This window comes from Rissa tridactyla, chromosome W (assembly GCF_028500815.1).
Source record: "Rissa tridactyla isolate bRisTri1 chromosome W, bRisTri1.patW.cur.20221130, whole genome shotgun sequence".
Taxonomy (NCBI): domain Eukaryota; kingdom Metazoa; phylum Chordata; class Aves; order Charadriiformes; family Laridae; genus Rissa; species Rissa tridactyla.
This window is the reverse complement of record NC_071496.1, coordinates 20220827-20365005: the sequence shown is the minus strand read 5'-3', so window position 1 is coordinate 20365005 and position 144179 is coordinate 20220827. Positions and strand designations below refer to the sequence as shown.

The 144179-nt window shown below is 45.3% G+C and overlaps 1 protein-coding gene across 1 annotated transcript; it reads left to right on the top strand.

The window, feature by feature from the left end:
* Window positions 1-61377: 61377 nt before the first annotated feature.
* On the top strand, window positions 61378-123481 carry LOC128901986 (macrophage immunometabolism regulator-like). The gene is made up of 2 exons (XM_054184230.1): window positions 61378-61576; window positions 121148-123481. The coding sequence occupies exons 1-2, from the start codon at window positions 61388-61390 to the stop codon at window positions 121784-121786; spliced, it is 828 nt and encodes a 275-aa protein (XP_054040205.1). The 5' UTR covers window positions 61378-61387; the 3' UTR covers window positions 121787-123481.
* Window positions 123482-144179: the final 20698 nt, after the last annotated feature.

The window sequence follows — 144179 nt, the reverse complement described above, 5'->3', positions numbered from 1 at the left end:
ATACCATCATTTTAATTGGACCCCTATAATCAGCATCTATTACCCCAGGTAACACAAACAAACCCCGTCTGGTAATGGAAGATCGTCCTAATAATAGTGCATTCAGTCCATACCCCAGTGGCCCTTTCACATGAGTAGGAATGCACTGCACTTGGGAGTCTGTAAGGGTAACCTCCTTTATTGTTGCCACGTCGACTCCGGCACTCCCTGTGGTGGCAGAGGCTGCACTACCCAAGCACCCTGACCCTGAGGCCTGTTTTGTGTCATTGCGCTCGGGCCCCCCCGCGCTCATCAGCCCGTTTCCCAATGGCGTGCCATTCTTACGAAATTTTGAGCAGCATTCAGATGCTCTATGTCCAAATTTCTGACACCGATTACATATGCCCGTAAATCCTCCCGTTCCTCCGCTCCTAACAGGCGTCATATCTGTCTCTCCCCTCTGCTTTCCTGCTCTACACTGTATCTTCAGATGACCAACCTTCCCACACTTAAAGCATTTCGGTCCCAAATTACAATTATTAATCAAGGGCTTGACAGCTGCGGCAAAAGCGGAGGCCAAAAATCCTGCCTGTTCTTCAGGTGTTCCTACCCTAGAGCATGCCTCTATCATGTCAGTAATGGTGGCGTGTCAAGGCAAAGCTTGCAAGATACGCTTACAGGCTGAATTTGCGTTCTCTACGGCCAATGATTGAAAAACCGCCTCTTTGGCTGCCACTGGCAGTTTTCCCCGGTCTAACGCATTCCTTAGTCTATCAAGAAACTGCATATATCCCTCGCTGGGGCCCTGTTTTATCGTCGTATATGGGGGATTGACCTTGCCATCCTCTGGCAAGGTCCTCAGTGCTTCGCGCGCCAACTCTGCGGACTGCTGTAAGATAGCGACGTCTAGCCGTGCTTGTAGCTGAGCATCAGCGAAAGGACCTGTTCCTAACAACATCTCCATGGTTGCCAACCGCAACAGATACCCCTCTGCTCTACTCAAATTCGCTACAACTGCACATTGTACACCATCTTCCCACCTTGATCTCCACATTAGTTCTTGCATTGGTGTGAGGATAAGGGACATCAGTGTCCGGCTATCAAAAGGAGTCATAATATTAGTAGTGAAAATATTGTTAAGAAACGACTGAGTGTAGGGAGAATTAAGACCAAATTCATGCACCGATTTTCTTGCTTCTTTTACGATCGGCCAAGGAAGATCCTCCCATCTACTGGGATTCTTTCGACCTCCCGTAGTTCCCCCCAGTATCACCGGAAATGCTGTTGGTAACATTATACCCTCTACCAAGGCATTTTGAATAATTCCTTTCCAATGCACTCGTGGATCCAGCGGCTCCCCTGAGCCCGCGGTCACACCCCCCAACTCTCCTCCCACGTTCCCGTTACCGCCACCCCAAGCCCCCCCACCTTCACCCCTCAGTTGCCTCTCCATATTTTGTATCACTTGCTCCTCCTCTAGTTTCCATCGATTCTGGTGTTCTCTCTCTAGCTGTTCCAATTTCTGTTGCAGTATTTTTGCTGCCACGCACGCGCCTTGCGGCAGTTCTTGTTCAGCAGGAGAGGGAGGTGACGGTGGAAGCGGTGGGTACAATGATGGATCAAAAGGTGGTCTGGGGCACACATCAACATGTTGCCGTGGAGACTTAGGTGGACCTTCATAAAACCCAGTTCTAGGGTTGTACCACTCTGGTGGAGGTGCCGTTGGTCTCACTTCCGAGGGTGGTGGTGCTGGCCAGGGAACGTCCTCCTCCATCGGTTCTTCTTTCTCTGGAACTTCCTCAGGTGGAGCAGAGGGGATCGTCAGGGGATCGTCCCAAACCTTCGGACCTGGTCTGTTCGATCCCCCTCCCGTGGGTTGTAATGCTGCAAAAGCCCCGGCTGCCGTGGCTCGCTCCGCCTTCATATCTTGTAAGGTCGATAACACCAACCACCATGTCGTCGCCAACAGTGATGCCTCTTTGTCTCCTTTACTTATCACTTCCCACAGTTTTTTCCCAACAGCCTCCCATATTTCTGGTTTAAAAGCTGTCTGGGGCTCTGGTGCAAATCCGTTCTCTCTGCACCAGGTTAACAGCCTTCGGAGCATACGCTCATCGTATTTCACCCCTCTCGTAGAGAGGATATGCAGGAGAAGTCTTAATATAGCCCCTTCTTCTTTTGTTACTTGTTGCCCCATCTCCTGCTCCGGCTGCTCACCTCTCTCTGGGTGTCCGTGGCCACGTCGTCTGTTTCCTCTATTCCGGATTGCTGCCCAATCCGCCTGGTCTCAGTCCAGCTGAGCCGTCCTCCAGCCGGTGGATCTCCTTCTGGGTCTTCCGCCCCTCACGTTCCGTTGCTCAAGCCAAGCACCGATCGGTATCACGTTGGGGTCACCATCTGAGGAGAAATAACTGGACTCCAGACGATCCAATGTGAATCAACAGAAGCCGTTTATTAAGCACAGATCATCATCTTTTATACCCTGTGTTGTAGCCGTACACGTGACTCGCTTATTTCTGATTAGCTAGTTACACTGTCCACGCGCTGTCCATGCAGTTCATTCACAGATCAGATTGGTTACAAGAATTCGCATAGTAAATTGCTTAGTCATTAGCACAACGTGTTTTCTACCTTCTCAGTTCCCGTTTTTCCCATGTACTAATTCCATCTTCTACCACCTGTTTTGCCCTTAATTTAATCTCTCACAGTAGGGAGGCTGGCTCACATGGCCATTTTCTCTCAGATGCATTCCTACAACAGGGTAGTCTTGGGGAGCCAGGACAGCCCTGCTTTTCGTTAGCAGAGACAGTAAAATCAAGATAACAGAGACCTTGTGTAGCTCTCTGTTTCCTTGAGAGGCTACCATGTCCGGTAATTGACCCTTGCCTCATTACCTGTGAAATGCATATTCAAGTTGACACCCCTGTATATGCTAATGAAGATTTTAGAGATCATGCTAAACATATATGACTATAGCACTCGTCTCTCCACCCAAATCATACTACACGTCACCTAGGGGAGGGAAACCTCGTAATTTTGGGGATAAAAGGATGGAGAAAATGACAAATTGGGAGAGAAGAAACTTGATACCTGATGGACCAGTCCATGGGCTGTGTTCTCTTCCTCCACCCCAGGCAGGCACGCCTTTCTGGGTAAGCGCTGCGCCTTTCACCCTCTGGCGAATGTTACCCCGGGTTGTTGTACTATCATTATTTTTGCTAGCAATATTAACCTTAAGTAATTAGCGCTATTGTAGTTAGCGAATTTATCAATGGCAATCTCGAATCTGTTCTGTCGCTCTCAATAAAGTAACTAATTTCGATTATTTGTGAATCTGATTCAGTGAAAGTCCTTTGGTGGGACTCTGATAGTAAATCAGTGAAAGTCCTGGGACTCTGACAGACAAATATCGAAACTACAGTCCTTTTAACGTGACACCAACAAGTAAAAGCATCTGAAAAATTACCTAGTGCATGGTCTGCTCAAATATGTGAGATGTATACCTTAAACCAGGCACTTAAATTAATTGGAGAAAGGGGAAGGAACAATATATACAGACTCTTGTAATGCCCTTGGGGTAGTGCATACCTTTGGTAAAATTTGGGAAGAACGAGGACTAGTAAATAGCAAAGGGAAAGAACTTTTACACTAAGAACGTACAAAGCAGGTGTTAGCTAATATATTAATACCAAGTGAAATAGCAGCTTTACATGTTAAAGGTCACCAGAGAGGCAATTCAATTACCGCAAGGGGAAACAGATTAGCGGACAAGGTGGCAAAAGAGGCAGCCTTGGGACAGGAGAAGCAATGACAGAAGCAGGGGCAGTGGAGAAATGTGGTAAATGGATTCTGCCTGACGGAAGGGAAATGGTCAACAAACAATGAGAGAAATAGTGACAGAGTTACAACAGGGAAGCCATTGGGGAATGCATGCAATGTGCGAATAGTTTTGTGGAAGTACAGATGCTTTGGCATATACACAATAGCAATAAAAATTTGTGAGGGATGTATTATTTGTAAGAAAGTAAACAAGAAAGCCTTGAGAAAGCAATCTTCAGGAGGAGGAGAGCCCGGCTTGAGACCATTCCAAAGTATACAGGTAGACTTCACTGAACTACCACCAACAGGCAGGCTAAAAGATCTTTTAGTCCTAGTGGACCGTCTTACTGGATGGGTGGAAGCCTACCCCTTGGTGTCAGCTACTGCAGCAGGGGTAATTAAGATAATACTAGAACAAATTATTCCCAGATACAGGTTAGTGGAGAATATAAACTCAGATCAGGGCAGTCATTTTACTTCTAAAATCCTTCAAGGAACTGTGGAAAGTTTAGGGATAGTGTGGGAATTTCATGTCCCCTAGCATCCCCCATCATCAGGAAAAGTTGAGGATGAACCAGACCATTAAGAGACCATTGTTGAAACTGATTTTAGAAACCAAATTACCATGGACTAAATGTTTACCAATAGCATTGTTGAGGATCCAGACTTCTAGAAAAGATACAGGTCTCTCGCCCTATGAGATGCTTTTTGAACTACCTTATATGGGTAACAGAGAAGACTTGCCCACTTTTGAAACTAAAGATGTGTTTCTTAAGAACTATATACTGGGGTTGTCGTCTTCTTTCTCTCTCCTCAGAAATAAAGGACTTCTTGCCCAAACTCCACCCACTGGAATTTGCAGTCCATGCCTTCTGACCAGGAGATTGGGTCTTGATCAAATCCTGGAAGGAAACCAAGCTCCAACCAGAATGGGAAGGCCCGTTCCAACTGTTACTGACCACTGAGACTGCAGTGAGGATGGCCGACAGGGGTTGGACTCACTACACTCAGCTAAAAGGACCAGCTGAACCCCCGCCAACAGATCTGGTAGAACAGCGGACTGTACATTCTACTGACAGCCCGCTGCAAGTAACCCTAAAGAGACAATAAGCCATAGGTTGGGGCGGGATGATCCAGTCGGGAGATATAAATCTGTGTACGGCATGAATTTTAAGAAGCATTTTGTGATGATACTAGTCATAGGGGTGGTGTTGTACGCCTAGATCACATACGAAGTGCACACCCATAGACTTATCATAAATATCACTAAAGGAAATACCCCACAGACTGTACGCTTTGATGCCTGTCAAGTACTGAAGTGTGGGAATCTAGAGGCCCAAAGATGGTTGAGTGGTGAAAACAAGTACCTGTGCCCAGAAACTTGGAGGGTCGCAGAGGGATATCACGAGGCTGCACCTTGTGACCAATGGAGTGAAGTGTGGTGGACCACCCAAATTGGAGGGTGGGCCATTGATAAGTGGATCAAGTCTTCTTATTATTACCCTCTCAAAAAGAAAATACATTTTTACAAAGGATCACCTTCCCCAGAGTGTGGCCTTTTAGAATGTAATCCTCTGTTGATAACTATAACCCAGGCGGATGATACGGCTAACCTAATGTATGGAATAGGAGCAGATGTGTCTGGAAGAGATCCAAGGGGAAGATTTAGAATAGACACACTGGAAAATAGCAGTTAAGCAGAAGGGACAACTATGACTACTAAAACTCCCAGTAATACAACAGTGGGAACCACCGAATGATCCAGCTTTGGTAACGGTTACTGAGATTAAAGATCTTAGACAAACATTTGGGATTGAGACAGGGTACGGTGAGACGAATGCTTGGGTAGAATGGGTAAAATATACTGTTAGTAGTTTGAACCAAAGCAATTGCTATGCTTTTGCCTCAGGAAGGCCCACAGCACAGATCGTCCCTTTTCCCTTAGGGTGGACGAAAGATTCCGTAGGGATGTCGTGTGTGATAGCATTATACCAAGAAAGGACCGCCTGGGGAAATGAGACCTGTCATTCACTTTCCTTACTGTTTCCTGCCTTGGAGTCTAGAGATGTTAAAGTGCCACCAGTATTTTCCACAGCAATTGGTAACCATCCAGCGTGCCTCTCACAGCAGGGTGTGAAGGCTACCAAACCTGTGGGGGGATTTACCCCATGCACTGAAACTCTGAATGTGACCAAGGATGTAAAAGGAAACTACTCAGCGATACGAGTGCCTTGGGTGGATCTCTGGTGGTATTGTGGAGGGAAGACCTTGCGATCTGTGTTGCTGGCTAACTGGAAAGGTACGTGTGGAATGGTACAATTGGCAATACCATTCACCCTAGCATTTGAAAAAGGAACAGGATCCCTGAGCTCAGGCAATAGAGTAAAAAGAAGTTTGGGTGTATCCTTTGATGAACGGATATATATAGATTCCATTGGAGTCCCTAGAGGAGTCCCAGATGAACTCAAAGCAAGGAATCAGATAGGAGCAGGATTCAAATCTGTCCTTTTCTGGTAGGTAACTGTAAACAGAAATGTAGATTGGATAAATTATATTTACTATAACCAGCAGAGGTTTATTAATTATACCAGAGATGCATTGAAAGGAATAGCTGAACAATTGGATGCAACCAGCCAAATGGCATGGGAGAATAGGATCGCCCTGGACATGATCTTAGCAGAGAAGGGAGGTGTGTGTGTAATGTTAGGGAATCGGTGCTGTACCTTCATGCCAAACAATACAGCTCCAGATGGTACTATAACTAAAGCCCTTCAAGGGCTCACCACTCTAGCTGATGAGTTAGCTGAGAACTCTGGAATAGACACCTCACTGACAGGTTGGCTGGATTCCTGGTTTGGAAAATGGAAAGGTATGGTGGTATCAATACTGACTTCTCTTATAATGGTAGCGGGAATGTTAGTGGCTGTAGGATGCTGTATCATTCCCTGTGTGCGAGGATTAGTCCAACGATTAATTAAAACTGCCCTAATGAAACGAATGGAAGTAGACCCTCCCCCATACCCTGGGAAAATGCTTCATCTAGAAGAAAATAAAAACTCTCGAGAAGAAGAAGAAGAATGTAACATCATGCTGTCGGCTCTAGAGGCCTCATATGGAACCATGCCCTAGAAATGCAAAAGACAATAAGATTATGAAAAAGGAAAGGGGGAAGTTGTAAGAAAGGCAGGTATTGCTTTTGCAGAGGAGAAAAGTCGTTTCCATCAGAGGTGACATGATAAGGGAATGACTAAGACAAAGAGGCTCCAGCAAAGGCTTGTAGAACATCTCTTATCACACAGACAAAAGGACAAACTGATTCCTACTGGATTAGTGTCTAGAAGGGTAGTCAAACATTTAACCAGGGCTAATGACATTGAGCAATCTTTTACCAAAAAGGAAAGAAATAAACTAGTCAGGTAATCCCTTTAGGTGTAGCATAAGGAGAAGTAAACAGAGGCAGGACATGCGGGAAGAATTTTAGGTGCCTCAGACAGACTGTGAACCCTGGAGTACCTAACCAATGGGAAACAGGGGAGGGAAAAATTCGGCCGGGATTAGGGAATAAAAAGGTGTGTTTCAAGAACTGGAAGTGCGCCTACTTGCTAGGTCACCTGCTCTTGCAAGAACGTGAATAAAAACGTGCTTCACAGAGGATTCTGCCTGAGTCTATTTCATTCGGACCGGAACTTATTTCGCACAGGGAGAGATGGGATCCACCAATCTAGAAGAGGCAGGGGAATCTTTGCTAGCAGATTGACTGATTTAGTGAATCGCATTTTAAACTAAGGAACTTGGGGGGTGGAGTCCGCAGCTGTGACACACGTATATCCATAAGCAACAGGGTGGATGAGCACACCTACCAGAGTAATGAGGAATGCTCCCCAACCCTCTCCAAAGGTGAGAACCCTGTCCATCCACCTCAAGTGCATGTATACCAATGTACATACTCCAGGCAACAAACAGGAGGGACTGGAGCTCTGTGCCCAGTCTGAGAGTTATGATGTCATAGGAATCACAAAAATTGGTGGGAAAACTCACATGACTGGAAGACCACAATGGATGGCTGTACAAGCTCTTTTGGAAAGATAGGAAGGAAAGAAGAGGAAAAGGAGTTGCACTTTAAAAAGAGAAATTTGAATGTATGGAAGTAAGCAATGGAACCTTTGGATCAAGATTGGAGGGATCGTCACCAAGGCGAATTTTATGGTAGGTCTGTTACTAACCTCTTAATCAGAGTGATGAGGCCAACTCAAAGAAATCTCGGGCCAACAGAACCTGGTCCTCTTGAATGATTTCAGTTACCTGGACATTTGTTGAGAAAATAACACAGCAGTGCACAACTCATCCATCAGGTTCCTGGAATGCATTGAGGACTGCTTCCTGCTACAGATGCTGGACATGACGACTAGAAACAGTGCATTGCTACATTTACTGCTCGCAAACTGAGAAGACTTACTTGACAACATAACTACCAATGGTAGCCTTGGATACAGCGATCACAACATTGTGGAGTTTAAGATTGTGCTGAGCATGCTGAAGACCAGCAGTAGGACAAAGATCCTGGATTTTAGAAGAGCCAACTTCAATACGCTCAGAGCCCAGCTGTGAGGGATTCCATGGGAAGCATCCACGGAGGGCAAAGGAGCTTGCAAGTTCTGGAAATTATTCAAGAACAGCCTCCTGGAAGAACAAGAACAGTCCATTCCCTACAAAGGGAAAGGAAGAAGGCAGAACAAGAGACCACTCTGTCTTAACAATGAAATTTTGTGTGTGCTTAAAAGCAAAAAAAGGAGCATACTAGCTATGGAAAGGCAGTCAAATAGCCATCAAGGACTACAAGAACCTTTCTAGTGCATGCAGAGATGCAGCCAGGAAGGCTAAGGCTCAGATAGAACTGAAATTGTCCAGAGATGTCAAGAACAACAAGAAAGGGTTCTTCAGTTATGTGAGCATTAAGCAGGAGCACAGGGAAGACATAGGCCCGTTGCTAAACAGGGCAGGGAAACTAGTCACTAATAATGCTGACAAGGCAGAGGTTCTCAATACCTTCTTTGCCTCTGTCTTTACCTGTGTTTAACAAAGATAAGTGCAAAGTCCTGCACCTGGGATGACATAACCAAAGAGCCCAGTACCAGCTATGAGCAGCTTTGTTGAAAGGGACCTGGGTGTCCTGGTGGACAACAAGCTGAACATGAGTCAGCAGTGCACCGTTGCAGCAACAAAGGCAAATCAGATCCTGGGCTGCATCCACAGGGGCATTACTAGCAGAGATAGAGACATGATCATCCCATTCTACTCAGTGCTTGTCAGGCTGTACCTGGAGTACTGTGTCCATTTCTGGTCCCCACAATTCAAGAAAGCCGTGGAGAGACTGGAGAGCGTCCAAAGGAGGGCCACAAAGATGAGGGCTGGAGAACCTGCCCTATGAGGAAAGACTGAAGGAGTTAGGTCTTTTCTCCCTGGAGAAGAGAAGGCTCGTGGGAGACCTCCTCACAGTATTCCAGTACTTAAAGGGCAGCTACAAAGAGGACAGAGGCTCTCTCTTCACAAGAAGCCCCATGGACAAGACAAGGTGCAACAGGTACAAGTTGCACCAGGAGAGGTTTCATCTTGACATTAGAAAGAAATTTTTCATGGTGAGAACAATCAATCACTGGAACAACCTCACCAGGGACATGACAGATTCCCCATCGCTGGAGGTTTTCAAGATACAGTTGGACAGGCTGCTAGATATTCTCATTTAGGCTCTCTTTCCCATGAAAGGTTGGACCAGATGATCTTTTGAAGTCCCTTCTCTGTTCTATGATTCTTTGATTCTATGATTCTATGTTTCTATGATTCTATACTTCAGTCCCCTCAAAACTGAAATTAAGGGATTAGTCAGTCCTACGTCTTCCTTCTTTAGTTGGAAGGACGTTCTGTGATTCCTAATGCAGCTATCCTATGTAACAATTAGATTGGGAACAATCATTTATACATGTTAAAGCATACCCTTAACTCTTGCAGCAGCAGCAGATGGATTAAATATAACTCAATTTTGAGATATGTGGAAGGATATAGCACTTTCTACCAATTGGGTGACAGGCTCAATATTCTTGTACATAACTTAGGCAATTATTTACATCAGCTGTTCTTCAAGTCAGACCAGATCCCAAGCATACAATTAACTTTTAAGGCTGTACATAGTGTAGAAAACAATAGGATATTTGTGCAACAGGCATCTGTTTAATTTTAAATGGAAACAGAAACTGTTCAGACTGTGATGGCTACTAATGATATTTCTCGAGCCAATTAAAAACTATCATCATGTACCTTTCCTTTGCATAAACTGTCTATAACTTCTGATGGTCTGTGCTACTCTGATGCAAAAGTATTCAATATTGATAAACTAAGACAGTCATCTTATCTAAGGTGAACACTGAATCAGTGCCATTTTGTTGGCTTGCCAGTAGTCCTTAGATACTGGAAAGCAAAAAGAAAAAATTTGAAAGGGAGGGATAAAAATATTTATTGTAAATGAATTTCAGAAGAGCTTCTGCAAAGTGGAGGAAATTGAAAACTAATGCTGTTGAGTCATATTTTCCAACCTCTCATCTCTAGAGATTTAATTTTCCTCTCAATTACAGCATTTTACACCAGGTGTACACGCTCGCTTTTATATAATCAGATCTATGTGAACAGCAGCAAGAGCACAGAAAAGTCTAAAGATTTTACCATCGTGTCATGTTTTTTCCTAGAGGATCTGGCTGGCTTCACCAGTCTACAAATTGCAATTTTGTACTTTCCTGTCTTCCCATATAACATAAAACGAGCAAAAATTGAACTCCCACTTAGTTTCATTCTATGGAAATAGAGATACCAACTGTTTTTAAAGGATGATGTCATCACCTCTGTGAAATCAATAAACTTCCTTTTTATTTTTAGAAAACAGAAAAACCCCACTTTTTAAAGGAAATATAAGGTATATAACTGTTTTCCTATTACATGGAAGATTCATAGCCAAAAAGTATGAGAACACTAGTTTAAGGTGGAAAATTAACTTAATTGGAAACAGAGAATAACATGCGCCCTCAACAACAGCCTGTGTGATTTGAAAGTTGCTTCACTGGAAAAGATCAGGTTTACAACATTTTACAAAAAGGTTCAGAAAATGAAGATACAAAAAAGTATTTTATCCAGCAGCTCACAAGATGATTAATAATTGCTTGAAACATTAAATTGTATTCCCCAGGGCAATGATTTCAAGGGTTTTAAAACACTACTGTTACCAGAATTTGACTGAGAGGCTAATGAAGCAGTGGGCTACAAATGAAAATAAGATGGCTGATGCATCCACATTGCTAATGGTACTTGCAAGAAACAGTATATCAGTGTCTGAATAAAACTACTGAAAAAGAAGTCCATCCCAGAATGTGCTCCTTTAAGAACAGCAAGTCCTCCAAGTGACTTTGTGCAGTTTTCATGGGGATGGCTTTATTCATTGAAATGGAAAATCAAGTTGTTAGGAAAGATTGTCATTTAGATTGATACAGTAAAATCTAAACGTTCTAATTCCTCCAGAAGTCTCTGTGGAGGTATAAACATTGTCTTTTGGGATCAGTATGCTGTGTCCAATATTCTTCAATGACATACCTCTATAAAGAGACATTATTATATCCAAGAGACAAAAAACTGTTAAATAAATAACTTTGAGGGTGTACTTTTATAATCTCTGAAAAAAACCAAACCAACAAAAAAACCTGCTACGACAACATGATTTTCAAATACTATGGCAGAAATATTTTTCTCAACAGGGTACTGCAAATATATACTTAACATCCACATTAGCAATCCTGCCTTGGGGAGAAAGTTCCTAAGAAGAGATGAATCACCATACCCACTTATGCAGTCGAATATCAGGTTTATGATCTGAAAAAGAAAATATCTGTGAGCACCCAACCACAAGATCTCTAAATAATATACTTTAGAGTACATAACATATTTAATTAGATATAATGTATATCTACATCTGTATATGTACATCTGTATATCTAGTTTCTCATCACCCTCAGAGTAAAGAATTTCTTCCTAATATCTAATCTAAATCTACCCTCTTTCAGTTTAAAACCATCCCCCCTCATCCTATCACTACACTCCCTGATAAAGAGTCCCTCCCCATCCTTCCTGTAGGCCCCCTTTAAGCGCTGGAAGGCCACTATAAGGTCTCCCTGGAGCCTTCTCTTCTCCAGGCTGAACAACCCCAACTCTCTCAGCCTATCTTCACAGGAGAGGTGCTCCAGCCCTCTGATCATCTTCGTGGCCCTCCGCTGGACTCTCTCCAACAAGTCCATGTCCTTCTTGTGCTGGGAGCACCAGAGCTGGACACAATACTCCAGGTGGGGTCTCAAAAGAGCAGAGTAGAGGGGCAGAATCACCTCCCTCGACCTGCTGGCCGCACTTCTTTTGATGCATCCCAGGATGTGACTGGATTTTTTATAGAATTGTGTATGGAAACGAGACCTTGGATTTCAGGTTGGCTTTGCACTCTTTCAATTTAAAAGTCATTTGAAGCCAGACATTTTGAACCCAGAGGACAAAAACTGGAACTGAGGTATCTTTGACATTTTATAGAGAAACCTCTATAAAATTCTCTTTGGCTCCATCCAACAGCAAGATCTTGGTAGGCAATGGATAGTTGTTGGCTGGCCAAAACTACACGACTTTGAAAGCCCTTTGGGTTTTTTTGGAAATTACAGAGAAAAACAAAGATAAACATGCCTGAACATGGATATTAGGCAAGTCTCAGTTCAACATATCTGTGTAAAGGACCTGTCCTCCCTCTCTTTGCTATGTTTCTACCCCCCTGCATATGTAGGTGGGAGAGTGGGAGCTTGGGAATGTGAACTTGATCCAGCATTGATCAGACAGGCAGCAAACCCTTATTGTTCTTCAGGTACCAAACATAACTCCTTTCCAGTAGGGATAAGCTCAGTCATTCTGCACATAACACAGCTTTTGTGTTCAGCAACGCAATTAACAAGAGAAGGGAACCAGAAGGACTGTTGCAGATTTATTAAATGTAGAACAGATTATAATGAAGAAACCTTAGGATCCTATCTACATTTACTTTAGAAATGGAACATTCATTTAAAATGCACTTCAACTTTTTGAACAAGCTATTAGTCATTCAAATTTACTATACTACTATTACTGTACCTCAGAACTCAATATATATAATGCCACACCTGGAGCCCTGTGTCCAGTTCTGGGCTCCCCATGGACATACTGGGGAAGGTCCAACAAAGGCCTATGAAGATGATATGGAGCACCTCTCCTATGAGGAAAGGCTGAGAGTTGAGACTGTTTAGCCTGGAGAAGAGAAGGCTCGGGGGGGGATCTCATCAATGCTTATAAATATCTAAAGGGCAGGTGTCAGGAGGATGGGGCCAGGCTCTTTTCAGTGGTGCTCAGTGACAGGACAAGAGGCAGTGGGCACAAAGTGAAACACAGCAGATTCTGTCTGAACATCATGAAGCACATTTTTTCCTGTGAGGGTGGCTGAGAACTGGAACAGGTTGCCCAGGGAGGTTTTGGAGTCTCCCTCCTTGGAGATATTCAAAAGCTGTCTTGACACACAGGGCAGCCTCCTCTAGGTGGCCCTGCTTGAACAGGGTGGTTGGACCAGATGATCTCCCGAGGTACTTTCCAACCTCAACCATTCTATGATTCTGTGATTTTATATATGTGGTGTTTTTTTAGTTTTTAAACTATTCAGCAAAGAAAAAATATACCAGTATTTGGCCTCATTTAAGAGTATCTTAAATACAATCTATAGGAACAGTTAAATAAATTACAAGTCCATTTTATGTGAATGACCCTCTTTAGATCAACATAAGACATATTTTTATAATAACTTACCTTACAACTTATTTGATAATTTGCCACAAAAAAATACTTCCTGCACCAAATTCTTCATATAGTTCCCTAATTTTAGTCTTGGCCCTCATATCTGTCTATCTAGAAAGACTTTTAGAAGGATAGTCTTTATCTAAAAGTATTTCAAAGAATTAGCAGTGTAAAGAGAAAGTCTGTTTGTGCAATCTATCTTGGTTTGCGTGGAATCATGAATCTTCATTAATCACGGAATCACCGAATCGCAGAATGGCAGGGGTTGGAAGGGACCTTTGGAGATCATCTAGCCCAACCCCCTTGCCAAAGCAGGTTCACCTAGAGCAGGTTAGACAGGAACGCTTCCAGGCGGGTTTTGAATATCTCCAGAGAAGGAGACTCCACCACCTCTCTGGGCAGCCTGTTCCAGTGCTCTGTCACCCTCAAAGTAAAGAAGTTTTCCTCATGTTCAGATGGAATTCCCTGTGTTCCAGTTTGTGCCCATTGCCCCTTGTCCTGTTGCTGGGCACCACTAAAAAGAGTCTGGCCCCATCCTCTTGACACTTACCCTTTAGATATTTATAAGCATCGATGAGATTCCCCCCTCCACCCGAGCCTTCTCTTCTCCAGGCTAAACAGACCCAGGTCTCTCAGCTTTTCCTCACAAGAGAGGTGCTCCAGTCCCCTAATCATCTTCGTAGCCCTCTGCTGGCCTCTCTCCAGTAGTTCCTTGTCTTTCTTGAACTGGGGGGCCCAGAACTGGACACAGTACTCCAGATGTGGCCTCTGACATCTGCCATCTGACATTATGCACCTTACATTACTATATAGTTTCATTGAATTTTTATACTTTCAAAATCCCATCTTTTCTTCTAAGAAAATAGGAAGCAATTTTGACAGTACAACTGCTAATTTCTGAAGAATCACAGCATCAATGATTCATACTCATAAATATTTGTCTTATTGTGCTTGTTATCATTAGAGATTCCATTAATCAATTTATATTGTTGACCTATGTTAATTAAAATTTAAGAACTTTGGGAGGATATATTAATCTTCCAATCTGCAAGCAGTTTAGTATTCAAAGGAAAACATTTTTCTTGAGGGGAAGTGTCTACTTTTCAAAGTATGCTTTCCAAGTACAGGAATAAGTACTTCTCTCGAAGTAGCAATTAGGCTTTCTTCAGATTGCTTATGAAATATCAATTAATTAGAATTTAAATATTGGCCATATTTTCTGCAATGATGTGAGAATGCAAAAAGTCAAAAGAAAAGTCTCCATTGTCAGATAAAAAAAAAATCAGAAGTGAGCTGAGTAGCAAACATCAGTATTTAAGCAGCAACACATTATTCTTGTGACTAATACTTAATACCAATTTTGAAATTAATCGAAAAAGCCACTGTTAAACCTTATTAAATGAATAAATAAAATTATACCTCTTCATACCCCCATCCCAATTATTTCCCCAAATTACAAGTTTGAATGAGATTTTCCTACTTCAGAGATCATTCTCACTTCCAACATCTACAAATTGGTGTGTTTCTTCTAGTGCCTGAAGCTATGTGATCACATTAGACTTGCAGATTATATTGAAGTATCCAATGGAAACTATGTGTCGTGAAGGAGTAAGGCAACTACATTTTCATTTCCACTTGACAGTGAATCTGGAGAAGATCATTTTCATAACGTGAGGTAGCAAATCATCGACACACCCATGGAGCACTCAGGATAGCAAGTTTATCAGTAAATAATAGTATGCTCTGAAACAATGCAGTTTCAGAAACGCAAAAGAAAAAGTGGAGAAACTTGAATGACTTCAAAAAGTACATGTGGGAATTTATAAGATTCAGAGACTAATGTTTATTTGTTTATTGCTCAAGTAAAAAATGCACAATGCAGTTGAAAATAGAGAAAGATTTTAAAGTATATTTTAAGAAGGTTAATTGTCTATGATTGAATAAGAAATTCAAGTAAGAGTAACTGAACAGTATATGAACAGTCTGTGCAAAACAGAAGAAAATCTTCCTCAACAAACATGTGGTCTTTTAGTCTTAAGCTCTAGGGCAACCCCACCACATAGACTGAAAGATACAATAGAAACTGTAATTTAGAGAACAAATCATCAGTGGCAGGTATAAAGTGGATTTAAGTGATTTCATAGGCATTTTCCAGGTCTAAATGCTGTTTTGTCCTTCTGATTCTATTCCTTTACAGCTTAACTCATTGATCAAAGTTAGTGGTGTTAAGTCATTACTAGCCTTGCACAGGATAAAAAGTTGCTATAATTCCCTGGTTAGTCACCTGAGGGTGCAGTACATGTTGAAGGTTGCTGATACTTGATTTTATAAACTGCATTTTCAACAACACAACATGCTTCACGTTATTTAACCCAGCCACAATATGTTCCCAGAAAAAAAATAATCTTTCTGAAAGCCTGTATTTCAGAAATGCTCGCTTTTCCTCTTTTATGTTCCTTATGGTTTTGTGTGTGAGAAAACCTTATTGCACAGCATGCTAGAAGAGAACTGCTATGCTGTGGCATTCTTCCATGTTGGACAGTAGTGGCCAGGCATTACCAAACACCCTCTTTTATAAGATTAACTTTTAATGCAATTTTTTTAATGCAAATACAGAATTTGGAAGTGTAACTTGGCACACAGAATTACTTTTTTTCAAGGCAATAGGCCAATTTTTTTTGTTTATCAGTATAACTCCCGTAACTTACATGGAGTTATTCTTTATTAGTACTGCTATATATGTGCCTGGAAACTGGACTAATATTTAGAAAAGACAAAATGCCTTTTCCAAGAGCATACTGCTAATAGAAATTGACTAATATTAAAGTTTTTCTGGTTATAAATTAAAAGTATAAAGGGCTATATTTATGCAGTTCCCTGCACAGAGTGTGGAGACAAGATTTGAGATGGGAAATGGAACAGGACACAGGTAGAAGAGGTGAGGATCTGCTATTACACAGATGTTGTGACATATGACTGTAGGCAATATAAAATGCTAATTCCTCCACTGAAATGAAGATGTTAAGTAATAGTGCTTCAGCAGCCTGGGGAGTGGAAAGTATTTACCCTCATCCATCATTTGCACAAGTACCCTGCCAATGTCCTTAAGCTAGACACTGTCATGAGGATAACGAACTTGGGAGTGGGCTAACAACTCTGTTTTTACATGACTGTGTTGTTAGCAAATTTTACAGAGTACCAGTTGTGCACAGGTCATAGATTTGGATATAACCATAGAAGAAAACTCTTAAAAACACTTCAGTAGTTAATGCTGTAAATGAGCTGGGAGTGGTGAATTCAATAGCTGACATGAATTTCCTGAGTAGACACTACCAAAACATAAAAATAAAATATGTCACGGAAACAACCAGATCCATTGTAAAACAAAACCTCACATATAGGAGAGATATAAAGGAACTATTTCCTGATCGAATTTTCAGAATGGACAGCATAATGCATATTTCCCTATCCCATTACATAGGATAGTCTCTTCAGTAGGGAAGAGTAGCTATAGAGTCTTAGGTACTATTTATAAATTTAGCATTTAAAAAATGTGGACATTTTCAATCCAATTTTCTCTCATAGATAGCTACTGATACACTAACAAATACATTTTTTTCCTGAATGACAACAAACCCTCTAAGAGTACATGCTGCGAGATTAAGAGCGACTACCATGCTACAGGGTTCTGTAGTGCTATTGGCAAAATAAGGGTCATAAGCAGATAGTTGCCAAATCCTGGCTAGGGCACAGGACACTGTTACTCTGTCATTGGGACATCTTGGGAGCAGAGATTCACCAACCGCTTCTCAGTTGCTCCACTACTCAAGAAAAAGGGTGTCAATTACAATGGATACTCTGTACCCTATAAAGCTCACGTTGCCTCGCTGGCTGGCTCAGTTGCATTGTGTAGCCCAAAGGAGCAGACAGAAGCCTTCCTTTACTCCCATCCTAGTCCACTCACCTGGAAACCCATATGAGAGCGGATATATCAGTTTTGTGACATTTCCGGACTGCTACTTATGATGCAGGTAGGTCACCTGGCTATAAGAAAGTGATTTATATGCCTTTGCCAACCCCTATCCATCATGTTAGCAGAGTTAATAGTTGGCTGAAAAGATGTTCAGCCAAACACCTGAAAAGGATGTTTCTATATCAGTTCCTGTACAGCACACCAGTAGATTTATAGTTCTGTAGTCAGTAAATACAGACATATTTAGATCACAAAAAGAAATTAATGTCTGGAGAGCTACTTAAACAAACTCTATAGTCTTGATTTCAGGAATAAGGGCTAACAATATCACTAAGCGAACAAGATTTCCTATTTGCAGAATGACAACTCCATTTCTTTCAATAAAGTGGAAAGCAGTTTCCGCAAGGGCATGAGAAGTGCTGAAGGCAACAAGGATAAGTCCGGTGTATCCGGACTTTCCCCTATCTTTGATATATATATATGTGCATATATATATTCATACAGATATAACGCCCTTAGTCTATGGGCCATCCCTCTAAAACGTCTATTGAGTTCATCTAATCCATGACTTTCGGCTCTATCTGTTAGAACAGTCTCTCAGGGCAGGTGAGATGGTGTGTGGTGCTGGACTGCTGCATGCTGTATTTTTGGAGCTTGCGGCTGGTCTATCCAGTGCAGCTCATATCCACAGTCCATGAGTTGAAGATGTCGATCTTGATGAAGTTGCTGGGCACCAGCTGCTGAGGTCAGTTCTGATCCCATTACCTCTGCACTTTACTGGGTTTTTCATCAAAGTCCATCTGTCATTAATTTGGGTGATTCTTACTGTAGTACAACTGATAGCAATTATAGTAATGAGGACATACAGTGACAGGGTTACTTAGCAATTCACATAATTCAGTTTGATTCACTGGCTATTCTCACCTAAAATCAGATCCCCATGAGGTACACATTGGACCTCCCCATCCTTCCGCATCACCCACCAAGTGCACCCAGGTCCTTGGGCAAAAGCAATCATAGAATCATAGGGTTGGAAGGGACCTCTGGAGATCATCTAGTCCAACCCCCCTGCCAGAGCAGGGTTGTCTTAGAGCAGATTGCACAGGAATGCGTCCAGGCGGGTTTTGAATGTCTCCAGAGATGGAGACTCCACCACCTCTCTGGGCAGCCTGTTCCAGTGCTCTGCCGCCCTCAAAGGAAAGAAGGTCCTCCTCATGTTTAGGTGGAACTTCCTATGCTCAAGTTTGTGCCCATTACCTCTTGTCCTGTCACCTGGCACCACTAAAAAGAGCGTGGCCCCATCCTCCTGACACCCACCCTTTAAGTAATTATAAGCATTAATAAGATACCCCCTCAGTCATCTTTTTTCCAGACTGAAGAGTCCCAAACCCCTCAGCCTTTCTTCATAAGAGAGGTGTTCCAGTCCCCTAATCATCTTGGTAGCTCTCTGCTGTACCCTCTCCAGCAGTTCCCTGTCCCTCTTGAACCGGGGAGCCCAGAACTGGACACAGTACTCCAGATGCAGCCTCACCAGGGCAGAGTAGAGGGGGAGGATTACCTCCCTCGACCTGCTGGCCACACTCTCCAGCAGGTCAGCCCCCAACCTGTACTGGTGCATGGGGTTATTCCTCCCCAGGTGCAGCACCCTACACTTGCCCTTATTGAATTTCATGAGGTTCCTCTCCACCCAACTCTCCAGCCTGTCCAGGTCTCTCTGTATGGCAGCACAGCCTTCTGGTGTGTCGGCCACCCCTCCCAGCTTTGTGTCATCAGCAAACTTGATGAGGGTGCACTCTCTGTCCCTTCATCCAGGTCATTGATGAATATATTGAACAGGACTGGACCCAGTACTGACCCCTGGGGAACACCACTTGTCACTGACCTCCAACTAGACTCTGTGCCCCTAATCACGACCCTCTGAGCTCTATCTTTCAACCAGTTTTCAATCCACCCCACTGTCCATTCATCTAACCCACTCTTCCTAAGCTTCCCTATGAGGATGCTGTGGGAGACCGTGTCGAAAGCCTTGCTGAAATCAAGGTAGACAACGCCCACTGCCCTCCCCTCATCTACCCAAACAGTCATTCCATCATAGAAGGCTATCGGATTAGTCAGACATGATTTCCCCTTGGTGAATCCATGTTGAGTACTTCTGATAGCTTTCTTTTCCTCCACATGCCTTGAGATGACGCCCAGAACGAGCTGTTCCATCATCTTTCCAGGGATGGAGGTGAGGCTGACCGGCCTGTAGTTCCCCGGCTCCTCCTTCTTGCCCTTTTCGAAGACCGGAGTGACATTGGCTTTCCTCCAGTCCTCAGGCACCTCGCCTGTTCTCCAGGACCTTTCAAAGATGACGGAGACCGGCCCAGCAATGACTACCGCCAGCTCCCTCAGCACTCTCGAGTGCATCCCATTGGGACCCATGGACTTGTGGATATCCGGTTGACTTAATTGATCTCTCACTCAACCAAGGGGAAGTCTTCCTTTGTCCAGACTTTCCCTGTTACTTTCTCCAAAGCCTGGGACTCCTGAGGGCTGGGCCGAGCAGTAAAGACCAAAGCAAAGAAGGCATTCAGTAACTCCGCCTTCTCTGCATCCTCCGTCACCATGGCTCCTGTTTCATTAAACAGGGGGCCCACAACTTCTCTAGTTTTCCTTTTGCCTCCGATATACTTGAAGAAGCTCTTCCTGTTGAGCTTGACATCCCTTGCCAGGTTTAATTCCAAGGAGGCCTTGGCTTTCCTCCTTTCATCCCTGCACGCTCTGGCAGCATTCTTGTAATCCTCCCAAGGGGTCAGTCCCTTCTTCCACGTGCTGTAAACTTCCTTCTTCCACTTGAGCTTTTTCAGAAGCTCCCTGCTCAACCATGCAGGTCTCCTGCGTCCCTTGCCCGATTTCTTGCTCTTAGGGATGCACCGATCCTGAGCTTGGAGGAAGTGGTCTTTGAATACCAACCAGCTCTCTTGAGCCCCTTTGCCTTCCAGAGCCCTAGCCCACGGGATCTCTCCAAGCAGTTTCTTGAAGAGGTCAAAGTTAGCCCTCCTGAAATCCAAGGTTGTAATTTTACTTCTTGTGCCTGACTAATATGGTCACCTTCTATGAAGGAGTCACTGCATCAGTGGACAAGGGAAGAGCAAAGGATGTCATCTACATGGATTTCTGTATGGCCTTTGATATGGTTTCTGTATTGGGTTTACGAGGCAAGGTTTTGGTAGTGGGGCCACTGCAGGGATGGCTTCTGTGAAAAGACACTGCCCCAATGTTGGAAAGAGCCAGTACTAGCCAGCTCAAAGACAGACCCACCACTGGCCAAAGGTGAGCCAATCAGAAGAGCTAGTGGCACCTCTGTGATAACATATTTAAGAAAGGCAGGTGTGAGAAAGAGGAGTGAGAAAATTGGAGAGAAACAAATATGCAGACACCAAGACTGGTGGAGAAGGTGCTGGAGGAGATGCTCCAGGCGCTGGAGCAGAGATTCCCCTGCATCCTGTGGTAAAGAGCATGGTGAAGCAGGTTGTCCCCCTGCAGCCCATGGAGGTCCACAGTGGAGCAGATATCCACACTGCAGCCTGTGGAGGACCCCATGCCAGAGCAGGTGGATGTGCCCTGTAGGAAGCTGAAGCCTGTGGTGAGCCCTTGCTAGAGCAGGTTCCTGGCAGGACTTGTGGTCAATGGAGAGGAGACCATGCCAGAGTAGATTTTCTGGCAGGACCTGTGGTGGTGTGGGGGTCCCATGCTGGAGCAGTCATTGTTGAAGGACTGTACTGTGTGGAGGGGACCCATGTTCTAGAAGTTCATGAAGGACTGTCTCCCATAGGAGGGAACCCATGGTGGAAAAGGGGAAGAGTGTGAGGAGGAAGGAGCAGCAGAGATGAACTGTTTTGAACTGACCACAACCCCCGTTCCCAATCCCCCCTGCACCGCTCAGAGAGGAGGAGGTAGAAGAGTCGGGAGTGAAGTTGAGTTGGGGAAGAAGGGAGGTGTGGGAGGAAGGTGTTTTTAGATTTGTTCTTATTTCTCATTATCCTACTCCATTTAATTGGTAATAAATTAAATTGTTTTCCCCAAGTCAAGTCTGTTTTGCTCATGATGCTAATTGGTGAGTGATCTCCCTGAGTTACAACTGCCTTTCTCTTTTCATCATAACCAGAAACAGTGATTTAATCAGTCAAACCAAAAAATTAGGTCATGTGTTTTTTCAAAAAGTGATGGACAACCTCAAGCAGAGTACCTGAGAAAGGACGAGCTGATCATGGGACGTAAGGACAAATTTTTTTAAAGATGCAAAGTATGAAGCCTCTACTATTGTTCTTGCCAGAGATCACAAAACAAAATAAGCTTGAAACAAAGAGGAGGTTCTGAATTAGCTTATGTCTAAAAGAAAGAATTCTTTATAATGTTGGTGAATTGCATTGAGCGTAACTTTCGGGGCAGGGGGGACACAATAGAAGGCAGGAGAAAGTCTGAAAGAAAAGCGCAGCCCTAGCAGGGACAGAGAGGGGACATACAGTGAGGGGACTGGAGACCAGGAAGCAGGGAGGGGAGGTGTCCAGAGGGGTTCCGTTGTGTGTTTCTCTATGTGCGTGTATGTTTACTTGGGTTTATTTTCAGTACCACAAACCTCAATGATTAGAGGTTTATGATAATGTTTGATAAAGTAAATTGATTGAAATTCCCCAAATTGAAAGGTTTTTTTAGCCTTGGTTTCAATTTCAATAAAAATCAGCCTACAATACTTACCTTCAAATAGTGAACCTGCATGAAGATTTTTTCTGCTTTAAGACCATGTTTGATAATAGATGCTCCAGATTCACTCACTTCTCCTGTGCTCTCTTTGTTGGGCCTAAAATGACAGTAGACTAATTAGGTCTTGGATAAGTAAGTAAAGAAATAACTTATGTGTGAAAGCACTATCAGCGGCATAGTATCTTTAGACACTTGCCAGTAGTTCTGTCTTTTTCTTTGCTCCAAGTAAAACAACTTGCCTTAAACAAAAAGAATTGAGGTGTTGATCGCTTTTAATGCAATTCTGTATGTAGCTGACCAGACAGCTTGGGTAAAACTGAAAGCCATTACTAAGTTGGTGTACTCACGTCACTGCCAGCATGACATTATGTTGCATGCCATTCCACAGTGCACAGACACATTATGAACAGAGAAAAACAAAACAAAGACATTTTAGACAGAAGGGAAAGGGAAGTCATTACGTTCAACTAGAGATTTCCCTTCTTATACCTGAACGCTGGCTTAACAAATCACACAAGTATACTTGCAAATATAACCTCTTTCATTTGCATGTAATACACTGGAGAAGAAATAATTTTCTGTTTTTCATTTTGCCATTTGGGGTTGGAAGAAAAGTGGTTTAAATTTTAAAATAGTGAGCCTTTCACACACACACAGATTTGGGGATTTTAGACAGGTAATAATGTCTAGAACAAATTTACTTCTTCACTGTGTCCTGGTTCCGGCAGGGATAGGGTTAATTCTCCCCAGACTCCGGCAGGGACACAGGCATTCCATGCTATGTGAGCCATACCCACTCTGAGCTGCCAGGGGAGGGGGCAGGAAGTCGCTGCTTGGAGCGGGCTAGGACGTCCAGGTCCGGTTGGGGAGTGTCGGTTCCATAATCGTGTTTGTATATTCCTCTATCCCTGTTATTGTTGTTGTTTTCTTGTTCCCTTTGCTGTTGTGTTAAATTGCCTTTGTCTCAACCCATGAGTTTTGCCTTTTTCTTCCGATTCTTTCCCGTATTTGGAAGGCCCGAGAGAGTGGCACGTGGTTCTTTGTTGCCGTCTGAGGCCAAACCACGACAACTGCCTGATTTTAAAGTGTAACACAACATCTGGTATGCCAGAAATCTACAGCAGTAAAGTCTGGAGGACTCCTAGGCTCTTATAAGCACAAAGCAAAACTAAAGAGAAGCTATGCAAATGTGTGGTTTTCATTTGTAAGCAATGTCTTCACAGACACAGTACTGAAGAGCCCTCTAATTTTTTTTCTTCCATACAGAAAATATCCTAGCTAACAGTGGTCTGAGGAGAACAGAAGTCTGTCTTAGGAGCCTATTCCTGTGACTGAAACAACCCCTTCTATTCTAAGCGTGGATTTCTAATGGTGTGGTGGGTTGATCCCAGCTGGCAGCTAAGTTCCCACCTAGTCATTTGCTCACTCCCTCTCAGTGGGATGGGGGAGAGAATCAGAAGGGCAAAAGCATGAAAAACTCATGGGCTCAGATAAAGACAGTTTAATAAGTGAAGGGGAAAAAAAAAGAGGAAACCCAACTGATCTCCAAGCAATGGCTCCTTTGGAAAAACTCCCCCCCCCCATTTTATTGATGAGCATCAGCTGTCCTGACTGTGTTCCTTCCACACCTCTTGCCCATCCTCAGCCTACTTCCTGGGGGAGCAGAGTGAGAAAGAGAGAAGGCCTTGACACTGTGCAAGCACTATTCAGCGATATCTCAAACATTGGTGTGTTATCAACATTGTTTTGGTCACAAATCTAAAACACACCATCACACGAGCTGCTATGAAGAAAATTAATGCCATCCCAACTAGACTCAGTACAAATTGCCAGTCTCGGAAACCAAAAGTCTTTTCTCCCAAATCTATAGAATTTGGGAACACAGGCCACAGCACTGCAGGAATTCTTCAATCCACATCATCCACACACTTCTTATGAACTAATTCCAGTGATCAAATTTCTTTTATATCTTGTTCTGCTTTGTAGGAAGCATTCTTCTTTTTTTATATCTGTGTAATGGCTTCTTATTACAGTTTTGCCAAGAGTGCTGAGCCATTTTTTCCCTTTTAAGCACTATATTTAGGACCTGGGGGTGGGCAAGAGTCTGGTAGGAGACACAGTTGAGACAGCTGACCCGAATTGACCGAAGGGATGTTCTGTGCCGTATAACTTTATGCTCAGCAATTAAAACTGAGGGGAAGGGGAAGGTTGCCTTTCCAAAGTAGCCATTGCTTGGAGGCTGGCTGGGCATTGGTCTGCTTCTGGGAGACAATGGTGAGTGACTGCCTTTATATCACTTGGGTTCTTTTCCTTCTGTTTTTCTTTCACTTATTAAACTGTCTTTATCTTGACCCATGAGTTTTTCTTGCTTTTACTCTTCTGATTCTCTCCCCCATCCTGCTGGTGAGGGTGTGAGCAAGTGGCTGGTGAGTGCTTAGTTGCTGGACAGGGTCAACTCACCACAGTCCTTTGTAGTGTCTAACCTGGGTCTCAGAGGAGCTTGAAGGGATTTGAGATAATGATAGATTTGATCAGAATGTACTAGACTGAATTTATAGTTGTTATACCCGATTAGCTGTTACTTGACAGGTTGTTACTTCCTGTTGCTCGTTACAACGTTGACTTCTTTGTTCTCGACACTGTTTTATTTGTTTCCACACCTGTTCCATGGCATGCTCTCTCTCTGCTGCCGTCCCGGTACTCTGAGAACCATCCTGTGGAGACAATTAACAATTACACCTTTTTTCTCTTCTCCTGGAACCACTTTGTGGGGAGATGTTTCCTGCCTTGTTGCAATGACCTTTCAGTTTCTTGAACATCCCTGTGTAACCAGAATGCTCATATTGGTGTGTGCTGTGAATCTGATTTTTACTTTTCCTGAGGTTAACCAACTGTCTGGGAATGCCATACAGCCCTGAGGCAGTCAAGTCATGGATGGCAAAGTGAGTGGGAGAATTTGGGCAGGTACCTAGAGTAATTTTCACTTCTGATGGTCTGAGACTTCATACCCGAACAGGTGCAGAATCCTATTGAGTTGTCAGTCCACTTGAAGAAAGGATGCCTTGCCTATACCAGAGAGACACAACTTCCAGCATGGTGTTGAGGCCTGACCTACACCTACTGAGCCTCTATACATCACTTTCAAAGAGGTGTGAGGATCTCTGGATGTGTGAATGTACAAATGGACACTGTGGCCATGCCAGAGACCCAAATCTTGACTATAATATTTGCTCCTATAGTCAAGAAGAAACAACGGAAGCAGAGGTCAACACAGTTAGTAAGAGAGGAAGAAGCTCCTCCGGAGCTGCTGCAAGAACAGGAGAGGGAAAAGACAGAAATAATAAAAGAGTTGGAAATCACTCAGTCCCTATCCCTGAGTGAGCTGAGAGATATGCAGAGAGATTACAGCCATCATCCAGGTAAGCAAATTATCACTTGGTTGCTCTGATGCTGGGATATTGGGGCCCACAGTCAGGAATTAGAAGGTAAGGAGACCCAGCAGCTGGATTCCCTAGCAAGGGACCAGGGAATCAACAAAGGAAGTGGAAGAGAGGCAGCAATTCACAACTTCTGGAGGCTGTTCCTGTTGAGTGTGAAGGCAAGGTATCCCCTCAAGGAAGATCTTGTAAGCTACTGATGTGAGCAGCCATAAACACGACCTGGTTAGAAAGGGAAAATTACTGAAAAGAAGAAATTGCCCACCAGCCTGGGAACTGTGAGCCTTGGAACTAGGCCTGTGAACCAGAAGCATCCTTGAAAAGTGCAGACAACATCTTTGATGTATGAGAAGCTCAACATGAGCAGGCAATGCGCACTTGCAGCCCAGAAAGCCAACCGCATCCTGGGCTGCATCAAGAGAAGTGTGGCCAGCAGATCAAGGGAGGTGATTCTACCCCTCTACTCCGCTCTGGTGAGACCCCACCTGGAGTACTGCGTCCAGCTCTGGAGTCCTCAGCACAGGAAGGACATGGATCTGTTGGAACGGGTCCAGCGGAGGGCCACGAAGATGATCAGAGGGCTGGAGGACCTCTCCTATGAGGACAGTCTGAGAGAGTTGGGGCTGTTCAGCCTGGAGAAGAGAAGGCTCCGAGGAGACCTTATTGTGTCCTTCCAGTGCCTAAAGGGGGCCTACAGGAAGGATGGGGAGGGACTCTTTATCAGGGAGTGTAATGATAGGACACGGAGTAACGGCCTCAAACTGAAAGAGGGTAGATTTAGATTAGATATTAGGAAAAAGTTCTTTACTGTAAGGGTGGTGAGACACTGGAACAGGTTGCCCAGGGAAGTTGTCAATGCCCCATCCCTGGAAGTGTTCAAGGCCAGGCTGGATGAGGCTTTGAGCAGCCTGGTCTAGTGGGAGGTGTCCCTGCCCATGGCAGGGGGGTTGGAACTAGATGATCTTTAAGGTTCCTTCCAACCCGAACCATTCTGTGATTCTGTGATTCTGTACACCTGGGTACACAGAAACCATAGCCATCCTGAGATACCATTGATAAGTGCTAAAACAAGGAACTGTAATGGCAACTTATCATCTGAACAGGTGGAAAACAGCCTGGAAAAATAAAAATTAGTCTGACAGAACATAAAACATCATCATCTATTGGCTGTTACAAGTGAGATGGAGCACTTGGCTGGAGCACCTCTCTCTCCTATGAAGACAGGCTGAGAGAGTTGGGGCTGTTCAGCCTGGAGAAGGGAAGGCTCCAGGGGGGACCTTACAGAAGCCTTCCAGTACTTAAAGGGGGCCTGTAGGAAAGATGGGGAGGACTCTATCAGGGAGTGTAGCAATAGGATGAGGGGTAACGGTTTTAAAGTGAAAGAGGGTAGATTTAGATATTAGGAAGAAATTCTTTACTGTGAGGGTGGTGAGACACTGGAACAGGTTGCCCAGAGAAGTTGTGGATGCCCCTTCCCTGAAAGCATTCAAGGCCAGGCTGGATGGGGCTTTGAGCAACCTGGTCTAGTGGGAGGTGTCCCTGCCCATGGCAGGGGCGTTGGAACAAGATGATCTTTAAGGCGCCTTCCAACTCTAACCATTCTATTCTATGATTCTATGAAAAATAGAAATTAGCAACATCTATTGGCTACTCAAAGTGGTGGTGTCCTATGCCCTCTTATGTCTCTATGGCATAAAAAGGACTTAATTTTAATCCAAAATGGAGCCTCTCTCTCAAGAACTTCCCATGCTGCTTTCCTAAAAAGGCTGAATTCCACACGAACTTTCTACGAGATCTTCACCTCTCACCAGGAGCATCTGGCTGACTCTAAACTCCATGATGCGGATCATCTTTGAAGTGAAACTCCGCCTGTTATCTTATTGGTCCCCCTTTGGGCCTACTTTTGGGATTGGTTCAGTTTGTCCTCCCACCTTTGGAATGGTTGGGTCTGCCTCTGGGGTCAGTTTGTCCTCCCCTCTGGGATGGTTTGGCCCCTTCTGAAATCGAATTCACTTGATACAGGTATCATATATCCATATAAGTAATCTATCATAACTATATCTGCTGTTATATTGTTGATAAGCTGCTTCACTAATAAGTTTGTAGTAACCTGTAATAGTATATACCTACTTGGTTGATGCTGCTATTGGTTGTTGCTATACAATTGGTTGCTGCTATTATTAACTGCTGCAATACTATTGATTGATACTATATTGTTGATTGCTGATAGTAATATGTAATAGCTTGATATATATATATATTTTCACTTTATTAATCATAGGTATACTTGCTAGTGGTGATTTGTGTGGTATTTGTGGTAATGTGTAATAAAGTAGAGAAATTTAGAGGATAAAAGCCTCCATGTCCTTGCATATTACAGAATCCTACAAACTGACAGTTATGGTTGTGATCTCTATCCTCCCACAGGCCGAGTAACCCTTTAGGTTGTGACAACTGCCAAGGCAAGTGGACCACCATTGAGGAAGGTATCCAGTATCTGAGGGACTTAGCAGTGGTGGAGGTGGTCTACAGCAACCTGGACAACAACCAGGCCTCCAAAGATCTAGATGACATCCAGTGCACATGGTCCATGTGGTGGAAGTTTGTATGGAACACATCAATGTCGTACACCAACACCCCGGCGATAATGGACTGGACAGACATTTAGGCACCAACTGTGGATAAACCGTCCAAAAAGCTTCAATGATTTGAAGAGAATCTCTCTTCTTCTTTGACCCTATGGGCCTGCATGTTGGTTGTGGAGAAACTGTCCCAACAGGTCCAGCAACTTGAAGAAAATCTCTTCCTTCTCACCCCTACTGGACAGCATCTCAGCTATCAAGAGTGCCGTACCAAGTCAACCTTTCTCTGTTCAAGGGACTGTGGGTGCGCATCACATACTACCCTGTGGTTCTATCTGTGCGACCATAAGGATGTGAGGAAGTGAGACAGTACACTTACGTCAAACCTAGAAGTTCACGTACATGAATTGCAAGGAAAAACAGCAGCCAAAAAGGGTCGGTCCATCTGGGAAGATTACTGCTCCAGTTGCTGTTGAGCAATTCCCCAGACACAGTAGAAGGACTGATCTTCCTTCTGATCCTGGTGAAGTGAAACATACCCTGTAACTGATAGCATTGCCTGAAACACTGTTCCAGGTCTTGAAAAACAAGTTATATGGTGACACAGCACCCCAGAAAGAATTGAATCAGATAACAGGACTCATTTCTGAAAAACCTCATAGACACCTGGGCCAAGGAACATGGCACTGATTGGCTGTATCAAATCTCCTATCACACACCAGCCTCCAGGAAGACTGGACAATATAGTGGACTGTTAAAGACTATACTGAGTGATGGGTGCTGGGACATTCAAGCATTGGGATGCAGATTTAGCAGAAGCTAATTGACTGGTTAATACTAGAGGATCTTCTAACTGACCTGGTCCTGCCTAAACAAACCCCATATGTACTGTGGAAGGAGGTCCCCATAGTGCACGTAGGGAACTGGCTGGGAAAGGCAGTGTCGATTACTCCGCCCTCGGGAAAAGGAAACCCATTTGTGGGATTACTTTCTCACAAGGACGTGGGTACACTTGGTGGGTAATGCAGAAGGATGGGGAAATCCGATGTGTACCTCAAGGGGATTTAACCTTGGGGGAAAATAATCCATGATTTGAGGTGTATGATGCCGTAGTCGTATAATGTCATAGTTCTAAGCCAAAAGTACCACAGCAAGAGCCACCTGAACTAATGGAACCAGGCAAGTGCAGCAGAAATCCAACTGAGCTGGTTTTGGTGCCCAGTATTCCAACATAACATGTCATCTCTCTTATCCCAAATAACCCCTGTAACAGATGGAGCCCAACTCATGGACAAAATGAACTGAATGGACATTCAAATGGGGATGGCCCATAGACTAAGGGAATGATATCTGTGTATATATCAAAGGAAAGGCAAAGGGGTGATGGTCGATGAGGATGGATTGAATACTGTAGGACTTGACCATGATGCAAATGGTATGGAATAAGGGGTGGAGATGGTACTGGGTCTGTCCAGGATGAAGTTAATTTTCTTTATAGCAGCATGTATGGTGCCATGTTTTAGACCGATGATCAAAACAGTATTGATAACACACCAATGTTTTAACTATTGCAGCTAGTGCTTGCAAGGTGTCAGGGCCTTCTCTGTTTCTCACTCTGCTGCCCCAGGGAGTAGACTAGGGGTGGGCAACGGTTTGAGAGGGGGCACAGCCAGTACAGCTGACCTGAACTGACCACAGGTATATTCTATGCTGTGGTAGGTTAACCTTGGCCAGCATCCAGATGCCCACCTAGCTGCTCACTTACTGCCCTTGTTCAGCAGGACAGGGTGAGAAAATAAGATGGAAAAGCTTGTGAGTTGAGATAAAGATGGGGAGATCACTTACCATTTACCATCACAGACAAAATAGACTCAACTTGGGAAAAATTAATTTAATTTATTGCCAATTAAAATAGAGTAGGATGTTGAGAAACAAAGATAAAATTAAAACACCTTTCCCCCACCCCTTTTCCCCAGGCTTGACTTCACTCCTTCATTCCCAACTCCTCTACCTCTTCCCTCAGAGCAGCACAGGGGGGATGGGGAATGGGGGGGGTTAAAGACAGTTCATAACAGTTCCTCTCTGACACTCCTTCTTCCTCACACTTTTCCCCTGCTCCAGAGTGGGTGCTGTCCACGGGCTGCAGTCCTTCAGGAAAAAAATCTACTCCAGCATGGTCTCTTCCACACACTGCAGTTCCTTCAGGAAATAGCTGCTGCAGCGTGGGATCTCCACAGGCTGCAGTTCCTTCAGGAAATATCCAACTGCTCCACCATGATCTCTTCCATGGGCTGCAGTGTGCATATCTGCTCCTGCACCATTAATTACCTCCTCTTCCTAAAAGACTTAGCTTCATAACACAGGAGGTTTGATTTATATCTAATTGACAGCAAGGTGTAGAATTTTGATTTCCAAATGATTCAATTGAGACTTGATGTATCATCATCTTACCCATCATGCCCTGGCCCAAAATATATCTTCTAAAAAAGTGGCAAACCCTTCACTTATCCACTCTTCAGTCCAATCACGAGCACCAGTGACCAATCCAAACCAAGCATAAGCAATTTCATGGCACAGACATGTTCCAAAGAGATGGCTCCCTCTAGGTAATACACTACATGACAGGAAGATTGTGTGGGCTGCACAATATGAATGAAGGACAAAATACATTATAGACCTCTTATAATATGCATTGCATGGTTATAAAAATATATAGGCTTTGTCAGCCTGTTATTACTGTATACATGCTAGGTCATGACAGATAGATCATCGCTCAGGCTTTTTTAGGAATTAGGTTGCACTTTATTATTGGTTGGCAGAGATTCAAACTAAAGTTCTGCCAAGCAGATCTTTCATATTCAACTATCAAGCAGCTATTGCCTGTAAGAAGTAACTTAAAACAAAGTTTTAGATTTTTCAAATTACAGGACTGATTTATTTCAATAGAAGCATTTATATTTTATCAACAATAATAAAAGATGAGGTCTTAATATATGCAGCATGTATTTATCAGTTAAATGATCAAAGCTGAAAATAAATGCAGCAGAAATATTTTATAAAGAAAACAAATCACTATCCAAAAGCATCAAAAGAGTTATCGGGACTCATTGAGAGAGCTTTAAACTAGATTTGAAGGGGGGTGGGGATGCTACTGGGCTTGCCAGTGAGGTGCCTGGGTGTAGTAGCTCAGCACTTGTGGGCCAGTGTGCCAGTATTTCTGAAAGCCAGAAGGCACACCACATCTCAAGGGTGAAAACTACTCACACAACTCCCTCTCTGAAATGCTTATACACCAATGCACGCAGCATGGGGAAAAAACAGGAAGAGCTGGAGATCTGTGTGTGGTCGCAGGGCCACGATCTCATTGCAATTACTGAGACATGGTGGGACAGCTCACATGACTGGAACACTGTCATGGACGGCTATGTCCTTTTCAGGAAAGACAGGCCAGCAAGGTGAGGTGGTGGATTTGCTCTTTATGTGAGAGAGCATCTGGAACGTATTGAGCTTTCCCTGGGGGCAGATGAAGAGAGAGTTGAGAGCTTATGGGTAAGGATTAAGGGGCAGGCAAATATGAGGGACACTGTTGTGGGTGTTTATTACAGGCCACCTGATCAGGATGGGGAAGCTGATGAGGCTTTCTACAGACAGCTGAAGGTAGCCTTGCAATCACAGGCCTTGGTTCTCATGGGGGACTGCAATCACCCCGATATCTGCTGGGAAGGCCACACAGCCAGGCATGCACAGTCCAGGAGGCTCCTCCAGTGCATTGATGATAACTTCTTGACACAGGTGGTGCAGGAGCCAACAAGGAGAGGAGCACTCCTGGACCTGGTACTGACAAACACAGAGGGACTGTTGGAGGACATTAAGGTTGGGGGCACCCTAGATTGTAGCAATCATGAAATGATAGAGTTCAGGATCATGGGTAGTATTCACAAAACAACAAGAAGTAAAATCACAACCTTGGATTTCAGGAGGGCTAACTTTGACCTCTTCAAGAAACTGCTTGGAGAGATCCCGTGGGCTAGGGCTCTGGAAGGCAAAGGGGCTCAAGAGAGCTGGTTGGTATTCAAAGACCACTTCCTCCAAGCTCAGGATCGGTGCATCCCTAAGAGCAAGAAATCGGGCAAGGGATGCAGGAGACCTGCATGGTTGAGCAGGGAGCTTCTGAAAAAGCCCAAGTGGAAGAAGGAAGTTTACAGCACGTGGAAGAAGGGACTGACCCCTTGGGAGGATTACAAGAATGCTGCCAGAGCGTGCAGGGATGAAAGGAGGAAAGCCAAGGCCTCCTTGGAGACAAACCTCGCAAGGGATGTCAAGCTCAACAGGAAGGGCTTCTTCAAGTATATCGGAGGCAAAAGGAAAACTAGAGAAGTTGTGGGCCCGCTGTTGAATGAAACAGGAGCCATGGTGACGGAGGATGCAGAGAAGGCGGAGTTACTGAATGCCTTCTTTGCTTTGGTCTTTACTGCTCGGCCCAGCCCTCAGGAGTCCCAGGCTTTGGAGAAAGTAACAGGGAAAGTCTGGACAAAGGAAGACTTCCCCTTGGTTGAGTGAGAGATCAATTAAGTCAACCGGATATCCACAAGTCCATGGGTCCCAATGGGATGCAACCGAGAGTGCTGAGGGAGCTGGCGGTAGTCATTGCTGGGCCGGTCTCCGTCATCTTTGAAAGGTCCTGGAGAACAGGCGAGGTGCCTGAGGACTGGAGGAAAGCCAATGTCACTCCAGCCTTCGAAAAGGGCAAGAAGGAGGAGCCGGGGAACTACAGGCCGGTCAGCCTCACCTCCATCCTTGGAAAGATGATGGAACAGCTCGTTCTGGGCGTCATCTCAAGGCATGTGGAGGAAAAGAAAGCTATCAGAAGTACTCAACATGGATTCACCAAGGGGAAATCATGTCTGACTAATCTGATAGCCTTCTATGATGGCATGACTGGATGGATAGATGAGGGGAGGGCAGTGGATGTGGTCTACCTTGACTTAAGCAAGGCTTTTGACAAGGTCTCCCACAGCCATCCTCGTAGCTAAGCTTAGGAAGTGTGGGTTAGATGAATGGACAGTGGGGTGGATTGAAAACTGGTTGAAAGACAGAGCTCAGAGGGTCATGATTAGGGGCACAGAGTCTAGTTGGAGGTCTGTGACGAGTGGTGTTCCCCAGGGGTCAGTACTGGGTCCAGTCCTGTTCAATATATGAATGACCTGGATGAGGGGATAGAGCACACCCTCAGCAAGTTTGATGATGACACAAAGCTGGGAGGGGTGGCTGACACACCAGAAGGCTGTGCCACCATACAGAGAGACCTGGACAGGCTGGAGAGTTGGGCGGAGAGAAGCCTTATGAAATTCAACAAGGGCAAGTGTAGGGTGCTGCACCTGGGGAGGAATAACCCCATGCACCAGTACAGGTTGGGGGCTGACCTGCTGGAGAGCAGCTCTGTGGAAAGAGACCTGGGAGTCCTGGTGGACAACAGGATGGCCATGAGCCAGCAATGTGCCCTTGTGGCCAAGAAGGCCAATGGCATCCTGGGGTGCATCAAGAAGAGTGTGGCCAGCAGGTCGAGGGAGGTCATCCTCCCCCTCTACTCTGCCCTGGTGAGGCCGCACCTGGAGTACTGTGTCCAGTTCTGGGCTCCCCGGTTCAAGAAGGACAGGAAACTTCTGGAGAGGGTGCAGCAAATGGCTACCAAGATGATTAGGGGACTGGAACACCTCTCTCATGAAGAAAGGCTGAGGGATTTGGGTCTCTTCAGTCTGGAAAAAAGACGGCTGAGGGGGGATCTTATTAATGCTTATAAAAAGACGGCTGAGGGGGGATCTTATCAACACTTATAAATACTTAAAGGGTGGGTGTCAGGAGGATGGGGCCAGGCTCTTTTCAGTGGTGCCCGGGGACAGGACAAGAGGTAATGGGCACAAACTTGAGCATAGGAAGTTCCACCTAAACATGAGGAGGACCTTCTTTCCTTTGAGGGTGGCAGAGCACTGGAAGAGGCTGCCCAGAGAGGTGGTGGAGTCTCCTTCTCTGGAGACATTCAAAACCTGCCTGGACGCGTTCCTGTGCAACCTGCTCTAGGTGACCCTGCTTTGGCAGGGGGGTTGGACTAGATGATCTCCAGAGGTCCCTTCCAACCCCTGTGATTCTTTGGAAGGGGAATCGGGGAAAGCAAGGAAACACAAGGGTTGAAATATAAATCGATGTAATAGGATAAGACTAAATAATTAACAATAATACTAAAGAACCAGTATCAATCCCAATACTAATATGAGATATACAGGAATTGTACTCAGCCAATTATATCAGTAGGAAGTTGTGCACGCCCAGCAGTGGACAGTAAATGTCGGACACTGTGAGTGCAACGGCTTCGGGAGGAAGGGAAAGCCTCAGGGGTCCGGCACCGGGGCAAGGAGTTATCTGGACCGCTGCCATCAAGGGAGAGAGAAACTATGCAGCAAACTTTCTAATTTATATCGAATGTGACATTCATGGTATGAAATAATCCTGTTGACCAGCCTGGGTCAAATGCCCAGGCCTCGCTCCTCCTCATCCCTGCACCTGGCACGGCTCAAAAACACTGAGACCTTGAATCCCACATAGCCTGGCTAGCTATAAAGTAAATATTTTCACGAATTCAGACACTAGAGTCTTCTAAAGGTGGAGTTTTCCCCACCATTAGAAGAGAAATTTGTCCTGTGTCGCTCAACCGAGGACATTCCACCCCTTATTTTATACCATATATATGTCACACTCAAGTTACTATTATGTTTGTCTTCTGATATATATATATATACACACACACTGAATATAGTCCTCTAAAGCTACGTGTTGTGCTCATGGCTAGCATGTTCCCTGTTGCTGGACACCATTCAACGAAACTGGCTCTGGTCCCTTTCAACCGAAACCATTATAGAATTATAGAATCATAGAATAGGGACCTTTACAGGTCATCTAGTACAACCTCCCCTACAATGAGCAGAAATGATTCTATGACTTGCCCTTGGTGAAGCCATGCTGGCTGTCTCAAATCACCTGCCTGTCCTCCATGTGCCTTAGCATAGCTTCCAGGAGGATCTGTTCCATGATCTTCCTAGGCACAGAGGTGAGGATGACAGGGTGGTAGTTCCCGGGGTCCTCCTTTCTACCCTTTTTAAAAATGGGTGCAATGTTTCCCTTTTTCCAGTCACCGGGGACTTCATCTGACTGCCATGATTTTTCAAATATCATGGAGACTGGCTAGGCAACCACATCAGCTAATTCCCTCAGGATGCTGGGATGCATCTCCTCATGTAGTTCCTTATGGGACTTAATTGGGCCTTATCAGGAGCTCATTGCCACAATCCCCATTGATATCCCTTTTCCGTGAGTCCTTTATGTAGGCTAAAGGGGCCCCCTGGTACTATTTGGCCCATAGCCTGATATTCTAAAACATTGTGTATTAATAAACAAAGTGCCTCTCCGTGAGTATCTGTCCATTCCCAGGTAGCATGCTTCTTCAACAGATTGTGTAAGGGTCGAGAAATTATACTAAGCCCTGCACTATGAGCTCGCCAGAATCCTAAAGTTCCTCAGACTTGTCAGAGCTCCTTCTTATTGCAGAGAGAGCTCAACTTGCATATTTTCTGCAAGGTATCAGAGGGAACACGCTGCCTGCCACTTTGCCAATTTATGCCTAAAAATCGAACCGTTTGGCTAGTTCCCTGTTGTTTAGCTTCAGGGATAGTAATTCCCTTATTTTCCAGATGGACTAGGATGGGATCACACATTATTTGGACCTTATTGGGGGAATCTCCTCCAATTAAAATGTCATCTATATATTGATATACTATTAGCCCTGTTTCTTGTGAGACTTGTTCTAATTCCCTGGCTAAAGCCTGATGTGACTATGTAGGGCTGTGTTTGAATCCTTGAGGTAGTCAGGTAAAAGTGTATTGTATTCCACCTCAAGTGAAAGTGAATGTCTCTGAATCCTCAGGTTGTAATGGGACCGTGAAAAGCATATCCTTTACATCCAGGACCAACATCTAAGGATGGGCTGCTTGCTCTATTGTTGTCGTGGTTTAGCCTCAGACGGCAACAAAGAACCACGTGCCGCTCGCTCGGGCCTTCCCGATACAGGAAGAATCAGAAGAAAAGGCAAGACTCTTGGGGGGTTGAGACAAAGGCAGTTTAACGGAACAGCAAAGGGAACAGGCAAACAACAACAATAACACGGATAGAGGCATATACAAACACGATCACGGAACCGCCGCTCCCCGCCGCTCACCGACCAGACCCGGGACGCCCCAGCCCGCTCCAAGCAGCGACTTCCTGCCCCCTCCCCCGGCAGCTCAGGGTGGGCATGGCTCACATGGCATGGAATACCAGGAAAAATTAACCCTATCCCTGCCGGAACCAGGACAATTGTGAAAACGAGATGCGTGATAGATGGGACGGCAACGTGTAAGGGTCCAGTATTTTCATTCAGTTTACAATAATCTACCGTCAAACACCGGGTGCCATTAGGCTTACAGACAGGCCACACTGGGGAGTTAGACGGGTGTACTGGTTTGGGCTGGGATAGAGTTAATTTTCTTCATAGTAGCTCGTATAGTGCTATGTTTTGGATTTTTGATGAAAACAGTGTTGCTAATACAGGGATGTTTTAGTTATTGCTGAGCAGTGCTTACACAGCATCAAGGCCTTTTCTGTTTCTCACACTGCCCCGCCAGTGAGTAGGAGAAAATAAGGTGAAAAAACTCATGAGTCGAGATAAGGACAGGGAGATCACTCACCAATTACTGTCACAGTCAGAACAGACTCGACTTGGGGAAATTAATTTAATTTATTGCCAGTCAAAGTCAGAGTAGGATAATGAGAAATAAGAACAAATCTAAGAACACCTTTCCCACCCTCCCCTTCTTCCTGGGCTCAACTTCACTCCCAACTCTTGTACCTTCTCCCCCCGAGGGGCACAGGGGGATAGGGAATGGGGGTTGCAGTCAGTTCACAACACTTTGTCTCTTTGCTTCACCTCCAAAAATGCGCTTGAAGCATAAGTTCTCCCAAAGAAATCCATAAACATCACAAGCAAGGAGGTAGAATCATTCAAAACCCCATCTCCTTGAGCACGCAAAGACTCAAAAAAAAAAAACTTGCAAAAAGAGCACACAAAAAAAAGCTGCGCAACAGCAGCTGTGAAAGAGGAATGAGAATATGTGAGAGAAACAACTATGCAGACACCAAGGTCAGTGAAGGAGGGGGAGAAGGTACTCCAGGCGCTAAAGCAGAGATTCCCCTGCAGTCCATGGTGAAGACCATGGTGACACTGATGCAGGTTGTCTCCCTGCAGCCCATGCAGGTCCACGGTGGAGCTTGTGGAGGATCCCATGACAGAGCAGGTGGATATGTGCTCTGAAGGAAGCTGCAGCCTGTGGCGAGAGCCCATGCTGGAGCAGGCCCCTGGCAGGAACTGTGGCCCATGGAGAGGAGCCCACGCCAGAGCAGGTTTTCTGGTAGGACCCACGCTGGCGCATTCCATTCCTGAAGGACTTCGCCCCATGGAAAGGACCCATGCTGGAGCAGTTCTTGAAGAACTGCAGCCTGTGGGAAGAGCAGTGTGAACCAGCAGTGTGCCCAGGTGGCCAAGAAGGCCAACAGCATCCTGGCCTGTATCAGGAATAGTGTGGTGAGTAGGACTAGGGAAGTGATCGTCCCCCTGTACTCAGCACTGGTGAGGCCCCACCTCAAATACTGTGTCCACTTTTGGGCCCCTCACCACAAAGAAGACATTGAGGTGCTGGAGTGGGTCCAGAGAAGGGCAACAAAGCTGGTGAGGGGTCTGGAGAATAAGTCTTATGAGGAGCGGCTGAGGGAGCTGGGGTTGTTTAGCCTAGAGAAAAGGAGGCTGAGGGGAGACCTTATAGCTCTCTACAACTACCTGAAAGGAGGTTGTAGAGAGGTGGGGATTGGTCTCTTCTCCCAAGTAATAGACGATAGGACAAGAGGCAATGGCCTCAAGTTGCTCCAGGGGAGGTTTAGAATGGATATTAGGAACAATTTTTACACTGAAAGGGTTATTAAGCATTGGGACAGGCTGCCCAGGGAAGTTATTACCCAAGCGCAGGACCTGGCACTTGGCCTTGTTGAACCTCATACCATTGGCCTCGGCCCATTGATCCAGCCTCTCCAGATTCCTCTGTAGAGCCTTCCTATCCTCAAGCAGATCAACATTCCCCCCGCAACTTGGTGTCATCTGCAAACTTACTGAGGATGGACTTGATCCTCTCATCCAGATCATTCATAAAGCCAGATGAAGTTAGGGTAGCTGGGTTTGGCCCTTCTAATTTTCTCCCTGCATAACCTCATGACATCCTTGCAGTCCTCCTGAGTGGCCTGCTCCTTCTTCCAAAGATCATAAACCCTAAACCCTCTTTTTTCTCTTGTGTACTAGCCAAAGCTCTCTGTTCAGCCAGGCCAGTCTTCTTCCCCGCCGGCTCTCCTTTCAGATCATGGAGAGAGCCTTCTCCTGCACCTTTAAGATTTCCTTCTTGAAGAATGTTCAGCCTTCCTGGACTCCTTTGCCCTTCAGTACTGCCTCCCAAAGGACTATGTCAACCAGGCCCCTAAACAGGCCAAAGTCTGCCCTCTAGTATCCTGAACACCATCACCACAGCACATGTCCCCAAACTGAACAGATATCTCCTTTAAGGAAACAATTCTTTCATTCCAAGAATCCAAATAGTGATTTGACACAACTATATTAGGAAAAAAACCAACAAAACAAAACAAACAGCTAACCATAACGCACAGAGAGTTTTCGCCACTCCTATGGGATATGGTAGAACTTTCAAGTCTCATGCTACCTGTGTGGGATACTGATTAAAGCTGACCTACTAAGAACGCACCGAGACTGAAAAAAGAAAAAGATCTTTAGTAAATATTTTGGGATTCAAATTAATTTTGTACTCTGAAAAAAATCTTCTGGAAGTTATGAAAGTATGCCACAGAGGCCAATGGTGGAATTTGAAATAATGAACACACATTGCAGAATATCACCATCACAAAAAAAGGGACTTTTCTAAACTGATTTTACAGTGAACACACTTGAAGCAGAAAAAGCATTTTTTGCCTGTTCAAGCCAATGAATCCAAATAGATTAAAACCTGCTTTGGGAAAGTAATGGAAGATTGGCGAGGAGGATTGTAAACATGCTCAAGTGACTTGCAGCTGAAGGTGTTGAAAACACGTATATCACACTAATTCTTGTTTATCCTTGTGTGCTTGACAAGTAGAACATCTGCACTTAGATAACGTACTCATGGACTCTGAGGCACCTTATCGAACATGCTTGATATTCCTGCCCTGCTGTCAGACAAGATCAAAGCACAGTGGAAAACTACACCTGCTTGCATCCCCGATATACAGGCGAGAACAGCAGGTTCGAACTCTCTCTCTCACTAGCAAGGAATCTCTTGCTAACAAGGACTCTCTCTAGCAAGGACTGAGCTCTGCGGTGCCTGCATTCCTGCTTGTGTGTCTCTGCCTGGGTGCTGCTTCGGACATCCCCCGGTTTGTGAGGTATTGAGATTAAATTTACTCTTTGCATTTCATCCATGGTTTTGTCGTCGTTCCTGCGTCCTGCCTATGGTGGCTCACACACCTGCCAACGGTAAAGCTTACTTGTGAAGGTGACTGTAGCATCTCTGTGCACAAATGTGATATCATCATGAAAAAAAACCCCAACCCACGACTTGTATTTGTGTACAGCTTAGAGACAGACCAGAGCTAATATTAGGCCTATACACAATCCAAGCACCTTTTTTTTTTTTTAATTTGACATGCTGATAACCAAAACAAATGACATGCTTGCTGATACATGTGTAAATGGATTATTTAAAATAAAGCAGTTCATGATTGTGTGCACTGTTCCAGGTTATGAAAAGAGGTAGTAAAAGATACAAGAAAAAAATTCTCAAACTCATAGTATTTTCAGACAGAGGCTATATAAGATGGCAGGTCTTCCCGGTACTCTGGGGCAGTTGTTAGAAAGAATCTCTGTATTTCAGAAGTACCACTGAGTGGCCTACAAAATTTTGACTGGATTCAGCAGTCATCTATTCATATAAAAATGTGTGTATAAACATCAAAGCATCAAGAAATGAAAAATGTGTAAAATCATCCACTAAACTTAAGACAGAGAAGAAAAAAATGTTCGGATTAAAACTTTTATGTGCTTTTCCAAACACAGAAAAATATTTTAATGCAGTTTTAGAGAGATGCTATAAACTGTGATGTAGTACGCTTCTAAAAACCTAATGTAGGAAATGCAAGATTAAACTATATAAAAATAAAGCATTATTCTGTTATCTTTCCTTTAGCATTTTTTCCCCTACTTAAGCCCATAATGTTATGGCAAATAGGATTACCCCCTCCCCCCAAGTATGTTAGCTAGTATAATATATGCACAATTTATGAGGTTAAAGTTTCTACAGTTCCCATTAGCTTAGACATAATAAAAATATTAGAGGAAGTTCCTAGACATGACAGGTACTTATTTCCACATCATCTTCCATTCCCTTGCCCCCCTATGCAAGAACTTCACATTAAAGGCACAATAACTTTGGGTAGCCTGGTGGATGGAGCATTTCTTGCCCAAGCATACAAAATATTAGGTTTGTCTTTGTTCCTTCATCACAGTCCCTAAAAATATGAGGAAAAAACCACAAAAAGGAATATGACTTTTTTTTCCATTTTGAAATCTGAAAATGGCAGGTGAACTACATGCAAAAAATGTTTAGTTTAAGATTTATGAACACATTTTTGAATGTATTTTGATGAATGAAAGCTTTAGGTCAAAACTGATATTTAAAATTAATAAAAAAAAAAAACAAATGCAAAAAAAAGTCTGTCACAGAAGGCCATCCATGAAACAACAGGTAGGAGGCACTCATGCTCTTTCCTGTATTTGATCCAAGCTCACTGCTTCAAATTAAGTTTTCATTTCACTGCACTATTTCTTGGTTTTGTGATGTTGCTATTTATGAAAAACAGACTTTTAAAAGACTAAAAAAAATACCTGGAAAAAACTTCAGGCACAAGATAAATTAAATTTGCCCTTGCCTTCTGAATGCTCCTAAGGGATTATTTTTCCATAATATCGCTAGTCCAAATCAACATAGTATGAAAAATAGCTCTTGTTTTAATGTTCTTACAACTGTCTACAAAGCATCTGACTATTATTGTCAAGAATTTTGATGAAGAAACTAAAATAATGCAAAAATGAATGTGGTATGTCTCAAATGAATAAAAACTAGCTAAATTATAAGTTGTCCATGTAAACAGACTTCCTAAACAAGTAATTTAGTTGTGTCCTCAGATGTCAGTTTTTAGACAACCATTCTTTTCTTTAGTAGAGAGAGCAGCAAGTGAACTCATCACCATTAGTCTACAGGTGTCCTGGTTTTGGCCAAATTGGCCAATGGCCAGCAACAGATGCTCTCCCCCCACCTCTCGTACATGGAGAGGAGGAGGAGAGATAAAGAGATTTACGAGTTTAGAAGGAACTAAACTACTTTAATGAAATATTAACAATAAGATAAAAAGGAAAATAATGAAATAGATACAGTATATACAAAACTGTATTAAGCTCCCAGGATGACATCACCGGCAGGCACTGGGGAAGTCCCAGACTGGACACAGCGATGTCTGGGAACTGGATTCTACAGCTGGAGTCAGGAACCCACAGATCGGGATCAAAGGCAGATGAACACACAGGGTCCTCCTTGGATGTCAGCCATTGAAGAAAAAGAGGGCTGACACTTTGATCCCTCAGCTTTTATACTGAGCATGGGGCAGATAGGATGGAATACCCGTCTTGGTCAATTTTGGGTCACCTGTCCTGTCCGCTCCTCCCTGCAGGTGGGACCCCTCTATGCTTTTCCATTTCCAACCCTCCAACGGGGTAAATAACAAAGTTAGCTGACCTTGGTTGTTATAGTAATAAGTATAAGCATGAGCCTCTCTGCATACCATTCCTTGGCACTAACTAAAACCATTGGTCTTATCACTCTGAGAACGAACCGTTTTCTGCACAACGTGCTGTTAATTTCAGAGAGTTAGAAGAGGCCTAGCTAAGAAGTAAAATTACTGAACAGAAAGTTGGTTCTGTTTTCCTCAAATCAGGACATTCCACCCCTTATTCCATACCATTTGCATCATGCTCAGATCACTAATACTTTTATCTATCAAATCTATACATACATATATAGAGAGACAGATATATCTAGGTCACTCAGTTATGATTTATCTTTATACACAAAAGTTGACTAAGTCCATTTAGTTCATAACTGTAGGATGTCATCTATCATAGCAGATTCTCAGGGTAGGAAAGATGAATGAAATTCATTGTGGTCCATGACCAGGAGTAGTATGTCCATCTCAAAGAGTTTTCCTGGATGCCACTTGATGAAGCTGGATCCGGTATCATCACCACTGTGTTATCCTGAAAAACACTTATAAAACACTGTTAGTATTATATAACAATTAACATCATACAATTCAGAATTAAGTATTCTCACCCAGGGTCAAATTTCCTTGAGGTACACATTGAACTTCTCCATTCTCCAGCATCCCCCACCAAGTACATCCAGGTCCTTGAGCAAAAACAGTCCCACAAATGGGTTTGCCTTTGCCTGAAGTAGGAAAAACCCAAACAGTTTTCCCCAACATATTCCTCTCATGCACCACAGGGACTTTATCCCCTTCTACTGTATGTAAAAGGTCTGACTGAGCAGGACCAGCTCGATTGATGGATCCCCTGGTGTTAACTAACCAGGTAGCTTGTGCTTGTCCCGATTTTTAAGTGATTCACCACCCATTGCTTTCAGGGTAGTTTTTAACAATCCACTGTATCGCTCAAAGTTCCCTGAAGCTGGTGCATGGTAGAGGATATGATATACCCACTCAATGCCACGTTCTTTTCCCAATTACTTATAACACTGTTTTTGAAATGAGTCCCGTCGTCTGACTCAATTCTTTCTGGAGTACCATGTCACCACAAGACTTGCCTTTCAAGGCCCAGGATGGTATTCCAGGCAGTAGCATGGGGTATGGCATAGGTTTCCAACCATCCGGTGCTTCCTTCCACCATTGTAAGCACATAATGCTTACCCTGGCAGGTTTGAGGGAGTGTGATATAGTCAGTTTGCCAGGCCTCCCCAAATTTATATTTTAACCATCATCCCCCATACCACACAGGTTTTAACCTTTTAGCTTGCTTGATTTTGGCACATGTTTCACAGTCGCGGATAGCCTGCGCAATAGCATCCATGGTTAAATCCACCCCTCAGTCACGGGCCCATTTATATGTTGCATCCCTTCCTTGATGACCTGAAGGGTCATGGGCCCACCGAGCTAAAAATACTTCACCTTTATGTTCCCAGTCCAAATCTGTCTGGAAAATCTTAGCAGCCTGGTCCGCTTTCTGATTGTTTCAATGTTCCTCAGTGGCCCGACTCATGGGTACGTGGGCATCTACATGGCGTACCTTCACAATTAGTTTCCCTAGCCGGTCAGCAATATCTTGCCACAATTCAGCAGCCCAGATGGGTTTACCTTTGCGCTGCCAGTTGCTCTGCTTCCACTGCTTTAACCACCCCCACAGAGCATTGGCCACCACCCGTGAGTCAGTGTAGAGACAGAGTATTGGCCACTTTTCTCGTTCAGCAATGCCTAGGGCCAGCTGGATGGCTTTTACCTCTGCAAATTGACTCGATTCACCTTGTCCCTCAGCAGCTTCTGCGACCTGTCAGGTAGGACTCCATACAGCAGCTTTCCACCTTTGATGTTTTCCTACAATACGACAAGACCCATCAGTGAACAAGGCATACTGTTTCTCATTATCTGACAGTTCGTTATATGGTGGGGCTTCCTCAGCACAGGTCACCACCTCCTCAGGTGGCATTCTGGAGTCTTTGCCTTCAGGCCAGTTTATGATCACTTCTACGATTCCTGGACTACTGGGGTTTCCTATTCGAGCTCGCTGTGTGATTAAGGCAACCCGCTTACTCCAGGTAGCATCGGTGGCATGATGCCTAGAAGGACCTTTACCCTTGAACATCCAGCCCAGCACTGGTAATCGGGGCGCCAGGAGGAGCTGTGCTTCAGTACCAATTACCTCTGAAGCAGCTCTAACTCCTTCATATGCTGCCAAGATTTCTTTCTCTGTTGGCCTCGGTGCCTTTATAGTCTCGACTCCAGAATCCTAGGGGTCGACCTCAGGTCTCCCCTGGTGCTTTCTGCCAGAGGCTCCAGGTAGGGCCATTGTCTCCGGCTGTGGTGTAGAGCACATTTTTAATGTCCTGTCCTGTTCGGACTGGTCCAAGTGCTGCTGCATGCACAATCTCTTGTTTAATTTGCCTGTTGTTGCTCAGGGCCCCATGTAAACTCATTTTTCTTTCGAGTCACTTCATAGAGAGAATTCACAATCTGCTATAACCTGGAATATGCATTTTCCAGAAACCCACAACACCTAAGAAGGCTTGTGTTTCCTTTTTGTTAGTAGGTGGGGACATACATAGCTGTTATTTTGTTAATCACATCCATTGGGTTCTGGCGATGACCATCTTGACATTTAATTCCCAAGAACTGGATTTCTTGTTGTCCTGGTTTGAGGTAAAACAGAACCAATTTTCTGTTTTGTAATTTTACTTTTTAGTTGGGCCTCTTCTAACTGACTAAAGTCTGAAATTAACCGCATGTTGTGCAGAAACTGTTCGCTCTCAGAGTGATAAGATCTGATTATGCCAAGGAATGGTATGCAGAGAGGCTCCTGCTTATACTTATTGCTATAACAACTAAGGTTAGCTAACTTCGTTATTTGCCCTGTTGGAGGGTCGGAAGCGGAAAAGCATAGAGGGGTCCCACCTGTAGGGAGGAGCAGACAGGACAGGTAACCCCAAACTGACCAACAGGGTATTCCATCCCATCTGCATCATGCCCAGTATAAAAACTAAGGGATCAAAGGGTCAACTCTCTTCCTTCAATGGCCGACATCCAAGGAGGACCCTGTCTGTTCATCTGCTTTTGATCCCTATCTGTGCATTCCTGACTCCAGATCCAGAATCCAGCTCCTGTCCATAGCTGACTCCAGTCTGGGACTTTCCCTGTCCCTGCTGGTGGTGCGATTGTGCGATTGTCATCCTGGGAGCTGGATATGGTTTTGTATATATTGTATACTTTATTATCATTATTATTATTATTTTATTTGTATTTATTATTTCCTTATTTATTAATATTTTCATTAAAGTAGTTTAGCTCTTTTTCTAAAGTCGCAAATCTATTTATCTCTTCCTCTCCTCTCTTTGGAGAGGGGGGGTCATCTGTCATTCTGATTGGCCAATCCGTCCAAAACCAGGACACTTGTGCAGGTCCCTTGACCTTATCTCTTTTTACAGCAAAACCTGCTTTCAGAATAATCTTGATTATTTCCTTACCTTTCTATCCTGGTTTAGCCTCAGACGGCAACAAAGAACCACGCGGCTGTTATATCAAACCACCATCCCAGGGAAGAATCAGAAGAAAAAGGCAAAACTCGTGGGTTGAGACAAAGGCAGTTTAACAGTACAACAAAAGGGAACAAAAAAACAACACCACTGACAGAGGAATATACAAACATGATTAAGGTACAAACGCTCAGCTCACCGACCTGACCCAGACACCCCAGCCTGCTCCCAACTGCTACTTCCAGCCCCGTCCCCCAGCCAGCTCCCAGCTACAGACTGGGCATGGCTCCCATGAGATGGAATACCTGTGTCCCTGCACCAGGGCCTGGGAAAATTAACCCTATCGCTGCCGGAACCAGGACATTATCCACCCCTTGTACCATACAATCTACATCATGCCCAGATCTTACAGTTTCCAATTAATTGCCACCACTTTCCGCTATCTTTGATATATATATGTGCATATATATATTCATACAGATATAACGCCCTTAGTCTATGGGCCATCCCTCTAAAACATCTATTGAGTTCATCTAATCCATGACTTTCGGCTCTATCTGTTAGAACAGTCTCTCAGGGCAGGTGAGATGGTGTGTGGTGCTGGACTGCTGCATGCTGTATTTTTGGAGCTTGCGGCTGGTCTATCCAGTGCAGCTCATATCCACGGTCCATGAGTTGAAGATGTCGATCTTGATGAAGTTGCTGGGCACCAGCTGCTGAGGTCAGTTCTGATCCCATTACCTCTGCACTTTACTGGGTTTTTCATCAAAGTCCATCTGTCATTAATTTGGGTGATTCTTACTGTAGTACAACTGATAGCAATTATAGTAACGAGGACATATAGTGACAGGGTTACTTAGCAATTCACATAATTCAGTTTGATTCACTGGCTATTCTCACCTAAAATCAGATCCCCATGAGGTACACATTGGACTTCCCCATCCTTCCGCATCACCCACCAAGTGCACCCAGGTCCTTAAGCAAAAGCAATCCCACGGATGGGTTGGCCTTTGCCTGAGGCAGGACTAACCCAGACTGTCTTCCTTAACATATTCTTCATGTGCACTACGGGGACTTTATCCCCTCCTACGGTACGTGGAAGTTTTGATTGGGCAGGGCCAGCTCGATTGGTAGATCCCCTGGTGTTAACTAGCCAGGTAGCCTTTGCTAAATGTGCATCCCGATGTTTTAAAGTCCCACCACCCATTGCTCTCAGTGTAGTTTTTAACAGTCCATTGTATCGTTCTATCTTCCCAGAGGCCGGTGCGTGACAGGGGATGTGATACACCCACTCGATACCATGCTCTTTGGCCCAGGTGTCTATGAGGCTGTTTCGGAAATGAGTCCCGTTGTCTGATTCAATTCTCTCTGGAGTGCCATGTCGCCACAGGACTTGCTTTTCAAGGCCCAGGATAGTGTTCCGGGCAGTGGCATGGGGCACAGGGTACGTTTCCAGCCATCCAGTGGTTGCTTCCACCATTGTGAGCACATGGCGCTTGCCTTGACGGGTTTGTGGCAGTGTGATATAATCAATCTGCCAGGCCTCCCCATGTTGATACTTCAGCCATCATCCTCCATACCAAAGAGGCTTTAACTGCTTGGCTTGCTTCATTGCAGCGCATGTCTCACATTCATGGATGACCTGTGCAATAGAGTCCATGGTCAAGTCCACCCCTCGGTCATGAGCCCATCTATATGTCGCATCTCTCTCTTGATGGCCTGAGGTGTCCTGGGCCCACCGAGCTATGAAGAGTTCACCCTTATGTTGCCAGTCCAGATCCACCTGACCCACTTCAATCCTAGCAGCCCGATCCACCTGCTGGTTGTTCTGATGTTCCTCAGTGGCCTGACTCTTGGGTACATGGGCATCTACATGATGTACTTTCACAACCACATTCTCTATCCGGGCAGCAATATTTTGCCACAGTTAGGCAGCCCAGATGGGTTTCCCTATGTGCTGTCATTTCCTCTGCTTCCACTTCTGTAGCCATCCCCACAGAGCATTTGCCACCATCCATGAATCAGTATAGAGATAAAGCACTCGCCATAGGGTACCGTTAAAGGGTGAGCACGTCTTGCTGATCACTCCTTGAATCTTATGGCTCTTATGATTGGAGCATTGGAATGGAGGGATACCAACTCTTCAGGAAGGACAGGCTGGGGAGACAAGAAGGGGGTGTTGCCCTCTATGTCAATGAACAGCTGGAGTCCATGGAGCTCTGCCTGGGGATGGATGAAGACCCAACAGAGATGGGTCTTATGGGTCAAGATTAAAGGGAACACAGGGGCAGGTGACGTTACAGTAGGGATCTGCTACAGGCCACCTGACCAGGACGACGGAGCGGATGAGGCCCTCCATAGACAGATAGGAGCAGCATCACATTCACAGACCCTGGTCCTCATGGGGGACTTCAAGCACCCCGATATCTGTTGGAAGGACAACACAGCAGGGCACAAGAAATCCAGGAAGTTCTTGGAATGCATCGATGACAACTTTCTTCTTCAAACGGTAGAGGAGCCATGCTGGACCTTGTCATTACCAACAAGGAGGGGCTGGTGGCGAGTGTCAAGCTCAAGGGTAGCCTTGGCTGCAGTGATCATGAAATGGTAGAATTCAAGATCCTTAGGGCAGTGAGGAGGGCAGCAGCAAGCTCACTACCCTGGACTTCAGGAGAGCAGACTTTGGCCTCTTGAGGGACCTGCTTGGCAGGGTAACATGGGAAAAAGTACTGGAGGGGAGAGGGGCCCAAGAGAGCTGGTTAGTATTCAAGGATCACCTCCTCCAAGCTCAGGAGCAGTGCATCCCAAGAAAGAAGAAGTCAGGCAAAAAAGCCAGGAAGCCTGCATGGATTAACAAAGAGCTCCTGGAGAAGCTCAAAAGCAAAAAGGAGGCCTACAGAGGGTGGAAGCAAGGAGGGGTAGACTGGATGGAATACAGAGAAACTGTCCGAGTGGCCAGGAACCAGATTAGGCAAGCTAAAGCTCAGACAGAATTAAATCTGACCAGGGACATCAAGGAAAACAAGAAAAACTTCTATAAGTACGTCAGGGATAAAGGGAAGACTAGGGAGGATGTGGGCCCTCTCTGGAAGGAAACAGGAGACCTGGTCACCCAGGATATAGAATCATAGAATAGAATCATAGAATCATTCAGGTTGGAAAAGACCCTTGGGATCATCGAGTCCAACCATCAACCCCACTCTACAAAGTTCTCCCCTACACCATATCACCCAACACCACATCTAAATGACTCTTAAACACATCCAGGGATGGTGACTCCACCACCTCCCTGGGCAGCCTATTCCAGTGTCTGACCACTCTTTCTGTGAAGAATTTTTTCCTAATGTCCAGCCTAAACCTACCCTGTTGCAGCTTGAACCCATTCCCTCTTGTTCTATCGCTAATTACCTGTGAGAAGAGACCAGCACCAACCTCTCTACAACGTCCTTTCAAGTACTTGTAGAGAGCGATGAGGTCTCCCCTCAGCCTCCTCTTCCTCAAACTAAACAGTCCCCCCAGCTCCTTCAATCGCTCCTCATAAGATTTATTCTCCAGGCCCTTCACCAGCTTCGTTGCCCTCCTCTGCACTCGCTCCAGCACCTCGAGATCTCTCTCGTATTGAGGTGCCCAGAACTGGACACAATACTCAAGGCGTGGCCTCACCAGTACTGAGTACAGGGGGACAATCACCTCCCTCCTTCTGCTGGTCACACTATTTCTAATACAAGCCAGGATGCCATTGGCCCTCTTGGCCACCTGGGCACACTGCTGGCTCATGTTCAGCCGCTTGTCAATTAGAACCCCCAGGTCCTTTTCTGCCAGGCAGCTCTCCAGCCACACTTCCCCAGGCCTGTAGCGATGCATGGGGTTGTTGTGGCCCAAGTGCAGGACCCGGCACTTGGCCTTGTTGAAGCTCATACCATTAGCATTGGCCCATCGGTCCAATCTATCCAAGTCTCTCTGTAGAGCCTCCCTATCCTCATGTAGATCAACACTCCCGCTTAGCTTCGTGTCATCTGCAAACTTGCTGATGATACACTCTATGTCCTTATCAAGGTCATCAATAAAGATGTTAAACAGAAATGGTCCCAACACCGAGCCCTGAGGGACACCACTTGTGACCGGCCGCCAGCTGGATTTAACTCCCTTGACCACCACTCTTTGGGACCGCCCATCCAGCCAGTGCTTGATCCAGCAGATCGTATGCTCATCCAGGCCATGAGCCGCCCGTTTTTCCATGAGAATTCTATGGGGGACAGCGTCAAATGCTTTTCGAAAGTCTAGGTAGACAATGTCCACAGCCTTTCCCTCGTCCAATAATCGGGTCATCTTGTCATAGAAGGAGATCAGGTTCGTCAGGTAGGACCTGCCTTTCCTAAACCCATGCTGACTAGGCCTGATCCCCTGCTTGTCCATTATATGACTTGTAATGGCACTCAAGATGATCTGCTCCATGACCTTCCCTGCTACCGAGGTCAGACTGACAGGCCTATAGTTTCCTGGATCCTCCTTTCTGCCTTTCTTGTAGATGGGTGCTACATTTGCTACCCTCCAGTCCATTGGAGTCCTCAGCACAAGAAGGACATGGACCTGTTGGAACGGGTCCAGTGGAGGGCCACAAAGATGATCCGAGGGCTGGAGCACCTATGCTATGAGGACAGGGTGAGGGAGTTGGGGTTGTTCAGCCTGGAGAAGAGCAGGCTCTGAGGAGACCTTATAGCAGCCTTCCAGAACCTAAAGAGGGCCTACAGGAAGGATGGGGAGGGACTCTTTATCAGGGAATGTAATGATAGGACACAGGGCAATGGTTTCAAACTGAAGGAAGGTAGATTTAGATTGGATAATAGGAAGAAATTCTTTACTGTGAGGGTAGTGAGGCACTGGAACAGGCTGGCCAGAGAAGTTGTGGATGCGCCATCCCTGGAAGTGTTCAAGACCAGGCTGGATGAGGCTTTGAGCAGCCTGGTCTAGTGGGAGGTGTCCCTTCCCGTGGCAGGGGGATTGGAACTAGATGATCTTTAAGGTCCCTTCCAACCTGAACCATTCTATGATTCTATGTTTCTATGAATCTCTAGTTTATGAATCAGCTTATGGATGGGAATCAGAGAGTCTCGGTTATTGTGATATTGACACCGATGCACCGTTGTGGCAGCAATCGGCACCTGTTGTTCTTCGACCGTCAGCAATCCCACAACAGAAGAATCCTCCGAGAGACCAGGCACGGTAGACAACTGTTTAACTTCCTCCATCTCCAAGGCAGCTATGACAAAGGGCCACCAGTACCCTTTCGGGTCCTTAAAATACTCTCTCCTGAGGTAATCTATACCAAGGATGCATGGAGCCTCTGGGCCAGTCACAATGGGATGCTTTTGCCACTCATTCCCAGTTAGGCTCATTTCCGCCTCCAGTACAGTCGACTCTTGGGAATCCCCCTGTCACCCCAGAAATACGAATGGATTCTGCCCCTCTATAGCTTGACGGTATTAGGGTGCACTGTGCACCCGTGTCCACTAGAGCCTTATACTCCTGTGGGTCTGATGTGCCAGGCCATCAAATCCACAGAGTCCAATAAATCCAGTTGTCTCTTTCCCCCACCTGGCTGAAGGCAGGGCCCCTCTAATCCTGGTCATAGTATCCGGTACTCACTTCTTGCATAAATGACTTGGAAGTTCCCTCAAGAGGATCAGAAGCAAGATCAGGCCTTCTGCTCTGTCTGGGGAACTGCCCGCTGGAAACCGGGGTAGCACTTTTCCTGGAGGGATCCCCTTTTGTGGTTGTCCTTCCTTGCAACTCCTGTACCCATTACCGCAGGGTCCAAGTAGGTTGTCCATCCCACTTCCTCCATGGTCATGCAGGTAGAACCGCAGGGTGCCTCGTGGTGTGTACCCTCTGTACTCTCTCTCTTGAATGGAGAAACGCCTGCTCTCAACAGCTGAGATACTGGCCCGTACAGGTGGGGAGCAGGACATATTCTCTTCAAGTTGCTGGGCCTCCCAGGACAGTTTCTCCACAGCTGAGACAAGGCGGGAAGAGAGACTTTCTTCATATTGCCAGAGCCGGCCAGCCACCTCATCCACCGTTGGTCCCTCTTCACCTTTCCATTCCATTACTGCCAGGGAGTTGGCATATGACGATGGTGCGCTTCGTACAAACTTCCACCACAGGGGCCTTGTGCATTGGACCTCATCAGGGTCTGTGGGTAACTGTGCATTGTCCAGGTCATAAGAAATCATGTCTTGCACGGCTAATTCTCTCAGGTACTGGCTACCTCTTTCCATGGTAGTCCACTTGCTTGGCTGACATACAACATCCTCACTGAAGGGGTACCTCTCCCTCACGCCTGACAGGAGTCGCCTCCAGAGGCTGAGGGCTTGTGTATTTTTCCCAATTGCCTTGTCAATGCCGCCTTCTCTAAACAGGGATCCCAGCTTCCTGGCCTCCCTATCGTCTAATTCCAGGCTACTGTCCCCATTATCCCAGCACCAGAGCAGCCAGGTGACAGTGGGCTCGACTGGAAGGCAGCTAAAATCTTTTTGCATATCCCGCAGCTCACTCAGGGATAGGGATCAGGTGATTATCTCTGGTTCTGCCTCTTCCTCCTGGTTCATCGTCATCTCTTACTAAGCGAACTGATTTCTTTGTGTATTTCTTCTTCTGTATAGGGGCGACTGATACTGGCACGAGTTGGTTTTCTGGTTCAACTGCAGTGCCTGCCACCGGGGCTGGAGTAGCCGCGGTGTCTGCCAGTATGGTTTCCATCTCTTTCCCCTGAGGGTGCTGCATAATATTGAGCAGTGCCTGGTAGATACTGGCCAGGGCCCAGCACAGCGCGGTGAGTTGTGCCTCTCTGGAATAGCCACAGCATTTTCCCTTCAGATATTCTACTACTCTGTCAGGGTCCTGTAATTGTTCAGGGGTGAAGTCCCAGACCATGGGAGGTGAGAAGTTCTCTGGGTACCTGCCCATGTTCTCCCACATGCCATGCCACCCCTGACTATCCAGCCTCGGAGCAGATCTCTGGGTGGTAGTCTTAAATAGTCGTTTAACCCTAAACAGGACCTGGAACACATTCAGGAGACATAACACTAGGACCAGGCTGGTTTGAGCATCCCAAGGATATTCAAAATTCTCAAAAGCTGTCATACCTGACCTGAAGGAGAAAAGGGAGGCAAAAGAGCTGGGAAAAGTGTCCCCCCTGTTTCCCCCATAGACTGGGTGTGATTATTAATAAATTCTGAGAGATGGTGCCCAATGTATGGACAGGACAGCAATACCACATAAACACCCCAAAATAACCATCTGAACAGTGATGTTATCATATCATAAGCTGATATCACGCAGGACAGCAAAATGATAATCCTGATCCCTCTCCCAGAGGTGATAAACATCATTGCGGGAAGTACATAAACCATATAGGAATTTACATAACACAGCCATAAGAACAAACCAAGCAACATGATGACCAGTGACTATTTAACTAATATAATAAATGCACACAACAGATTTGTTTTAACAAGCTCTAGTTGGATTTGTCATTATCTCAACCCTTCAAGCCCCATGTTGGGTGCCAAAAAGGACTGTCGTGGTTTAGCCTCAGATGACAACAAAGAACCACGCAGCCACTCTCTCAAACCACCCCCCCCCCCCATGGGGGGAGAATTGGAAGAAAAAGGCAAAACTCTTGGGTTGAGACAAAGGCAGTTTAACAGTACAACAAAGGGAACAAGAAAACAACAACAATAACACAGATAGAGGAATGTAGAAACACAATTACGGTACCACCACTCACTGAATTGACCTGGGATGCCCCAGCCCACTCTCAAGCATTGACTTCCTGCCCCCTCCCCTGGCTAGCTCACAGCTACACACTGGGCATGGTTCACATGGGATGGAATACCTGTGTCCCTGACAGAGCCTGGGGAAAATTAACCCTATCCCCACACGAACCAGGACACTTTCTTGAAAACTTGTTCTGCTATTACCCCACACAATGATGTCATCAATGTATTGCAGGTGTTCTGGAGCTCCACCCTTCTCCAGTGCAGTCTGGATTAGTCCATGGCAAATAGCAGGGCTGTGTTTCCACCCCTGGGGCAGTCGATTCCAGGTGTACTGGATACCTCTCCAGGTGAAAGCAAACTGTGGCCTGCACTCTGCTGCTAAAGGAATAGAGAAAAAGGCATTAGCAATGTCAGTTGTAGCATACCACTTGGCTGCCTTTGACTCCAGTTCATATTGGAGTTCTAGCATGTCTGGCACAGCAGCACTCAGTGGTGGTGTGACCTCATTCAGGCCTCGATAGTCTACTGTTAATCTCCGGTCTCCCTCAGACTTTCACAGTGGCCATATAGGGCTGTTAAAGGGTGAGCGAGTACATCGATGGTGCACTCTGCACAAACTTTCTCAACAAAGATTGTTTGCATGGCATTTCATCAGGGTCTACGTTCACTTGCCAGTCACCATAAATCACCTCTCGCATAGCCAGTTCCCTCAGGTACCTAATACCATTTTCCATGCTGGTCCATTTGCTTGGACAGCATTCCATATCATCCTTAAAGGGATACCTGCCCTTTACAGCTGATAGCAGTCGCCTCCAGAGACTGAGGGTGCCTGCCTTTCTCCCAGTCGCTTTATCAATCCCTCCATCTTTGGCCAGGTTTCCCAACTGCTTAGCTTCTCTGCCATCTAAATCTATGGTATCAGCTCCATTGTGCCAGCATCGGAGCAACCAGGAGATAAATGTCTTCCCTTCATGATGACTAAAGTCCTTTCTTATATTTCACAACTCCTTCATAGAGAAGGATTTAATGATTATCTCTACATCTGAGTCTTCCTCCTGTGTTGACACTGCCTGAGAAGGACCCTCTCCTGGATCTGGTTTAGAAGGACCCTATCCCAGGCTATCTGGCATGAGCTGGTCTTTATCGTAAGAGGCAGGGGAACAAGCTGATTTCCTTTTCTGCTTCCTGGTCACTGGGGCAACTTGTACCAGTTCTGTTGGTGTTTGAGTAGTAGTAGCAGTTCTTGTTATCGAGGCTGGAGTGGCTGGTGCTAATACAGGTGGGGGTGGAGGCATGGTCAGTGCTGGTGTGTGGGTAGCTTGGGGAGTGGTTTGTGCCTGTCCCAGCTGTGAATTGGCATGAGGATTTGAGTAGCAGCAGCACATGTCACACAATACCCACTCCTGCACCGATGTTTAACACAAAAGCACCCCTGCAACATACTCAGGAGAACCAGCAACAAAATCACAATCTCTTGAAAGTAACACTCATTTTCTAAGCAGCCCAAAAGGTTTCCATCCCCTAACTCTTTGACATAAGCATTAAAGGGCAAGATAAACCTTTCCCAGGTGAAACCAAAAGTGTTATTAGTAATAGAATCCATCACATTGTGGAATAATTACTAAATTGGCCAAGAATACAAAAATACAGCATTGTTCACACATTAAGGAAAGTCATAAAATCAAGAGGCTTCTGAGGTAGAATACAGCCGCAGCTGGCACACAAAGAATGCAACATCTGTGATTCCCTGTACAAGGTTGTTTGCAAAACTACACGAGGGATGGAATGGAACGCGCTTGTTCTGTGGCCTTCCCTTGTGACGAATAGCAGACATGGGGACAAGATGGTACTACAGAACAGATAAGCGGCCTACACGCTACCCGAGCCAACATTTCGTCAAATGTTGATGAAATGCTGTCCTTTGTGCGAACTTTGCTCACTACAATGTACCAAAAAACACCTCCATCCCAGAGACTATCTGCCCCCGAGGTGTGAACACTCCCCCTTGAATACATTAATCATAATAAAAGTACGTATGACTAAAGTCACTCAAACTCCACTTTGAAGATAAAAAAATAGTATAAAAATAGCCCGAGAGAGAGGGGATGCCAGGGAAGACACCATCACGAAGAATTCCATCGCTGATTTCCAGGATCAGTCGACGGGCTGAGCCTTTCTTCCCCCCGATAGGGACACCTTTGGGTAAGACTTCGATTATACTGAGTGCTTTCTCAGGGACTTAGAAATTTCTCTAGAGAATCTCTACCCTACATTTATAGCCAGGCTGTATCATTTATAACTTTGTCACGCATTTTGTATACTCAACAATATCTTTATTTGCACGTGCTTTGCAGACAGTGTATTTATCACCGGCAATCCTAAAGAACCTATATATCTGTTGTTTAAATAAACTGCACTGTTTAAGTAGCTAGTCGTTTCGCTTTCTCACTGAACGCGACCAAAGACTCAAGAGTGGCCGTGCTAGTCATGAGCACGACTAGACTGAAGGTGCAGTCCACTATTAGTGTATCCAAATCATAATAGTTTAATACATATTAAACGCGATTGGACTGATAGTGGTGAATTGGGCATCACTCAGAATTTAAACCTAGCCGCACCTAGCCTCCCACCTTGGTGAGGAGTGTTAGAACGCAAGGGGGTTTATCTTCTGCCAAAACCGCTTGGCCCCTTTTCACGCAACACACATGATGCCCAAAATATGCAGGAACAGCCATTATCCAAGTAATCATATTATACATCTGAATGCCAAACCATACAAAAATAGCACATTTAAATCACCGCATAAAAATACAAAGAGCAAGTAAACCATGCAACATATTCAGCAAGTTCAGCAGCATTGTATCTATTCACTTCAAACAATCACAGAATCACAGAATGATAGGGGTTGGAAGGGACCTCTGGAGATCATCTAGTCCAACCCCCCTGCCAGAGCAGACTCCGCAACCTCTCTGGGCAGCCTGTTCCAGTGCTCTGCCACCCTCAAAGTAAAAAAGTTTCTCCTCATGTTTAGATGGAACTTCCTATGCTCAAGTTTGTGCCCATTACCTCTTGTCCTGTCCCCGGGCACCACTGAAAAGAGCCTGGCCCCATCCTCCTGACACCCACCCTTTAAGTATTTATAAGCATTGATAAGATTCCCCTTCAGTCGTCTTTTTTCCAGACTGAAAAGACCCAAACCCCTCAGCCTTTCTTCATAAGAGAGATGTTCTAGTCCCCTAATCAAGGCTGTGGATGTTGTTTAACTGGACTTTAGTAAAGCCTTTGAAAGGGTTTTCCATAGCATTTTCCTGCAGAAATTGGCTGCCCATGGCTTGGATGGGAGTACTCTACGCTGGGTAAAAAACTGGCTGGAGGGCCGGGCCCAGAGAGTGGCAGTGAGTTAAGTGAAATCCAGTTGGCAGCCGGACACAAGTGGTGTTCCCCAGGGCTCAGTACTGGGGACAGTTCTCTTTAATATCTTTAACAATGATCTGGATGAGGGGATTGAGCGCACCCTCAGCAAGTTTGCAGATGACACCAAGTTGGGCAGGAGTGTTTATCTGCTTGGGGGTAGGAAGGCTCTACAGAGGGATCTGGACAGGCTGGATCAATGGACCGAGACCAACTGTACGAGATTTGACAAGGCTGAATGCCAGGTCCTGCACCTGGGTCACAACAACCCCATGCAGCGCTACAGGCTTGGGGAAGAGTAGCTAGAAAGTTGCCTGGTGGAAAAGGACCTGGGGGTGTTAGTCAACAGCCAGTGAATATGAGTCAGTAATGTGCCCAGGTGGCCAAGAAGGCCAATAGCATCCTGGCCTGTATCAGGAACAGTGTGGCCAGCAGGACTAAGGAAGTGATTTTCCCCCTGTACTCGGCACTGGTGAGGCCCCACCTCGAATACTGTGTTTAGTTTTGGGCCCCTCACTACAAGAAAGATACGGAGGTGCTGGAGTGTGTTCAGAGAAGGGCAACGAAGCTGGTGAAGGGTCTAGAGCACAAGTCTTATGAGGAGCGGCTGAGAGAACTGGGGTTGTTAAGCCTGGCAAAAAGGAGGCTGAGGGGAGACCTTATTGCTCTCTACAACTACCTGAAAGGAGGTTGTAGCGAGGTGGGGGTCGGTCTCTTCTCCCAAGTAACAAGTAATAGGACAAGAGGAAATGGCCTCAAGTTGTGCCAGGGGAGGTTTTGATTGGATATTAGGAAAAATGTCTTCACTGAAAAGGTTCTTAAGCATTGGAACAGGCTGCCCAGGGAAGTGGTTGAGTCACCATCCCTGGAGGTATTTAAAAGATGTGTAGATGTGATGCTCAGGGACATGGTTTAGTGGTGGACTTGGCAGTGCTAGGTTGGACTCGATGTTCTTAAAGGTCTTTTTCAACTTAAATGATTCTATGATTCTAAGTTAAATGGCCTTCTTTCACACCATTTTCTTTTACTTTTCCTGCTTGCTAAGTATACTTGTAAAAAATTAATCTGCCCAAACCTGCTTTTGAAACTCTGTTTCTCTTTTTTGTGTAAATTGTATGTTCAGCCATACTGATCTATCTACTGGTTGTCTCATCTGCAGGATAAACCAATTACAGTTCCTCATTATTTCGTTTGTGATCCCCTTCATTTTTAAAATAAAATTTCCTGGATCATGTTTTTTTCTGTTTGAAGCGGAATTAATAAGAAGAATTAAAAAATGAACTGGTTAAGTAGTTCTGGCTTCTCACAGCAGCAACATATTATTAGAAGTTGACTTATCTTCTTTTGGTCTCCTGAGGTGCATTAAAAAGAGGGTGGCCAGCAGGTCGAGGGGAGGTTATGCTTCCACTCTACTCTGCCCTGGTGAGGCCGCATCTGGAGTACTGTGTCCAGTTCTGGGCTCTGCAGTTCAAGAAGGACAGGGAACTACTAGAGACAGTCCAGCAGAGGACTACAAAGATGATCAAGGGAATGGAGCATCTCTCTTATGAGGAAAGGCTGAGAGACCTGGGTCTGTTTAGCCTGGAGAAGAGAAGACTGAGAGGGGGTCTCATCAATGCTTAGAAATATCTAAAGGGCGGGTGGCAAGAGGACGGGGTCAGGCTCTTTTCAGTGGTGCTCGGTGACAGGACAAGGGGCAACGGACACATACTAGAACACAGGAAATTCCATCTGAACATGAGGAAAAACTTCTTTACTTTGAGGGTGGCAGAGCACTGGAACAGGCTGCCCAGAGAGGTGGTGGAGTCTCCTCTGGAGATATTTAAAACCTGCCTGGACGCATTCCTGTCCAACCTGCTCTAGGTGAACCTGCTTTGGGTTAAAGTAGATGATCTCCAAAGGTCCCTTCCAACCCCTACGATTCTGTGATTTTGTTATTGCTTTGCATCACTTCCTTTATTACTTTATTAATGTATTATGTCTTTGACTTCAAAGTTCTCTCTTGTATTGGGTTTACAAGGCAAGGTTTTGTCAGCCAGGCGCTGCAGGGGGGGCTTCTGTGAGAAGACACCAGAAGATGCCCCTGTGTCAGACAGAGCTTGTTCCAGCTGGCTCCAATATGGACCCGCTGCTGGCCAAAGCTGAGCCGATCAGCAATGATGGTAGCGCCTCTGTGATAACACATTGAAGAAAGGGTAAAAGCCACTGCACAACAGCAGCTGAGAGAGAGGAGTGAGAATATGTGAGAGAAACAACTATGCAGATACCAAGGTCAGTGAAGAAGGAGGTGGGGGAGGTGCAGAGCAGAGATTCGCCCACAGCCCATAGTAAAGAGCATGATGACACAGGTTGTCCCCCTGCAGTCCATGGAGGTCCACAGTGGAGCAAATATCCACTCTGCAGCCTGTGGAGGCCCACACGCCACAGCAGGTGGATGTGCCCGAGGGCGGACTTGTGACAGGCAGGAGAACCTGCGCTGGAGCGTGCTCCTGGCAGGAACTGTGGCCCGTGGAGGATAGCCCAGACCAGGTTTTCTGGCAGGACCTGCGGCCCCATGGAAAGGACCCATGCTGGAGCAGTTCATGAAGAACTGCAGCCTGTGGGAAGGACCCATGTTGGAGAAGTTCATGAACTGTCTCACATGGGAGGGACCCTATGCTGGAGCTGGCGAAGAGCATGAGGAGGAAGGAGTGGCAGAGATGAAGCATTATGGACTGACCACAACCTCCATTCCCCATCCCCCTGTGCCACTCAGGGGGAGGAGCTAGAAGAGTTGTGAGTGAAGTTGAGCCCAGGAAGGGAGGGGTGAGGGAAAGGTAGTTTTAGATTTGTTCTTATTTCTCATTATCCTGCTCTGTTTAATTGGCAATAAATTAAATTAATTTCCTCAAGTGGAGTCTGTTTTGCCCATGACGGTAATTGCTGAGTCATCTCCCTGTCCTTATCTTGACCCACAAGCCTTTTCTCATGTTTTCTCTCCCTGTCTAATTGAGGAGGGGGAGTGATAGAGTGGCTTTATGGGCACCTGGCTGCCAGCCAAGGTCAACCCACCACACATATCCATTCACCTTCTTTTATAAAAGCTAGGTGAAGGAGGAAGAAGGGGGGATGTTTGGAGTTATGGTGTTTGTCTTCCCAAGTGACTGTTACACTTGATGAAACCCTGCTTTCCTGGAAATGGATAACCATCTACCTGCTGATGGGAAGTACTGAATGAATTCCTTATTTTGCTTTGCTTGGGTATGCAGCTTTTGCTTTACCTATTAAACCCACGTGTTTTCTCACTTTTACCCTTCTGATTCTCTCCCCCACCCCACTGTGGGGAGAGTGAGTGAGCGGCTGTGTGGGGCTAAACCACAATACTTGCGGCCTACAGAATCGTAACATATACCTTATGCATCATTTTATTTTCTTATGTTTAATTTTGAAAATAAATCCATGTTAAATTTGTTCTTGCTCCATCTGAATGTTACCTCATGCGATGCAACAAATTAATATTTTCTCTATTTGCTTTTTTATGTCTTAGAATAGTTTGGTATCTGTCTCAAGGAACAGCAGGAATTGGTGAAGAATGTCTACAATTCCTTGGTACCTTTCATGATCTTTATCTCTAATTTTAGTCTTGCTGTGTCTTTTTTTCTCCCTTTTCCCTCTCTAGAAACATAGTATCCATCTGTATCTGTGACTATTCCAGGGGACCTTCAAGAGCATAGTGATATGAAATTTTTTAAGCCCCTTCAGATGAAGTGAAATTTTTTAAGCCCCTTCAGATGAACTCAAAATTATCATATGGTTAAGAACAACCATGTAGAAAATTGAGAGGGTGATTCTGGGTGCAAGTTGGTGGGAGACAACTCCCCACCACTGTGTTTGTAATCTGGGGCTGGCAGTGCATACAGCAGGATCACCAGCTTTCACTGGAAGAGCCTGTAAGCTGTATAAAGGTCAAGGTCTATAGGCTAGCTGCCCCTGCTCTAGATAGTGCAATGCGGCACCTTTACAGATACTCTTACATAGCTCAGTTTTAGCCTGACTTTCCCCTTTCAACTAAATATTTCACTTTTTTTATTGCACATTGGAAATAATTATTTCCAAAACTCTTTGATCTATAAGTACATAATTCCAACAGTGTTTTGGTAACAGCAAAAGAAAATGGAATTTTCAAGTATACATAACATATATATGTGAGTAGTACAGGGACAACTTTTAGCCAAGATAAAAAATGATAAGTACCCCAACCTCTAGTGAAATACCCACCCCTGCAGACAGCCAGTTGTACCATTTGCTCCGGATGTCACACCCCTCTTTCGGTCACATGGTCTGTTCTGATTGGCTGGAAGCATCCATTAATGCACAGTCCGCGAGCGTAGGGGGGTTTGTTTTTACCCTGAGTCCTAGTGAGTGTAGTGAACTGCGCTGTACTCTGAGCCTCGTTGTTTCTCTTCGCTGTGTGTCGGAGTTCCACCGCTCTGGACCGCAGGTAGGAAGTGGGGGTGGTGTCGGTTCGCTGAGTCGCTGGGGTTGCATTTTGGGCTCTGCGGCGGGCCCTGCCTGTGCCTGCTGGAGCGTGGGCGACGGGTAGTACCTGGGGAGGGGCTGTGTGAAGCCGGGCAGACTTTAGCGTACTGTGTGGCTGGCCAAGGCGCTGTGGGAGCTGGTGAGGGACTGGCGGGAAAGGTGCCGTGTGGGACTGAAGGGCGATGGGTGGGCGCTGCGAAGCGCTAATGGGCAGTGTTGCGGAGTGGTGGCAGCGGGGCGTCCGGCATTGTTCGCAAAGGTCGTGTGAGGGCTGCGTCCCCTGTGGGTCCCGCCGGGGCGGCGCGATGCGATTAAATCACCTAGATGTGCGGCTCGGAGTGTGTGTGTGCTTCCTGGTTGTCGGGCCGCGGGAAGGCGGGTGCGCGTGTACTGGCTGGGCCTCGGGCGCGGCGTTAACTGCGAATTTTCTGTCGTGTCAGGGTGTTGAGCGCAGCGTTACGCTTCCGTGTGCGGCAGTGATGGGGGTGGGGTGTGCTCGCGCTTGGCGCTTCAGCAGGAAGCGGTAATGCCGCTACCCCGTTGTAACGCAGCTGAGCTCCACAGTAGGGCTGGCAGCTTCCGGTAGCTGCTCCCTATCTTTAAAGTCGCTTCTCGAATAGACCTTGATCGCTCCAGGCAGTAGCGGGCGGTAGGCGTCTGAAATACGGTTATGTGGGGCAGGGGATGCAGGGTAGGAAGCAAACACGTTCTTCATGTGGTCCTCTTACAGCTGCATGGTGCTTCTTGAGCTCTTGCAGCACTCGGTGCTCTTATGTAGACAGGATTTTCCCCTGCAGCACGGAGATCCTGATATATATGTTCTCACTTTCTTTTCTCTGAGCAGAGTTCCTATCTCTGTACTTACTTTTGTACTGTTGTCAGCAAGACAGGAATGAATTCGGTGAACTCTTTTCCTGCCATAGTGGAAGGGTCTGCAGGTCTGTCTTGCCCTGTGTTCTCTCTTTCAGACCTATGTTTTCTTCTCCTATGCTTTAAAATCTAATGGAAATAAGAATAGAGCAGTGAAGCTGTTCCGGCAAATCTAGGAGGGAAAAAAGGTATTAATTCTGATACCTTTGTGCAGAAACCTTGGGAATTTTTTTGTAAATCCTTAAGCTTGTAGTTAGATTGATCAAATGTATTTTTTTTTGCACTAGCTGTTGTTAACAGTCTAAACTGGTGGGAAAGCCAGAATTAACATGTTAGCACCTGTATCTGTTCATAACTGCCTAATTCTTTTAAGTTGCAACTTACAACCAACAGCAGTCCTAATTATACCGTTCTTAGTACTCTTATACAAGTGCTAAACCTGACTATAACCTTACTATTCAGTCTAATGGTAACAAGGTGTACTAGTGCCTAGCTTTTTATGGGTAATTTTATATTGCACTATAGTAAAATGTGGTGGGTTTTGGTTTGGGTTTTCTTGTGGTTTTTTTGTTTAGTGAAAGGTAAATGGAGGTCAAAGCTCTGTTTAAATGTCAGTTATATCATCCATGATACTAACAGATTGCATTTGTGCACTCTAATGTACATAAAAATGTTACTTTACAGAATATGAAGCTTGCTAAGTGGTTTTGGTTTATTGGCAGGTTTCTTTTGCCTATTAACATATGGGGGAGGGGGTGTCTCTGAACAGTTAAAGTACCGATGTTTCAAGCGTCCTACGGCTATGTAGGAAAACAGTCTCAGGTCTTAATTTTTCTTATCTAGTTATTATTTATATGTAACTTTATGTTGGGTTTTAGCTGACATAAGTGAGAGTGTATGTGTACCTATTGTACAGAAAAATAGCAAATAATGTATACTAGTAGATGTTTTATGTGAACGTGGCTTGTTACGGTGTCTGTCTTGGGTGGTGCTGTACATCATGCTTGTATAGCTGGATGTAGAAATGAATTAATGTCAGAAGACATTAATTACAGATCTCAGTAGGAATGACAGAGAAGGTCTGTGATGGGAGAATGACTTGCTGCTTTACCTGTAGTTGGCTGCCTTCTGACATTGCTCTGGGTACAGTAGAATTCCTTGTAACATTCCCATGAAGAGGTGCAAGGAGTAGAGATGGGCAGCATTGATTATTTTTTTTTTATTATTATTCCCCCCATTATTTCCATATTGAAAGCTTCTCTTCCCACCATCCAACTTTAATGTTGCTGCTGTTAGTGTATTTTGAAACATATTCTGTCTTATGTGGTATGTTAGTGTACTGGGGGTTTTTTGATTTTGTTGGTTTTGAGAGAGTGATTATGAGGATGGAGGAGGGGATGGTACTTGCAGTGACTCTGAAACTGGGGGAAGTGGACAATGGCTGTGTGATCACTGAAATTAAATTCTTGTATGGCTGTACTGGCATTGTAGCATGGCGTTCTTTATAATCTCTTCATCTTTGAGCAGCCATATCCTGCCTGTCTTGCCACCAGGCTTCCATAATTGGATGTAAATGCAATACATTATGGTAAGGTCAGATGAACTGAATGTTCCTGGTCAACGTTTGGCCAGTCACTGGAAGTGTTCAAGGTCAGGTTGGATGGGGCTTTGAGCAACCTTATCTAGTGGAAAGTGACCCTGCCTACGGCAGGGGGGTTGGACTAGATGGTCTTTGAAGGTCCCTTCCAACCCAAAAGACTGACTCTGTTTTCTCTTGGCACTACTTATAAGTGTAAATCATATTTATTATATTTGAGTGAGCTGTTGAACGTCTATTAATGTTTGTCCTATACTGGCACTGCATATAAGCAAACACTAATTTTTAGGTAGCATTTAAGTATGGGGAGGGACATTTGAGAAGGAGGCAGACAGTAAAACCTAAAGTTGTTATATTACATAGTTTTAGTAAGCTTGAGGAAGTGACCTTCTGAAGTGCAGATGGTGTAAGTGAAATGAGACACACCTTTCCAAGGTGCAGCCTTAACCTGCTGCAGATTAATATCCCTGTATTGGTTTTGCATGGCAAGATTTTGGTAGTGGGGAGGCTACAGGGCTGGCTTCTGTGAGAAGATGCCAGATGCTTCCCTCATGTCCAATAGTGCCAGCTAGCTCCAAGACAGCTGGCCATGGGCCAAAGTTGAGACAATCAGCGATGGTGTTAGCACCTCTGTGATAATATATTTAAGGGGGGGGGGGAACTGCTGTACAACAGCAGCTGAAAGAGAGGAGGGAGAATATGTGAGAGAAACAACTGTGCAGACACCAAAGTCGGGGAGGAGGTGCTCCAGGTGCTGGAGCAGAGATTCCTCTGCAGCCTGTGATGAAGACCATAGTGAAGCAGGTTGTCCCCCTGCAGTCCATGGAGGTCCACAGTGTAATAGATATCTACCTGCAGCTGTGGAGAACCAACTACTGGAGCAGGTGGGTGTGCCCTGAAGGAAGCTGTGATCCTGTGGAGAGCCTGCACTGGAGCAGGTTTTCTGGCAGGACTTGTGACCCCATGGAAAGTACCCATGCTGGAGCCATTTGTAAAGGACTCTCTCCTGTGGGTGGGACCCCAGGCTGGAGCAGGGGAAGAGTGTGAGGAGAAAGGAGTGGAAAAGACAATGTATGATGAACTGACTGCAACTCCCTGCTGCTCGGTAGGGGAGGAGGTAGAGAAGCTGGTAGTGAAGTTGAGCCTGGGAAGAAGGGAGGGGTGGGGGGGAAGGTGTGTTAAGTTTTGTTTTTCTCATTATCCTCCTCTGATGTTTGATTGCCAATAAATTAATTTTCCCCAAGTTGAGTCTGTTTTGCCTGTGATGATACTTGCTGAGTGATCTCCCTTATCTCTACCCTCTACTCTGCTCTGGTGAGACCCCACCTGGAGTACTGTGTCCAGCTCTGGAGCCCCCAACATAAGAAGGACATGGACCTGTTGGAGTGAGTCCAGAGGAGGGCCACAAAAATGATCAGAGGGTTGGAGGACCTCTCCTATGAAGGCAGGCTGAGAGAGTTGGGGTTGTTCAGCCTGGAGAAGGGAAGACTCCAGGGGGGACCTTACAGAAGCCTTTCAGTACTTAAAGGGGGCCTACAGGAAAGATGAGGAGGGTCTCTGGGACCTGGGATAACCTTGACAGGTTTGAGAATTGGGCCTGTGCAAAACTTGTGAAGTTCAACAAGGCGAAGTGCAAGGTCCTGCACCTGGGTCAGGGCAATCCCCAGTATCAGTACAGGCTGGGGGATGAATTGATTGAGAGCAGCTCAGCGGAGAATAACCTGGGGATACTGTCAGATGAAAAACTGGACATGACCCCGCAATGTGTGCTTGCAGCCCAGAAAGCCAATCATATCCTGGGCTGCATCAAAAGAAGGATGGTCAGCAGGTCAAGGGAGGTGATTCCACCCCTCTGCTCTCATGAGACCCCACCTAGAGTACTACATCCAGTTCCGGGGTCCCTGGTATAAGACAGACATGGACCTGTTAGAGTGGTTCCAGAGGAGGGGCACGAAAACAGTCAGAGGGCTGGAACACGTCTCCTATGAGGACAGGCTGAGAGAGTTGGGGTTTTTCAGTCTGGAGAAGAGAAGGCTCCAGGGAGACCTTACTGTGGCCTTTAAATACTTAAAGGGGGCTCCTAAGAAAGATGGAGACAGGCTTTTACCAGGGCCTGTAGTGACAGGACAAGGGACAAACATTTTTGAACAAATAGAGGGTAGATTTTGATTAGCTATTAGGAAGAAATTCTTTACTGTGGGGGTGCGTTGTGTGAAAAAGGGCCAAGCGGTTTTGGCAGAAGATAAACCCCCTTGTCTTCTAACACTCCTCACCGAGGTGGGAGGCCAGGTGCGGCTGTATTCTACCTCAGAAGCCTCTTGATTTTATGACTTTCCTTAATGTGTGAACAATGCTGTATTTTTGTATTCTTGGCCAATTTAGTAATTATTCCACATAATCCACCCCGTGACTACAGTCACTCAAGCTCTCCACGATACTCAATACTGATGGGGAATATCACATGTCCTCTTGTGACAAGGGATATCAAGTGCAAATACATCTCGTGGAGTGATCAAACGAGTTAAGCTTTTCATCATAATCCACAGTCTAACATACAAAACAATTGTCAAAGCGAAGCACAATACAATGAGTACTAGTAAAACAACAACAGGATGGAGCATCTTGTTATCAAGTCCTGTAACTGTCGGTGACCATCCAAAAGGAGTGTCTCCCCGTTCATGTCCTCCGTCTCTCTTGACCCTTTCCAGCACTTGGTGTATTTCTTCAACATCATGATGGATGGTAATCAAAGTTCTCTGTCCACTTTCTTGGGCCTCTTTCAACAGTTGCTTCAATTCATCGTGTTGTAGCAGCTTCTTCACCAGTGAGAGATTCATTCCGATAGGGGTAGGCAACAAATCTCGAATCGATGTATAATTAGATTGTAGCAATTGAAAAGATGTAACAGGAGCGGAATAACTGAAGTCACATCCAATGATGTTAGTAAAGTTACAAACACAAAGATTTGAGTGATTACTTATATCTACTACTATGTCATCTATGAATACAAGACTACAGGGAGACCTCATGCAAACGCAGCCTTTCCCAATATATACAAGCAGTTTCTGGGGTTTCATTAGGATGTATCAAAAAGTGACAAACATTCTGGTTGGTGTCTTGTGCCTTGAGAGTATTACTCTCACAAATGAATCCTTGTTGGTCTTGTGAAATGCATGCTTCAACACCAACAGTTTGCCATTTATTCTCATTTTGTTGTGCCCACACTCTATGCTCTATTGGATAGGGTATGGCTCCTTGGTGATTCAACCCCAGCGCAATGATTGGGTATATGGTGTATACTGAGGCATTGCATATTGTTAAGACAAAAGCTGTGGCCTTGCTCTCAATGGGATCATAGGTGAAATTAACCAGATACCACCAGGACTGAAATTTTTTCTCAAATTCAATTGCGTTATCCCATATTACTTTTTGAATTTCGGTGGGCAAGGTGCCTTCTTCACCTTCCCTTATGATTGCGGCTGTCATAGATTGCATCCGCAGTTGGGCTTGGATACAACTAAGAGCCAAGGAAACATTCTTCTGGGTTGTACCAAGTGCATCTGTGATCAGCTGATGGTCCTTTTCACCCGTTTCTTCCCACTGAGGCAATATATTTGATAAAAGCCATTGGTGGTTTCCCAATGCTGATAGAGAGGACTGTAGAGGATGTTTTAATTTGTCCAGATCACTAGTAGTTGTGACTAGTTTGTCTGCAAGTATCTCAGCATCTATACTATTTAAGACTCCCAGGCCTGTTCCTAAGATACCAGTCACATCCCTCTTCAGTCGTTGTGAAGTGGCAAGAGTTTGTCGGCCTAACCATGCTGACCATCCTGCATAAGATGTACTCAGGAATGGTGAGCAGGTGGGTTTGATCGCAGAGATTTTAATCTGCATTGACAATTCTACTCGTTTGAGGGAATATGTGGGATTAAACAGTATCTGTTGTTGACCTGTGTGTTTAATGGCATAAGGGCCAATGTTAAAGGTGTAAGGAGTTAGACTAATGGAGGGCTGAGTAGGTACACCCTTGAAAGTTTGTGGGGGTGTAGGTTCTGGATTCATTTCAGCAAGTTCAGGTGTATTTGAGTCAATCATAAATTCAAATAACAATTCTGTGCCTTTGTAGCCCCAAATACAATACACTACGATAGGTTTGATGAAAGTGAAATTGTGCCAGCAATCTGAATTTGGCTCCATAATTTTGTAACAATCAGTGTTGTATTTGTCCGGTTTGGTAGAGTCTACATGGATGGTTTTAATTACAGTTGGCCTGTGGTGAGCAGACCCATTGATTACTCGGCAACCAATTTGTATTTTCTTTCCTGGGGCGGCTTCAAGCTTAGCCATTTGGAGTGAGTCTTTCTAACTCCATTTATCTCTGGAATATATTTCACTTCCTTGTATAACCAGAGTGGAGAGATTTAAACCCCTTTTGTTTTCTGGTGTTCCAGTGCTTGCAGTGTACCGTGACAGTGCATTATCCCAAAACTCATCATCAAGGGGCAGATTCTTAAGTCCGCTCAATAAGGTGTCATTGTCGGGGGTTTCAGATAGTGGCAGTGGAACCAGACTAGTCTGTGGAGTTGGGTCAGGTTCAACTATATCTATTTTGAGTTCGAGTAGCAGCGCTATTTCATCCTGTCGCCAATGACAGGTTACAAAAGTGGGTTCCACAAGGGTAAAATTATACCAGCAATCCCCCTTGCCGGTGATACAGTGCTTTTTTGTCATTGAGTGTGGGTTCTGAGGGCGAAATATTTCTATTCTTGTGGCTTTCTCATGGTTTGAGCTGTTGATCATTCTACATCCTACTTGGACTTCCTCTCCTGCCCTACCTTTCAGGGTTGGGTACCAACTATTCCAGGTCCACTCATGTTTTGAAAAAATCTCATTTTCATGTAGGACTACAGTGGCCAGGCTCAATTCTCCCTTTCTTGTTCCTGCCATCGCATTGTGTTTAACATAAGCTTGAGACCATGGCCATTCTGGGTCTCTTTGACTACAAACAACAGGGAGTAAAAAGGTAAAACTGAATAGCATCAATTCCATCTGCCAATTCGTCATTTTAGAATTTAGGCCTCCAGATAGCCATACATAATAAAAATAATGTTATTGCCAGGATCAATGTCAGGATTCCCTGGAGACACTCAAAGTTAGCGTAGGCCAATGCGTCTGTCCACGTACAGTTCATCCAAGGTTCCTGTAAGACACAAAGGAAAAGAAAATCTGCTCGGTCTTATTCGACCGACGGGGTTAAAAAGAGGGCGAGATCCACCGGGTGCTGATCCGGTGTATCTTCCCTGAACAGTCTTTGGCTTCCCATGCATGGGGATTTTTGGGAGTAGCTAGCACCATTGGTACTGTGCCAATTTGAGGCATTTTCACTAGCACAACTTGCCCAGGGTGAAATCTTCCGGGGTATTTCCCTGGTTCATTGGGAACTTTTGGAGTGATGATATCGGCAGATACACAGAAAGCTTTCATTTTAGGACAGCCGTCTCCACTCCATCTGTTATTTAATTGATAGATGGCATCATCCAATCGCAAGTGCCAACCAGGTTCATGAGTTTTTGCAAAACGCTTAACCAATCCATTGGTGCGTTCCACAATGCCATTAGCCTGAGGATAATAGGGAGTATGAAATACCCATCGAATCCCTTCTTCTTTGGCCCAATCTTGTACCACCGAAGCGGTAAAGTGTGAACCGTTATCACTTTGGATTTCTTCAGGAAGGGGAAGTGTGCTGAACCACCCTTTTAGGCCTTTCACTGTGTTGTCCCCGGTAGCTGATTTGAAGCTGGTGGCCATAGTGAGGCCAGAGATAATCTCCACTCCTGCCAGGACGTATCTTTTCCCACCTGATGATCTCAAGGGCCCAATATAATCAATTTGCCATGAATGCCACAATGTTTTCTTGTCCCGAATGTGTAAGGGAGGCGCCTTACTTGGATGATCTTTACTGAGTCGTAGGCGACATTGTGAACAGGCAGTTACTACTTGTTCACACAGTTTAGCTGATACCGGCCACCCCCAGGCTAGTCCTTCCTGATACAGATCAGCACGGCCTGTGTGGCCATGCTTAACATGTAACCATTCGAGTAAGCGTTCCCATTCCCGACCATCATCTACAATGTCAATTTGCTGCAGCCGCGTGAGGCTATCTACCTGTTGGTTGAACTGAGCAGTGATCGAGTTCGAACGATCATGGCCTTTTACCCAACCAATGTGCAATGCTCTCTGTCCTCCTATTTCCAGCAGTTGCTTCCAACTATCTGTCTCCCAGATTGGGACTCTGTTCACCTGCCAATCGTTGGCTGCCCAGTGACCTATCCATTCAGTGGCTCCTTTAAAAACAGCATATGAGTCAGTGTAAATGGAGGTGGCTCCATGTTGTGCAGCTAGTAGGACAGCTCTGAGTTCCCCTACTTGTGCACTACCCTCCCCTGTTTCAACTGCTCTTTCTCCCGTTGCTACTTCCAGTGCTACGGCCTTGTATTTCCACTTATTGTTCTCACGGTGAGATGACGCATCAGTAAACCACACTCCTGTAAGATCACTGCCTTCTTTCAGAGGAGGTGCTTCTTGGATTGGAGATGGTCTGTTTGGTGGGGATTGGAACAATAGGGCACCATCTATATCCTTCTGGAGCTTGGATACTTTAACACTGCCTTCAGAGATTGGCATGATTTCATTAATGCCTTCTAAATAAGCATACCACTTTCGAACTGTGGGTTTCTGGGCAATGCCAGCTGGTGGTGTTGTCCCTTTATGGACCACATCTAGAAGGCGGAAGGGTCCCTGAATGATCACACTCTGTTCTCTTCTTATCTGCTCTGTTCGTTGCAATGCTCGCACCAGGGACAGTAAACCCTTCTCAAGGTCTGAATATCTGCTCTCAGTATCATTGAAGGAGTGAGAGCTACATTCTAATGGTCTCTCCGGTCCTGCTGGTCCCTTCTGCCATAAGTTACAATGGGAACCATGTTCACTGAACCCCCATTCCACATGGACAGGGTCAGTTGGATGTATGGGACCAAGCTGTTGGAATAACCTTAGCTCCTTTATTAGTAATTCCAGAGCATTAGTATGTTGTTCAGTCCACTCCCAGGATTTTCCCTTTTTGAGCAAACTATAAAGGGGGCGAGCAATGATGGAAAAGCCAGGGATGTGTTTACGCCAATAACTTAAAGTTCCCAGAACTTGCTGTAACTCCTTCGTGCTGGAAGGATTCTGTCCATGCTCTATTTTTTTCCAGGGTATCCTGAGGGACAGAAGCAGCTCCCTTAATCCACCAGACCCCCAGGAATTTAACTTCCTGTGCGGGTCCCTGACACTTTGAGTCTGGAATTTCCAATCCTAAATCCGATAATGTTTTTCGGATGTTTTGCATCATGTCTCTTACACTTTCTTGGTTCTCTCCCCCTATTAGGATGTCATCAATATATTGGTATACCGTACATCCCTGTGAAACAGGAATCTCTGATAGCACTTTAGCTAAAGCATTATGAGCAATAGTGGGGGAATGTTTGTATCCTTGTGGAAGTCGGTTAAAGGTATATTGGACTCCTTTCCACGTGAATGCAAACCGCGCTTTGTCCTGCTCAAGGAGGGGAATCATAAAAAACATGTCTTTAACATCTAAGGCAGCCATCCAAGGATGGGCAGCTCCTTGTATCATTGTCACAATTTCCGCGATATTCAGAACCGCAGAGGTCAGGGGTGCAGTGTTGGCATTCAGCTTTCAGTAATCTACTGTGAAACGCCATTGCCCGTTTGGTTTCTTTACCGGCCACACCGGTGAATTATAAGGCGAGTGACTCCTCTTAATGATGTCTCTCTTTTTTCTAAATCTGATACCACCCCGTCTGCTCCTGCAAGCGCAGCTGCAGGCAGTGGATACTGCCGGACATTAGTGATTTTAGAGGGAGGCAAAGGTATGGAAGTTTCTAATAGGCCCAATTTCACTGTGTCTATTACTTTTTCACATCCTGCAAAACTCCACACAGTTCCATCTGGGAATTTCCACATTCGCCCACGCAGCACGTCAAATCCTAGGAGGTTAGTACGCGAGGCACCCACTAACACTTCTGCCCTAGTCATTCGCTGCTCTCCCGGCAACCAGAGGTTAATTTTTGCGGTGGGGCATGTTTTTACCACACCATCAATTCCTGTAAAGTTGACTCTGCGTCTGGTGGGATTTATACCTAGAAGTTGTGCTGTTTCGTTAGTGATTGCAGACATTTGAGCTCCGGTATCAATAATAAAATTTACCAATATCTTCCGGGGTCCAACAGGAATGACAATAACAGGTTCGGAGTCTTTATGAGAGAGCCATTGAATAGCTAGTACCCACCGGACAGGGTGGCTCACTGCCCTCCCCGGGGATAGGAGTTTTTTGACTGGGACTCTATCAAATCAATTAAATTACGCTCCGGTGCAGAAGGCACAATTTTCTCATGACTTGGGGATTCTCTGGTTAGACTTTTCTCTCCAGCCAAATTATTCTTTCTAGTTAGAGATTGGACCAGCGTACGGAGATCTCCCGTAGGGACACTGTGCAAGAATTGTCGGGGCACCCCTAATTGTAGGGCTTTACGCCACAACTCATTCCGGTCCTTATCAGGCTTAAACCTTCCCTCCGATTTAGGGTTTTGAGTGTGAGTTCGGACTTGGTGAACCTTTCGGGGGTGTTCGGAGGATTTTTCACTAGTTAGGCTGGCCCAGCCCATTCGGCGCCCATATTGGTCTATTTCCTGTACATATTCATTCCAGGTGGGCATGTAGTGATGACGGCCCCGCCCATGAGCACCCTGAGCATCCCGTATACGATCTTGTGTGGACAAGGAATGGTTTCAGGCAATTGGGAAGACCATGGATGAGAGGGGCTAATCGATTGGGGTTGATAGGGACTGACGTTGGGGATTTCCAAAATTCCTCTGTCATACATGGCTTGCAGACAAGCTGCTTTCCGTATCGCCGCAAACAGATCAGAGTAGCCTGTAGCTCTAATCTCTAATGGCTCTCCCCTCTCTCGCGGATCCATACCCCCTGCCCGATAGGCTGCTCGAGCGGTTAGGGAATAATTATGATCCCCAGGCATAGTGGTTAAAAACACTCCTGGTCCCCACGAGTCTCCTGCTTCTTCCTCACTCAACATAATTCTATCTCCTCCTTCAGAAGAAACTCGCCACACGTACTCAACAGCTGACTCTTCTGGCCGCCTCGAATATTTTTCCCTTATTTTTGCTAACTCTGTTGGTGTCCATGGAACAGTACACACAGTGGTGTGAATATCATCATCATCATCAACCACGGTTTCAGTTTTAACCAGAGGTCGTAAAGGAAAGACTCGAAATTTCACAGTAAAAGTCCTTTCCTCCTCATCTTCTTCCTCATCCTCACTATTAGACAAAAAATCTCCGGTCTGGGTTCCGGAATTTGGATAACACATTAACTTATGAATTTGTTGGACTTGGGTCAGGGGCTGCATTTTATCTAAGAGCCCAGTCACCCTTTCCAATAACATTTTAAGTTGGTGATTTTCACCTTTAAGTTGGAGATTTTCACTCCCGAGTTGAGCATTCCGGTTTCCTAAACATTCATTCTCACTCACAAGCTTATCAACTTGAGTTCTTAATTTTTCTCCTGTCTCCTTTTGAAAGGCTAGTGATGACTTCAACACCTCATTCTCCGATTTCAGGGTTGCATATTCTACAGCTGAAATCAGATTAGGAGCAGGGGTTTCCCTAGCTTCTTGTTGTGCACAAGATAAACAGGCGCCTAACACCACAGAGATCACACCCTTGCCTTTTCCCGCTCTGAGCTTCTGTGAAGCCCAACACTCTTCAATACGTTCCACCACTTTCTCTTCATCCTTCCAAAATTTATGGGCCCACTCCTTCCCAGCCTGGGAAGGGGCACAATCATATTTTTGCAGCAGTTTATCCATGGCAATCCTGCCGACTACACCAAATTCTGTTGCGTGAAAAGGGGCAAAGCGGTTTTGGCAGAAGATAAACCCCCTTGCGTTCTAACACTCCTCACCGAGGTGGGAGGCTAGGTGCGGCTATATTTTACCTCAGAAGCCTCTTGATTTTATGACTTTCCTTAATGTGTGAACAATGCTGTATTTTTGTATTCTTGGACAATTTAGTAATTATTCCACAGGGTGGTGAGACACTGGAACAGGTTGCCCAGGGAAGTTGTGGATGCCCCATCATTGGAATTGTTCAAGGTCAGGTTGGATGGGGCTTTGAGAAACCTGATCTAGTGAAAGATGTCCCCGCCCATGGCGGGGGGGTTGGACTAGATAATCTTCATAGGTCCCTTCCAACCCAAACCATTCTATGATTCCTGAAGGCTATTTTTGCTAGTAAAGCCTGAGGTGAAAAAGACATTCAGTACCTCAGCCTTTTCCATGTCCTGTGTAACTAGGTCCCCCATCTCCTTCAGCAGTGGGACCAGGTTTTCCCTAGACTTCCTTTTGTTGTCTACATACCTATAGAAGCCCTTCTTGTTGCCATTGACATCCCTGGCAAGATTCAATTTCATTTGGGCTTTAGCTTTCCTGACCTCATCCCTGGATGCTCAGACAATGTTTCTGTATTCCTTCCAGTTTAACTGTCCTTGCTTCCACCCTCTGTAGGCTTCCTTTTTGTGTTTGAGTTTGACCAGGAACTCCTTGTTCATCCATGCAGGCCTCCTTGCACTTTTGCCTGACTACTTGCTTGTTGGGATGGACCACTCTAGAGATTGGAGGAGGTGATCCTTGAATATTAAACAGTTTTCTTGGGGCCTTATCCCATGGGAATATACCAAGCAGGTTTTGGAGAGGCTGAAGTCTGGTTTCCTGATGTCCAGGCTTGTGAGCCTGCTTTTTACCCTCCTTCCTCCCCTCAGGATCCTGAACTCCACCATCTCATGGTCACTGCAGCCAAGGCTGCCTTTGGCCTTCACATCCCCAGTGAGCCCCTCCTTGTTGGTAAGCATGAAGTCCAGCAGAGCACCTCTCCTCATTGGCTCCTCTATCACTTGGAGGAGGAAGTTATCATCAATGCACTCCAGAAACTTGCTTATGCCCTGCTGTGTTGTCCCTCCAGCAGATATCAGGGTGGCTGAAATCTCCCATGAGGACCAAAGCCTGGGAACATGAGGCTGCTCCTATCTGTCTGTAGAGGGCCTCATCCACTTGTTCTTCCTGATGAGGCAACCTATAGCAGGGACCCACTACAATGCCATCCTTACCTAACCCATAAGCTCTCTGTTGGTTCATCATCCATCCCCAGACATAGCTCCATGCACTCTAACTGCTCTCTCACATAAAGGGCAACTCCCCCTCCTCGTCTTCCCAGTCTGTCCTTCCTAAAAAGCCTGTATCCCTCCATTGCAACTCTCCAGTCATGTGAGCCATCCCACCACATCTCTGTGATCCCAACAAGACAGTAGCCCTGCAACTGCACACAGATCTCTAACTCCTCATGTTTATTCCCCATACTGTGTGCCTTAGTGTACAGGCACTTCAGCAAGGCACCCCCAGCATGTTGACTCCCCAGAAAGGGTTTTGGGGATTTCTCCATAATGCAGCCTTGTAGGCACTTCCTTGCTTCAATGCAAATGCTGGAGGTGACCCCGCTTAAGCCCTCATAAAGAGGGAGTGCATCCTTTCATCTTCTCTGATGCTGCACAGCTTATTCACTTCCTCCTGTAACTCCTCCACTCAGTGGCACAGCTCCTCCAAGACAGCACGCCTACAGGACAGAGGGACATCTCTCTGTTATCAGAGAGGCCCCAGGCACCCCCTTCAGCCTGGGACTTGTAGGGCTGCATCCACCATCTGAAGCTTGGTCTGTGTTGAAGCCTCTACCCCGGCAGGGACAGCTGCTGCAACACCTGCTGGGGAAACTGCTCTGTCATGTCACCACCATATCCAAGACTGTTACAGTGGTACAAATTCAGCTAAGGCCCCCTTCTGTGTGAACTGCCACTAATTCCTATTAAAGTCAGCTTAATTATGCTAAAAGTGAATTTGGCCAAAAAAAGAAAATCAAGGAATAACTGTTACGTTCTCTAAAATTCATTTTACTACTGCAACATAAAAACTAAAGATGGGACTTTATTAAATGACATACTTAAGACATTTTGGTTAGGTTTTAAATAAATTGTTACCATATTTCAACTTAGCCAAATATCCTTATGTCACGTCCCACTCAGAAAAGAGGGGGGGTAAGTGACTCAGATTCGCAAATCCCCAGTAGTGCGGACTAAGGTGAGACAAATCTCAAGGTCTGTATACAAACACTTATTAGGTTAGTAACCAGGTCTTAACTAGGTCCACGATAATTGGTTAGGTATATAACAAATTATGGCAAGTGGTAAGGTATGCATTGCGTTACTTCTTTGAAAGAAAAGGGAAAAGAAAGAAAAAAGAGATAGAGGGGGAGAGATTGAGAGAGAGAGAGCGAGGGAGAGAAAGAGATCACCAGTCACGGTTCCAGTGTTACTCTAGTCAGCGTGGGTCGCAGAAGTGCTCTTCAGGGTCTCTTCAGGGAAAAATTTTCCCAGGCAAAAATCTCTTTTCAGGAAAAGTCTTCCCCCTTTTATGTTCGTCCACTCCCAGGGGCAGTTTCGTCTCAGGTCTCTCTCCCCCCCCCCCCCCCCCCCCCCCCCCCCCCCCCCAGGTGACATGCAGTATGATTTGGGTGGAGAGACAAGAGCTTTCCAGAGAAACAGCTCTGTCCTTCATGGGAGAAAAAACAGGGCTGTTCTGTTTCTTTAAAACTAGTCATTCAGGCACCAGTTTTCTTTCTCATGAGTCACACAAGAGATAACCAGATGTTAGCCTTATCAGTTCCTTGAGCAGAAGGCCTGGTACTGCAAGTGTTTGAGACATTAAAAGTCTCTTCAGGCTGCTTTGTTTAGGAGAAATTATGAGTTGTCTCTTACACCTTATAAGATCTGTTAAAAAATGACTATTTTTTAATGCAAACTTAAATGCAAACTTAAATAGTCATTAAAAATTTGCATTAATTAATGCAAACATTAATAAATCATATGGGAATAGATACTATGTCTACTGTCAGGGCAGGTCCAAAGTGAGAGAGAAAACTTTAGGAGTCAAAGGCTCTACCAGGTGGTATCTCAAAGAGGCCAAATACGGTAGAATCAAGAATTCAAGGAAGATCATCCGAGTTCCCAGTTGCTGATATTAGGGTTACCTGAAAGAAAACCAAAACCGCTTCATTCCTTTTGGATATCAGATAATTTAAGTATGCACCACTAAGAAACAAGATGTTTGTTACCCTGGTGGTCAAGCACCTTCCACATGGTGCTTCGAAGGGGTGTTAGTAATATGCAAGGAAAACTTCCTTTAATTTTCCATCCTTCAGCTTTCCAATATAGGAGCCATTGAGTGGCCCCAGCCCATAATGCATAGGAATCAGTTTATATTGTGCAGGTGCCCCAGTCAGCAGCTAGCACTACCGCTTGGAGCTCAGCCAATTGAGCTGAGCTGTCCCTCTGTCTCTTGTGGTTTGGCTGTCCCATCCGAGGGCAGCCCTTCCCTTCCATTCCCCTTTAAAATTCTTTGAGCAGACACGGTCCAGACATTAGACCAAACCTTGGTATCCTGTTGTAAACCATGCTGCTGCTAGTGTCAGCTTCCTGCTGACAGGAAGTCATGTCCTTGTCTCTCTTGTACTGAGAAGCCCAGAACTGGGCTCCTCCTCCTTTCACTTAAATCAATCAGAAATTTCTATCCCAGATGCAAAAAGCCTTTTCAGTACATTTTTATTATAACAAGCTTGTCACAGATATGCACAACTAAACAGCTAAATACAGAACACTGGTCAAACATTTCAACTTTCTCTACTCAGATTCAGACACGACCTAGCAAAATATTTCCATCAGAATCACCAAAAATGTTGTGGAAAAGCATTTATATATACATTTGTTTTTTTGTGTGTGAGATACAGCAACTGAAAATAATTAAAAGATCAGTCAGGCATCCAACAGTTAATAATTCCTAGAATTATGTGCAACCTTAATTCAGCCCTCATTTTGTATGCATTATCATGTAATTTTTTTCTTATATGATACATGCTATTTTTCCAAAGAATCACCCTCATACAATCCATGGACAGTCACTATATATTTACATTTAACCTGATTCAAAGACTACCCCCAGGTACTCCTGAACAAGTGTTTAACTGAACAGAAAGACTTGTTTACATTTCTATCATCTCTGTTTATGAAACACTCACTTGTGCTAAATTACTTCATTATCATAGCCTGTCCTATGAAATTAAGGACCATTATTACTGATATTTTGCTAGAGACTACAGCCAGTATTGTTGTTTAGCATCCATTAATTTTGGGCGCTCACCTTGAAACATCTCAAAATGTGATTTATATTACCCCTCATATTTTGAAACCATAGCTACAGACAGTTTCAGTAGGAACTGTGTTTATGCAGCACTACTACAAGATTTAGCTTCATTTGTTTGTTTTGTCCATCCTGAAATACTTGGAAAACAGATCAGGAAATCAATACTTCCCACAGGTACCCAGTTGCCTAGAGTTGTTTGGTAACTCTCTGATAGAGACTGGAATAAAACACAATTTTTATCAGATAGTATTAAATTGCCTTAGACCATGGAACTGTATTATTTTCTTTACATTATTTTCTGTTTCACTCACTGTACACTGTCTAACCTCTAAAACAATGAGGTGGACATCCAGTGGGTCTTTTTCTATACAACCTATTTCACCACTGTTCTGAACTGTGGAGGAGATGGGGTGCAGGGTTCTTTCTGGATCTCAATAAGAAAGGCACAACAGCAAACAGAGCAATATAATAATAAGATAAAAATAGGAAGAGAAATAGATAGCAAGCAAATCTTAAATCCCTCCAGAGGCTGGTAACTCCACTTTGTATAGCATCAGACAGACCCTAGGTAGACAGCTGCAGCATGCTGCACAGATCCCATCCCTGGAGGGGCTCCATCTCCCTCCCATGCAATGGCGCAAACCTAGTGGCCTTCTATGATGGAGTGACTACATCAGTGGACAAGGGAAGAGCTATGGATGTCATTAATCTGGACTTCTGTAAAGCCTTTGACACGGTCTCCCACAACATCCTTCTCTCTAAGCTGGAGAGATATGGATTTGATGGATGGACTGTTCGGTGGATGAGGAATTGGTTAGATGGTAGCATCCAGAGGGTACTGGTCAAGGGCTCAATGTCCAGATGGAGATCGGTGACGAGTGGTGTCCCTCTGCAGTCCGTATTGGGACCAGTACTGTTTAATACCTTCATCAATGACATAGTGGGATCGAGTGCACCCTCAGCAAGCTTGCAGATGACACCAAGCTGAGTGGTGCGGTTTGACATGCCTGAGGGAAGGGATGCCATCCAGAGGGACCTGGACAAGCTCCAGACGTGGGCCCATGTGAACCTCATGAGGTTCAACAAGGCTGAGTGCAAGGTTCTGCACCTGGGTTAGGGCAACCCCCAATATCAATACAGGCTGATGGATGAAGGGATTGAGAGCAGCCCTGAGGAGAAGGACTTGGGGGTGTTGGTGGATGAGAAGCTCAACATGAGAGTAGGAGAGTGGAGTTGATGGTTGGACTCGATGATCCCAAGGGTCTTTTCCAACCTAAATGATTCTATGAGCCGGCAATGTATGCTCACAGCCCAGAAAGACAACTGGGCCGCATCAAAAGAAGTGCGGCCAGCAGGTCGAGGGAGGTGATTCTGCCCCTCTACTCTGCTCTGGTGACACCCCACCTGGAATACTGTGTCCAGCTCTGGAGCCCCCAACATAAGAATGACATGGACCTGTTGGAGTGAGTCTGGAAGAGGACCACGAAGATGATCAGAGGGCTGGAGTACCTCTCCTGTGAAGATAGGCTGAGAGAGTTGGGGTTGTTCAGCCTGGAGAAGAGAAGGCTCCAGGGAGACCTTATAGTAGCCTTCCAGCATTTAAAGGGGGCCTACAGGAAAGATGGGGAGGGACTCTTTATCAGGGCCTGTAGTGATAGGACAAGGGGGAATAGTTTTAAACTGAAAGAGGGTAGATTTAGATTAGATATTAGGAAGAAATTCTTTACTCTGAGAGTGGTGAGGCACTGGAACAGGTTGCCCAGCGAAGTTGTCAATGCCCCATCCCTGGAAGTGTTCAAGTCCAGGCTGGATGGGGCTTTGAGCAACCTGGTCTAGTGGGAGGTGTCCCTGCCTGTGGCAGGGGGGTTGGGACAAGATGATCTTTAAGGTCCCTTCCAACTCTAACCATTCTATGATTCTATGACCCACAAGCCTTTCATCATATTTTCTTTCCCCTGTCCAGCTGAGGAGGAGGAGGTGTGATAAAGCAGTTTGGTGGGCACCTGGCATCTAGCTGAGGTTAACCCACCACAGTCTCATTAAGACAAAGAACTAGGTATTTCGGGTGCTTTAGTCAAGACACACACACCTCCCAAAAAAACCCTCCCCCAAAATAAACTGTGTTGATTAAACATGATATTTTTTTCTTAATAACTTCAAGAGTATGTCTTATTAAAAAAAATAGCGTCTGACTTTGAGTAGCTGTCCCTAGAAAAAGGCTGAGTATAATATAGCTTTTGTTTAGGTTGATAGTTTCAAAATAATCCCTGCAGATCTGTATTTTCAGGCATGACAACATAATTTACTACTGAACATGTTTCTTGTCCAACATAAAAACACTGAAGACCTTTATTGCTATTGGCATCTAGTTTTTCAAGAAACAAACAAAAAAAGCAATATTTATTCAATGAAATCTGTAATACATTAAAACTCTAGCTTTCTCCTTCTTTCTTTATTAAATAAAGTTAATTAAATATTTTCTGACAAGTTAGATTCCCCCCCCCCCCCATAATCAACTATCCTGAAACTGGAGAGATGACTTTGAAAGTTAAAATTAATTTTCAGTTGATGAGAAGATGAAAGTAAAGGATGTGGAAGACTAAAATGCAATAATAGTGGAAAACTCTTTTTAACTTAGTGTTTTGAATTGTTACTAATAGAGAAACAAAATGTTTTGCTTTTACACTACGTATCAACTTTTTAACATGTGTCCTAGTTTAGTGATGAGTAATAGCAAATGGCTATCTTGATGTTGGTTAGGAGCATCAACTTAGTAATGTAATGTATGGAGGGGAAAATGTTTGTATATGAGGGTTCTGGCCCTCCAAAAGTCACTCCCCTCTTATGGTCATGTCATCTGTTGTGATTGGCTTGCAGGACCAGCCACCCCTACCAGTTTATCCAGAAATACATCGGGCCAGGAAAACCTTTCCCCTAAATGTGCAGGGGACTGCTGTTTTGTTAAACATCATAACCTACATGTTTTCATACTGCTCTGTGATTTGCTGATGGACGCACTTCTTGACACTGTCATACCCATGTGTTCTCAGACAGCCCTGTGATTGGCTGGCAGAACTAGCTGCCTCTACCGGTGTACTCAGAAACATGACAGAAAAGGAAGCTCCCCACTTTTGACATCATTCCCCATGTGTTTTCACACTGCTTTGTGATTGGCTGACAGCTATTTTTGACACTGTCATACCTACATATTCTCAGATCTCCCTTTGACCGCATATAAAAATATATACGGTAGATGGAATATAAACATATTTGCACACTCCTTATATAAGTTTCTATATGTTTTAAATAGATTGTTATTGTTTGAGAAAAGCCATAACAATTTATTGTTGTTTAGACAATTATTCTATCACCTGATGACCCCTCCCCAGGCCGGACCTGGTACGTAGGGAGGTCTGCTGCCTCCCTGGGGCCCAGGTCAAGGACGTGAAGAGGAAGCACCCTCAGATTATTACCCGCTTTTGATCTTTCAGGTAGGCAGCGACAAGGTAGCACAAAGAAGTCCAAAGGTAATGAAGAAAGATTTCAAGACCCTGGGATGGCTGGTCAAGGGATCGGGAGCGCAAGTTGTGTTCTCCTCTATCCCCCCAGTTTATTACCCCAGAGGGGGTAAGTAGGAGGAGCCAGCAGATCAATGCCTGGCTCCGATCCTGGTGCTGCTGGCAGGACTTTGGGTTCTTTGACCGTGGCCTGATTTACAAGACGCCAGGCCTGTTGGTGACAGGCGGGAATAGCTTATCTTGCAGGGGGAAAAGGGTTCTAGGACAAGAGTTATCGGGGCTCATTGAGAGGGCTTTAAACTAGATTCGAAGGGGGGTGGGGATGCTACTGGGCTTGCCAGTTGTCACATCCCGCTCTTAGGAAAGAGGGGGGTTAAGTGACTTCAGATTCATAAATTCTCAACGGCGCAGACTAAGGTGAGATAAATCTCAAGGTCCATATACAAACATTTACTAGCTTCCCAAAATGGTTAGTATAGGTCTTAACAAGCCCATGATAATTGGTTAGGTATATAACAAAGTATGGCAAGTGGTGAGGTATGCATTGTGTTACTTAACAACAGGTATAGGACAATTTATGGCAAGTGGTACTTAAGGTCGTACTTAAGGTTGTTGCTTAACAACTCTAACTTACTTAACAATTCTAAGAGAAAAGAGAAAATGAGGGATAGAGAAAGGAAAATACAGAGAAAAAGACAGAGAGAAAGAGATCACCGGTCCTGGTTCCAGCGTCTTTTTCAGGGAAGCTTCCCAGGCATAATCTTCTTTCTTTGAAAAAATCTTTCCAGGTACAGTCTTCTTTCTTGGGAAGAACCTTCCCAGGCACTGTCCTCGTCTTTTGTTTCTTCTTTGTTCACCCCTCAGGGGCACTTATTTTCCCCTTTTATGTTTGCTGAATTAGCATGGTCCACCCCTCTTGCTGAGGACAGCCTTGTCTCAGGTTTCTCCCTTCTCCCAGATGATGTGTAGCATGATTTGGGTGGAGAGATGAGTGCCATAGTCATACATGTTTAGCATGATCTCTATAATCTTCATTAGCATATGCAGGGGTGTGCGCTTTCATATGCATTTTGCGGATAATGAAGCAAAGGTCACTTATCGGACACAATGGCCTTGAAAACTGAGAACTAGCAAGCTCACCACACGAGTGGCAGAACTATCCTGTCTTCACAAGACAGTTCTCCCACACTTTCAGGCGCCAGAAGTGTTAGCCTTATCAGTTCTTTGAAGGCCAGGCCTGCATTATTTATTTCCTTGTGAGTGTTTGAGGCATTCCATTGAAGGCTTGGAAGCCCTTCTGCCCCTCATCAGGGAATTTACAGTCTGTCTCTTACACCAGTGAGGTACCCGGGCGTAGTTGCTAGGCACCTGTGGGGGAGTGTGCCAGGATTTCTGAGAGCCAGAAGGCACACCACATCTCAAGGGTGAAAACTACGCACACAACTCCCTCTCTGAAATGCTTATACACCAATGCACGCAGCATGGGGAAAAAACAGGAAGACCTGGAGATCTGTGTGTGGTCGCAGGGCCACGATCTCATTGCAATTACTGAGACATGGTGGGACAGCTCACATGACTGGAATGCTGTCATGGATGGCTATGTCCTTTTCAGGAAAAACAGGCCAGCAAGGTGAGGTGGTGGATTTGCTCTTTATGTGAGAGAGCATCTGGAATGTATTGAGCTTTCCCTGGGGGCAGATGAAGAGAGAGTTGAGAGCTTATGGGTAAGGATTAAGGGGCAGGCAAATATGAGGGACACTGTTGTGGGTGTTTATTACAGGCCACCTGATCAGGATGGGGAAGCTGATGAGGCTTTCTACAGACAGCTGAAGGTAGCCTTGCAATCACAGGCCTTGGTTCTCATGGGGGATTTCAATCACCCCGATATCTGCTGGGAAGGCCACACAGCCAGGCATGCACAGTCCGGGAGGCTCCTCCAGTGCATTGATGATAACTTTTTGACACAGGTGGTGCAGGAGCCAACAAGGAGAGGAGCACTCCTGGACCTGGTACTGACAAACACAGAGGGACTGTTGGAGGACATTAAGGTTGGGGGCACCCTAGATTGTAGCAATCATGAAATGATAGAGTTCAGGATCATGGGTAGTATTCACAAAACAACAAGAAGTAAAATTACAACCTTGGACTTCAGGAGGGCTAACTTTGACCTCTTCAAGAAACTGCTTGGAGAGATCCTGTGGGCTAGGGCTCTGGAAGGCAAAGGGGCTCAAGAGAGCTGGTTGGTATTCAAAGACCACTTCCTCCAAGCTCAGGATCGGTGCATCCCTAAGAGCAAGAAATCGGGCAAGGGACACAGGAGACCTGCATGGTTGAGCAGGGAGCTTCTGAAAAAGCTCAAGTGGAAGAAGGAAGTTTACAGCACGTGGAAGAAGGGACTGACCCCTTGGGAGGATTACAAGAATGCTGCCAGAGCGTGCAGGGATGAAAGGAGGAAAGCCAAGGCCTCCTTGGAATTAAACCTGGCAAGGGATGTCAAGCTCAACAGGAAGGGCTTCTTCAAGTATATTGGAAGCAAAAGGAAGACCAGAGAAGTTGTGGGCCCGCTGTTGAATGAGACAGGAGCCATGGTGACGGAGAAGGCGGAGTTACTGAATGCCTTCTTTGCTTTGGTCTTTACTGCTCGGCCCAGCCCTCAGGAGTCCCAGGCTTTGGAGAAAGTAACAGGGAAAGAGGAAGACTTCCCCTTGGTTGAGGAGGATCGAGTGAGAGATCAATTAGGTCAGCTGGATATCCACAAATCCATGGGTCCCAATGGGATGCAACCGAGAGTGCTGAGGGAGCTGGCGGTAGTCATTGCTGGGCCGCTCTCCATCATCTTTGAAAGGTCCTGGAGAACAGGCGAGGTGCCTGAGGACTGGAGGAAAGCCAGTGTCACTCCAGCCTTCGAAAAGGGCAAGAAGGAGGAGCCGGGGAACTACAGGCCGGTCAGCCTCACCTCCATCCTTGGAAAGATGATGGAACAGCTTGTTCTGGGCGTCATCTCAAGGCATGTGGAGGAAAAGAAAGCTATCGGAAGTACTCAACATGGATTCACCAAGGGGAAATCATGTCTGACTAATCTGATAGCCTTCTATGATGGCATGACTGGATGGACAGATGAGGGGAGAGCAGTGGACGTTGTCTACCTGGACATAAGCAAGGCTTTTGACACTGTCTCCCACAGCATCCTCATAGGTAAGCTTAGGAAGCGTGGATGAGTGGACAGTGAGGTGGACTGAGAACTGGCTGAATGGCAGAGCTCAGAGGGTTGTGATCAGTGACACAGAGTCCAGTTGGAGGTCTGTAACTAGCGGTCTTCCCCAGGGGTCAGTACTGGGTCCAGTCTTGTTCAACATATTCATCAACGACCTGGATGAGGGGGCAGAGTGTACCCTCAGCAAGTTTGCTGATGACACAAAGCTGGGAGGGGTGGCTGACACACCAGAAGGCTGTGCCACCATACAGAGAGACCTAGACAGGTGGAGAGGAATCTTATGAAATTCAACAAGGGCAAGTGTAGGGTGCTGCACCTGGGGAGGAATAACCCCATGCACCAGTACAGGTTGGGGGCTGACCTGCTGGAGAGCAGCTCTGTGGAAAGAGACCTGGGAGTCCTGGTGGACAACAGGATGACCATGAGCCAGAGCCAGCAATGTGCCCTTGTGGCCAAGAAGGCCAATGGCATCCTGGGGTGCCTCGAGAAAAGTGTGGCCAGCAGGTCGAGGGAGGTCATCCTCCCCCTCTACTCTGCCCTGGTGAGGCCGCATCTGGAGTACTGTGTCCAGTCCTGGGCTCCCCGGTTCAAGAAGGACAGGGAACTGCTGGAGAGGGTGCAGCAAAGGGCTACCAAGATGATTAGGGGACTGGAACACCTCTCTTCTGAAGAAAGGCTGAGGGATTTGGGTCTCTTCAGTCTGGAAAAAAGACAGCTGAGGGGGGACCTTATCAATGCTTATAAATACTTAAAGGGTGGGTGTCAGGAGGATGGGGCCAGGCTCTTTTCAGTGGTGCCCAGTGACAGGACAAGAGGTAACGGGCACAAACTTGAGCATAGGAAGTTCCATCTCAACATGAGGAGGAACGTCTTTACCCTGAGGGTGGCAGAGCACTGGAAGAGGCTGCCCAGAGAGGTGGTGGAGTCTCCTTCTCTGGAGACATTCAAAACCTGCCTGGACACGTTCCTGTGTAACCTGCTCTAGGTGACCCTGCTGTGGCAGGGGGGTTGGACTAGATGATCTCCAGAGGTCCCTTCCAACCCCTGTGATTCTTTGGAAGGGGAATCGGGGAAAGCAAGGAAACACAAGGGTTGAAATATAAATAGATTTAATAGGATAAGACTAAATAATTAACAATAATACTAAAGAACCAGTATCAATCCCAATACTAATATGAGATATACAGGAATTGTACTCAGCCAATTATATCAGTAGGAAGTTGTGCACGCCCAGCAGTGGACAGTAAATGTCGGACACTACGAGCGCAATGGAAGGGAAGGCCTCAGCGGTCCGTCACCGGGGCAAGGACTTTCTCTGGACTGCCGCCATCAAGGGAGAGAGAGACTACGCAGCAAACTTTCTAATTTATATCGAATGTAACATTCATGGTATGAAATAATCCTGTTGGCCAGCCTGGGTCAAATGCCCAGCCCTTGCTCCTCCTCATCCCTGCACCTGGCACGGCTCAAAAACACTGAGACCTTGAATCCCACATAGCCTGGCTAGCTATAAAGTAAATATTTTCACAAATTCAGACACTAGAGTCTTCCAAAAGTGGAGTTTTCCCCAGCATTAGAAGAAAAATTAGTCCTGTGTCGCTCAACCCAGGACATAGATATATATAGATGCACTATTTTTAATATACTTACATAAATCTATATGTGTATATATACGTGATTATGAAGATATAGAACTTATATCTGTAAAAACATAGGTATAAAATGTCTAAAACATTGTTCAATAAGAGCTAATGACATGAGTAATTAAAGTTTAAATGTGACTAGAAAGTAATTAAACAGAAGTAAAAGGCAGGTTTTGGGTCCCCCACTTCAAAAGGCTACAGAACAAGTCCTAAGATGTCTGGGGTGGGGACTTCATGAGGGCACCAAAAGGATGGAGGGGGCATGGACAAATCTGGATGTGCCCAAGGGCTATGGATCCCTCCTAGGAGGCCCATCGAGGGACTCCCCCAGGAGAACCCTTTTATGTGCAAAGAAGAGCCAAATCCTTTGAGCTGGATTGAGAGGCCTCTGTATCTGGCCCCAGCCCAACAGGATGACCATGCAGTATTACTGGGGCAAACTTTGGGCTTTATGTGGTCCTGCAAGGCACAGGCAACACTGTTCATGAAAATGGATAGCCAGAACAAAATGTGAACTTTAGAACACCACATGTATGGGGACAGTAAGGAAAAGACCCTAAGGGATTCATTAAAAACAGCACATGAAACAGAAGAACTGGCCAATGGGCCTGTGAATTGCAAACTAGATTTTGAGGCGAGTATCACATGTGGGATGATGGTGGTGTTGGGGGAGCTCCCTTTGCCTATGGTTCGGGGGTTCTTGCAGCTACTGTGAGACCATTATGAAGTGCAGGCTGGCGCTATATGTCTTTCCTTGTCCTTAGGTTGATTATAACCTTATAGAACAGCTCCAGCTGACTGAAGACGGAAAAATCGAATTGTACTATTATCTGTTTGTGTTTTTGTCTGGGCCTATAGCAGCTGAAGAAAGGAGAAAGGGCATAGAAGTGACAGCAATGTTCAAGGGGGTAAAAGAGAAAAATCCTGGAGAATTCTTGAATGGCAACCAACTCCCCTCATACCTTGTTAACAAAGTTTCTTTCTACTTGAGTTAAATTGATTGTCCAGTGTTTCCTTTTGTACATGTGTGCAGTAGCAGCATGTCAGTAGATGTGTCTACGCCACTTTTGTTAAGAGATTTACTGTGCTCCTGGGGAGGTGGGAAGCTTTGGGGGTATAAATCCCCTTTTTGAAGCTGCTAAAAGGCAAATGGCTGATCTGAACAGAAGCCAAGTGGCAACCTGGCTTGCAAACCAGGACACTTGCAGCTTATACCAGGAGGCAAGAAAGCACTTAAAAAGCAGCAAGATGATTATGGCAGAATCATAGAATTGTTTTGGTTGTAAGAGACCTTCAAGATCATCAAGTTCAACCGTTAACCTATCACTGCCAAGTTACCACTAAACCATGTCACTAAGCACCTCGTCTACCTAAATACCTCCAGGGATGGTGACTCAACCACTTCCCTGGGCAGCCTGTTCCAATGCTTAACAACCCTTTCAGTGATGAAATTTTTCCTAATTTCCAACCAAAACCTCCCCTGGTGCAATTTAGGCTCTTTTCTCTTGTCCTATTGCCCGTTACTTGGGAGAAGAGACTGACACCTACCTCTCTACAACCTCCTTTCAGGTAGTTGTAGAGAGCTATAAGGTCTCCCCTCAGCCTCCTTTTTGCCAGGCTAAACAACCTCAGTTGCTCCTAATAGGACTTGTGCTCTAGACCCTTCACCAGCTTTGTTGCCCTTCTCTGAACACGCTCCAGCACCTCAATGTCCCTCCTGTAGCGATGGGCCCAAAACTAAACACAGTATTCGAGGTGGGGCCTCACCAGTGCCGAGTACAGGGGGAAAATCACTTCCCTAGTCCTGCTGGCCACACTGTTCCTGATACAGGCCAGGATGCTATTGGCCTTCTTGGCCACCTGGGCACATTACTGACTCATATTCACTGGCTGTTGACTAACACCCCCAGGTCCTTTTCCACCAGGCAACTTTCTAGCTACTCTTCCCCAAGCCTGTAGCATTGCATGGGGTTGTTGTGACCCAGGTGCAGGACCTGGCATTCAGCCTTGTCAAATCTCGTACAGTTGGTCTCGGTCCATTGATCCAGCCTGTCCAGATCCCTCTGTAGAGCCTTCCTACCCCCAAGCAGATAAACACTCCTGCCCAACTTGGTGTCATCTGCAAACTTGCTGAGGGTGCGCTCAATCCCCTCATCCAGATCATTGTTAAAGATATTAAAGAGAACTGTCCCCAGTACTGAGCCCTGGGGAACACCACTTGTGTCCGGCTGCCAACTGGATTTAATTCCCATTCACCACAACTCTTTGGACCCAGCCATCTAGACAGTTTTTTACACAGCAAAGAGTATGGCCATCTAAGCCAGGAGAAGCCAGTTTCGTCAGGAGAATGCTGTGGGAAACGGTGTCAAAAGCTTTACTAAAGTAGACAACATCCAACGCCTTTCCCTTGTCCACTAAGCGGGTGGATGCAGAGGTAGATTCACAATGGCAAGCCGACTTGGTGGCTATGCAACAGTTTCCAAATACTATAATGGTGTTAAGTACATCTGAGTGCTGATAGATGTTTAATCCAAGGATGCCTGGACCATCGGCCTCAAAGGCGAAACAGGTTCTGAAATAGCTGGGACTTTTAAAACAGGGGACACAAGCTTCAGAAATTACAGACCAAGCGGGGAAAAGAATTTTTAAACCAGCCTTGAAACAAGCTATTAAAGCAGTGTAATGTTTACCATTTTGTTACTAATAATTAAGTAAAAGCCTGTGTCATGATTTAGCCTCAGATGGCAACAAAGAACCAAGTGGCCGCTCTCTCAAACTCCCCCCCCCCCCACTGGGAAGAATTGGAAGAAAAAGGCAAAACTCATGGGTTGAGACAAAGGCAATTTAACAGAACAGCAAAAGGAACAGGAAAACAACAATAACATGGACAGAGGAATATACAAACATGATTACGGTACCACCGCTCACTGACCAGACCCGGGATGCCCCAGCCCGCTCCCAAACGGCTACTTCCCTCCCCCAGCAGCTCCCGGCTACAGCCTGGGCATGGCTCACATGGCATTGGAATACCCGTGTCCCTGCCAAAGCCCGGGGAGAATTAACCCTATCCCTGACGGAACCAGGACACTCTGTCATAGAGTGGTTTAACAGGATACTCAAAACCAAGATGTGGAGATATTTTACACTGTGTAACGCATTCCACTACATTGATGCTTGTCAGAGTTTATAAAGACTTCTAACCATAGCTTTCACAGAACTATCAGAGCCAGGCCTGTGGATGTGAACCCTTTAAACTCTGCAAGGGTTTGGAAAACTATATGTGAAGGGGTGTTTAAAATGAAAGAATCTGCACCTCTGCTCAAAAAGGGAGACCACATCAGGGTGTCTAGAACAAAAGAGAGATGAGAAGGATTATGAGCAGATGTTCATAGCTTAAATTTTTATAGTAGCTGAAAGTGTTAGAAGGGGACAGATCATAGCATCATAGAATGGTTTGGGTTGGAAGGGACCTTAAAGATCATCTAGTTCCAACCCCCCTGCCATGGGCAGGGAAACCTTCCACTAGACCAGGTTGCTCAAAGCCCCACCCAGCCTGGTCTCGAACACTTCCAGGGATGCAGCATCCACAACTTCTCAACAGGTCCATGTCCTTCCTGTGCTCAGGACTCCAGAGCTGGACACAGTACTCCAGGTGGGGTCTCACCAGAGCAGAGTAGAGGGGCAGAATCTCCTCCCTTGATCTGCTGGCCATGCTTCTTTTCATGCAGACCAGGATACAGTTGGCTTCCTGGGCTGTGAGCGCACAATACTGGCTCATGCTGAGCTTCTCGTCCACCAACACCCCCAAGTCCTTCTCCTCAGGGCTGCTCTCAAGCCATTCTCCGCCCAACCTGTATTTGTGAGGAGAAATAACTGGACTCCAGATGATCCAATGTGAATCAACAGAAGCCGTTTATTAAGCACATCTTTTATACCGTGTTGTAGCCATACACGTGACTCGCTTATTTCTGATTAGCTAGTTACACTGTCCATGCGCTGTCCATGCAGTTCATTCACACATCAGATTGGTTACAAGAATTCGCATAGTAAATTGCTTAGTCATTAGCACAACATGTTTTCTACCTTCTCAGTTCCCGTTTTTCCCATGTACTAATTCCATCTTCTACCACCTGTTTTGCCCTTAATCTAATCTCTCATAGTAGGGAGGCTGGCTCACATGGCCATTTTCTCTCAGATACATTCCTACAATACCCCCTTTTTCTTCTTGAGCCAGCCAGACCTTATGCATGGCGTTTTCTATCATGTCAGTCACTTTGCGGAGAACACTCGAGGCTACCATAATCAATAATAATATAACCAACAATAGCATGAGCCCTTGTTTTAGGAAGTCTGATAACCATCCCGTTATACCCCATGAGCTTAAGCAATCATCGAAACCATTTTTGACCACTTTTAATTTGGACATGTTATCCTTCAGATCCCGTAACTGCTTATGAATGGACGATGAGTGGTCGGAAAGGTTCATACAACACATACCTTCAAAATCTTCACATCCATGGCCCTGAGCTAACAGCAAAAAATCAATAGCCGCTCGATTTTGCAACGTAGCATGCCGAATGCTATCAACATCAGTAAGCAAGCTAGATAGGATTTCAGTTGTAAGGTTTATCTGTTTACTTGCCCAACACCCTATCTTATTCAACATATTTAATGCCGTTGCTGTTCCTAGCGAAGGAAGAATACTTAGCCCTATTCTTTGTCCGAGATTCGGGAATGTTATAGGGTCATCACAGGATGGAGTGAAGGTATGAACTGTTCTCTTGGCTCTGTGTTTACTGTGTGCTCTGCTCACTGTGTCTTTGGCCGTAGACAGGCCTCTGCTCGTAGATCTGCCACATCTCCCCCTTTTTTGTTTAACACCAGACCATTTATTAACAAGGTCGCCATGACTTGTGCTTCTACTCCTTGTGACGCTCTTAGCAGGTTATATACTAAACACAATTAAAAACAGAATCAAAAAGAACCCTGCTAAGGCAATAAATACCCAGATTCCTAAATTTAGCCCAGAAAGCCAATTTCTTTGGATTTACCCACGAGAAATCCTTTTGTAATATTTCAAATGCATTGCGGTTCATTAAGTCTTGAATCTTTAGTATTTGAGCTTTTAGCTGATCATGGAAAGGACAAATATTTTGTTGCAACGACATGTCAAAAGCACCTTGGAGATGGTGTTTAACCATTTCCCAGCCATGTAGCAACGTATTCCAGGGGAGAGATGTAACACAAAGTCTTCGAGAGTTGTACTCCCAATCACAATACAGAGAAAGACGTGTTTTTAATGCATTTTGCCGATTCCCTATCCATATTACTGCTGTTTTATACCTTACTCGCGTTAAATTTACACAATAAGATTGATTACATTCTTGTATACTTGCATTTTGAGCCGAAGCAAACATATGGATGAGAAGTACAAATCATTACAGAATTGTCTTGCTCAAACTTCTATTTGTTGCAGTGTTATCTGTGGTTAGCATGCACCCTGGTTTAAGGTGCTTATAATACACCTTCGGTTGTTCAGGCCATTCAACAGTTCTTACAAAATGTCACTCTACTGCTGTGGATGACAAAGAAGACATGTTTAGAAAATTTAAAACATGAGTTGCTTTATACACTCACTCTTGAGGTGTCATACCTACGGGATTCCCCCTTTTTTGTTTAGCAAGCATGGTTTTTAAAGTATGATGCATACGCTCCACAATTGCTTGCCCAGCCGGGGAATGAGGAATACTGGTGACATGTTTAATACCCCATGTCTGTAAAAAAAAAAGACCTGTACTTTAGCAGACACATAAGCTGGTTCATTATCAGTTTTTATAGTTTTTGGTACTCCCATGACTGCAATGCATTGCAACCAATGTCGAATAACATCACAAGCCTTCTCTCCTGTAGGAGCAGTAGCCACAACAAAGTGAGAAAACAAATCGACTGAAACATGTCCAAATTCCATAATGCGCGTAACATTGGATTGCCAAAGTTCATCAGGTGTAAGCCCTCGCAGGTTAACCCCTGCAAATGATGGCAGAGGAGCCAGCTGCTGACTGTGAAAGTGACTGTAATAGTCTGTGCTAGGGGAAAGAATAATTTATTTGCCCAATATAATGTAGTAAGGCAATTTGTAGGTTAAGACTTTGTGATAACCAAGGGTCAAGGTCATCCTTTTTGATGGGGACGTGTATGTGGCTTGGATCCATTCCAGAAAGCTAGTGACAGCACAGATGACCCTGGAAAAACAATCGTGGTAACATTTCAATCATCATAGTTACTGTTTTTGAAAAGGTATGTGGCAAAAATACCCACTCTAATGTAGTCAGGCCCTCTGCGAGTGCATCATCCCACTGTCCTATCAGGGCATAAAGTTGAAATTCTTCTAGGAAGGTGTTCAATGTGTCTTGCAGCAGTAGTAGACTATATCTTATCTTGCAACATGCTGTAATGCCTTCGGAGCTGTTGGGGTTAATGAACATAGAACTTATGGTGGGGGGGGGCGGGCGGGCGGGGGCAGACACAGCGCTCCAGGGCATCCCCTGTATCTTCAAAGTGTGCTCATGTCTCTCTCCCCCTCTCTGACCCAAGACAGCCCCCCTATATCCTGCACTGGATTGAGTGGAGAAGTACAGGCTAGAGTCGCTGCATGCATGGCCAGTGCACGCAGCGAGTCCCACCAGACTCTCCTGCACTGGATCGAGTAGAAAAGTACAGGCCAGAGTCGCTGCACGCGTGGCCAGCGTATGCAGCGAGTCTCACCAAACTCATGATCCAGCTTTGCTAACAGCAGCTGCCTGATATGTGACTACATTGTTGTAATCCCTTCTTGTTATCTTCTGTGAAGGTCAGGTTCTCATGGATACACATACAGTTTTTAGAGCAACATATTCTACAACTTGTTCAAGGGTACGATGCAAAGCGGCATCTACAACTGATCGTATAATGCTTATTAAACACGGCAAACAGCATACTAAACATAACAGACAAATTCCTTTCACACAGGCAATGAGTATAATTTGCTTCAACCAACCCCACCCCCAAGTCCATCCAGCAAAGAGATTTCACCCAGTGGTCTCCACAAGTTGCTGGTTCGGTCGGTGCAGTTCCTGCAACTGGGCATGGATGGATTTGGAGTGGTCACTTAGATTCATACAATACAGTCCTTTAAAATCTTGACGACCATGTCCTTTAAAATCTTGACAACCAAATCAGTAGCAGCTCTGTTTTGCAACATCGCATATCGAATACTATCTACATCTAGCAATAACTCAGAAATAGCGGTACTAGTAGCATTACTAAACTTATCCCTGGCAGCAAGAGAGTCCTTGTTATCAAGAATCCTTGGCAGCAAAAGAGTCCTTGTTAGCAAGAGCGCATGCGGACTCCCTGTTCTTGCTGGTACTGTGCTTTGATCTTCTTCCACAACAGGCCAAGATTCTCAAGCAGCTGGATAAGGTGTCTGTGAGTCCATTACAGGCTTATGTCATCCAAATGTTTTTCTTGCCAGCACCCGAGACTGAATAACAATTAGTGTGATATATGTGTTTTCCAGCACCCAGGTGCGAGTCCCTTGAGTGTATTTACAATCCTCCTCACTGATCTTCCGTTGCTTTCCCATATTCCACCCCCTTGCTCAAGAGACCGCTTCTGCTGGGTTCATTTTAGTCTCGCAGGGTATAACACAGAGCAATCTACTAAGGCATGCAATAATATAGACACATATAGGAAAAAACCAAAAACATATCTCTATGGTACTGCTTTGAATCAGGTGTCCTATTTCTCTTTTTCTGATGCTTTCTTGTCATGCTTATGGCATACTTTTGTGCTAACGTGGCACATTTCCCATCTAATTGTTCCTGTTTAGATTTTTCTTTTTTTTTTCCCCCCTTTTTTTTTTCCTTTTTTCTTTTTTTCCTTTTTCCCCCCCCCTTTTTTCTTTTTTTTTTTTTTCCCTTTTTTCTCTCTTTTTTTTTTTTCCCCATCACTTACGACTGACATAAAAATCTGCCTTTGCAACAAGAGCTCAGGTTCTCATTTTTCCTTAAGTTTCTCATTTTCCTACAGAGCATATTATAGATTTTGGCTCAACTCCTTTTCCCAATCAACCATGATCTTATAGACAAACAAGAAACAACCAGCGATACACCCTGCACGGGTGAGCCGTTCCCGAGAGCGTAAACGTGTCGGCTGGTGAAAACTCCCCCAATATTTCAGGACTTCCATCGGTTCTATGGCCCATTCTGGTGTATCTACCTGGGGCGTGCTCGCCTTACGTCTAAACATTGTGTATATACAAACTTCTTCACTTGACGGAGTGTCAGCCCTAGTTGCATACGAGAACAGTACCACACCGGGCAGAACACCTGCTCAAGTGGAGTCACCTAACGACACTGCACACAACAAAAAGCAAACAGTAGCACACATGCTGATCAGCAGGTATAAGCTGGCGCCCACACACACTTACACAGCAGACATACAAAACCAGCACTTCTATCTCAGGGAGGCCACTGGGGAGGGGAGGGGGTGGGCAATGGCAGGAGCAAACAGCTCCGGCTCTGTCCTTCTCTGCTGACATTCTGCCTCCTCCCTCGGCCTCAGGTGGAGCAGAGGGGATCAGCAGGGGATCGTCCCAGACCTTCGGACCTGGCCTGTTCGATCCCCCTCCCGTGGGTTGTAATGCTGCAAAAGCCCCGGCTGCCGTGGCTCGCTCCGCCTTCATATCTTGTAAGGTCGATAACACCAACCACCATGTCGTCGCTAACGGTGATGCCTCTTTGTCTCCTTTACTTATCACTTCCCACAGTTTTTTCCCCAACAGCCTCCCATATTTCTGGTTTAAAAGCTGTCTGAGGCTCTGGTGCAAATCCGTTCTCTCTGCACCAGGTTAACAGCCTTCGGAGCATACGCTCATCGTATTTCACCCCTCTCGTAGAGAGGATATGCAGGAGAAGTCTTAATATAGCCCCTTCTTCTTTTGTTACTTGTTGCCCCATCTCCTGCTCCGGCTGCTCACCTCTCTCTGGGTGTCCGTGGCCACGTCGTCTGTTTCCTCTATTCCGGATTGCCGCCCAATCAGCCCAGTCTCAGTCCAGCTGAGCCGTCCTCCAGCCGGTGGATCTCCTTCTGGGTCTTCCACCCCTCGCGTTCCGTTGCTCAAGCCAAGCGCCGATCGGTATCATGTCGGGGTCACCATCTGAGGAGAAATAACTGGACTCCAGACGATCCAATGTGAATCAACAGAAGCTGTTTATTAAGCACAGATCATCATCTTTTATACCCTGTGTTGTAGCCGTACATGCGACTCGCTTATTTCTGATTAGCTAGTTACACTGTCCACGCGCTGTCCATGCAGTTCATTCACACATCAGAGATTGGTTACAAAAATTTGCATAGTAAATTGCTTAGTCATCAGCACAACATGTTTTCTACCTTCTCAGTTCCCATTTTTCCCATGTATTAATTCCATCTTCTGCCACCTGTTTTGCCCTTAATCTAATCTCTCACAGTAGGGAGGCTGGCTCACGTGACCATTTTCTCTCAGACACATTCCTACATATTTGTGCCTGGGATTGCCATGAGCCAGGTGCAGGACCTTGCACTTGGCCTGGTTGAACTTCATGAGGTTCGCACGGGCCCACCTCTCAAGCCTGTACAGGTCCTTCTGGATGGCATCCCTTCCCTCCATCGTGTTGACCGTGCCACACAGCTTGGTGTCATTGGCAAACTTGCTGAGGGTGCACTCAATCCCACTGTCCACGTCACTGACAAAGATGTTAAACAGTACTGGTCCCAGTACTGACCCCTGAGGAACGCCACTCGTCACTGGTTTCCACTTGGACATCAAGCTGTTGACCACAACCCTCTGAGTGCAGCCATCCAGCCGGTTCTTAACCACTGAGTTGTCCATCCATCAAATCCACACTTTTCAAATTTAGAGACGAGGATGTCATGCAGGACAGTGTCAAATGCTTTGCATAAGTCCAGGTAAATGGCATCTGTAGCACCATTGTAGAAGGCCACCAAATTTGTCAGGCATGACTTGCCTTTGGTGAAGCCATGTTGGCTGTCACCAATCACCTCCTTATTTTCCATGTGCCTTAGCAGAGTTTCCAGGAGGATCTGCTCCATGATCTTGCCAGGCAGAGATGAGACTGACCAGCCTGTAGTTCCCCGGGTCTTCCTTTTTCCCCCTTTTTGAAAATGGGGGTTATGTTTCCCCTTTTCCAGTCAGTGGGAACTTCACCAGACTGCCACGACTTTTCAAATATAACGGAAAGCAGCTTAGCAACTTCATCTGCCAGCTCCCTCAGGACCCATGGACTTGTGCACCTTCAGGTTCCTTAGATGTTCTCGAACCTGGTCTTCTACAGTGGGCGGTTCTTCATTCTCACAGTCCCTGCCTTTGCCTTCTGCAACTTGGGTGGTGTAGTTGGAGCCCTTGCTGGTGAAGACCGAGGTGAAAAAGTCATTGAGTACCTCAGCCTTCTCCATATCTTGGGTGACCAGGTCTCCTGTTTCCTTCCAGAGAGGGCCCACATCCTCCCTAGTCTTCCCTTTATCCCTGACGTACTTATAGAAGTTTTTCTTGTTTTCCTTGATGTCCCTGGCCAGATTTAATTCTGTCTGAGCTTTAGCTTGCCTAATCTGGTTCCTGGCCACTCAGACAGTTTCTCTGTATTCCATCCAGTCTACCCCTCCTTGCTTCCACCCTCTGTAGGCCTCCTTTTTGCTTTTGAGCTTCTCCAGGAGCTCTTTGTTAATCCATGCAGGCTTCCTGGCTTTTTTGCCTGACTACTTCTTTCTTGGGATGCACTGCTCCTGAGCTCGGAGGAGGTGATCCTTGAATACTAACCAGCTCTCTTGGGCCCCTCTCCCCTCCAGTACTTTTTCCCATGTTACCCTGCCAAGCAGGTCCCTCAAGAGGCCAAAGTCTGCTCTCCTGAAGTCCAGGGTAGTGAGCTTGCTGCTGCCCTCCTCACTGCCCTAAGGATCTTGAATTCTACCATTTCATGATCACTGCAGCCAAGGCTACCCTTGAGCTTGACACTCGCCACCAGCCCCTCCTTGTTGGTAAGGACAAGGTCCAGCATGGCTCCTCTACCGTTTGAAGAAGAAAGTTGTCATCGATGCATTCCAAGAACTTCCTGGATTTCTTGTGCCCTGCTGTGTTGTCCTTCCAACAGATATCGGGGTGCTTGAAGTCTCCCATGAGGACCAGGGTCTGTGAATGTGATGCTGCTCCTATCTGTCTATGGAGGGCCTCATCCGCTCCGTCGTCCTGGTCAGGTGGCCTGTAGCAGATCCCTACTGTAACGTCACCTGCCCCTGTGTTCCCTTTAATCTTGACCCATAAGACCCATCTCTGTTGGGTCTTCATCCATCCCCAGGCGGAGCTCCATGGACTCCAGCTGTTCATTGACATAGAGGGCAACTCTTTGTCTCCCGAGCCTGTATCCCTCCATTCCAACTCTCTAGTCATAGGAGTCATCCCACCACATCTCTGTGATGCCAATGAGATCATAGCCCTGGAGGCATGTGCATGTCTCTAACTCTTCTTGTTTCTTCCCCATGCTGTGTGCATTTGCATAGAGGTACCTCAGCTGGGCGACTGATGAAGCTGACTTACAGGCTGGTGTGGCTGCATGTCCTTCATGCTGCTCTTCAGGTGGATTTCCTCTGGGGTGTTTTATCTGTGACTCCCTGGTTCCTATTGCCTCAGGAGCCCCTGACTCATCTCCATGAGACTTCAAGTGTGCTGCAGTGTACCCAGCACATCTCAGAGCAACAGGTTGAGGGCCTTTGCTAGCGACCCATCCCTCAGACCTTGGAGCATCATCCCTTGACTTGTCATGAGCAAGCCTGATAATATCCCCCTCCCCCAGCAAGCCTAGTTTAAAGCTCGGTCAACTGCCCCACCAGCTCATGAGCTAACACCCTCTTCCCCCTTTCAGAAAGATGAACCCCATCCAACGCCAGCAAGCCTGGTGCCGTGTTGGCCATTCCATTGTCAAAAAAACCAAAATTGTTGCGGTGACACCACCACAGAGCATGTCTTTTTCTTTCAGAGTCTCTGCCTGTAACTGGGAGAAGAGAAGAAAAGATAACCTGCACCCTAGGTTAACCTTATTAACCTTCCCAAGGCCCTGAAGTCTCTTTTGATTACCCTTGGCCTATGTGTTGCCACCTCATCACCACCCACATGAAAGAGCAACAGTGAGTAATAGTCCAAGGCCATACCAGGCTAGGAAGTTTTGTACTGATGTCCCTGACCTGGGTCCCAGGGAGGCAGCATACTTCCCTAAGAGGAGGGTCTGAGGGTCTGCCTGGCATATTGGACCCTCTGTTCCCTTCAGAAGGGAGTCACCCACAACTACAACCTGTCTCTTCTTCCTCATGGAAGTGGTCATCAAACCAGGGGGTAGGCCTTTCTGGTCCTGGCAACTCTTCTGGTGTGGTCGGACCATGGGCTGACCTACCTCCTCGAGAGCCTCATATCTGTTGTACAGAGGCACCTGGTTAGTGGAGGTGGGCAAGGAGGGCATTCGCTTGCTGCCCCTAGTATGGCCTTGCCTCCATTCACAGCTTTCCTTTTGGCCACTGCCTTCAGTCTGGCAGGGGGGTGGTACTGGATCTCCTTTAACTTGGGGGTTTTTTGGTGGCTGTTCTGGTTTCTTTCTCAGGGAGGTCAGAGCCTGATTCCACCAATCTATTTCTTTCTCACACTCCCTGATGATCCACAGTCTTTCTACTTCCTCTTTTAGCTCTGCCACCAGGCTGAGTAGATCATCCACCTGATCTCACCTCACACAATGGTCATCCCTTCTACCATCCATTAGCTGTGAGAGGTTAAAGCATTCCCTGCAGCCAGAGACCTGGGTGGCTGCATGCTTACACAAGAGCTCTGTCTGTGTGGCTACATCTGCTCTGGCAAGTGCAGAAGATGCAGCTTTCTGACAGGTAGAGACCATGGCTGAACCTCCCCTCTTGAGCTTTCCATGCCCTTCCACGTGAACTTCCATGCGAACTGCTGCACCATAGCCTGATCACTCGCGCTCCCTAAGGCTGCCTTTTAAGGGAGTGGGCTGGCCGCTGCTGGCCCCGCCCCTGCCTTGTCAGCTGCCCTCGTGCAAACTGCTGGCTCCCTGCTCTGCCCTGGCCTTTCCCCACCTCAGAAAAGCTCGGCAAAAGCCCCTTTTCACCGCAATCGCCCGGCTCCGCTGTGGATGTGCTGGCACCGGAGCTGTTTGTCTCGGCGAGAGACCGATACCCGTGTACTGCTTAATAGACTACAATCATGAAGAAATCAAGGGGGCATTTTACCCTGACAAACTTGAAAAAAGTGAATCATGATGACGACAGAATCAACAAAATTGAGATCATTGCTGCCAAAGGAAAAGGAAGAAAGAAACAGCTGCTGCTGAAGTGGCATGGCTGGCCCCAGAAATTTCAGTTGGGTAGAAGCCTCCCAAGTTCAGGACACCTAGTAACTTGGGTCGGAACTGGGGGGGAAAGGATGGTGGATGGAGGTTTCTGTATCACCCTACCCAGCAAAGCAGTGCCAAGATCTTCCTGCAAAATACCAGCTCAAACTTCACTGTGGAGCTATCGAGGCCCCTGGAGCCCTCGGGGAAGTGGGAGGTGGGGCTGGTAGAAATACAGTACCTACACAGCTGGAATAATATCAATGAAGATGCCAACTTTGAAATAGCACTGCAGGGTAAGACATGGCAGTATACTTTGCAGAATGGCTATTATCCATCCCTCTCCATGTTGATGGAATAGAATGGAATAGACTATTTCAGTTGGAAGGGACCTACAACGATCATCTAGTCCAACTGTCTGACCACTTCAGAGCCAAAAGGTAAAGCATATTATTAAGGTCATTGTCCAAATGCCTCTTAAACGCTGACAGGCTTCCTAGTGTCCAGTAAGAACTCCCCTAGCGCAGCTTTGAACCATTCCCACACGTCCTGTCACTGGATACCAGGGAGAGGAGATCAGCACCTCCCTCTCCACTTCCCCTCCTCAGGAAGCTGTAGAGAGCAATGAGGTCGCCCCTCAGCCTCCTTTTCTCCAAACTAGACAAACCCAGAGTCCTCAGCTGCTCTTCATAGGACATGCCTTCCAGCCCTTCCACCAGCTTGGTTGCCCTCCTCTGGATGCGTTCAAGTGCCTTAACATCCTTCTTAAATTCTGTGGCCCAAAAGTGCGCACAGTACTCAAGGTGAGGCTGCACCAATGCTAAATACAGAGGCATAATCACCTCTTTTGACCAGCTGGTTATGCTCTGTTTAATGCACCCCAAGATGCAGTTTGCCCTCTTGGCTGCCAGGGCACACTGCTGACTCATATTGAGCCCACTGTCAATCAGTACCCCCAGATCCCTTTATGCGGGGCTGCTCTCCTGCCACTTCTCTCACAATTTATACTTGTGTCTGGTATTACTCCATTCCAGATGCAGAATCTGGCATTTGTTCTTGTTAATAGTCATCCCATTAATCATTGCCCAATGCTCTGATCTATCTAGATCCCTCTGCAAGGCATGTTGTCCCTCAGTCGATCAAATCACAAAATTGTAGGGGTTGGAAGGGACCTTCAGAGATCATCTAGTCCACCCCCGCCCCCCACTAAAGCAGGTTCACCTAGAGCAGGTTGGACAGGAACCTGTCCAGGCGGGTTTTGAATGTCTCCAGAGAAGGAGACTCCACCACCTCTCTGGGCAGCCTGTTCCAGTGCTCTGCCACCCTCAAAGTAAAGAAGTTTTTTTCTCATGTTCAAATGGAATTTCCTGTGTTCCAGCTTGTGTCCATTGCCCCTTGTCCTGTCACTGGGCACCACTGAAAAGAGTCTGGCCCCATCCTCTAAACACCCACCCTTTAGATGTTTCTAAGCATTGATAAGACCCCCTCTCAGTCTTCTCTTCTCCAGGCTAAACAGACCCAGGTCTCTCAGCCTTACCTCACAAGAGAGGTGCTCCATTCCCTTGATCATCTTTGGTAGCCCTCTGCTGGCCTCTCTCCAGTCGTTCCCTGTCCTTCTTGACCTGGAGAGCCCAGAACTGGACACAGTACTCCAGATGCGGCCTCACCAGGGCAGAGTAGAGTGGAAGCATAACCTCCCCTCGACCTGCTGGCCACCCTCTTTTTAACACACCCCAGGATGCCATTGGCCTTCTTGGCCACAAGGGCATTTTGCTGGCTCATGGTCATCCTGTTGTCCACCAGGACTCCCAGGTCTCTTTCTACAGAGCTGCTTTCCAGCAGGGCAACCCCTAACCTGTACTGGTACATGGGGTTATTCCATCCTAGGTGCAGCACCCTACACTTGCCCTTGTTGAACTTCATTAGGTTCCTCTCCACCCAACTCTCCAGCCTGTCCAGGTCTCTCTGTATGGTGGCACAGCCTTCTGGTGTGTCAGCCACCCCTCCCAGCTTTGTGTCATCAGCAAACTTGCTGAGGGTACACTCTGCCCCCTCATCCAGGTCGTTGATGAATATGTTGAACAAGACTGGACCCAGTACTGACCCCTGGGGAAGACCGCTAGTTACAGACCTCCAACTAGACTCTGTGTCACTGATCACAACCCTCTGAGCTCTGCCATTCAGCCAGTTCTCAGTCCACCTCACTGTCCACTCATCCACGCTTCCTAAGCTTACCTATGAGGATGCTGTGGGAGACAGTGTCAAAAGCCTTGCTTATGTCCAGGTAGACAACGTCCACTGCTCTCCCCTCATCTGTCCATCCAGTCATGCCATCATAGAAGGCTATCAGATTAGTCAGACATGATTTCCCCTTGGTGAATCCATGTTGAGTACTTCCGATAGCTTTCTTTTCCTCCACATGCCTTGAGATGACGCCCAGAACGAGCTGTTCCATCATCTTTCCAGGGATGGTGGTGAGGCTGACTGGCCTGTAGTTTCCCAGGTCCTCCTTGCCCTTTTTGAAGACTGGAGTGACATTGGCTTTCCTCCAGTCCTCAGGCACCTCGCCTGTTCTCCAGGACCTTTCAAAGATGATGGAGAGCAGCCCAGCAATGACTTCCGCCAGCTCCCTCAGCACTCTCGGTTGCATCCCATTGGGACCCATGGACTTGTGGGTGTCAGATTTGCTTAAATTATCTCTAACCCAATCCTCTTCAATCAAGGGAGAGTCTTCCTTACTCCAGGCACTCTCTTCTACCTCCAGGGTCTGGGATTCCTGAGGGCTGGCCTTAGCAATAAAGGCTGAAGCAAAGAAGGCAGGGTAAGGGTATCTTCAAGAGTAAGGAGGGGTCTCTTACCATTCCGTGCTGTTACCTTCTTCCACCTCTCCTTATCCCTTGTGGCACTGCCTTCCTTCTGGCACAAAGCAGATCCAGGACCTGCCTCTGTAGTGACCACATTGAGCTGGCTTCTATGCATCATAGATGACAGAGTATGGCTCCATTGATCAATCTCCCTCTCAGACTCTCAAATGCTCTTCAGTCCACCTACCTCCTCCTGCAGCTTGACCACCAAGCAGAGCAGTTCATCAATCTGGTCACACCTTCCACAGACTTGCTTGCAATCACTTTACACCTCTAGGAATATCCCTTCACACATCCCACAGCCATAAACTTAGTTGGTCACATACTTGAACAGAAGCCCTGTCTGTGTGGCTGCATTGGTTCTACCAGATGCTAGAAACTCAGAAGCAGCAGAGTATGGCATTTTGTTTTTTGCCAGATGGTCACCATACTACCACAGACAGACACCCACTGGGAAATATATATGCTGGTCTGTTGCAATCAGCTGGGCTGATTGTTTTCACCTGCTTAAACCACCCCCCCTGCTGCCGGGTGCAGGCTCCACCCCTTACTGTCTCCCAATCAGCAGCTCCAGGGTCAGTTGCTTAGGGAATACCTTATGTTCAGACAAGCCTCTACTTGTCTACGTGTATCCCTCGTGTGTCCCGTGTTGTTGGTGCTCCTCACACTGCTTTGGTGTTCCAATGTATGAACCATCTTATTAACCCACACAGTAAAGCTTCAGCTGTCAATTCCCCAGCAGTGGGCCTCAAAAAAGGGATGAAGTGGAGCTCAAAAGGGATGAAAAGCCTTACGCTTTTTTCTACAAATGGGGATCCAGCACATATTTTGGGGGGGGGGGGTGTCCAGATGTTGCTGCTAAGAAAGATCCCTTTGTGGCAGTGTATTGGGTGTACGTAGCAAGGTTTTGGTGCTGGTGGAGCCTGCAGGGGCAGCCTCTGTGAGAAGAGATCAGGGGCTTCCTTGTGCCAGACATAGCTGGTTTCAGCTGGCTCCAAAACAGATCTGCCACAGGCCAAATCTGAGCCAATTGGTAAAGTTGGTGCTGCCTCTGAAAACATAAGTAAGAAAGGGCAAGAAAGCTGGACAAGCAGGGGGGAAGATGTAAAAACAGCAGTGTGAGCACCAGTGTCAGAGAAGTAGGGAGAGGAGGTGCTCCAGGCACTGGAGCAGTTATTTCCCCTGCAGCCTGTGGAAGACACCATGCTGGAGCAGATATCCACATTGCAGCCCATGGAGGACCATGTGTAGGGCATAGAATACTTCATCTCCTCCAGACAAACATGGAGAGTCCAAAGTACATCTTATCTTGCTGGAGCCACCCGCACCCTTGCACAGAGCACCAGCAAGGTTGCCAGATGCGGATCCTAGAACTCAGACAACAGGATATGTATTACGTGAGCAAGTTTGTTAATGAAAGAAACAAGACATTGCACAGGCATGTTTATTATCAGCTTATGTTTATTATCTGTTCCTGGGATGCTTTCCCTTGAGCCTCGCCACAAGCAAAGCTCTTCTGCATTGAGTTTTTCCCTTTTTCCTTTTTCCCTATTAGCGTCGGTACCATGGAAACGCTTGTTGTGGTTTGGGCCGGACTGAACAATGAGAACAACAGATGCTCTCCCCCACCTCTCTCTCTCCAAGAAGAGCAGGGAGAGAGAGAAAGAGATTTATGAGGTTAGAGAGAACTAAACTACTTTAATGAAAATATTAATAATAAAATAATAAAATATTATAAATGATTAAAATAATAAATATTATTTTATAATAAAATTATTATAAAATAATAAAAATTATTGTTATAAAATAATAAAAATAATAAAATAAAAATATAAAGAAAATAAGGAAATATATACTATATATACAAAACCATATCAAGTTCCCAGGACGACTATCATGTCACCAGCAGGCGCTGGGGAAGTCCCAGACTGGACACAGCAACGGACAGGAACTGGATTCTGGATCTGAAGTCAGGAATGCACGAATTGGGATCAAAGGCAGATGAACAGACAGAGTCCTCCTTGGATGCCAGCCATTGAAGAAAGAGCACTGACCCTTTGATCCCTCAGCTTTTATACTGAGCATGGGGCAGACGGGATGGAATACCCCTGTTGGTCAATTTTGGGTCACCTGTCCTGTCCGCTCCTCCCTGCAGGTGAGACCCCTCTACGCTTTTCCGCTTCTGACCCTCTAACGGGGCAAATAGCAAAGTTAGCTGACCTTGGTTGTTATAGCAATAAGTATAAGCAAGATCCTCTCTGCATACCATTCCTTGGCATTAACTATAAACATAGGTCTTCTCACTCTGAGAACGAACAGTTTTTGCACAATATGCTGTTAATTTCAGAGAGTTAGAAGAGGCTTAGCTAAGAAATAAAATTACTGAACAGAAAGTTGGTTCTGTTTTACCTCAAACCTGGACACCATGTCGTAGATAATATAGCCTTGCCCTGCTTCTGGAGTTTTGATCACAGGCATGAAACACTGGTACTGGTTTGCATTACAGATCTCTTCATAGCACATTCCACACTTCCAGTCTTTACATCCATGCTATTTTTCTACATAGGCCTTACACTTTTAACAGAAAATCATAGCCAAAAAATCAATTTGTTTTTTAATAGCCAGGGCCTTGTGCCTCTGTAAACATTTCCCAGACCTGCACAACAGCCTGCAGCTGGGGCACCTTATCCTTGTCCCCAAGTTAACTGCATAGTTACGAGACAAGCAGAGCTGACAATAATATTTACAGCTGTGGCCAATGTATGACAAAAGCTCACAAAAGTTTCTTGCCCTAAATACGTTCCTGACATCCTTAACACTATAATAATGTTCACCATGTAAAAGGAGGAAGCAGGTCTTGTGATATCTAAGACTGTAATTTAGCTTAAAAATCCCTCAGCCCTTTTTCCCAACCGAGGAGAGAGACTAGGATGCAAAGTATAGAATTGCAAGAGTAATTCTTTTATTCATGCGCATAAGGTGTCTCATCCAAATGTGGGCACTCCAAATGTGGTTTTACACATGGTTCTTATACCTTTCAAGCATTCGGGTACAACGTGAATTGACTAATCACTACTTAAGACACACACACACTACTGTTTACTAATCATATTAAAACTTTGCAAAGCAGCTATATTTCTATAATGTCATCATCCACATGCTTCTCTATTGATCTAGACTTTCCAGGAGTCGGTCTTGCTATAGTTACTTATCTATGATGCTGTGCTGGTTTTGGCTGGGATAGAGTTAATTTTCTTCATAGTAGCTTGTATAGTGCTGTGTTCTGGATTTGTAATGAAAACAGTATTGATAATAAAGGGATGTTTTTCTTATTGCTCAGCAGTGCTTACACAGAGTCAAGGCCTTTTCCGCTTCTCATACCACCCCACCAGCAAGTAGGCTGGGGGTGCACAAGAAGTTGTGAGGGGACACAGCTGGGACAGCTGACCCCAACTGACCAAAGTGATATTCCATACCATATGACGTCATGCTAAGCATATAAAGCTGGGGGAAGAAGGAGGAAAGGGGAAATATTTGGAGTTATGGCATTTGTCTTCCCAAGTTACTGTTATACGTCGTGGCGCCCTGCTTTCTTGGAGATGGGCTGAACACCTGCCTGCTGATGGGAATCACAGAATCACAGAATGGTAGGGTTGAAAGGGACCTCTGGAGATCATCTAGTTCAACCCCCCTGCCACAGCAGGGTCACCTTAGAGCAGGTTACACAGGAACACGTCCAGGCAGGTTTTGAATGTCTCCAGAGAAGGAGACTCCACCACCTCTCTGGGCAGCCTCTTCCAGTGCTCTGCCACCCTCAGGGTAAAGAAGTTCCTCCTCATGTTGAGATGGAACTTCCTATGCTCAAGTTTGTGCCCGTTACCTCTTGTCCTGTCACTGGGCACCACTGAAAAGAGCCTGGCCCCATCCTCCTGACACACCACCCTTTAAGTATTTATAAGCATTGATAAAGTCCCCCCCTCAGTCGTCTTTTTTCCAGACTGAAGAGACCCAAATCCCTCAGCCTTTCTTCATAAGAGAGGTGTTCCAGTCCCCTGATCATCTTGGTAGCCCTTTGCTGTACCCTCTCCAGCACAGTTCCCTGTCCTTCTTGAACCGGGGAGCCCAGAACTGGACACAGTACTCCAGGTGCAGCCTCACCAGGGCAGAGTAGAGGGGGAGGATGACCTCCCTCGACCTGCTGGCCACACTCTTCTTGATGCACCCCAGGATGCCATTGGCCTTCTTGGCCACAAGGGCACATTGCTGGCTCTGGCTCATGGTCATCCTGTTGTCCACCAGGACTCCCAGGTCTCTTTCCACAGAGCTGCTCTCCAGCAGGTCAGCCCCCAACCTGTACTGGTGCATGGGGTTATTCCTCCCCAGGTGCAGCACCCTACACTTGCCCTTGTTGAATTTCATAAGATTCCTCTCCACCTGTCCAGGTCTCTCTGTATGGTGGCACAGCCTTCTGGTGTGTCAGCCACCCCTCCCAGCTTTGTGTCTTCAGCAAACTTGCTGAGGGTACACTCTGCCCCCTCATCCAGGTCGTTGATGAATATGTTGAACAAGACTGGACCCAGTACTGACCCCTGGGGAAGACCGCTAGTTACAGACCTCCAACTGGACTCTGTGTCACTGATCACAACCCTCTGAGCTCTGCCATTCAGCCAGTTCTCAGTCCACCTCACTGTCCACTCATCCACGCTTCCTAAGCTTACCTATGAGGATGCTGTGGGAGACAGTGTCAAAAGCCTTGCTTATGTCCAGGTAGACAATGTCCACTGCTCTCCCCTCATCTGTCCATCCAGTCATGCCATCATAGAAGGCTATCAGATTAGTCAGACATGATTTCCCCTTGGTGAATCCATGTTGAGTACTTCCGATAGCTTTCTTTTCCTCCACATGCTTTGAGATGATGCCCAGAACAAGCTGTTCCATCATCTTTCCAAGGATGGAGGTGAGGCTGACCGGCCTGTAGTTCCCCGGCTCCTCCTTCTTGCCCTTTTCGAAGACCGGAGTGACATTGGCTTTCCTCCAGTCCTCAGGCACCTCGCCTGTTCTCCAGGACCTTTCAAAGATGACGGAGACCGGCCCAGCAATGACTACCGCCAGCTCCCTCAGCACTCTCGGTTGCATCCCATTGGGACCCATGGACTTGTGGATATCCGGTTGACTTAATTGATCTCTCACTCAACCAAGGGGAAGTCTTCCTTTGTCCAGACTTTCCCTGTTACTTTCTCCAAAGCCTGGGACTCCTGAGGGCTGGGCCGAGCAGTAAAGACCAAAGCAAAGAAGGCATTCAGTAACTCCGCCTTCTCTGCATCCTCCGTCACCATGGCTCCTGTTTCATTCAACAGCGGGCCCACAACTTCTCTGGTCTTCCTTTTGCTTCCAATATACTTGAAGAAGCCCTTCCTGTTGAGCTTGACATCCCTTGCGAGGTTTGTCTCCAAGGAGGCCTTGGCTTTCCTCCTTTCATCCCTGCACGCTCTGGCAGCATTCTTGTAATCCTCCCAAGGGGTCAGTCCCTTCTTCCACGTGCTGTAAACTTCCTTCTTCCACTTGGGCTTTTTCAGAAGCTCCCTGCTCAACCATGCAGGTCTCCTGTGTCCCTTGCCCGATTTCTTGCTCTTAGGGATGCACCGATCCTGAGCTTGGAGGAAGTGGTCTTTGAATACCAACCAGCTCTCTTGAGCCCCTTTGCCTTCCAGAGCCCTAGCCCACGGGATCTCTCCAAGCAGTTTCTTGAAGAGGTCAAAGTTAGCCCTCCTGAAATCCAAGGTTGCAAAGGAAGTAGTGAATGAATTCCTTATTATGTTTTACTTGAGTGCGCGGCTTTTGCTTTACCTATTAAACTGTCTTCATCTCAACCCCCAAGTTTTCTTACTTTTACCCTTCTGATTCTTTCCCCCATCCCACCAGAGGGGTGTGAGTGAGCGATTGTGTGGTGCTTAGTTGCTGGGTGGGGTTAAACCACGCCAGATGCCAGACAATGGGAGCGTTTCACAGAGGTGTTAGAGGGGCTTGGATGCTGGCATTGTCTTGGTTGTCCAGGTGTATCTTTTATCCATTGTGGATAAGTTTAAGATTCCAAGAAGCAAAATTCTTATCTCCAGAGTGAGGCTGTCCTTCTCCTCCTTGTGATGAGCTGGGGTCCTTTAGTTTGCTTGCTTAAGCATGGCTATTCAGTATACAATGTAAACTATATATATCTCTTAAGAAAGTTAATACAATTTCATACTATAAAGACTAACTGGTATAATACTTAGAGAATGAGTTTTTCCTAGCAATGTATAGCACCAGCCTATACCCCATAATGGTCTTACAGGTAGTAGCCGTAAGATCCCTCACAACCATGGGCAAAGGTCTCTGCATGACAAGTCAAAATACAGTTTGCGATTCACAGGTCCATTGGCCAGTTCTTCTGGCTTGTGTAGCCTTCTTCAGGAGTTCCTTAGGGTCTTCTTATTTTCCTCACACACATGTTCTTCTGAAGTTGGCATTTTTTTCTGTTTTTTTCCTGTTTGCAGACAGCATTGCCTGTGCCTTGCAGGACCACACAAAGCCCAAATTTCACCCCAGTAACACTAAATTGTCATCCTGTCTGGGCCCAGATGCGGGAGCATCTCAGTCCAGCTCACAGAATTGGTCTCTTCTCTGCATGTGACAGGGTTTTCCCAGGGATCCCCTTGGTGTGATTCCTAGGAGGGGTTCATAGCCCTTGCGCACGTTCCAACTTGTCCATGTCCCACCCCCACCCCACCTTTTGGTGCCTGTGGTGAGTTGACCTTGCCTAGCTGCCAGGTGCCCGTCAAACTGCTCTACCACTCCCTCTCCTCAGCAAGACAGGGTGAGAAAATGAGATGAAAAAGCTCATGGGTTGAGATAAGGACACCAATTACTGTCACGGGCAAAACAGACTCAATTTGTAAAAGATTAATTTAATTTATTGACAATTAATCACAGAGCAGGATAATGAGAAATAAGAACAAATCTTAAAACACCAGCTTCCCTCCCCTCCCTTCTTCCTGGGCTCAGCTTCGCTCCCGACTCTCGTACTCTTCTGCTCCTTCCTCTTCACACTGTTCCCCTGCTCCAGCGTGGAGTCTCTCCCACAGGATACAGTCCTTCATTAACTTCTCCAAAGTAGATCCTTCCCCCGGGCTGCAGTTTTTCACAAATTGCTCCAGTGTGGGTCTTTTCCACAAGGTTCAGTCCTTCAGGAACAGAATGCTCCAGCGTGGGTTCCCCACAGGCAGCAATTCCTGACAGGAGCCTGCTTCTGCTTGGGCTCTCCCCGGGCTGCAGCTTCCTTCAGGGCATATCCACCTGCTCCAGTGTGGTCTCCACAAGCTGCAGTGTGGATATCTGCTCCGCTGTGGACCTCCATGGACTGCAGGGGGACAACTTGCTTCACCATGGTCTTCACCATGGGCTGCAGGGGAATCTCTGCTCCAGTGCCTGGAACACCTCCTCCCCCTCCTGCTTCACTGACCTTGGTGTCTGCTGGATTGTTTCACATTTGTCTCACTCCTCTCACAGGTGTTGTGCAGCATTTTTTTACCCTTTCTTAAATACGTTATCACAGAAGCAACACCAGCATCACTGATTGACGCTTTTTTCCTGTGAAGGTGACTGGTGCAGGTTGCCCAGGGAGGTTGTGGAGTCTCTCTCCTTGGAGATATTCCAAAGCTGTCAGGACATGGTCCTGGACAACTGGCTCTAGGTGGCCCTGCTTGAGAAAGGGTTTGGACCAGATGACCTCCAGAGGTCCCTTCCAACCTCAACCATTCTGTGATTTAAACTTTAATTATTCATGCCATTAGCTCTTATTAAAGAATATTTTAGCCATTTTATACCTATGCTTTTACTCATTTATTTATATTTAATTTCCATATCTTTATAACTGTATATATATACACACACATATATAGATACATGTATAAGTATATATAGAAAATAGTGTATCTATGTATAAATAAAATACATATTTGATACATCTTTGTACACTCCTTTACATATATATTTCTATATATGTTTATATTCCATCTATTGTATATAAATGTGTATATTTTTATATTTGAACCCTTCCTGGTGCAAAGGAAGCAGGCAGCCAATCAGAGGGAGATCTCAGAATATGTGGGTATGACAGTGTCAAAAATGGCTGTCAGCCAATCACAAAGCAGTGTGAAAACACATGGGGACTGACATTGTCAAAAGAGGGGGGCTTCCTTTTCTGTCATGCTTCTGGGTAAACTGGTAGGGGTGGCTGGTCCTGCCAGCCAATTACAACAGATGAAATGACCAGAAGAGGGGAGTGACTTCCAAGGCAAATGGTAAATTTTTCTCCCTGCTGGGGGGAGAATATGCCCAAAGCTGGGGGCAGGGTATCTCTCACTTCTTATCTTTGATATCTATTATGTATTTTTAAAATGTATTAAAAATGTGTTGGCTTCGCTTGTTACAGTTCTCTTATAATTATATGTGTTGGGTGGGTGACTTTATTTCCTGTGTTTTACAGAGAAATATCATATGTTTTAAGTGAGTTGTATATATTTAGAAGTAATAGAAGAACAGAGAAGGGGAAATGTCAATATTGGTCCTGCTTGATTTGCTATCTCTAGCCAATGTTTTTGACCCTTGCGCAGAGTTGGTGTGTGCTGCTATGTTTCCATCAGCTTGTTGCAATTAGAATATTTTATCAGTGAGAGAGATCTTTGTGGTTCTTAACAAACGGTGTTATCTGCAGGATTGCTATCTGTTGGATAAAAGCAGATTAATCTGTAAATAATAATAATAATTGTGTAAGCTGACGCAGGCAGGATGCAGGAACAACCACAAAACCATGGATGAAAGGCAAAGAACAAATTTAATCTCAACACCTCGCGGATTGGGGAATCTTCGAAGCAACACCCGGGCAGAGGCATGCAAGCAGGGGATGCAGGCACCACAAAGTGAGAGGGAGTCCTTATTAGCGAGAGAGTCCTTGTTAGCGAGAGAGTCCTTGTTAGCAAGAGAGTGTTTTCCAGCACCCCACATGTGAGTCACTTGCACTTGTTTACAGTCCTCCTTGCTGATCTTCAGTTACTTTCCCACATTCCACCCCCTCGCTCAGGAGACCACTTCTGCTGGGGTTGATAAAGCTGGAGATGTTCATTTAGGCTCGTGGGATGTAGTACAGAGTAATTTACAGAGGCATGCAATAAACATATATAGAAAAAGGAATAAACATATCTCTACAATAATGCTTTGAATCAGGTGTCTCATTCCTCCTGTCAGGGAACTAAACCACTACAAAGCACAATGAGCCAACCTGTGATAGGGGAGGAATACAGCAGTGTCATCTCCTTCCAGTGATACATACACGTTGCTCCAGCTCCTTCAGCTATTATTACTCTGGGTTTGATAACCTGATGTGGGGTAATTGCCCACACAGATTGGAGACCTATGACTTCTGCTTTTTCAGATTGAACTTCAATTCGATGTTGGGTTTGCGACACCGATAACACCGTTCCAATGCTATCTCCTCTAGATAAGGCACAGGTATTTGTCAAAGATACCTGAAATACAAGAACTCGAAAATCTGATATTAACAAAGGATGTAAAGTAAGAGGAGAAATTGGGTTATAATGTATAGGGGAACCTTGTAATGCCTTGGACCAAAATCCTACAGGTTCTTTCTGATTTTTCATCCCAGTCATCTGCCACAATCCCCACAAGACTGTATCGTCTGGAATTGTTACTTCTAATTCAAAAGGATATCCTTGCTTAGGAGTGTATAATTGTGCATGCTCAATCAAAGCATTTTTGCAGGCATCAAAGGCTTCTTGTTGCTGCTTGGTCCCCTGCCAGACAACTTTCTTCCTAGTTAATTTCTGCAGAAGGCACATTAATATCACTAAATGTGGGATAAAAGTCCTCCAATACCCGAAAAGTCCCCAAAAGATCTGTAACTGTTTTACTGTGATTGGTACAAGAAATCACTGGACTGTTTGCTGTACCTGATTTGATATTTCTCTAATCTGTCCATGCCAAGCTATTCCCCAAAATTGTACAGTAGCACTAGGGCCCTGTATTTTCTTTGGATTAATTGCCCGGCCTCAGTCCTGCAAATGCACTTTCAGCAATTCGGCAGCTGCTTCATTTTCTTGTTGTGACTCTGCCATAATCAGTAGACCATCAATATAATAGTAAACAGTAATGGTACCTGACCGTACTGCTACATCAGCTGCTATCGTTAGGTGGCAAATGGAGGGACTGTGTGTGTATCCCTGAGGCAATACTTGGAAAGTATATTGCTTTTGTTCCCAGGTCACATCTTGCACTGAGGTGGCAGGCGGGGCGGAGGGGGGGTGCGGAGTTGGTGGTGGAGCTGGGGGCGGTCGGCTTTTTTGCATAAATGCTAACTTTTGCCACCGGGGAAACATTTCTGATGTTGTGATCCCATCTCTTTCTGATTGTGGGATAACAGCTTGTACAAAATCATTCCACATTTGTTTCCTTGTCAGCTGTGCTGTAACTCCTTTCGGTTTTGCTGGCTTTTCTTTATTCACCATCCAAACAGATGGTTCCAAAATCACAGTCTCAGTTTCCCTCAAGGTATTTCCTAGGGCACCTACAGTACCCATAGCATTTGTCACTGCTGGTATAATAAACAGGTTTAGTGAGGCAGGTGCTCTTCTTAAAAACTGTATTTTGATACTTCTCCTCACTGCTAAACTGTCCAGATTGGATCCTTTAACGAACACATGACCCATCCCCATCTGCCGCACCAAATTAATACCTTTCTTGGTTGCACACCAGTTTCCGAGGGACGACACTAATTCAACAAGTTCTGTATATGCTGTTAAAACTGCTGCACACAACCACTGATACAACACAGGTGCGATAATGTCTTGCCCGTCAGGACCTCTGACATTTTGCAGCTGAGCATATCCTCATTGTATCTGATCATGAATGGGTATCACAGAATCACAGGGGTTGGAAGGGACCTCTGGAGATCATCTAGTCCAACCCCCCTGCCAGAGCAGGGTCACCTAGAGCAGGTTGCACAGGAACACGTCCAGGCGGGTTTTGAATGTCTCCAGAGAAGGAGACTCCACCACCTCTCTGGGCAGCCTGTTCCAGTGCTCTGCCACCCTCAAAGGAAAGAAGGTCCTCCTCATGTTTAGGTGGAACTTCCTATGTTCCAGTTTGTGCCCATTACCTCTTGTCCTGTCACTGGGCACCACTGAAAAGAGCCTGGCCCCATCCTCCTGACACCCACCCTTTAAGTATTTATAAGCATTGATAAGGTCCCCCCTCAGCCATCTTTTTTCCAGACTGAAGAGACCCAAATCCCTCAGCCTTTCTTCATAAGAGAGGTGTTCCAGTCCCCTGATCATCTTGGTAGCCCTTTGCTGTACCCTCTCCAGCAGTTCCCTGTCCTTCTTGAACCGGGGAGCCCAGAACTGGACACAGTACTCCAGGTGCAGCCTCACCAGGGCAGAGTAGAGGGGAAGGATAGAGGACTTAATAAATCTTTTTCACCCGCTGATAAATGGATAGATACAACTCCACTATCCGAAGCTTGCAGAATCCATGCCAGTATGCCTTCCCCACTCTTTTGCTGATAAATCTTCATGGTTGGAAAGGACCTTTGAGATCATCGAGTCCAACCATACACACACAAAAACAGCCCCTACAATCTCTGTCACTAGAGCATGCCCTGAAGTGCCACATCTAGACGTTTCTTAAATACCTCTAGGGATGGTGACTCAACCACCTCCCTGGGCAGGCTGTTCCAGTGCCTGACCACTCTTTCAGTAAAGGAATTCTTCCTAATATCTAATCTAAACCTCCCCTGCTGCAACTTCAGACCATTTCCTCTGGTCCTGACATTATTCACCTGGGAGAAGAGGCCAACACCCACCTCTCTCCAACCTCCTTTCAGGTAGTTGTAGAGGGCAATGAGGTCTCCCCTCAGCCTCCTCTTCTCCAAGCTAAACATGCCCAGCTCCCTCAGCCTCTCCTCATATGACCTGGTCTCCAGACCCCTCACCAGCCTGGTAGCTCTCCTCTGGACACGCTCCAGCACTTCAATGTCCCTCTTGTACAGAGGGGCCCAGAACTGAACACAGTACTCGAGGTGAGGCCTCACCAGTGCCGAGTACAGAGGTGCGATCACTTCCCTGCTCCTGCTGGCCACACTATTCCTGATACAAGCCAGAATGCTGTTGGCCTCCTTGGCCACCTGGGCACACTGCTGGCTCATGTTAAGCTGGCCGTCCACCAGCACCCCCAGGTCCTTTTCTGCATAGCCGTTTCAATTGTCTGGGGGGGGTCATCTATTTCAGGCCAATTTAGCCAGGAAAGTGGTCACGGGGGTCCAGTGCTCAGTCCCCAACTTTTTTATTAGCCATGGCATGGGTGTTCCTGGACCTACCAACTACACCAAATGTGTAAGTCGACGCAGGCAGGATGCAGGAACAGCCACAGAACCACGGATGAAAGGCAAAGAACAAATTTGATCTCGATACCTCGTGGATTGGGGAATCTTCAAAGCAACACCTGGGCTGGGCAGAGGCATGCAGGCAGGGGATGCAGGCACCACAGAGCGAGAGGGAGTCCTTATTAGCGAGAGAGTCCTTGTTAGCAAGAGTGTGAGAGAACAAGAGCTCAGACTTGCTGTTCTTGCCTGTATTTCAAGGATTCAAGAAGGCATAGTTTTTCACTGGACTTTGATGATCTTCAACAGCAGGGCAGGATTCTCAGGCACGTTCGATAAGGTGCCCCTGAGTCCATCACAGGCCTACTTTATCTAAGTGCAGATATTCTACTTGTTGAGCACGTAAGACTAAACAAACAACAATTACTGTGATATATGTGTTTTCCAGCACCCCATGTGCAAGTCACTTGAGCGTGTTTACAGTCCTTCTCAACGATCTTCCATTACTTTCCCACAATAATAATAAATCGTAGTTGGATATACAGAAATCTAATGCTCATCACAAAAATAAAGACTTCTCAAATTAGTTCATCTAGCATAATGTGACATTGATGTGTACTGCATTTCTGTTTTTCATTCATAACATACTAATCCTTGAGTGGTATCTGCCACATTTGTAAAATATTAAAAAAACAGAAAGCTTTTTGATGTGCAAAGTGTTGTTTTTTTTAATTTTTGGTTGTTTTGCCCTTGGAGTTCTATCCCAAGCATATTAATGTATTCTTTAAGATAATACAATTATTTATAACTAACCTAGTCTTTGTATTCGTTATTCCTTTTCTCTGTGGTTTAGCCAACTTTTTTTGATATTTAGCTGGATTGGGTCAGATTAATTTATAATTTAATTTATATGGAAAGCCTGCTTTATAATTGTCATGGTTTCGACTGAAAGAAAATAATGAAAATCTTGTAAAATCTTAATCAAGTGAACTGTATTCTGGAAGCACTTTTAATGCTTGTTGTTCAAGTGAATCCTTTTCTTGTTAACTTTTAGTTTCAATTATTTCCTATTCTTTTTAAATGTGTGAAGAAGCAGCAAAGAAAAGCACATGCCATCTTGTTCATCATCTTGGTTTGATTCTATAGTAAAGATGTAATTATAAATTGTGTTGAATTGGCATTGCTCTCATTCTCCTTGAGAAACAAGAAGAAAGGGCAACTCTGATCTGAAGAACTAATCTTTTAAAATGGAAGTACTGGTTGCTGACTCGAAGACTTTTCTCCTGATTTTCCTTTGTACTGTTCTTGATCTGTGAGGGGGGTCGTTGGTCCACAAAGACCTCTTACCCCCTTCCCTCCTGCTTGTAGTTATTTTCAAAAGTTGACTGACTTTTGTTAGCAGGGTACACACTGTGGTGGGTTGACCTTGGCTAGACGCCAGGTGCCCACCAAGCCACTCTATCACTCCCCATGCTCAGCTGGACAGGGGGAGAAAAATACAATGAGACTCATGGGTTGAGATAAGGACAGGGAGATGACTCAGGAATTACCGTCACGGGCAAAAAAGACTCGACTTAGGGAAAATTAATTTAATTTATTACCAATCAAATCAGAGTACGATAATGAGAAATAAAAACAAATATTAAAACACCTTCCCCCCACCCCTCCCTTCTTCCTGGGCTCAACCTCTTCACTGACCTTGGTGTCTGCAGAATTGTTTCTCTCACATATTCTCACTTCTCTCTCTGGCTGCTGTTGTGCAGCAGTTTTTTTCCCCCCTCTTAAATATGTTATCACAGTGGTGCTACCACTGTCGCTGATTGGCTCAGTCTTGGCCAGCAGCAGCTCTGATTTGGAGCTGTCTGGAACTGGCTCTGTCTGACATGGGGGAAGCTTCTGGCATCCTCTCACAGAAGCCACCCCTGTGCCCCCCCTGCTACCAAAACCTTGCTACACAAACCCAGTACACATACCCATGTTTTGAACTAAAGTGAATTAATTTTATAAGCTTTATTTTGAGAAGAGCCTTTGTTTTGCTTTCCTGCTCTTAAGACTTTTTTAGCTTTGCATGGGGGCATCCCTTCGTCCTTCCTTGTCCTTAGAGCACGCATTGCATTAGCAAGTTATATTTGGGGGGGGAGAGGGAAGGTTTGCTGGTTTTTAATCCCATATGTGTCTAGGTAATGAGAGTAATTTCTAATCTTGCTGTAAAACTCTATTCTTGTGTTGTTTCTGCTTTTTAACAAAAAAGGTTGAATCCTTCTAGATTACTGGAAATATTTCTGAACTGGAGGATAAAAGCTAGGAACTAAAAGAGCAGGAACAGTTAAATATTTGTTTCTTGGCTAAAAGTCCATGGTAGCCAAAAGTTTTAATGCAATTTTTTTTCTGTGCTACGTTTCCAGTAATCTTGATGGTGCAGGAACTATAATTTCTACATAAGGAACTGTCATGAGTATCTTTAACTCTGTGTGCTGAAACCTCACTGTATTTATTGTCTCGTTGTCTAGATATGGTGCTAAAGTAGGAAATAACACTTTTTTCTGATATTTTGAAAGTTTGAATTGTCTCCATAAATATTTTTCAGAAAGCCAATTAAATATAACAAGCAACATTATTGAGGTTTTATGTAGTTTTTTCTTCAGTGAAAAATGTCGGTGTTACATTTAATATAGTATTTTCATTTTTTGTTTCATTTTTGCTGCATTATCTGTATTTTTTAATACAAAATGTTTTAAAATGTGATGGGTGAAGTGTATCTACTTATCTGTAAAATCAATGCTGTACAAAACTTGTAACGAAGAATTCTAAGTAGGCCACAATTATGAGGAGAACTGGAAAAGGACATTCAAGACTAAAGAAACTTTAGTAATAATGTCTCCATAATAGAAGTTTTTTGTCAATGACTTGCAAATAAAATCCTGTTTAGCAAAACTATGAGAATTTTGTTTACTCCTATTTAATTAGAATGGGAGTGAAGCAGCAGGTTGATTTGAGACTAAGCAGGGTAGTAGAGATGGGAGTGTTACTTAAGCTGCTCCTGAACAAAGTAGGCTTAAATTTTGCATTAGGCTATATTATTTTTTTTTGCAAATGAAATTTGCACAAAGCTTCCCCTCTTATTTTAAGACAATTGAATGATTTTTAACCTTGATGGGGTTTTGTTTATTTGTTTGTTTTAATCCTATTTTATATAGGGGTGTCTAATTCCAAATGATTGAATAAAGTACTGAAAAGGAGGTGGCACTTTCCTTCCCTTGCTTGTTGCATCTTTGCTTCTCTGTCTGTGACCTCTCAGGCCTCAGGATGGGAACGAGTAGCAGCTTTAAAAGTTTGTAAACTGGTAATAGCATGCTGTAAAAGCAGTCTCTTCTGTGAAATTATACTAAACCATTAATGTGTCTTACAATTTCCTATAATAAACTTTTTTTCTGCTGGACATTTACATACTAACTTTTCTTTCTTCTTTGAGTCTTGTTGCCTTTAAATACTACAAAGCTATGTAGATATTTTTATTTCTGAAATCTATTTGCTAGGGAGTCACTAGCTACTGTTTAGAGCAAAGGTGAGGCTGACAGTGAAGGAAAGGTGAATTAGAAACAGATGTGAACTTTGCATTTTGTGAAATAGCTACACAGAGATAGCGTAGATGACATTCAAAGCAGAATTCAAAGTGTTCTGGGATCCACTTGCATATAATTGCTGTGATACCAACCTTATCTTTCCATGTTAAAAATGGTAATGGTTAGTGGTGGAAAGTTGTATCCGTAAAAGCACCGAACTGAAGATTTTGGAATAGGTGTGAGGGGAGGAAAGTCAAGACAAAGTAGTCTGTTCCCAAAAAATAATAAAAATTAAAAAAAAATCCATAGAAATCTGAATATTAGTTTCTCTTAAGATACTTCTAAGAATCTTATGGTATATTTATTGAAGAACAGTATACCGATTACTTTGTTATAAATACATTAAACAAAAAATCCCACAGTGTTTTGGTAGCAGGAGGGGCTGCAGGGATGGCTTCTGTGAGAAGATACCAGAAGCTGCCATCATGTTGGACAGAGCCAGTTCCAGCTGGCTCCAAGACAGAGCCACCACTAGCCAAAGCTGAGCCAATCAGTGACGCTGGTGCTGCCTCTGTGATAACATATTGAAGAAAAGGTAAAAAATGCTTCACAGCAGCTGTGAAAGGAGTGAGAAAAATGTGAAACAGTCTGACAGACACCAAGGTCAGTGAAGCAGGAGGGGAAGGAGGTGCTCTAGGCACCGATCGGAGCAGAGATTCCCCTGCAGCCCATGGTGAAGACCATGGTTGTCCCCTTACAGCCCATGGAGGTCCACAGTGGAGCAGATATCCACTCTGCAGCACATGGAGAACCCCATGCCAGAGCAGGTGGATGTGACCTAAAGGAATCTGCAGCATGTGGAGAGGAACAGGCTCCTGGCAGGACTTGTGACCCTGTGGAGAGGAGCACACGCAGGAGCAGGTTTTCTGGTGGGACCTGTGGCCCTGTGGGCAACCCATGCTGGAGCAGTCTGTTCCTGAAGGACTGCACCCTGTGGAAAGGACCCGTGCTGGAGCAGTTCATGAAGAACTGCAGCCTGTGGGAAGCACCCATGTTGGAGAATGACATGAAGGACTGTATCCTGTGGGTGGGACCCCACGCTGGAGCAGGGGAAAAGCATGAGGAGGAAGGAGCAGCAGAGACAATGCGTTATGAACTGACTGCAACCTCCATTCCCCATCCCCCTGTGCCGCTCGGGGGGGGGGGGGGGGAGGTAGTCAGGAATGAAGTTGAGCCCAGGAAGAAGGGAGGGGTGGGGGAAAGGAGTTTTTAGATTTGTTCTTATTTCTCATTATCCTACTCTGATTTTAATTTGCAATAAATTAAATTAATTTCCCCAAGTCATGTCTGTTTTGCCCGTGATGGTAATTGCTGAGTGATCTCCCTGTCCTTATCTTGACCCACAAGCTTTTTCATCATATTTTTCTCCCCTGTCCTCATTGAGGAAGGGGAGCTTGGTGGGCACCTGGTGGCCAGGCAAGGTCAACCCACCACAGGGAAACATTGCAGTACCCAGTAGGTCAGGTCTAGTCCATGGTTATGCCCGAGGTAGTAACTGTTAGATGCTTTTTTTTTTTTTAAGGTATGTTTACTGATATTATTGTGAATGGGAAAAATATGCAGCTGACTACAGGAATACAGGAGAAGTTACTGTGAATGTGCTAATGGATGTAGATGGCCTCAAAGGGAGGGATCAAATAAACTAAAAGGATTAAAAAATAGAGTGGAAAGATACTTCAGGTTTTTGTACAGTACTACTCAAGAATATGTTTTTAACATATTTAAGAATATTGAGGGTAAATTTATAGTCTTTGTTATTAAAAAGGGGGCCAAAATAATTTTAAAGAGCAGATGTCAGCGATAGTTTTGTTATAAGACACTCTGTAGAGTATAAGAAAAAACTGAATAGAGAAGTACTGGTTATGATTTCTGGGTGATAAAAAAAATCTGATTTCTGAGATCCTCTCTCATCTCCTTTATTGGCTAAAGGCTCTATTTTTGATCAATCTCTGTTTCATTTTTAGGAGAATAGCACGTTGCTTAAAATGGACATAAATGGAGAGTCCAGAACTACCATATCTACCCTCCCTGTACCTCTTGCAGAGGTCAGTTCTGCAGGCAAAGCAGAAGCAGAGAAACCACGATGTTCCAGTACTCCCTGCTCACCAATGCGACAGACAGTTTCAGGCTATCAGATCCTTCGTATGGATTCTAACTACCTGGTTGGCTTCACGACTGGAGAGGAGCTGCTAAAATTAGCCCAAAAGCATACAGGAAATGAAGATAATAAAGGGGAATCCAGGCCTAACTTGCACTCTAAACAGCTTGATTCAGGACTTGCATGTTCCTCTCATTTGTACAAAACTAGAAGTAGGTACTATCAGCCATATGAGATCCCAGCAGTAAACGGGAGGAGGAGAAGACGGATGCCCAGCTCAGGGGATAAACGCACTAAGGCTTTACCATATGAACCCTACAAGGCACTTCATGGTCCCCTGCCTCTTTGCCTTTTAAAAGGTAAAAGGGCTCACTCTAAATCCCTGGACTACCTCAATTTAGACAAAATGAGCATCAAGGAACCTGCTGACACAGACATGCTACAATACCAGCTCCAACACCTTACCCTTAGAGGGGACCATATGTTTGCAAGAAATAACACATGAACTATGAACCATAATCTAGAATTTAGAACCATTTTCTGGTTATTTCTCTGTTGCTGCAAAAATCCACTGTCATACATTGTACGTGACTGTCCATGTTGTAGGTGGTATCAGCTAAATGTTATCAGAAAGTAATTTATTTGAATAGAATTTTGACAGTGAATTGCGTTACAAATACTTGGAGGGAAAAAAATCTTTCCAGAGCAAGCAGCTTCTAATGCAAATTTGACTGCAGCTGGTGGATATTTCTTTGGACACTTTCTAACAAAGAAAAGGCTTTTGGGTTTGGGGTTTTTTGTACGGTTATCTAGCATTTATGGTAATTTAATACTGAAAAATTGATGATCTGCTTGATTGTTGCTAATTTTGTCTTGATGTTAGAAATTGCTCTTGGATAAGTACTCAAGTTATCTTTTTGTTTCATAAGATTTGTACTTTATTCTACAATAAAATGTATGTATGATTTTTTACATCATGGGAAGGAATGCAAGCTTGGCTAAATTGGATCACTTGTTATTTTAAACCATCCCATTCAAACATTTTGAAACTGGGTTTGCACTGGTGGTGAGGAGGAAATTCACTCGTAAAATAAACCTTTGTTCATTTTCTACTTTAAACCTATTAAATTTTTTTTTATTTTCTGCATGGAAGTAATTGTTTTGCCTCCTCTGTTTTATAAAACTAGTTTGGAATAAGTATTCGGAATATTAAAAAATATTTTTGAGAGTGAAGTGTTTGTTTTTTTCATTAATATGACTTATTTTTTACATTGTCTTGACATGTAAACAAGGATTCACTTCAGATTCCAGTAAATACACTAGAATGTCTGCATCAGTATGCCAATAAAGTTTTTCATTTTAAGTCATGATTTCTATATAGTATAGTAATGGAAAAGGCCAAATAACTCTAGCATTGCTTTGGAAGTTTAGTTTATATGAAGCACTGAACACTTTTATTATGATCCGGAAGGCAGATTTTTGGATGGAGTGCAAGTGAAGTGTTTCTATATCAGCCCTGAAGAGCTGATTCTGTATTATTCAACAGAGTAGATTGAATACACTGGCTTAATTTGTTGCTTAAGAATTTTTTATCCAAATATGACATCAATTGCAGTTTTGACAGCTGTATTCTTAGATATATTTAAAACACGTTAGTAACTTATGTTTAAAAATTAAAAAAAGCTTTTAGATATTTTTAGGTGCAATCTATTACTGAAGCAGCATGCAAGTTCATTTTGGTTTACTTATTTAGAAGTTAAAATTAAGATCACGTTGTTTTGAAGCATAACTTATTTGATCAGTTGTTTCTGGTACAATTCAGGGTTTTTTTGTTTCTCCTTCAGAATGAACAGCAAGCATTAGTCAGTGCATGTGTTGTGGAAAACAAAGAGTTCTTTTCATTCTGCCACTTACTCCACATCTGTAACCGAAGGCAGTAAAGAGGAGCCCAGTAGACTCTGTTTTACTAGTTTGGTTAATGTTTTCTGGCTTATTAGAATATTTACAACTGATGTATATTTTAAAGTGTTAACTGCACCTCTGTAAAGTTAATATATTGAACTTTTCCTATGTAGTCTTTAGTTTGAAAAACAGAATGTGGTCAGATGCCAAAGAGATGGAGGTTTTGTCTAAGGAGTAAACACCACTATTTATTGAAATGCCCTATGAAAATGTATTTCTGGCTGAAAAATAAATGATATAATACCTATTTTTTGTGGAGTCTTTTGCTGTGTAGAAGAATGAGGATATTTAAAAATACAAGTTTAGACCAAGAATCATTAAAATTTGAAAGCATGCAACTTGTACTTCTGTGAAATATTTAGACAGTTCGGATTCTTCTGTTGTTTCAGGAAATCAGACATACAATTGTTAGTACATTTTGTGCACGTTGTTACTTTGGTCCTCTACAGTAACTGTATAGCTACATCTATAGAGAGGCTGGTGGCTGTCTCGCCAATTTCAAACATGAAAAATTTGTTAGTACCTTTCCTGTCTGGTGGCTTGCCTGTGAAAGTGTTTGCACCTGATAACATTGCTTAACTGTTTTAGAATTGCAGTTACACTTGCATACTACATAATCATTCAATAGCCATATTTCAAGTTGGATTTTTAATGTTCTTAATTACAAATCTTCAATTCATGTAGTGATTTCCTAGTTTTACTTATAAAAGAAGCAAAATCTCAGACATAAGCAAGCTTTTCATCTTGTCTGTCATACATTAAACAAATCTATTAAAACTAAAGGCAAGATGGTTCATTAGACTACTAAAATGAAATTGAATGTGAACAATACTGAATTCTCAAAGTGAGATCTTTATTAAATATCAGGCTCTGGACCTTATTGCAGCCTTTCAATACGTAAAGGGGAAAGATGGAGAGAGACTTTTGACCAGGGCCTGTAGTGACAGGACAACGGGTAATGGTTTTAAACTAAAAGAGGGTAGAATTAGATTAGATATGAGGAAGAAATTCTTTACACTGAGGGTGGTGAGACACTGGAACAGGTTGCCCAAAGAAGTTGAGGATGCCCCATCCCTGGAAGTATTCAAGGTCAGGTTCGATGGGGCTTTGAGCAACCTGATCTAGTGGAAGATGTCCCTGCCCCCTGTGGGGAGGGGGGGCAGAACTAGATGATCTTTAAAGGTCCCTTCCAATCCAAAACATTCTGTAATTCTATGAATACAGAGTTCGCATTATTCTATTAAAAGAAAGAAACACACTGAGAAAACAATGTTTCCCTGTGGCCTATAGATATCTTCCAGATGATTGTAAGAGTGAAGGTGGCAGAAGCAATAAAAGGAAATACCACTAATCATAGAATCATTTAGGTTGGAAAAGACCCTTAAGATCATCGAGTCCAACCATCAACCTAACACTGCCAAGTCCACCACTAAACCATGTCCCTAAGCGACATGTCTACATGGCTTTTAAATACCTGCAGGGATGGTGATTCCACCGCTTCCCTGGGCAGCCTGTTCCAATGTTGGGTAACCCTTTCAATGAAGAAATTTTTCCTAATATTCAATCTAAACCTCCCCTGGCGCAACTTGAGGCCATTTCCTCTTCTCCTATTGCTTGCTACTTGGGAGAAGAGACCGACCCCCACCTCTCTACAACCTCCTTTCAGGTAGTTGTAGAGAGCGATAAGGTCTCCCCCCAGCCTCCTTTTTGCCAGGCTAAACAACCCCAGTTGCTCCTCGTAAGACTTGTCCTCTAGATCCATAACCAGCTTCATTGCTCTTCTCTGAACATACTCCAGGATCTCAATGTTTTTCTTGTAGTGAGAGGCCCAAAACTGGACACAGTACTCGAGGTGGGGCCTCACCAGTGCTGAGTACAGGGGGAAAATCACTTCCCTAGTCCTGCTCTACACACTATTTCTGATACAGGCCAGAATGCTGTTGGTCGTCTTGGCCACCTGGACACGCTGCTGGCTCATATTCAGCTGGCAGTTGACCAACACCCCCAGGTCCTTTTCCACCAGGCAGCTCTCCAGCCACTCTTCCCCAAGCCTGTAACGCTGCATGGAGTTGTTGTGACCCAAGTGCAGGACCCGGCACTTGGCCTTGTTGAACCTCATACCATTGGCCTCGGCCCATCCATCCAGCCTGTCCAGATCCCTCTGTAGAGCCTTCCTATCCTCAAGCAGATCAACACTTCCACCCAACTTGGTGTTGTCTGCAAACTTACTGAGGGCCCACTTGATCTCATCCAGATCATTCATAAAGATATTAAAGAGAACCAGCCCCAATATCGAGCCCTGGGGGACACCACTTGTGACAGGCCACCAACTGGATTTAACTCCATTCACCACAACTCTTTGGGCCCAGCCATCCAGCCAGTTTTTTACCCAGCAAAGAATACGCCCATTAAAGCCACGAGCAGCCAGTTTCTCCAGGAGAATGCTGTGGGAAATCATGTCAAAGGCTTTACTAAAGTCCAGGTAGACAACATCCACAGCCTTTCCCTCATCCACCAAGCAGGTCACCTTGTCATAGAAGGAGATCAGGTTAGTCAAACAGGACCTGCCTTTCATGAACCCATGCTGACTGGGCCTGATCACCTGGTTGTCCTGTATGTGCCGTGTGATAGCACTCAAGATGAGCTGCTCCATAACCTTCCCCGGCACCAAGGTCAGACTGACAGGCCTGTAGTTCCCCAGATCCTCCTTCCGGCCCTTCTTGTGAATGGGTATCACATTTGCTAACCTCCAGTCAGTTGGGACCTCCCCGGTTAGCCAGGACTGCTGATAAATGATGGAAAGTGGCTTGCTGAGCACTTCCACCAGCTTCCTCCATACCCTTGGATGGATCCCATCTGGCCCCATAGACTTGTGTGTGTCTAAGTGCTGTAGCAGGTCCCTCACCATTTCCCCTTGGATTATGGGGGCTTTATTCTGCTCCCTGTCTCTGTCATCCAGCTCAGGGGGCTGGGTACCCTGAGAACAATTGGTCTTACTATTAAAGACTGAGGCAAAGAAGGCATTAAGTACCTCAGCCTTCTCCTCATCCTTTGTCACTAGATTTCCCTCCTCATCCAATAAAGGATGGAGATTCTCCTTAGCCCTCCTTTTCTTGCTAATGCATAGAAACATTTGTTATTGTCTTTTTCCCGCAGTAGCCAGATGAAGTTGGGGTAGCTTTGACCCTTCTAATTTTCTCCCTGCATAACCTCATGACACCCTTGTAGTCCTCCTGAGTGGCCTGCCCCTTCTTCCAAAGGTCATAAACTCTCTTTTTTTTCCTGAGCTCTAGCCAAAGCTCTCTGTTCAGCCAGGCCAGTCTTCTTTCCTGCCAGTTCATCTTTTGGCACGTAGGGACGGCCTGCTCCTGCACTTTTAAGATTTCCTTCTTGAATAATGTCCAGCCTTCCTGGACTCCTTTGCCCTTTAGGTCTGCCTCCTAAGGAACTCTGTCTACCAGGCTCCTAAACAGGCCAAAGTCTGCCCTCTGAAAGTCCAAGGTAGTAGTTCTTCTAATCCCCCTCCTTAGTTCTCTTACAATCAAAAACTCATTTCATGATTGCTATACCCAAGACAGCCTCCAACCGTCACAACCCCCACAAATCCTTCTCTGTTTACAAACAACAGGTACAGCAGGGCTCCTTCCCTAGTTGGCTCCCTCACCATCTGTGTCAGGAAGTTATCCCCAACACACTCCAGGAACCTCCTAGACTGTTCTCTCTCAGCTTTATTGTATTCCTAGCAGATATCTGGCAGGTTGAAGTCCCCCATGAGGAGAAGGGGGGATCACTAGATCTTGAGACTTCTCCCACCTGCTTGTAGAATATTTCATTTGCCTCTGCATCCTGGTTGGGTGATCTATAACAGACTCCCACCACGATATCAGCCTTGTTGGCCCTCCCCCTGATTCTTACCCATAAACACTCAACCCTATTGACACTATCATTAAGTTCTAGACATTCATAACACTCCCTAACATACAGAGCCACCCCACCTCCTCTCCTTCCTTGCCTGTCCCTTCTGAAGAGTTTGTAGACATCAAATGCAGCACTCCAGTTGTGTGAGTCATCCCACCACGTTTCCATGATGGTGACTATATCATAGTTTTCCTGCTGCACAATGGCTTCCAGCTCCTCCTGTTTGTTGCCCATGCTGCATGCATTAGTGTAGAAGCACTTCAGTTGGGCTATTGGTCCAGTCCCCTTTTTGCTGGGAGAAGCCTTAACTCCTACCTGACCATTCCCAGGCGCAGCCATAGTTTCTAACCCATCAATGACCCTCGTGTCTCTGCTGCTGCATGAATCTCCATCCCTTGCCTTCACTGAGTCAGCATACCAAGGGATCTCACTAGCATCCCGTCCCACAGACATTGTCACACCACCCCCAGGCTTACCTCTAAAGAGACTGGTTTCATCCCCTTCTCCCTTCAAATCTAGTTTAAAGCCCTTTTGATGAGCCCTGCCAACTCCTGTGCCAAGATCCTTTTCCCCCTTTGAAACAGGCATACCCCATCCATCTCCAGCAGGCCTGGTGTCATGTAAACCATCCCGTGATCAAAAAAACCACACTGTATCATGTGGCCTTTCTGCCTGTTGGGTCTGGTTCAGGGGAGGTAGGCTGCAACTCCAGCAGTCTATCTCCCTCTCGCACTCCCTGATGTTTCTCAATCATCTACTCACCTCCTCATGGAGCTCCATTGCTAGGTGGAGGAGTTCCTCTACCTGGGCACACCTCCCACAGGCATGCTCACTGCTGCCATCTGATACTGGCATAAGGGTAGGGCACACCCTGCAGCCTGACACCTGGGTGGCAGCGTGCTCCCACGAGAGCTCCGTCTGGGAAGCTGCCTCAGTCCTGCTGGTTGCAGGGCTTGGGGAGGGCAAGGCCTTCCGCTGGGTGGATACCATGGCTCCCTGGTCAAGCTGGTACAGCTTCAGCGCCCTTCCGCACGTCCTTCCACACAAACTGCCGCACCACGTTCTGTTTGCCCGCTCTGTTCGCAGCGCTTCCAGTCACTGCGCTCACTGGAGCCGCCTTTTGTGGGAGTGGGGGGTGCTGTTACTGCTGGCCCCGCCCCCGTGTCTTCAGCAACCCTCGTGCGAGCTGCCGGCTCTCGTAGGCTGCCTGCGCTCTCCGGACCTTTCCCCGGCTCCGGAAAAAGCCCCTTTTTTGCCGTGAACCCCTGCTCCCTTGCAGACGTACCTGCACCGGAGCCGTCCCTCGGCGAGTGACGGATTTCAATGTTTTCATTTAACTCGATTTTCAATGTTTTTCAATGTTTAAAGTCGATTTCAATGTTTTCATTTAAATTTTCTAAAACACAGTGGGATACCATAAATTGTCTTTTAACAACAGTTACAGTTGTTGATATTCTGTGTTGATAACAGCTTTCATTTATTGTGTTTGAGAGTTAAATTTATTGAGAGTAACATAGATAAAATAGCTATGTATAATTCCAATGGAAAACATATTATTTTCAATTAGACTTTTATTGTCCTGTTTCTTTAAAAAAAAAAAGTGGAAAAAATGTTGTTGGGGTGATGTACTGGTTTTGATTGGGACAATGTTAATTTTCTTCGTAATAGCTCATATGGTACTATGTTTTGGATTCGTGACCAAAATAATGTTGATAGCACACCGATAATTTAGCTCTTGCTGAACAGCGCTTACTCAGCATCAAGACCTTCTCTATTTCTCACTCCGCCCATCCCCAGCAAGTAGGCTGGGGGTGCACAAGAGATTGGGAGGGGACACAGCTGGGACAGCTGACCAAAGGGATATTCCATACCATAATACCATCATACTCAGCAATAAATGCTGGGGGAAAGAAGGAGGAAGGGGGGGGAAGTTTGGAGATATGGCATTTGTCTTCCCAAGTAACCGTTACACATGACATCCTGCTTTCCTGGAAAAGTAAGATGGGAAGTAGTGAATGAATTCCTTATTTTGCTTTGCTTGTGCATACAGCTTTTGCTTTCCCTATTAAACTTTCTTTATCTTAACCCATGCATTTTCTCACTTTTACCCTTCTGATTCTCTTCCCCCCTCCCATGGGGGGAAATGAGCGAGCAGCTGTGTCGGGCTTAGCTGCCTAACAGGATTAACCATGTTCAGTAGAAAAGCTAAGGGATAAAAGGGGTCAGTGTCATGGGTTTGGGCCAGGTTGGCCAATGACAAGATGACAGATGCTATCCACCACCTCTCACTCCAAGGAGAGAAAGAAGAGATATAAAGAAATTTACAAGTTCAGAAAAAAACTAAGCTACTTTAATGAAATATTAATAATAAAATAAAAAGGAAATAATGAAATAAAAACAATATATAAATATATACACAAAACCATATCAAGCTCCCAGGGAGATGTCACCATCAGGCACTGGGAAAGTTGCAGACTGGACTCAGTGACAAACAGGAGCTGGAACACACTGACCAGGAGCAAAAGGCAGACGAGCTGACAGGATCCTCCTCAGACATCACTCATTAAAGAAAAAGAAAACCATCAAAGAAGCAATCTACTAAAGAAGAGTCCTTTCATCCCTCAGCTTTTATACTGAGCATGGGGCAGATGGGATGGAATATCCTATTGGTCAGTTTGGGTCACCTGACCTATCCACTCCTCCCCACAGGTACAACCCCTCCACAGGGTAAACAACCAAGTCAGCTGACCCTGGTTGCCACAGCAACAAGTGTAAGCAAGAGCCTCCTTCACTGAACAGAAAGTTGGCTCTGCTCCACCCCAAACCAGGACATTCCACCCCTTGTTCCATACCATTTGCACCATGCTCAGATCACTAATACTTCTTATCTATCAAATATATACGTATACAGATATACATATATATATACACACAGATCTGTCATTTATGATTTATCTTTATACACAAAAATTCATTAAGTCCATTTAGTTCATAATTGCAGAGTCTCATCTATTATAGCAGACTCAGGATTGAGAATTCGCACCGAGGGTCAAATTTCCTTGAGGTACACATCGAACTCCTCCATTCTTCAGCATCCCCCACCAAGTACATCCAGGTCCTTGAGCAAAAACAGTCCCACAAATGGGTTTGCCTTTGCCTGAGGCAGGAAAAACCCAAACAGTTTTCCCCAGCATATTCCTTTCATGCACCACAGGGACTTTATCCCCTTCTACTGTATGTAAAAGGTCTGACTGAGCAGGACCAGCTCGATTGATGGATCCCCTGGTGTTAACTAGCCAGGTAGCTTATGCTGAATGCTGGTCCCAATTTTTAAAGGTTCCACCACCCATTGCCTTCAGGGTAGTTATTAACAATCCATTGTATTGCTCAATTTTCCCAGAAGCTGGTGCATGATAGGGGATATGATATATCACTCAGTGCCATGTTCTTTTGCCCAAGCACTTATAAGACTGTTTTTGAAATGAGTCCCATTGTCTGATTCAATTCTTTCTGGAGTACCATGTCACCACGAGACTTGCCTTTCAAGGCCCAGGATGGTATTCCAGGCAGTGGCATGGGGCACAGCATAGGTTTCCAACCATCTGGTGCTTCCTTCCACCATTGTAAGCGCATTGCACTTACCCTGGTGGGTTTGAGGGAGTGTGATGTAGTCAATTTGCCAAGCCTCCCCAAATTTATATTTCAACCATCGTCCCCCATACCACACAGGTTTTAACCTTTTAGCTTGCTTGATTTTGGCACATTTCACAATCGTGGATAGCCTGCGCAATAGCGTCTATGGTTAAATCCACCCCTCGGTCACGGGCCCATTTATATGTTGCATCCCTTCCCCTCAGCTTGATGCTGTTGGAGGGGAGAGGAGGATGTTGACTGAACACTAGTTTTCCTTGTTTGGGCTTGTTTTCTACTGTGGCCACCTGTCTAGTAGGACTGGCATAGGACGTGAGATTTAAAGAGGAGAAGCTGCTCTCTCTTTCCAACTCTGGAGAAGAGCATGGAAGAACATGGAAAGTGTCTTGGTTAATAAGCAGTTGCATCAGAAAGTTCAATGGCTTCTTTTCAAATTCAATAGTTGGCTATGGTACATCTCAGGGGGAAGCTTAAATGTGATTATAAAACATTGCATGCCAACTGCTGGGTTTGCAGTGGGGTTGTGGTAAGAGAATGTGGAGTTTATGCTATTGCAGATGCTGTTTGGCAAGTGCACCGTCCATTTGCTTCTGGTAGTTACCAAGGGATAATGTTAATGTGTCCCTTTTCTTTCAGTCAGACACATTCTCTGTTGTTACTGAATAACCTAAAGTTATCAGTTGTGCAGTCGCTTAGTTTAATTGACTTGATCTGAGAATTATCCAAAATGTTTTCCTTTGTGACCTAAGTGTCGACCAGGGGCTAGGCTGTGTATTTCTGAGTCTCCAGTAGCATATGTGGGAAATGACATTGCAAATGATTTACATGAAGTAATGGTCTGCTAATAAAAAACAAATTCTCTCTTACCTGTGTTTCAGAAAGAAGTTACCTGCTGTTCTAATTCCTTGAGTTAAAGGTGATCTCTTATGTTATCCTGTATTTTGAAGAATGCATTAGATAATAGCTTGAAAATCTTCCCATAATCCATAATCATAGAGATGCGACATTATCTGAAATTGAACAGTGAGATTTCAGATCAAACATTTGTGCCCAAATGTCTTTTTATTTTTATTTTATTTTTAATCATTCATCTTTCCAGAAAATCATCATACACCTTCAGATTAATGAGCTTCTAAAATTGTATCCTTGCCTGTTTAAACTTCGATGTGACAGTGGAATCTTTTGCAGTTGATTCTTTCCAAGGCATTCAAAACATGATGTTACATTTATTTAATTTAACACCAAAGAGGCTTTTCAGCTCAGTAATACTTGCAGTATTAATTTTCTTCCTTTTCCAAGCATACCAGAATTTGACAAAAGTTTTGCTCAATAATTCTTGATAATACTGCATTTAGAGTGGTATTTGCTCTAATGGTTACATCTCCTTGCAAGCAGATGGTATTGATTGCCTTCCCTGTTCTTTGTGTGTTGGGAGGCAGAAGACCTGCTGATGCAATCAACATACCTTCAGTGATTGTATTTCTGAAGGCAAGGAATGTGATTTCTCCTGATTTTTAGAAAATGAGATCTCGCATAGACAATCAGTCAAGAAGCAGATGCTGTGGCATGATGTTCCGGTGTCCATTGGAGACACAACAATCTGCACCAGAAACTGCACAGTAGAGCAGTTCATTTTCATTTTCTTCAGAAGAAAAAAAAAAAAGACTCAAAGAATGTTAGTATGGTTTTAATAGGATCAACCCTAATACTTTGCTATCATTCAGGTAACAGATTTTATGGATAGTGTAGAACACTGAAGTGAAGGTCTTAGTATACCAACCAGAGTATGCTAGATGTATACAAATAATTTATAACTTCATAAAAATATAGAAAATGAAAAGTGATAGATAAAGAATACATTCTATAGATATGTTGTGACCTTGAGCAAAGTCCCTTAAGCTCTGTTTGTCTGTTCCATGTATATAATAATATTTATCTTTATTGTTTGGTGTGGTATCCTTATACTGAATAATAAAATGGTTTGAATTTACCCAACTATCACCCGACACTAAGGGGACAGACAGGTTCTTTTAGTGATCCTTGGCAGAATGGTGACGGTACTAAATCATAGTTACAATTAAAGCTTTACTTTTTTTAACAGGATTTTACAATTAGCATAGCATAGAATTTATGATCAGAGTAGCACAGGATTTCTACAAGCAGAATCAGTGTAGCACAATTTTATAAGTAGCATAGCACGGGATTTTATAGCACTGCTTAGCTTATGGTTTCTAATCACCTGGACCCTCTGCAGATTGGGTCAAATCTTAATACTTGGCTTGCCGTATCAATATAACAATCATAATCTAGACTTGAAAAGACATAAAAGAATATGAGTCACTTAGTCCTCTGAGGAAGCAGAAAATTGTGGAGGTGTCCCTGGCCACCGGGAGGTCACAGGTCTCACTGTCCAGCAGCAGTTCCAGTCCAAGTTCCCACTTAGGACTTTTAACTGCTTGATTTTATAGACAGTGCTCTGTGTGCTGCTATGCTTCCCTGTTCTGTGACAGGGTCATTGCCACCACCTGGTTGGCTGGGTGCCTGGGACCTTCAAGGCTGGTAAGGAGGGGAATAGTCGGCCTGCCACCCAGGAATCTTGAGGCCGACAGGGAGGGGAAGAAGAAATCTGTTTGATTTGTCTACTTGGTTCACAGGACCTTCAGGGCCTGATAACGAGGGGAAAGGGGACTAATACATGACCCGCTCGGTCCCAGAGAATGGCTGTTTGCCTTATAAAATGGCATTAGTTATGTGCTAACCATATTACCAGGGGTCAGGAGCAGGGGGTAGCGGTTAAACCAACAGAGGGAGTCCATAGGAGGCATGAAAGTGCAGGAAATGTGGTTATTCTGTACACTTACATTATGCTTTCTTACTCTTTGGGGAAGATATTCAGGAAATGTGGGCCATCCTTTGTAGAAGGCTTTGTGACTGTACTACAGCTCTGTTCCTACTTCTGTTTGATCACAGCTCCTAAACCTAAAGGAGAAATTACCTGGAGCTGGGTGGAGTGGAAAAGTAAGACTTTGGACCCTAATACATTTTTAAGGGATTTCTGATCAATGTAGTTGGAAGTCTTTGAGCTCTTCTCCCTTGAGGGAATCATGACTCAGTTTCTTGAACTCAAAAGTTGCAATCTAGAGAAGCCTAAGACTATTTTTCCAGTAATTTGACCTTTAATCACATCTTTTCTTGGGTTCTATAAAAGGTGACATTCAAATGTAGTTCTACTATCAGAGGAAAGTTTTTCTTCTGTCTTAAATTTGTCTTGTCTATCCATTATTTTAATGACTGTTTTGTAGCTCCAGAAACACTATGCATATATAAAGTGGTCCCAACTCTACTAGAGGGACACACATCTTCAGTTCTGTGTCTAATCCTCTTCTTCCTCTCCCAAACAAAACTTATTCTGCAGTGTATCTATAATTTGTTTTTTCTTTAATGTTACGGATTTTTGCTAATGGAATAAGGTGTCTTTGACCTATAAGCTGGTGGTCATTACTCATTTAAAATGAGAGACAAAGAATGAAAAATGGGTTCTTTTTACTATCCTTTGTGGTGCTTTCAAATGTTAATCTCAGGGACTTTTATGAAGCAGGACAGATGAAACAGTCAAGATACCAGAAGAAGCTGTAGCTCTGTGATCACATTTGTATGCGGAGCTTTACACGTGTCTTTGGATTCAGTATATGTAAAGTCTTGCAGAAGGCCAGTTCTGTCAAGCAAGTGAAAAGAGGAGAATTAATGGGCCCCTAAGGGCAGCATTATTCTCTCTAAATAATTCTCATAATAATTGTCATTAAAATGAGAATGATGCCTAGAGAGTTGATTGATCCAGTGAGTAAACAGACCCCTTTCCCACAGTATGTATTAGGTACCATGTCACCATATCAAATGGATAGAAACATTATTGAAATCAACCACATTGCTCAAGGAAGTTGCTCGTAACATCCTGTTGATCATGATACCTGAAAAGAAAAAGAAAAAAATTTATTTATAATGAAAAGTTCTGTTAAATTTTTGTGCTGTCAGAAAGAAAACTCACTAACTGGTGTGTAGTGGATCAACCTTTTGGATGTCTAATTAAAGAAACATAGCTTCTTATTTTTAAACACGCTTAACATTACAGACAACTTTGATTTAATTGGGTTTTAGTTGCAGCTTTGAGGATCCAGGTCTTCGGCAAATCAAACTCTGAAGTATGGATCTGAGAGCTTAGAATGTGAAGACAACAACAACAACAACAAGCTGTAACACGTGTGGTTAACTTCATGCAGCAAGTCTGTCAGAGTGCTATGAAAAATTAAAATCTGATTTTTCATTTCCAAAAAATGAGGCAGGAAACTATGAAAATAAAGTATTTAGTGCTACTGTTGTCCATCCCTGGTGCATAGCTGTACTTTGCACTGAAAAATTTAATAGCGTGGTTTTTGGAAGGGTAAAAAGTAGCTTATAATCATGGAGTTAGTGCATCATAATACATGTGCCCAAAGAGGAGGAATTAAGATTGCTCCAGTCCTTACTGTCAGTTTTGGTGCCTATCGATGCTTTTGCTCAAACAACTGAAAACAATCACTAGAGTCTGAGTTTGCCAGACCAGAGTGGTATAGAGCACTGTATTGGGTTTGCGTGGCAAGGCTTTAGTAGGAGGGATGGGGAGCTGCAGGGGTGGCATCTGTGAGCAGACACTAGAAGCTGCCCCCATGTTGGACAGAGCCAGTTCCAGTCGGCTCCAAAACAGAGCCGCCCGCTGGCCAAAGCTGAGCCAATCGGTGACGGTGGTAGCGCCTCTGTGATGACATATTTAACAAGGGGTAAAAAAAGATGCACAACAGCAGCTGGGAGAGAGGAGTGAGAAAAAAACGTGAGAGAAACAGCCATGCAGGTACCAAGGTCGGTGAAGAAAGAGGGAAGGAGGTGCTCCAGGTGCCAGAGCAGAGATTTCCCCTGCAGCCCATGGAGAAGACCATGGTGACGCAGGTTGTCCCCCTGCAGCCCATGGAGGTCCATGGTGGAGCAGATATCCGTACTGCAGCCTGTGGAGGACCCCACGCTGCAGCAGGTGGTTATGCCCTGAAGGAACCTGCAGCCCGGGGAGAACCTACACTAGAGCAATCTCCTGGCAGGAACTGTGGCCTGCGGAGAGGAGCCCATGCAGGAGCAGGTTTTCTGTCAGGACCCATGCTGGAGCAGTCTTTTCCTGAAGGACTACACCCCATGGAAAGGATCCACACTGGAGCAGTTCGTGAAGTACTGTATCCTGTGGGAGGGACCCCATGCCAGAGCAGGGGAAGAGCATGAGGAGGAAGGAGCAGCAGAGATGAAGTGTTATGGACTGACCTCAACCTCCATTCCCCATCTCCCCTGCTCCACTTGGTTGGGAGGAGGTAGAACAGTCAGGAATGAAGGAGTGAAGTTGAGCCTGGGAAGAAGGGTGGGGTGTGTGTGGGAAGTTGGTTTTAGTTTTGTCTTTCTTTTTCACTATTCTACTCTTTTTTTAATTGTCAATAAATTAAATTAATCTTCCCCAAGTCGAGTCTTTTTTGCCTGTGATGGTAATTGGTGAGTGATCTCTCTGTCCTTATCTTGACCCACAAGCTTTTTTTCATCTTATTTTCACCCCCTGTCCTCCTGAGGAGGGGGAGTGAGAGAGCAACTTGGTGAGTGCCTGGCAGTGAGCCATGTTTAACCCATTATATGTTGTATGGTATATAACTTTGGTCAGTTTGGGTCAGCTGTCTTGGCTATGTACTCTCCCAATAGCTTGCCTACCCCCAGCCTGCTTGTTTTGAGGATGGAAATGGGGAGAGAAAGCCTTGACTCTGTGCAAGCACTTGTTCAGCAACAGCCCAAACATTGGTGTATTAGCAACACTGTTTTAGCCACAAATCCAAAGCACAGCACTATACTGGCTGCTATGAAGAATGCTAACTCCATCCCAGTCAGACCCAGTACAGTCATGTAAGGCAAGCCCTTAGTCCTAGTATTTACAGCTGACTACTAAAAATTAATGAATCTAGACCTACATTGTTTTCATGTATTCTTTTTTTGTAATTATTTATTATTTTTTTCTGTACATTTCTATAATTATCATGTAGGGCTGAAATTTTGTCAGGATGTAACAATTTGCACAAAATGTAGAAAAAATCAAAAGCATAACTTCCTATTTTCATCTTTGTAAGAAAGAAGTTTTCCATCTGAATTACAGAAATGGTCACATTCAAAACCCAAACATGGGTATTAAAGAAATGTCTTTTATGTATTTGAATAAGCATTTATTTGTATTGAAGTCAGTTACAAGCTTTAGAATATTCATTGTGGCTTTAGGTCATTTTTGTGAGCTCAGCCAAAGCCTATGGTTCATGTCACTTATGTGATATTCTGAAGGGACTTGTATGATACATAGGCTTTCTTCTGCCCTCCTGAATGGCATGAATACATTCCTCTCTATGTATCCGTATATATCATGCTTGTAATTTGCAAGGTTCGTTAAGTGAAGACTGAAATCCAAAACATTTAATGTAGATTGGGGGGGAAAAGCAATGCCAGATCTCTCTGTGTTGTGCAGAGCTCTGTGTCGAGTTAAATCAGGTTTGGTGGTGTTTTTGTTACTACTCCTGTAGCTGTGTGGTGGGTTGACTGCAGCCAGCAACTAAGCACCCAAAAGCTGCTCGCTCACTATCCCCCACCACAGGATGGGGGTGAGAATGAGAAGGGGGAAAGTGAGAAAAACTTGTGGGTTGGGATAAAGACATTTTTATGTGTGAAGCAAAAACAAAAAAAAAAGAAAAAAAATTGAGCAGTGCAAAGGCAATCCCTCACCATGTCTCCACCAGTAGAACAATGCCCAGCCAGTCTCCAAGCAACATCTACTTTAGAAAGACTGCCCTCCAGGTTTTATTGCTGAGCATGATATTATATGGCACGGAATATCCCTTTGGTCACTTCAGGTAAGCTGTCCTTGCTGTCTCCCCTCCAAACCTCTTTCCCACCCCTAACCTACTTGCTGCAGGTGCAGAGTGAGAAATAGAGAAGACCCTGATTCTGTGCAAGCAATGTTCAGCGATAGCAAAACCACTAGTGTGTTATCAACACTGTTTTGGTCACAAATCTAAAACACAGCACCATACGGGCTGCTGGAAAGAAAATTAATTCCATCCCAGTCAGACCCAGTACAATCTCTACCCTTTATTCCATACCATTTGCAGCATGCTCAGGTCCCACATTACTTACACATCTAAGTATCCTCTGACCGTACCATTCATATATTGTTTCATTTCTATACCTTACTCAAACCTTTCCACTTACTTAACCCACACTGCATTGCAATATTTGATCCTTCTATCCCATACATTTCTTTTCCTTTCCCATTGTATTTCTTATTTCCGAAATTCCCTCTTTACCAATGCTTACAGCTTATACTACATACTTAAACCATCTTTAATTCCAACAGTCAGGTTTATACATCCTCATTAACCACCATCTGCTGTCCCTTGACATATACACAGATATTAATCTCCCATTCTATGGGCCCCCTACCAAATGTCCATAAGAGCAGCTGTGGTGGGTTGACCTTGACTGGCCCACCAAGCCACTCTATCACTCCTCCTCCTCAGCAGGACAGGGGGGAGAAAATAAGATTAAAATCTCACGGGTCAAGATAATGTCAGTTTAACGAAGGAAAGCAAAGGTCGCACTTGGAAGCAAAGGAAAAAAGATTTATTCTCTACTTCCCATCAGCAGGCGATGTCCAGCCACTTCATGGGAAGTAGGGCCCCAGTATGTGTAGTGGTTGCTTCGGAAGACAAACACCTTAATAACAAATGCCCCCCGCTCCTCCGCCTTTCTGTTAGCTTTTATTGTTGAGCACGTCATATGGTATGGAATATCCCTTTGCTCCATCCCTGGCAGTGTTCAAGACCAGGCTGGATGGGGCTTTGTGTAACCTGGTCTAGTGGGAGGTGTCCCCGCCCATGGCAGGGGAGTTGGAACTAGATGATCTTTAAGGTCCCTTCTAACCCGAACCATTCTATGATTCTGTGATTCTATGACCATGGGGGGTTAGCAGATCCTTTGATGTTAACCAGCCAAACGGTTTCTGCTAAATTTATATATATCCCAGTGCTTCCATGTCCCAAGTGCCCAATGCTCTCAGCATAGTCTTTAACAGTCCATTATATCATTTAATCTTTCCGGAGGCTTGTGGATGATAGGGGATGTGATACACCCAGTTAATACCGTGCTTCTTTGCCCAGGAGTTTGTGAGGTTATTTCAGAAATGAGTTCTGTTGTCTGATTCAATTCTTTCAGGGGTACTGTGTTACCACAGAACTTGCCTTTACAGGCCCAGGCTTCCAGGGATGGAGCATCCACAACTTCCCCGGGCAACCTGTTCCAGTGCCTCACCACCCTCACAGTAAAGAATTTCTTCCTAATATCCAATCTAAATCTCCCCTCTTTCAGTTTAAAAACATTACCCCTCGTCCTATCGCTACAGGCCCTGATAAAGTGTCCCTCACCATCCTTCCTGTAGGCCCCCTTTAGGTACTGGAAGGCTGCTATAAGGTCTCCTCGGAGCCTTCTCTTCTCCAGGCTGAACAGCCCCAACTCCCTCACCCTGTCCTCATAGCATAGGTGCTCCAGCCCTCTGATCATCCTCGTGGCCCTCCTCTGGACTTGCTCCAACAGGTCCATGTCCTTCCTGTGCTGAGGACTCCAGAGCTGGATACAGTATTCCAGATGGGGTCTCACGAGAGTGGAGTAGAGGGGGAGAATCACCTCCCTCGACCTGCTGGCCACGGTTCTTTTGGTGCGGCCCAGGATGCGGTTGGCTTTCTGGGCTGCAAGCACACATTGCCAGCTCATGTTGAGCTTCTCATCCACCAGCACCCCCAAGTCCTTCTCCTCAGGGCTGCTCTCAAGCCATTCTCTGCCCAACCTGTATTTGTGCCTGGGATTGCTATGAGCCAGGTGCAGGACCTTGCACTTGGCTTTGTTGAACTTCATGAGTTTGGCACGGGCCCACCTCTCAAGCCTGTCCAGGTCCCTCTGGATGGCATCCCTTCCCTCCAGTGTGTTGACCGTGCCACACAGCTTGGTGTCGTCAGCAAACTTGCTGAGAGTGCACTCAATCCCACTGTCCATGTCACCGACAAAGATGTTAAACGGCACTGGTCCCAGTACTGACCCCCGAGGAACGCCACTCATCACTGGTTTCCACGTGGACATCAAGCTGTTGACCGCAACCCTTTGAGTGTGGCCATCCAGCCAGTTGCTTATCCACCAAGTGGTCCATCCATCAAATCCATGACTCTCCAATTTAGACACCAGGATATCATGCAGGACAGTGTCAAATGCTTTGCATAAGTCCAGGTAGATGACGTCGGTTGCTCTCCCCTTATCTACCAATGCTGTGGCACCATCATAGAATGCCACCAAATTTGTCAGGCATGATTTGCCCTTAGTGAAGCCATGTTGGCTGTCACCAATCACCTCCTTATTTTCCATGTGCCTTAGCAGAGATACCAGGAGGATCTGCTCCATGATCTTGCCAGGCATAGAGGTGAGACTGACCGGCCTGTAGTTCCCCAGGTCTTCCTTTTGTCCCTTTTTGAAAATGGGCGTTATGTTTCCCCTTTTCCAGTCAGCGGGAACTTCACCAGACTGCCACGACTTTTCAAATATAATGGAAAGCGGCTTAGCAACTTCATCCGCCAGCTCCCTCAGGATCCGTGGATGGATTTCATCAGGTCCCATGGACTTGTGTACCTTCACGTTCCTCAGATGGTCTCGAACCTGATCTTCTCCTACAGTGGGCGGTTCTTCATTCTCATAGACCCTGCCTTTGCCTTCTGCAACTTGGGTGGTGTGGTTAGAGCCCTTGCCGGTGAAGACTGAGGGGAGTGTCCTACTCCCCACCTGTATGGGCCAGTATCTCAGCTATTAGGAGCAGGCATTTCCCCACTCAAGAGAGAGAGTACAGAGGGTACACGCCACGAGGCACCCTGTGGTTCTACCTGCGGGACCACGGAGAGGACATGAGGAAGTGGGATGGACAACCTACTTGGATCCTGAGGATACGGGTACAGGAGTTGCAAGGAAGGACAACCACAAAAGGGGATCCCTCCAGGAAAAGTGCCGCCCCAGTTTCCAGCAGGCAGTTCCCCAGACAGAGCAGAAGGCCTGATCTTGCTTCTGATCCTCTTGAGGGAACTTCCAAGTCATTTCTGCAAGAAGTGAGTACCGGATACTATGACCAGGATTAGAGGCGCCCTGCCTCCGGCCAGGTGGAGGAAAGGGACAACCAGGTTTATTGGATGGTGTGGATTCGATGGCCTGGCACATCAGACCCACAGGAGTATAAGGCTGCAGTGGACACGGGTGCACAGTGCACTCTAATACCATCAAGCTATAGAGGGGCAGAACCCATCTGTATTTCTGGGGTGACAGGGGGATCCCAAGAGTCGACTGTACTGGAGGCAGAAGTGAGCCTAACTGGGAATGAGTGGCAAAAGCATCCCATTGTGATTGGCCCAGAGACGACTCCTCGTGTGAGAAAAGATTTTGGGCTTGGGAAACCAGTGTCATGATGGGATCGCTTAGATGACCAGCAATGAATCCGCAGCTTTGCACAAGGGGATGACATTCAAAGCCCTCCAATGAGAAACTGTTCCAGCTTTGCTTCAGTACTGATTACTTCTGAAGCAGCTCTAACTCCTTCATATGTTGCCAAGATTTCTTTCTCAGTTGGGGTATAGTTAGCCTCGGAGCCTTTATAGCCTCAACTCCAGAATCATAGAATCATAGAATGGTTCGGGTTGGAAGGGACCTTAAAGATCATCTAGTTCCAACTGCCCTGCCGTGGGCAGGGACGCCTTCCAGTAGACCAGGTTGCTCAAAGCCTCATCCAGCCTGGCCTTGAACACTTCCAGGGATGGGGCATTGACAACTTCTCTGGGCAACCTGTTCCAGTGCCTCACTACCCTTACCATAAAGAATTTCCTCCTGATATCCAATCTAAATCTACCCTCTTTCAGTTTGAGGCCGTTACTCCGTGTCCTATCATTACACTCCCTGATAAAGAGTCCCTCCCCAGCTTTCTTGTAGGCTCCCTTTAGGTACTGGAAGGCTGCTATAAGGTCTCCTCGGAGCCTTCTCTTCTCCAGGCTGAACAACCCCAACTCTCTCAGCCTGTCCTCATAGCATAGGTGCTCCAGCCCTCTGATCATCTTCGTGGCCCTCCTCTGGACCCGTTCCAACAGATCCATGTTCTTCCTGTGCTGAGGACTCCAGAGCTGGACGCAGTACTCCAGGTGGGTTCTCACCAGAGCAGAGCAGAGGGCCAGAATCACCTCCCTCAACCTGCTGGCCATACTTCTTTTGATGCAGCCCAGGATGCGGTTGGCTTTCTGGGCTCCGAGCACACATTGCCAGCTCATGTGGAGCTTCTCGTCCACCAGTACTCCCAAGTCCTTCTCCTCAGGGCTGTTCTCAAGCCATTCTCCGCCCAGCTTGTATTTGTGCCTGGGATTGCCCCGACCCAGGTGCAGGACCTTGCACTTGACCTGGTTGAACTTCATGATGTTTGCACGGGCCCACCTCTCAAGCCTGTACAGGTCCCTCTGGATGACATCCCTTCCCTCCAGTGTGTTGACCACTCCACACAGCTTGGAGTTGTCCGCAAAGTTGCTTAGGATGCACTCAATCCCACTGTCCATGTCGCCAACAAAGATGTTAAATATCACCAGTCCCAGTACCAACCCCTGAGGAACACCACTCGTCACTGGTCGCCACTTGGACATCGAGCCATTGACTGCAACTCTTTGAGTGTGACCATGCAGCCGATTCCTTATCCACTGAATGGTCCATCTGTCAAATCCACGTCTCTCCAATTTAGAGACAAGGATGCCATGCAGGACAGTGTCAAATGCTTTGCAGAAGTCCAGGTAGATGATCTCAGTTGCCCCATTGTAGAAGGTCACCACATTTCTCAGGCACGATTTGCCCTTTGTTAAGTCATATATGCTGTCACCGATCACCTCCTTATTTTCCATGTGCCTTAGCAGAGTTTCCAGGAGGATCTGCTCCATGATCTTGCCAGGCACAGAGGTGAGACTGACTGGTCTGTAGTTCCCCAGGTCTTCCTTTTGTCCCTTTTTGAAAATGGGGGTTATGTTTCCCCTTTTCCAGTCAGTGGGAACTTCACCAGACTGCCACGACTTTTCAAATATAATGGAAAGCAGCTTAGCAACTTCATCCGCCAGCTCCCTCAGGACCCGTGGATGGATTTCATCAGGTCCCATGGACTTGTGCACCTTCAGGTTCCTCAGATGGTCTCGAACCTGATCTTCTCCTACAGTGGGCGGTTCTTCATTCTCATAGACCCTGCCTTTGCATTCTGCAACTTGGGTGGTGTGGTTAGAGCCCTTGCCGGTGAAGACTGAGGTGAAAAAGTCCTTGAGTACCTCAGCCTTCTCCATATCCTGGGTGACCAGGCCTCCTGTCTCCTTCCAGAGAGGGCCCACATCTTCCCTAGTCTTGCCTTTATCCCTGACGTACTTATAGAAGTTTTTCTTGTTATCCTTGATGTCCCCAACAAGATTTAATTCTGTCTGAGCTTTAGCTTGCCTAATCTGGTTCCTGGTCACTCGGACAGTTTCTCTGTATTCCATCCAGTCTACCCCTCCTTGCTTCCACCCTCTGTAGTCCTCCTTTTTCTGTTTGAGCTTGGGGCAAACTTGTTTCCTTCTGGAGAGGTCCCACATTTTTCCTAGTCTTCCTTTTATCATTGACATACCTGTAGAAGCTTTTCTTGTTGCCCTTGATGTCCCTGGCTGGATTTAACTCTATCTGGCTTTAGCTTTCCTAACCTGATCCCTGGCTGCTCAGACAATTTCTCTGTATTTCTCCCGGGCTACCTGTCCTTGCTTCCACCTCTGTAGGCTTCCTTTTTATGTTTGAGTTTGTCCAAGAGCTCTTTGTTCTTCCATGCCGGCCTCCTGGTATTTTTGCCTGACTTCCTCTTTGTTGGGATGCATCACTCCTGAGCTTAGAGGAGGTGATCCTTGAATATTAACTAGGTTTCTTGGGCCCCTCTTGCCTCTAGGGCTTTATCCCATGGCACTCTACCAAGCAGATCCCTGAAGAGGCCAAAGTCTGCTCTCCTGAAGTCCAGGGTAGTGAACTTACTGCACCCCCTCCTTGCTGCCATAAGGATCTTGAACTCCACCGTCTTATGGTCACTGCAGCCAAGGCTGCCCTTGAGCTTCACATTCCCCACCAGCCACTCCTTGTTGGTGAGAACTAGGTCCAGCATGGCACCTCTCCTCATTGGCTCTAGAGGTAGAACTAGAAAAATCTACCTCAGT

What these genes read in the sequence shown, in the direction of transcription:
- LOC128901986 (XM_054184230.1), top strand. Translation starts at nt 61,388, where the DNA reads ATGTCACACCCCTCTTTCGGTCACATGGTCTGTTCTGATTGGCTGGAA. An exon ending in TCCACCGCTCTGGACCGCAG is followed by an intron (nt 61,577 to 121,147) that starts GTAGGAAGTGGG and finishes TTTCATTTTTAG; the next exon opens with GAGAATAGCACGTTGCTTAA.